The 112,791-nt window shown below is 46.7% G+C and overlaps 2 protein-coding genes and 1 non-coding gene across 3 annotated transcripts; 2 read left to right on the forward strand and 1 right to left on the reverse strand.

Moving 5' to 3' along the window:
* Positions 1-4,504: 4,504 nt before the first annotated feature.
* Mcoln3 (mucolipin TRP cation channel 3) lies at positions 4,505-35,778 on the reverse strand. The gene is made up of 13 exons (XM_040751639.1): positions 35,639-35,778; positions 30,306-30,526; positions 24,941-25,108; positions 21,481-21,634; positions 21,014-21,098; positions 20,070-20,166; positions 14,337-14,436; positions 11,771-11,883; positions 11,539-11,688; positions 8,424-8,525; positions 8,214-8,336; positions 6,409-6,615; positions 4,505-5,565 (listed from the first exon to the last, which is right to left on the reverse strand). Exons 2-13 carry the CDS (start codon positions 30,522-30,524, stop codon positions 5,434-5,436), a joined length of 1,650 nt encoding a protein of 549 aa, XP_040607573.1. The 5' UTR covers positions 30,525-30,526; positions 35,639-35,778; the 3' UTR covers positions 4,505-5,433.
* A 1,421-nt stretch (positions 35,779-37,199) lies between these two features.
* On the forward strand, positions 37,200-37,362 carry LOC121142536. Its single transcript, XR_005879578.1, has one exon. It is a non-coding gene; the product is annotated as a U1 spliceosomal RNA (small nuclear RNA).
* A 5,384-nt stretch (positions 37,363-42,746) lies between these two features.
* On the forward strand, positions 42,747-97,621 carry Dnai3 (dynein axonemal intermediate chain 3). The gene is made up of 23 exons (XM_040751640.1): positions 42,747-42,922; positions 46,417-46,503; positions 46,914-46,952; positions 47,346-47,524; positions 48,682-48,786; positions 49,452-49,601; positions 50,639-50,838; positions 54,410-54,526; positions 58,969-59,159; positions 59,981-60,105; positions 62,917-63,006; positions 64,701-64,787; positions 65,817-65,945; positions 68,678-68,751; positions 71,099-71,300; positions 72,782-72,869; positions 82,146-82,306; positions 83,490-83,553; positions 89,729-89,859; positions 92,205-92,409; positions 94,019-94,110; positions 95,547-95,669; positions 97,313-97,621. Exons 2-23 carry the CDS (start codon positions 46,431-46,433, stop codon positions 97,454-97,456), a joined length of 2,769 nt encoding a protein of 922 aa, XP_040607574.1. The 5' UTR covers positions 42,747-42,922; positions 46,417-46,430; the 3' UTR covers positions 97,457-97,621.
* The last annotated feature ends 15,170 nt before the right edge of the window (positions 97,622-112,791 follow it).

Here is a 112,791-nt window from a genome sequence, read left to right on the forward strand (position 1 = left end):
AGGGTCCCCCAGGTAGTCCTCCTGGAACCATTCACCCCTTCTAGGGCTCTGGGTCTTAGACGAAAGAAGCAGACTCAAAGACTCTGAAAATGCTGGGTGGCCTTTCCCCCTGCTCTGCTGGGTAGGACCCGCCTCCTCTGTGCTTGCCCTGGCCTCCCTCACAAACAGCAGCTTGGCCACACACTTCCCAATCTCTGTTGACCATGCTCTTTGACTCTCTCAAGACCTGGCCACTAATTTCCCCAGCTTCAGCGCTGTTTCCCTCTTAACTATGGCTCCCAGCACTGGCCACCCTTAGCCGCTGCTTTCCGTGATTAGGGAGCCCCACCAGGGAGTGTCTGGGAGATCTGCAGAATAGGCGGGTCTTTTTCCAGACACACCTTGTTGTCGCCCTAGTCTCCAAAGGGCAGAGGAAGAGCACACACAGCCTCGCTGCTGTGTAGTAGGATGACTTTCACCCCACGTCCCGGAAAGACGACCTCGTCTCTACCCACAGTCTTCGCTTCCCTGCTGCCAGCATTATGGCCACAACCATTTTACTCCCGTCCTGTCCTAGTCTCGTGTCTTCCTGAGCTATCCCCAGAGTTGCCCTGAGTGTTCCACACAGGACAACCGACCCCTTTCCTAGCGCTCACTCCAACCCTGCTGCAGCCTGGGCCCATTACTCAGTGTGACCACGGCTTCCACGTACTCACGTGTTGGATAGCAATGCTCTACTGCTTGCTTCTAGCGTTCTCCATTCCTTTTCTGTTGCTGCAACGGAACATGCCTGAAACTGAGTAACTCACAAAGGACAGGGGTTTGTTTTGCCTCATGGTTTGGAAGCCAACAAAGTCCAGAAACGGCAGCAACTCTGCCCCACGCAATACAGCTGAGGTGGGCAGGACTCAACCCTGGCAGCCCGGGGTTTCCAGTCCCAGCCTCAAGGGGACTCCAGCAACACCCCGCACCAACCAGGAGCCATCTGGCACGGGGCAGTTGGGCACTATCATGACCTCTTTGTGATGAGGAAGCATGGTCCTGCCCAGTGCCATGATGGATGGAGCCGGACAGGGAGACACTGACACAGGCCTGGGGAGGTCCACCTGGGCTCCAAGGAGAAAACACGGGCCCACCTGGCACCGTGCAGCAATGGCAGACAGGCAATATTATGGTGACCAAATGTATGGTGTGACATTGGAGAGAGAGAGAGAGAGAGGGAGAGGGGGGGGAGAGCGACAAACAGACAGACAGACAGGCAGAGATGAAAGCAGTGCGGAGCCGAGCAGGTCGAGATGGATGACTTGATCGCCAGCCAGGGCCATGGTGATGACTGGGCATGGGCTGCCGCTGGGTGGGGAGAGATGTCCCCCCTTACCCCTGCTGCCTGTGACAGACAAGGGAGCCGATTCTCCCCCTTAGCAGCTATAGAACTCAAGGAATCGCCCCTGCCCTTTGCCTGTGTAATACCGTCGAGCAGCCCCTCCTGGCGGAGGAGCAGGTGAGCTGGTCCTGAGTGCGTGAGGGTGGGGTAGCTGGCCACACCCGCCTCATCTGCCGTGGGGTGGAGAGGGCGAGGGACAGAGGCTCCCCCCCTCCTCGCCCTTGCCACCCGTGACCCCTCCCCCTCCCCAGCTGCGGCGCTGGGGAACGCAGGTCCTGCCCCTCCCCCGGACAGCACAGCACAGCTGTCCCTGATACTGCAGGTGTGGAGAGCCGACCCTGAGGGCCTGAAAGCCGGAGAACTGGCCCCGCCCCTTGCTCGTCGCCACAGGGGATGAACTAGCTAGGGCCGTGCTGGAGAGCGCACCCTGGTGGTGAGGACAGGGGAGAGCTGGCCGGCTGACCAACCCTGCAGCTGCCCGCGCCCTGAAGCAGGACTGTGAGTCGGCCACACCCCCAACATCCACCCCATCTAAGATCCCCTGCATGTGAAGGGGCCGGTCCTGCAGACCCAAAGCTGCAGAATCTCCAGGGTCCCAGTGAGGGTCCAGCATCTATAGTGCAGCAGAAGCCAGAGGACCCAAACAGACCAATGACTGCGCAATGAACACTTGCAAAAAAAAAAAAAAATACGGAAAAAAAAAAGGTTTGCTGCATCGTCACACTATAGCTTCCATGGTGAGATTTTCCCCCTTTTCTTTTTTTTTCTCTCTTAAACTTTTTTATTTGGTGAGGGCGGGGAGGTTGCTAAGGACAGAGGGCAGATACAAGGGGACAGGGAAATGAATGGGACCCAGATGTATGGTGTGGAAGACATAAAGGATAAATAAAAAGAAAGTTTAAAAAAAGAAAAGAAAGTGCAGAAACATCTTCTCAGCTTCTGGTGAGGGAAATCACCATGAGAGAGATGGGGATAGCAAAGTGTATGAGGAGAGGAGGAGAGAGGGAGAGAGAGAGACAGAGACAGAGACAGAGAGACAGAGAGAGACAGAGAGAGAGAGAAAGGGAGAGCACAATACATACATGTGTGTGTGTACACAATACATAGATGTGCATGCACACACACACACACACACACACACACACACGAGGCCAAAGTCCTATGGCTGCTAGCCCATCCCATGAGAAAAGCACCCTGAACCTGCTCTGAGGGCTCCACGCCCATGACTCCAATGCCTCCCATGAGGCCCCCTGCTCCCTTATGCTCACTCACACTGATGAATTCAGCTCCTAACAGGTGAACCCTTTCGGGGATCCCACCAAAGCCCTTTGTCTAGCTTGCCAAGCTGTGGACAGAGACCCTACAGCGCCCTTGATTCTCCTTTTAATCCCATGGACTCCATTGTGATGATCCTTCCTTCATTTCTGAACATCAGTGATTTGTGTCTGTATTGCCTTCCTTAATTTGTCTAGATTCTAGAGGCTTATTAACGTTGCTGATCTTTTTAAAGGAATATCTGTGGGTGTGTTGATTCTGCTTATTGATTTGCTATTTTCTTGCTTGATGCTCTGATTTTACTTGTGTCTTACCAGACTTTCATGAAGTCTCTGACTTCCCAGATAGATGTTTGGATGATGACTTTCAGATTTTCATGAAGTCTCTGACTTCCCAGGTAGATGTTTGGATGATGACTTTCAGATTTTCATGAAGTCTCTGACTTCCCAGGTAGATGTTTGGATGATGACTTTCAGATTTTCATGAAGTCTCTGACTTCCCAGGTAGATGTTTGGATGATGACTTTTAGATGTTGCATCTCTTCTAGCATATACATCCGATTCTACATCCACCACTGTCCTCCCGTAGATCAGCTTTTATTGCATTGCACTCTCTCTCTCTCTCTCTCTCTCCTTCCTCCCTCTCCCCCTCTTATTTTTGGTTTGTTTGTTTGTTTTGAGATAGAGTCTCTTTATGTATACCTGGATGTCCTGTAATTCATTATGTAGGACCTGTAATTTTTCCTAACACCTATTTGTACTTTTTTGCAAAGTATGATATATATATATATATATGTTATATGTGAATATAAAATGCATACGTGTATATGCATGTGCACAAGTATCTGGGAGCCCGAAGTTGATGTCAAGAGTCTTCCATGATTGCTCTCCACGTGATTCATTGAGGGAGGGTCTCTCAGTTAACTCCAGAACTCTCCAGTACTGATCATCTACAGCCAGCTTCCTCTGCATGCAAAGGGAAGCAACTCCAGGCCCAACTCCAGGTTTTGTGTTTCCAAAGAAATATAGTTAGTCCAAAAAATGTAAAATAAGTAATAATAAGGACTTCTTAGATAATAAACACAGTTTTAAAATCCATGTCCCATCTTAATAAATTGCAAAATAAGCATGATACCAGTTGTGGTAGTTTGAATGTTATTGGCCCACATAATCTCATAGGTAGGGAAACTATTAGATGTGGCTTTATTGCAGTGGGTATAGCCTTGTTGGAGGAAGTGTGTCACTCGGGGTGGGCTTTGAGGTTTCCCATGCTCAGGACACTGCCCAGTGTCTCAGTAGATTTCCTGCTGCCTGAAAGATGTAGGACTCTCAGCTACTTCTCCGGTACCATGTCTGCCAGCATGCCACCATGCTCCCTGCCATGATGATAATGAACTGAACCCCTGAAGCTGTAAGTGAGCCCCCTCAATTAAACATTTTCCTTATAAGGTTGCCATGGCCATGGTGTCCCTAGGGCAATAGAAACCCTAACCAAGACACCAGTGTTAGAACCAAGTCCTCATACTCTCACCTAATAAGCTTAAGCAGCACAAATTGAAGCCACAAGGACCTCAAAGGTGGCTTATACCACTGTAAAGCCTCACATTGCAACATCTAGAATCATTCTTACAATTAAATATCAAGATTTCACTGTCACTAGGGGGTGGTGGCACATGCTCTTTAATCCCAGAACTTGGGAAACAGAGGCAGGTGGATCTCTGTGAATTCGAGTCCAGTCTAGTCCACAGAGCAAGTTCCAGGACAAGAGCTACACAGACAAATCATGTCTCTGAAAATAGAAAAGAAAAGATTTCAACGTTTTGAGCTATTTTCATTATGCCTCTAGTGCAACATTAAAATGTTAAAATTTTGATTTTTTAAAGGTGCTTTTATAAAGTCATTACTACATATAATTGAATTAATGTTTACATAGATAAAGAGTACACAGAATGAGTATTACACCACAAAAACCCCAATACTTGCCCATCAGTGGACTACAAAGTGTGGAGCCTAATTTAGTGCCTTTTCAAGCTACATATGTTTATTTTAAAATTTTGAGCATGGGTTCTCGAACTGCAGTTCATGGAGCCACAGCTCCTGACCCCACATGGCTTTGCTAAGACTGCACAGGCCTACTGAAGGCGCGGTCTAGCACTAGTTTCCCCCTTGCTGCTTGGATGCTAATAATGCATCACCGTTTGCTCAAATACCCCCCCCCCCCCGGCACACTTTAACTTCCGTTCGTGTGTAGAGTCTCTTCCAGCCTTGAACCTTAACACTGAAAGGCAGAGAGAGCTTCTGAATCAATATGAGAACCGTATAGTGGCTGTCTCTAAGAGCCAGGCATCGCTCCGCCGGCTATGCCGGGGGCCTCTCCTGTTCTGTCTTCTTTTAAGGGGAGACTCTAAGATGCAGTGATATCACATGTGTAATAATTTCCCCAACTCTCAGAGAGGGACACTGGGTCATCCAAAGGCACTGGGAGACCGGAGCTCATGTCCCAGTGCTTGACAAACCACATCACAAGGTGAAAGGGTCCAGAGAACACAAGCACAAACTACAGCACCGAGGACGGGGCAATCATCCAGTAGTTTCCCTCGTCAAGTCAGTTATTTCTAAAACGCTAACGTAAGCAGAAAAGACGACAAATACGTTAAAACACAGAGACAGGTCTTGCTGAACCATCGTGAGCTAGCTCAGAATACTCATTATCTGAACACACTGTTGCCTGATCATACTGTCTCTGACTCAACCGCCTACTATGTTTTCCTCTCCGAGCACAGAGACACCTGGTGGTTACTTATTGCAGCAGCAGAATAAAGATGCTGGAGGGTCTTCTAATCTGTATTTCCCAGAACTGGGGAGGTCTTTACAGGCTGCTATAAACTTTCGAAGCTCGGTCTCTGGGAAGCCGTCTTGCTGGTAGTGCTACACAGAAGAAGAGAGATGTCCTTGTTAATAAGGCTCTCTCCGACAGCTGCATTCCAAACTCACAATGGAGCGCTTGGCGATGGAAGGATCTCCCTGGGAGGACAGTTTGCACCACTCCCGGGCGGGCGTTTCTGGGAGTTGTCACCTCCAGAGCCACTGGCAGGCTAGGTAGAAGTGAAAGGGGCCTGAGACTCTACATCAGTCCCTCTATGCTGGCTCCTCCCAGTCTGCTTGTGAATCTTGGCCTCACTCCTCTCCTGGGAAACATTTGCCCAGCTTAGCCCTAAGTCCTCCAATGTCCAGTCAGTCTGCCCTACAGCCCCATGAATTTCCAGGCAGACAGTGTGAAGGAAGCTCCTTGGGTAGACCCTGGTTCAGGCAGCCAGAATCCCAACCTGGCTGGGATGGGAACTGTGAGCATCCTTCATCTTCCACAGATGAACCCCACAAAATCCTGCCTTTCTCAAATGTCTGTTGTGTACACCCAATGCCTACTGACCATTGTTAGCCTAACAAAAGATTATAAAATGTACTTAAGGGTTGGGGACGTACAGTTCAACGGCATGGGTGTGCCTGACACGTGCCAGGCCCTGGGTTTGATCCTTAGTACAACTAACAATGAATTTAAAAAAAAAAAATGGAAGGATAGCTCTCTTATTTTTTGACATGAATATTGAGAAACACGACATCCAACATTCTAGAAATTTCATTTCCCTCTGCTTTTTTCTTTCCCCCCGTTGTTAAAACTGAGTTGCATCTCTCCACCAATGTCCTCCATCTCAGCACTAAGCCACTACACATGTTCTAGAACAGCGGCACCCTGGCTTTTGACGAACCTACCTTAATCGTTTCGTACGTGTCTGTGATCAGCGCAATGAAAAGGCTCAGAATCATGTATATGAAGAGGCTGATGAAGGAGTAGAGGTAGATTCGGCTGAACAGCCACACCAGGTAGCTTTTCTGCTGCATTTTTGCAAACGTGGAAAACATGTCATCTCCATTTATCAGAGAGAAGAGGCACTCGGAGACCCTGTTCAGGGACCGGAACTGTGGAAGGGGCAGGAAACGTTTCGTTTTTCCCACGTTCCTTCATGTGGGAGACCTGCTACTCCAGGTGACACTTTCCCACAACCACCCCAGGTACCCACAAGCATTTGCTTTGCTGCATATGCTGTGTCCTCGACTGCTGCTTTGTCTGGGGCCAAGCGGCTCTTTCTCAATGCTCCTCTGAGCTGCGGCAGCCTGGGCAAGAGCAGGAAGGGCTGCTCTGCTCTCTCAGGGCCATTCAGAGTCAGGCTTTCCCTTCCTCTCCCTTCCCCTCCCCCTTCTCCATCCTTCTCCTCCCTTCCTCTCCCTTCCCCTCCCCTCCATTCCTCTCCCTCCCTTCCTCTCCATTCCCCTCCCCTCCATTCCTCTCCCTCCCTTCCTCTCCCTTCCCCTCCCTCCCTTCCTCTCCCTTTCCCTCCCCTCCCTTCCTCTCCCTTTCCCTCCCCTCCCTTCCTCTCCCTTTCCCTCCCCTCCCCTCCTCTCCCTCCCCATCCTTCTCCTCCCTTTCTCTCCCTTCCCCTCCCTCCCTTCCTCTCCCTTCCCCTCCCTCCCTTCCTCTCCCTTCCCCTCCCCTCCCTTTCTCTCCCTTCCCCTCCCCTCTCCTCCCTTCCTGTTCCCTCTCTTCCCTACCTTCCCCTCCCTCCTCTCCCCCTTTCCCTTTCACAGAAGGAAACCCTTGAAATGCTTCAAAGGCTTCCGCAGAAACATCCAGGTTCCTGATTCTCCTGTCCTTAATCTCATTTCAAGCTCATCCCCAGTCAAGATAATGTCTAGCATTCAAGACAACAGTTCTCACAGCAGACTTTTCAAATATTCCCACAGGTTTTCTCCCCCCTATAGTTGTATACATGCATATCGGTGAATTCAAATGGACTAAACAACTTCACTGGCTGTAGATGGAGCACAATTATCTAATGTATTCCAAACGGGATTTCAGGCAGTGGAGTGGATCAATGATTCTCACAGGCTGCTCACATTTGACTGGGTTATAAATAGTGATGCACTCGCTCTTGGTCCCACACGTGGGTGCAGATATATATGACTTTCCACACCTTAAGGCTGAATCACGTGACCAGAGGAGCTCGTTTAAGGGGGATAACACTGTTAGCAGTTGAAGGGCGTTGGTTGGGGGAGTCAGTGTGGGGTCCTTGGTAGACTGACCATACTACTGTGTCTGGCTCCGCATGTATGTGCATGTGGGAATCACTAATCAGAATCATTGGGTTACAAAAAAAAAAAAAAAAGGACACGAAGTTAGAACCTGAGAGGAACTGGGAGGCATAAGGATGAATATGATCAAAATATGCTGTGCATTAGGTGTGAGATCCTCAATGAATAAATAAAAGTATGAATATCTTTTAAAAGAATAAAACAGCAAAATAGGTATGTTGGCACATTCCCGTCATCCCAGCACTTGGGAGACACAGGCAGGAGGACCAGGACTCCAAGGCCATTCTTGACTGCATACGTGAGTTCAAGGCCAACTTGAACACAAACAAAAATATAAATGAATAAAAAGCAGTAGTCATTAAAAACCGAAGCCACTGCCCTTGTTGTTTGAGGTTAATAACGTCAGGAAAAAAGTTGGCTACCAGTACCTTGTCGTGGTAAGGGCCCAGCACAATCCATCCACAAAAGCAATAGCCTAGATAGATCATAGCGGCGCAGCAGCAGAACCTGACGACGCTGGGCAGCGCTGCCTGGAGGGTCAGAATAAGGAGCTGTGGGAGGAAGAGGGGGCATTAGGATCCCGTCCTTTAGTCAAAGCAGTGGAGTAAAGTTCTGCTCAGTTCCTTAGTATGCCTTACGTTGTATTTCGCAAAGAAACCCAGGTATCGGATGACGCCAATCCACACAAGCATGGTGGACATCCCAAGAAATATGCTGCAGACATCGTAGCTTGTGAGACTCTAGACAGAATGGGAAAGGTGGGTTAAATAGCAATATGCCAGTTGGGCCAGAAATATCAAGCAGCTATGCACCGGGAGCTGCTCTGGTGCGAAGGATAAAGCAATTGACAGGGTTTTTTTTACCCTCATGAAGATTACGCTCCAGTGGAACGTGTGGAGCACAAACAGCATTGGGTGGGCGCAGCCTTCGGCACATTCACTGATGGTGAACGCTAATGAAGAAGGCCAGTCAGAGAGGGAGAGAGGGAATGAGCATGAGTCTGCAATTTGAAATAGGTCGAGCAGGGGAAAACAATCTCAATGAGTAAGTGACACGGAAGCAAAGATCTGGAAGAAACGAGGAAGAAAGTCAAGCAAAACATCTGGAAGACCCTTCGGCATACAGAGCAGCGCGTGCAAGGGACCCGAGGCAGCGAGGAACCAGGCGAGAGGTGAACCAAAGACGGAGCACGGAGACACGGGGGTAAGGGTGGGTAGTGTAAGACCTCACGGGTACTCAAGGCTGCGGTTTTTGCCTGGAAAGGCCAGGGAGATCTGAGAGCCTTGCATAGGAGCAGCACGACCCAATGCTGGCCATGTGGTTGGCAGCAGACTGTTGGGGGAACGAGAAGGGTACTGAAGAAGCGCAGGTGACAGCTGGTGATAACTTGGAACTGTGAAGGTGATGGGGTCATTTTCCAAGGTGGGACATGTAGGCTCCCCCTGGGATTCGGCCAGGCAGTGGGGAGATTCGTAAAAAAGAGGAACTTCAGTGAATGCAAGACTTGGGGCGTGAACATACCGAGAGCTGCTGTTAATGGACACTGGAGAGGCAATTCGAGAAGAGGATTTGGATTGAGGAGGACTGGGGGAGTTCTGAGGTGGGTGTGTCAAATCCGAGAAGATACATGGATAGTCCAGAGAAGATACGGGGTCAGCACTTGGGCATTCAGGAGACAGCACAGAGACTTCCAAGGTGGAGTTCCAGATTGGCAAACACTGGCAAGTGAATACCAGCCTATCTATCTGGGTCAGGACGATAACACTACCAAGGCAGTGGCAGGAAAGAGCTGTCCAAGCACACGGGGGCCTGGCCAAGTGAGAGGGAACCAGCGAGGAAAGCTCCCAATGCCAGCCAGGGATCGGGAGGAAGCCTAGGGAAGTGTCGCTTCAGCTGAAAGAGGACTCATCACAAACCGGATGGGCAGTGGAAAGCTACTGATGGGAAATGGTCCACGGGACATCTGCAGAAAGGAATCTCCACGGGGAAGTGAGGGTTGGAAGGCATACTAGAAGTGGGAGGGGGGGCGGGGACAGACGGACACGACAGAACCATCGGCGAGGGACTATTGTGAGATCTTTACTAGGGGAATAGCTGGGTAGAGGAACTGGGATTTTAATTTTACAAAAGAAGCAACAGCAGCATGAGAAAGTTGCAGGAGACGAGACTTGCCAGAGAGGAGAAAGAGTCGCTGAAGCTACGTCCTCCACTAAGAGCCTGGGGTCAGCTTCAGAGAGGCACCTGAAGGAGCTAGACTTGGACAGCTCCCTAAATCATTCGCAGCGTGAGAACGTAGAGACACTGGAGGTGGGGGGGGGGGGGCGGACAGACGACTGTGGAAGGCGTGTCCCTGTGATGGAACAGGAAGTGAGGTGGGGCGGGCAGGGGGCGGGGTGTGCTAGGGGTTTCAGAAGAGAAAAAGAAGGTCAAGAAAATGCTGGACACTACTAAGGGCTCACAGAAGAGAAAAAGAAGGTCCAGAAAATGAAGAAAATGCTGGACACTACTAAGGGCTCACCGAAGGAAATGATAGTTGAGGTTGATAAAAAGAAAATGAATAATTGTGCCATGTATGGTATGTGCCTGTAATCCCAGAATTTGTGGGGATCAGAGTTCAAGGTCAGTCTCAGCTACATGGTGAGTTTGAAGATAGCCTGAGCTGCATGAGATCCTATCTCAAACGTAACTAATTAAATAAATAAAGATGTACTACATACAAATCCACCGTCTTTTTTTTTCTTTTGTTCCCTAAAGTTAAACTACTCAAATGGCAGCAGCTGGCCCACGGTGAACAGCGTTATACCCCGCCTCCTTCTCAAGCATGTGTCTACTAATCCCCAGATCCTCCTGCAGGTGAGTGTGACAGCTCCACTCCAGAGCATGTGAACAGAAACGAAATCTGCTGACCCCGAGCCTGGGCCCCGTGACACGGGAGGGCTGCCACTGGCTGATGTTTTCACTTCCCACAGGCCGAGCCAGGTCACAAGGCAGCCCCGTGTCAGCCATGAAGTCAGGAAGAGCCCTCAACTTCTGACAAAGAACACGTGAAGAGAGCTCAGGTTCCTGAATGACTTACCAACACAGAGCCCCACCCTGACTGTTTCAGAAAAGAGAGCAAGCTGCCCTTTGACCCTGCCCCAGTGTGTTGAGTCTCTACCGAGGTTTATAACCAGCTTCCTAGGTGATGTGCAGTTAATTACAGCAAGGACAGGGAGGTATAGAGTTGAGCAAAATCTGTCTGAACGCTGTTAATCTTTAAATTTTTGTTTGTAAAGAATGATTAATCCTAGACCAGATTCGTCTCATTTCCAGAGAATAATATCGATGGAAAAGTAAGAACATAAGCATATTTGGGAGAGGAAATCAAGGTAGAAATGCACAGGGTCATGCCTTGACCTCACTCTACCTCCCCAATACTTTTTTTCTGGTCGAATACACAATTTTAACATTTCCTTTGAAGACTCTCAGCTGATTCCCTTAGTGTACACATGGCCTAGGTATCTGTTTGAACTCTCTTGGTATAGCCCAGAGCATTTTGTGACCACTCAGGATTCTCACCTATATTTATGGATTATGACTTTTTTAAACTCTGGTCAGTAGACTCATGCTGGAGTTAAGAAAACTGCTCTTGTCGGTTTCCATTTGATTGAACACAAAGCTCAGAAGAAAGCATTTGCTTTGAATTTCTTCCTAGTTTGGAAAATACACTTTAGCATTGTGGTAACACATTTGGGGGAGAAAAAGAGTTTTTACCTTGGCTTGGATTTCCATTTTCAGAACTGATCCAACGATGGTCAGAATGTCACTAATGATGATCATAATGTACCATCCATTGATGAACTCCATTTGATCAGAGGCAGAAACTTCCTTCTTATAGTGGAGAAGGAAAAAGCTGACAAATTCCTTTTGGGAAGGGGAGAGAGCCTGTGAGCATGCTGCCCCTGTGGCTGGGCATGTCGTGGCTTCTCGGGGAGCAGCGCCCTACCTGCTGGAGCTGAAGACCCCTAATCACAGACCTGGCACAGAGCACCAGCGAGGAGAGGCAGGTCAGAATAACAAAGGCATCGAAGATCATCATGTAGTGGGTGTTCTTCTGAACTGGAAGACAGAGGGCCCTGGGTGTCCATGGGTGAGGCATTAATATGATGATGCTGGCTTCTTTTTATAGTAATTTAGATAATTCAAACATTTCAGAGTGACAACAACAACAAAAAAGGAACTTATGAGCCATTCTTCCCATTAGTATTTAAAGAAAGCTGAGGAGCCTTCGTTAAAGAAAAGAAAAGAAAGCCACTCCAAATCAAAGATCTTTAATTATCAGTTTGTGGTCTTTATGCTGAAAAGGTTCCCCTTGCTGGGTGTGATGGTGGCACGTCTATAATCTCAGCACTTGGGAGCAAGGAGCGGAACGATTACCAGGAGGTCTAGGCTACCGTGGATTATCTACTATGCTTGAGGCCAGCCTGGGCTACATAGAGTGAAATCCTTTCAAAACAAGTCAATCAGCCAACCAATAAGCCTCCCTGCATTGCTTGTTAACGTGCTTAGCAGGGTAAAAAACATTCATGAAGCACCCCATGCACCTGCCACTTTTCTAGGTACGGGGACACAGAGGTAAACAAGGCAGACACAGCTGTAAACAAGGCAGACACAGCTGTAAACAAGGCCTAATGAGAGCATCTTTGCCAGCAGGACGAGCAAAGGAGGAAACAGGCACATGGACCCCACAACCACACCGTGCTCAGCACAGCTGACTGGGTCCCAAGCACCCTGTGTGCACAGGATCCTCACAATAGCCCCCCGCGAGGCTGTCATGAGACTGAAACACAGAGAGGCCACATAACTTGTCTAAGTGACACGGTAGGTGGCCCAGTGGGCACTCAGTCCTTCACAGCCTGCTTCCACCACCTCCCACTCTGCATCGGGTTCATTTCCTGTTGTTTTAGAATCACTAGGGGACATCCTCAGCTCTTGCCGTGAACTACTGAACCAGAAGTGCTGTGTCACTAAGCCCTCAGACAAGGCTAATGTTTCAGAGCCATCTCTGCATTCTGGAGGAGGCAGCCAGGAAAGAGGCCTCACCAAGGCTGTAACAGAGCTTTGGATGACAAGAAATGACCAGCTTCCGACAGGCTTGGTGGCAGAAACCTAAAGTCCCAGCACTTAGAGGCCAAGGCAGGAAGAGATTGTGAGTGTGAGGACAGCCTGGGCTATGTAGAGAGACCCTGTTTAAACAATGGAGGAGGAGGAGGAGGAGGAGGAGGAGGAGGAGGAGGAGGAGGAGGAGGAGGAGGAGGAGGAGGGAAGCAAGGGAGGATAACCTTTGTTCAGCCACACTGAAATCCTGGAGAATCGTAAGTGCAAAGCCAAGGCCCACGTAATGAGCCTGTCTCCAGCAGTCAGGCTGCTGTGCGCTGACAGGGCCGTCAAGTAGTTTCAGAAAGTGCTGGAATAAAGCAAACAGGATGTTTGCCAAGTGGCTTCTAATGGCTGCTGAAATGTCTAACTCTGCCTTAGAAAGACCTAAAACCCAAGAAACAAACATCTGAGAGGCAGCCTCTGTGCCCCACATTTCGTAGGCTCCCCTTTTCCTTCGTGGGGTGCTGCTCACGGCTCACAGCTGGCAAAACAGACTTGCAGGCCACACAGACAAGTCTGTGACGGCGATGAAACTTGAGATGGGAGAGCCTCACACACTCGAAGCTGCCTCCCGGTGCAAATAGCACCAGCAGGACTGTTTCACTCCACGGACTCATCATGGATGGTCACCTGGGGCTTGGGAAACCTGTCAGAAACAAACCCTGCAACAGGAATTACCCTTTTGCTGGACTGCTGGACAGCACTTACACATTCTGGACCCTGCCAGACTGACCAATTGTCTTGGGTAAAGCAGAGGAACCTGTGTCTTAGCAGGTATCCAAGTAGCCTCTTCTGGGTAGACGCCTGAAGTTCTCATGGAATCGGTACAGTGCAGCCTTCCGTTCAGGCTACTTAAGAGCACCTAGAAAACGACTTGGAAATCCTTTCCTGGCAGAATTTTCCAGTGCCTGACAGGACTCATTCTGACCTGAATTTTTGTTCATGTCTTCAGGACAGACTGTTTCCACGTTACTCTACTTTTAAAGCCAGACAGAAGATGACTATGTGACATAGCTTCGAGGTCAAATCCCACCTGACATCTCCCTCCCTGTAAGACCGCGGGTCACCACACTTTACTTCTGAGCCCTGGTTTCTCCACTCTGCTGATCACTGAGATATTTAAAAATAACAGCATGAGGAAAATGGGCGTGCGTGGGCTTGTTTCGCAGAACTGAGTGTGTAGTTAGTAAGGAGGAGGCAGGTGGGGACTTATGGAGAAGGTAAAGAACCCTTGGACGCCGCATGCTGTCTGAGACACCGGACATCAACAGCAAAGTGATCTGCTTACAGAACATCAAGAGACTTGGAGCTAGCTCAGTCTTTTACCTAGTGGCCCTTGTGTCCCGCAAGCAGTAGTCTAATGTTTAGTTAATACATTGCCATCCTGCAAATGAGTGGGGCTTATTACTCACGTGATCCGGATACGTGCCAGTCTTTGCATTCTCTGATAGAAATGTCATTGTCTAGACTTATTTTGATTCTTCCACTGTGAGCCTTGTTGTCAAATGTTATCTGGAAAGACAAGAAAAAGGGTCTAGTATGCGTAACTACGTTTTGAAGTCAAACCAGCTCTCTGAATCCATCAGGAAGCGGTTCCCCGAAGGACACAGGAGATGCCGATTCTCATCTCTGACCACATGGTCCCTGAAGAGAACCCACTTATTTCTCTATGGGTTGATAGTAGTGAATTAGATCGCTATAGAGAGATCTTAGTGCCCTGTTCTTCTAGGATGCATTCCAGCCCTGGACACCTTAGCTAACAAGAGTGACTTCACCTCCTTCCTATTCTAGAAATCCACGTGGCAGGAGTTCATACAGGTTAGCTCTGACTGTTTGGCGTCTGGGGAATCACGGCACAGAAGCATCACTTCTGCCTATAGACACCGCAAATGGAGAGGCTTTTGCTTTTGTTTTCATTTTCATTTCGGGACTAGATTTCTCCGTCACTCTGGTATCCCGTTTATTACAAAGAGCTTGGTGACATGGTTGCCAGCATGTCCTGCTTCTGAGATAACCGATAAAAATGCTAGGTGCGAGCATCACACAGCTACACAGTGCCTTCTGTTGTCCCCCCACATCTCCTTCTAAGCCCCTTGCTTCCTCCATGTAGACAAAAGGAAGGAAAGGCAAGAAAATTCACCTCTATCTTCCCTTTCTCACCAAAGGATGGGAAAACCTCAGTTAAAGGTCCTTCATTTACTGCCCAGCCCTAAATAAACCTTTACCTCACCCCACTCCACCCCAATGCTGGGGAGCATAAGAGAGGGGGGGCCAGGAAGACTGTCAGAGTCAAAAGATGGGGGCTGCTGTGAAAATGTGTCATATGAACACACAGCCACCAGACACCCAACTTTTTGGCAGAGATGAGGGAAAGACACACGAGACTCCACCCCCTCCCCGCCACTAAGGGCCCATTGGCAGGTGGTGGCTACTGGGGGAGGAGGGGTCATTTTTGTTTGGGTGTATGGCCTCTGCTATGTCTTCCATGCTCTGGGGAATGGCCTCATACCCATGCACAGACAGCCTGACTGGACTAAGTGTGGGGTGTAGAGCAGGGTGTACAGGGTCTGGAAGAGGGGGACACTGCTGGAGAATATGATCAAAATGCATTGTACTTATCTACGAAATCCTCAAAGAACTTTAAAAAATGCTTAAAAAACTCTGCCATGTAAGTGAATTTTGTTGAGGCTTCTCCACACAGGGGAGGCAGACAGAGCCCAAGTGACTAGAGTATCGCACAATGCTATATATATTTGCAAGAACTTCTACCATAGCAAAAACTAAACCTTTTACAACAGTTTGGAAAGAACTGCTCAGAAATCCCTGAAGTTGCTTGTATCAGAAGACCAAAGCATGCATTGCTAAGATATGTGATTTGAAGTCACTGCAAAGAGTCTAGTCACTCTGTGTCCCCTCAAAATGTAGTGTCAGCTTTGGTCCCCACACAACTGAGGCCACTACCATTGGCTGCCCTCCCACAGTGACTGAAGGACACAGCTAACACAAGGAGACATCCATGTCATTTGACGGGGGGGGGAATGCTCTTGCCAATGAGAGAGCATCTTTTCCCACACGGAGAGCCTCAAGGACTGTTAGGGACTCGGTAGATGTCTTGGGTTGCATCTCAGCAGATGCTCAATCTCGCCAAGGAGAAAGGATGCTGGGTGAGATTTACGAAGAGTATCACAGAAATAAAGGCTGTAACATTTAAAGATGCAAGCACTCGCTATGCATGCATGAGGCCTGGTGTTCAGATCCCCCAGAACCCATGTGAAAGCCAGGCAAACATGGTGGCTGCCTCTAACACTTGAGAAAGTAAGACAAGGGATCTCCTAAGCAGGCGGGTTAGCCAGACTCGCCAGAATTGGTGAACTCTGGGTTCAATGAGGGAAACTATCGACCTGCCTCAATATATGAAGGGGGTGCCGGGCGCAGTGGCGCACGCCTGTAGTCCCAGCTACTCGGGAGACTGAGACAGGAGGATCGCTTGAGTCCAGGAGTTCTGGGCTGTAGTGCGCTATGCCGATCGGGTGTCCGCACTAAGTTCGGCATCAATATGGTGACCTCCCGGGAGCGGGGGGCCACCAGGTTGCCTAAGGAGGGGTGAACCGGCCCAGGTCAGAAACGGAGCAGGTCAAAACTCCCGTGCTGATAAATATATGAAGGGGCAAGCAATCAATGAAGCCTTCTAATGTTAGCATATACATGCACCCACATATGCATGTGCCCACACACGTGTAGACACACATATACATGTGCACATACAATACAAGCAATCAATGAAGCCTTCTAATGTTAGCATATACATGCACCCACATATGCATGTGCCCACACACGTGTAGACACACATATACATGTGCACATACAATACAAGCAATCAAGGAAGCCTTCTAATGTTAGCATATACATGCACCCACATATGCATGTGCCCACACACGTGTAGACACACATATACATGTGCACATACAATACAAGCAATCAATGAAGCCTTCTAATGTTAGCATATACATGCACCCACATATGCATGTGCCCACACACGTGTAGACACACATATACATGTGCACATACAATACAAGCAATCAAGGAAGCCTTCTAATGTTAGCATATACATGCACCCACATATGCATGTGCCCACACACGTGTAGACACACATATACATGTGCACATACAATACAAACACACATCATGTGCCACACACATGTAAACACATATACACACCACATATGCACACACAAAGGAATTCAGATGTTTATACACCTAATGAAGAGTCTCAAAAAACATCATGGGAGACTTCCGAATATAGATGGACCATTTTTTCTGTTGTAAATCCAACTTAGCATATGCGGGTAAAAACTAAATACTTTTTCAATGAATCTGAGACTTAGATATCCAAATCGAGCCATTGGAAAGGGCCCAGCTTTCACAAGAATTTTCTTGATTCATTCAATCAATATTAGCATCACCTACTGTGTGCTACTTGAGAGGAAAGATTAATAAGAGGACCAAAAGCTTCAAGGAGCCTCCAGTATAACATAGATGATGTCAAACACCTAGAAAATGCTAGAATAAAGAGTAAAGTGTGAACCACATCAAATATAAAAAAGAGAGAGGGGAGGGAAACAAAATGAAAGCTGAAAGGAGAAAAATAAACCAGAGCACTTCCTGGGAGATTATAGAATGCGTTTATAACTGAAGAATCACAAGAAGTCAAACAAGAAGGCATCAAGACTGTACGAATTCTGAAAACACCATTCTTCAAACTCAAAATAGAGAAGACGTGATGTTATCTCAAAATCTTTAGTATCAAAAAAAATCTTTAGTATCAGGTGATATTGGTAGTTCATAGCTTCCTGGTTGATACCAGGATCAACATGAATATTCAGACTCCTCTTCATGTTTGAATGCTTTTTCATGTTTAACTTCTCCATGGCCATTATATTACATGATGGAATATTACTTCACCCCTACTCCTGATAACTCCATTTTCACAACCAATTAATCAAGCTTCACGAATACAAGCTACTGCAAAGGCCATACAAATGAGGCAATATATGTATGGATCAAACAAAAGAAAGATGTAACATGATAAATAAAAGACCCAGAGACTGATATTGGGGTTCAAGCTTCAAGCTGCAGATCAGAAAAGCAAACCAGCTGGGCACTAGCTCTCACTCTAGCTCAGACTGATACACGACCCTGGCCCCACCAAACCTCAGACTGAAGCCTCTCCTCAGCGTGGCTGGAGAATCCTGAGACTTCAGTGTCTTCCTATAGTCAATGTGGCTGGAGAACGAACGCCTGATCCTGACTTCTGCACACCCTGCTCCTGTCTTTTATACCCCTCTAGTGCTGGGATTAAAGGCGTGTGATCCCGGGTGCTGACATCATCTTTGTGTGAACTGTTTCTCTTTAGGACTGGATCACTCTTGTGTAGATCTGGGTGGCCTTGAACACCCAGAGATCCGTCTGTCTCTTAATCCTGAGTCCTAGGATAACAGGTGTGTAATCCTAGCTTCTGGCTGCTGGGATTAAAGTGTGTGCCTGATCTTTGTTATCTTGAGGCTGACTTTTCTTTCTGAATCCTCAGGCAAGCTTTAATAAATCATAAGTAATGTATCACCGCAGAAAGCTTCCAAATTCTGTCCTACATGTGGCCAAACAGAATGTGTTATTGATTTTTTTAAATCAGACATTTATCCACGTTTATCACATATGTGTATGTGTGTGTTTGAGCACATAGCACATGCCTCAGTGCACATGTAGAGGTCAGAAGACGACTTGCAGGATTAGTTCTCTCTTTCCACCATGTGGAAGGCCATCAGCTCGGCCCCAAGTGTCCTCCCCTGCTGAGCATCTTAGCACCCACATTTGCCCTCTGAAGTACTGAACCCTTTGAGCACCTGCACTACAGGGACTTGGCAGCTCCATCTGCAACTGGAATTCATACAACACAGAGGGAGTGGAAGAGGAGACGCAAAACAGAGCACTCGGCCTCACGGGGAAGCTGGAGCCGTAACATCCGTGACGGGGAAAGTCTACAACAACCCCTGCGCTCTCTCTCTCTCTCTCTCCCTCTCTCCCTCCCTCCCTCCCTCCCTCCCTCTCTCTCTCTCTCTCTCTCTCTCTCTCTCTCTCACACACACACACACACCCTCTCTCTCTGTCACACATTCTTCTCTCTCTCTTTTTCTCTCTCTCTCTCACACACATACACACACACTCCCTCTCTCTGTGTCACACCTTCTCCCTCTGTCTCTGTCTCTGTCTCTGTTTCTCTCTCTCTCTCTCTCTCTCTCTCTCTCTCTCTCTCACACACACACACACACACACACACACACACACACAAACACTCACTGCTCCTTTGGCATTTGGTCATCTGCCTTGCACCAGGCCCCAGGCTGCATGAGCAGCGGCAGACAAGCTAAGTCCCTCCTTGCAGGACAGGCAATGAGGTGCGGAAGGCAAACAAGCAACTGCAGAGCAGAGCAGCTGCAGCAGTGTCCCCAGGCACAGCACGGGTGGGACATCCTACAATCTGCAGAGCAGAGCAGCTGCAGCAGTGTCCCCAGGCACAGCGCGGGTGGGACATCCTACAATCTGCAGAGCAGAGCAGCTGCAGCAGTGTCCCCAGGCACAGCACGGGTGGGACATCCTACAATCTGCAGAGCAGAGCAGCTGCAGCAGTGTCCCCAGGCACAGCACGGGTGGGACATCCTACAATCTGCAGAGCAGAGCAGCTGCAGCAGTGTCCCCAGGCACGTGCACGCACAGGTGGGACATCCTACAATCTGCAGAGCAGAGCAGCTGCAGCAGTGTCCCCAGGCACAGCACGGGTGGGACATCCTACAATCTGCAGAGCAGAGCAGCTGCAGCATTTCCCCAGGCACAGCACGGGTGGGACATCCTACAATCTGCAGAGCAGAGCAGCTGCAGCAGTGTCCCCAGGCACAGCACGGGTGGGACATCCTACAATCTGCAGAGCAGAGCAGCTGCAGCAGTGTCCCCAGGCACGTGCACGCACAGGTGGGACATCCTACATTTTTTACCATGTCTCATTTAGTACTGGTATGTGATCCTGAACCGTACACCGAGACAAAACAGATTTTCTCTAGACAGGAGGCGCATTCGGCACAGCCCGCACTTACAGTCAGAGTGAAGTCATAACAGTCAGGAAGCTCCTGGTGGCGAACGGTCTGCAGATTAATGGCTTTCAGCTTAAACTGAAGCTCCACGGTCAGGAGTCTGGAAAGCAGAAGATACTCGCCATGAGGGGACATACAGTGTGGGGACACCAGACCTTGAACAGAAACCCACTTCCCCTTCGGCCTGGGAGCAGGCAGCTGCAAGATAATGTTTACTGAAAACATGTTTACTGAAAACAATCCAGTGTCATAAAGGGCTCTTATAAGGGCTCGCTCACTGAAAAACCATGACTTTGATCCCCCCTATGGCTAGATGCCTCTTCCTGCCCCCTGCTGTTTCTCCCCGATTCTGGGCTGGGAGATTAAACCACCAGCCAGGAGGGTGAGAAGTCTGGGAGAGTTGTTGGAGAATTGTATGTAGATGGATGGCAGAAGTCCTTAAAAAGGGAAAGTTTTTTTTTCTTGGAGAGACTTCTCTCCTAAGCGGACTTGGGGTGCTCCTAAGCCAACTTGGGAAGCATAAAGTTTTCTTAACGCAACCAACCGGTCTCTGTGTCATCTATCCCGACCATCTCGCTACATTCTCGGATGCAGGCTACACAGCAGGTGCGACAATACAGGACAAGCTACATCAGAAGAGGGCTGATACATACACTGACCAAGCTGTGAGCCCTCCAGAGGAGAGACTGTGAGTCCTCCAGAGGACGCTGAGATGAGGACACACACAGGTAAGACTGTGAGTCCTCCAGAGGACACTGAGATGAGGGACACAGGAGAGACTGTGAGTCCTCCAGAGGACACTGAGATGAGGACACACACAGGAGAGACTGTGAGTCCTCAGAGGACACTGAGATGAGGAACACACACAGGAGAGACTGTGAGTCCTCCAGAGGACACTGAGATGAGGGACACACAGGCTGAGCTGCGTGCCCCTCTGTTTTCCTCACCTCTGGAAGTCCAGGGTCAGGTTGAGTTTATTTTCTCCAGGTGTTCCAATGTCAAAAGGTTCATCGGGCTCTATAAGGAAACATTCTGCCACAGAAAGGAACAAAACCAAAAATAAAATGCATTTTCAAAGGATGGAGATTAAGACCAATTATTCATGTTACTACTTTTTAGAATCAAGACTGTGGGAGCTGGGTGTCAATGTCACTTGGTCTGACACTCCTGGTTTTAAGACAGAAGACATTTCTACAGTGGTCAAAGATTAGACACATTCAGACTCCATCTCAGAGTGTCATCATTCTCCCTGTCTCTACTTCCTCAATGCTTTATCTGTCCATTTTTCTTTTGAATTCATGAGTAGTATACCAAAGGTTCACATAGGAGCATGGGGTTAGGGTTAGTTATCATGGGGCTTAGATAGAAATCAGGGAGTTAAAAAATACAGTCCAAGGCTATAGGAGATCATCACCTGTTTCAATTTCTGGGTCGATGTCAAAGGTGTCATTCCCCGGACAGATGGTTCCTCGCTTGTAGAAGTGTTGACAGACTGCCATAGCCGACCGCTTACTCCCCTTGTTCTCATAAGCATGGTTGCCAACGGAGATGTTACGAAGCTGCAAGTACTTCATCCAAAAAAGAGAGACAGGAATGGAACACCAGCCAGGGCAAAGGGATGCCAGTCAGGCCGAAGGCAAAGCCGCGATAACCCTTCCTGGCCATGTCTTGAGAGGGCAGGCTCCCATCTCCCCTCGGGGTGCGGACATTCCAGAAACACACGCTGGGACTCTGCATCTGAGTGGGTGACTTTAAGAAATAGCAACAGAGATCAGAAGGGACAGTTGAGACCGGGAAAGCCCCATGGAGGCCTTGAAAACTCAGATGCTTTGTACAATCGACTCAGGAATTCTCCAGGTCAGTTGCCATCTGACCATAGGCTCTCCCTACACTACATTCCTGTCCCGAAATCTCCTGGCATCTCACTTAGATGCAGCATCGCTGGTCAGTCTTTGACTGGTAAAATAAGCCAAAGTTAAAGACTCTTAGTCAAGCACTGCACTACAGAAGTAAAGCAATTGTACATTGCTCATTTGTGCTCCTTCCCTGTCCTTGGAACATACATTTTATGTCTCTCTGATACTTCTGTCTTCATGGAGTGATGTCACCAAATACTATGCTGTTGAGCATGATGAGGGTTTAGATGTGTACGGACATAAACAGACCGTGTGTCTCTTGGCTGCATGAGCGAAGGGTACTATATGATAAGAGTCTTGATTTCTGGTGCATCCTTTAGAAACCCACGCAGAGGTGCTGGGGCGCCTGGGTGGGGACTAAGAGAAAACACCCAGGTGCAGGAATTAGCATGCTGTGTTTGACTGTTAGACCAAACATTTCCAACACAGCAGGGACAGAGGGGCTATGTGGACCTTCCAACAAGAGCTGAGTGTGTGGACATCTTGCTCTTAGCCTTTCAGTGCTGTGAGTGGAAAACTGCTTCCGCTTATTATCCTTACAAATATTTTCCTATAGCATCAGAAGGAAATGTGACACCTAAGATAAGTGCTCTTCATGGAAAGAACGTGGAGATCTAACAAGCAGCATTTTGAAGCCTGAGTTTAGTCCTAGTGACAAAGGTAAAAATGTTTTCTAAAGAATGTACTGGGTCTTTAGTTAGGCACAGTGACTGCTTCACAGAGGTGGAGGCAGGAGCTCAAGCGATCAGTGCCAACCTCTGCTACAAAGAGTGTGAAGTCACCCTGGGTTACCTAAGGTCCTGCCTCAAAACAACAAGATGCAATGGACTGCTTACTTCTCATCTCTGGGTAACACCTAAGAGACACATAAATTTGGTACCATGCTTTACAGATTCTTAATACATTTAAAAGTTAAGTCTAGGGCTCAGTGGTGGTTCATTGTGTAAAGCATTTACTATCAAATCATGAGGACCTGAGTTCAAATCCCCAAATCCATAGAAAACAAAGTCCAGCAGCGTGCATCTATAATCCCAATTTTCCTGTGGTGAGCTGAGAGACAGAGACAGGAAAATCCCCCAAGAAGCTTGTAAGTCAGCTAATTTAGTATGCACAATGATGAACAAAGGACTTGACAAGGTAGAGGTTGAGGACTAACAGCCAAGGCTGTCCTCTGATCTTGACACAAGTGCCATGTCATATCCTGCACACATATCTCACACACACACACACACACACACACACACACACACACACACACACACACACACGTTTTTTAAAAGTCCTTCTGTGTACATGTAAATAAAGCACTGTTGGCCAATAGGGAAGCAAGACTAGGAGTCGAGGAGGATTCTGGGAAATGTAGTCAAGAGTGGGGAGTCACCATATGATCCCAGGAGGAGAGCACGAGCCTGGATTTTTCGGTAAGATAAGTCCATGTAGAAATATATATTGGTAGTCATGGGTTAATATTTAAGACAGAACTAGCCAATGATAAGCTGTGGACATTGGCAGACAGCATTGTAACAAACTGAGTCTCCGTGTGTTATTTTGGGGGCTAAAGCGCGATGGGATCCAGGCAGGAATCTCATAACAAAAGTCTCTAAACTTATTTCATCACTAAGCTATTTGCTATTGTCCTCTAAAGATCGTAGGGCATGACTATGTTTACCAGCTTTCTGCAGCTTTTGTCTCTAAATTTCCTCTTCCCAACTGCTAATCAAGAACCTTGGCTCCAGAAAAATGTACTTCACCCCAGAAGCTCATGGTCGCTGTTTGAATAGGTTTCCTCTAGCAAATGAAGAGTTGTGACTGCTCAGGAAAAACTCTTGAAGAGGGGAGTTAAAGATTTTGAAATGTGATCTGTAACTACCCTAGGTTAAAAACACTGTGGTGGTGCACGCCTTGAATCCCAGCACTCGGGAGGCAGAGGCAGGAGGATCTCGAGGCCAGCCAGGTCTACAGAGCAAGTTCCAGGACAGATAGGGCTGTATACAGAGGAACCCTGTCTCCAAAAACAAACAAACAATATAATGGCCTCAAAATCATTCTAATCATCCCTTCAAAAGAAGTGATTTCAGACCGTGAGAAAGCACTAATTACAGCAAGAATAACCCAGAATGAAAACTTGACTCTGTTGTATGAAAAGCAAGCTTCCTATTTTTGCCAGGCAGTTAGTCAGCATCTCAGGGTAATCAGCAGGCATGACATAAAAGCCTTGCTTATACATGAGCTTGAAGGCCTTGGTTGTTACACGAACTTCAAAATTAAAACCCTCATTATGTGTTATAGGTCTCTGAAAGTACAAGCTTTGAAGACATAATGACTACTTACATACAGGGTTATCTTAGAAATTTCAAATACTGAAGCTCTTGATTGACCCTGGTTCTTTTAATTAAGTCGTTGAAGTTCAACATTTCTGCTGGTTGGAGTTGAAAGCTTTTGCCAATATCTACTTGTTTAAAAGTTTGTTAGCAATATTTTTCAATCAATTTTAAACATGTATTTTTATTTTTAGGTGTGTCTGTGTGCGCGTGCGCACATGCGAGCGTGCCCTGTGTTAGGAAAGGGAGTATCTGCAGAGGCCAGAAAGCCAGTGAATCCCCTAAAGCTGGAGGCACAGCAGTTGTCAGCTGCCTGATGTGGGGGTTGGGAAGCAAAGTCAACTCCACTGGAGAACATCAAGTGCTCTTAACTGCTGAGCCATCTCTCCGGCCCTTAAACTATATTTCATTGTTTATCCATAGGTCATCTCCAAGCAGAACTGTTCAACACTTGAGTGTGGGTTTCTATATAATCTGTTGCTAGCATTTGTCCAGCTGTTCTTTCTCCCAAATAAAGTATACACACAGTCTGGGTATCTCGTTATTAGAACGCTTGTTTGCCTAGCTGTGCGGGGCCCAAGTTCAACCCCTAACCCTAAAATGAACAAGCAAAATCAAATGCACACGGTTGACTTACCTGGTTCACTGCAAAGATGATCTGGTCGTAGACATCATTCTGAGTGTACACTGCGTATGTGTCATCCATTCGATCCAAGTATCCTTTTAGGAAAAGGTGTTTGAAGGCTATAGTGTTCTCTTCCTTGAAAGCTACCACCATCTGGTTACTTAGTCCAAACAGGATCAGCTTAAAGAAAAAAGAAACAGGCTGAGGATGAAAAATCTGAGCAGATAGAAATGGAGACATGTGACTCAGGGGCTTGACGGGCAAGAGTTTGCAAGGGACTTGGCAGGATATCTGGAAGCTCACAGCTTGGGGGCTGGTCCATGGCTTGGTGGGTGGAAGTCCTTTCCTTACTAGTACGAGGGCCTGCGTTCCAATCCTCAGATCCGGAGAAAAGCCAGATGCATGCCAGCAGCCCAGCACTACTACAGGGACATGGGAGGTGGAGACAGGAGAGTATCCGAAAGCTCGTGGGCCAGGCAGCCCGGGGTACACAGTGGAAAACGACAGACCTGGTTGGAAGCTAAGGACTGACACACTCTGTCCTGTGATCTCCACACGTGTGCCATGGCAAGCATGCCCTGACATTCACATGCCCAAATGAGCATGCGTACACATTGCACACACACACACCATGCATACAGAGAGAGACGCACAGACAGGGGAGAGGGAGAGAAGGAATGCTTGCACTCATTAGAATAATAATAAAGCCTAAGTTCTGGGAACAACTGAAGTCCTAGACCCGTGACCCAAGTTTCCCAATAAGACCCAAAATGAAAGCTATATTCTCTAAATTAGAGTATATTAAAATAACATCTCATTGATATTTAGGCAGAATTTTCCACAACACTTAGCTGTTCAGATTTGGAAAAAAAAAAAGTTGCTTCACTCTGCAACCATCAGTCAAACTTACCTCACACCAAGTTTCTAGTCTTTTCTCTCTCTCAAACTACTTCAGTGTCTCCTCCCCCCTCCCTCTCTCCTTCCTTCCCTCTCTCCCTTATGCTTGTGTTCTCTCCTTTCTCTCTCTCTCTCTCTCTCTCTCTCTCTCTCTCTCTCTCTCTCTCTCTCTCTCTCTCTCTCTCCATCCTGTTCCCCTTTCTCCACCCCCTCCCTTGGATACTCTGATTGCAATCCATGGATGAGGCAAGGTGCACTTAGGAATGACACTGAGCATCTATGTGTGAGCAGCATTGCAGAAGCGCTCCCCACAATTTTGGCCGCACAGCATGGTCCCTAACAACAGTTTTGCAGATGCGTTCGTAAAAGTTCAGAGGAATTAAAAAAAAATTCTAAAGTCACATGACCAGGAAGTGCATAGTCAAGACTGTAATTCATATCTGAAAGATGAAACCCAAGCTCCATTTATCCCAACATTCTAGAGAATCCATTCCCAGGATCTGGTGAGAAAGAAAGCATTTGTCTCTCCCCCTTCAACATATGCCATCATCTTCTACCTAACTTGACTTTCATTTCTGAAGAGCTTCTTTCAGCTGAATATGACAGCTTGGTATTCTACGGACCTGAACTCTATCAAAACTGGTCCAAGGATTCCCCCAAGCATTCACAAATATACTCTCATAAATACATTCAAGCATCCAGGTGCCTCTCAAAATTCAACACTGAGCTAGGTACTGGACAACGAGGAAACAATCTGTCCTGATCCTAAGAGAATATAAACAAAACTGCTCTAGGAGACCCAGGCTGGGGCTGGAGCTTCGATGCCGTGGAAGGACTCTGTAGAGGAAAAACCGTCTCCTAGAGACTGTCTCAGCATCCCACACAGACAATTTATCTCACAGCAGAATCCACAGATGCATGGCTTGTGTTAACATCCTCTCTGTAATCCGTAACACTGCCAGAGGCCAGGTGAAGGTGAGATCTCTCTCTGTCTCTGTCCCTCTCTGTCTCTCCATCTCTCTCTGTCTCCCCTCCTTTCTCCCTCTCTCCCTCCCTCCCTCCCTTCCTTCCTTCCCAATTCTAGCCAAAACTGTAAATAAACCCATTTCCTTCCATTTTTCTGTAAGGTGCCAATTACTGTGTTCTGGTAATGTGGTGACAGACAGAAGCTGGGAAACCTGCTGTACTCCAGAGACTGAGCCAGATGGTGAGAAAAACAGGACCCTGGGGAGGGCTCTTGGAGCTGCTGAAAAGCAAAACATCCCAGTTATAGAGATTCCTTTCCCCAAGAAAGAGATCCTCCATCACCAAGACACCTTCATTTTCCCAACGACCAAGTAGCCTGTGTGCACCATGTTTGAGTGCTCAGTCCAGACTAAGGACTGAGGAGGGATTACAGAAGAGTCAGATATGGATCAACAAGCCTGGTGGCTCACTTAGCAGGCAGAGGCAGGTTGGCCTTCATGGGTTCAAAACCAGCCTGGTCTGCAAAGAAGGTCCCCAAACAGTAGAGCTGCACGGAGAGAAATTAAGAGAGAGAGTCAACCACAGCTAAACATGAACTGAACTCCTGGAATCCAGTGACAGAGAGGGAGGAGTGATAAGTAAAGGGGTCATGACCAGGCTAGTGAAGCCCACAGAAACAGCTGACCTGAACAAGGGGGTGCTCATGGACCCCAGACTGATAGCTAGGAAGCCAGCATAGGACTGATCCAGACCCCCTGAACGTGGGTATCAATGAGGAGGCCTTGGCAATCTATGGGGTCTCTGGTAGTAGACCAATATTTATCCCTAGCAAAAGAATGGACTTTGAGGCCAGTCTAGTCTCCATAGCGAGTTCCAAACTAGCCTGGGCAATAGATTGAGACCCTATCTTGAAAATACAAACAAACAAAACAAAACACTTATCTAAACACCTTTGTATGTTTCTTACCAAAAGGCTTAAACTACTGACTAACATTCCTCTTGACCACTCTAATAACTACTGGGGATTATCTAAAAAGATGAGGGAATATATATGAACGTAAGTTTGTGAGTGTGCAAATCTAAGACCATGCATCACTGTTCTCTGCTGTAGTTTCCTGTATCACCCGGGAAACAGCCACACTAAGCTCCTCCACTGTCTGAGAGACAGAGATACACTGCTCAGATCCAGTTTGTTTTAAAGACTTGAGCATGAGCACATGTACATATTGAACTTGGCACACAGCCGTCATCCAAATGTGCCTATTATTATTCTAAGCAAATAGCATTTCTATCCAACTGGTACAGGCTCCCCCATAGAAATGACGCAAACAAGCTTTTCAGTGCTGTGACATATTGCATTATCACCTGGAGATAAAGTTCCAAGTGCAAGTTGCCAGGTATTATACTGAGAAGCCAGAGCGTTTTCATGGTGATACATTGAGGTTACTGAGCACCTGTCTCTGGAGTCTCCATGCAGCCGTGTGTGAGCCATGAGGCTTTTAACCACTGTAAGCATCGGTACCCTTCTCCGTAAGGTGAGAGAGGATTTCCCCAGGTGGAGGATAGTTACGATGACATAACATGATGTCCTGGGAGTGGCCACCCAAGTCTAGGGTCAGAAATCTAAGTAACAATTGCACCAGCTTCAAATGATTCCAGCAACTGCCTTGATTTACTGTTCGATTGTTTTCAATGAGCAATTAAGATTAGCCATCTCAACTTTAAAAAAAAAAAACAAAACAAAAAACTCTCCTTCAATGACAGGTGTTCACCAAGACCAGAAAATTAAAATACTAACCTAAACTTGGCCTTCATTTTTGTCCTTCTGCTTTTAAAGGGAGATGCTTCCCCTCACCAGCAGGAAAGCCCAGGTTTTGGCATTTATCTATTTTGTTTGTGTTCACACATGTGTGAACATCAGAGGACAATTGACAGGAGTCAGCTCTCACCTTCTACCATGTAGATTCTAGGACTCAAATTCAGGTTGCCAGGCTTGGTGTGTAGGCACCCTTACCAGAGGAGCCCTCTTGCCAGCCCCCAGAATCCATTTTTATAATAAACCACAACAGTATATGCAACAATCACAAAACACGGTTCCTCAAAAGGTGTTTAAGAGAAGCTGTGGAAAACAGATTGAAATTTTCCCTTCTCACAAAAAACGGAGGCGCACATTCCACAGGTTAATGCCAGCCCCCTGCTCACAAAAACAGAGGCGCATATTCCACAGGTTAATGCAAGCCCCCTGCTCACAAAAATGGAGGGAGGTGCATATTCCACAGGTTAATGCCAGCCCCCTACTGCTGACTCCACATTCTTCCACCACACAGCTCTCATGATCCAGGCCTGGAAGAATCCAAGGGATAGCCTACAGCAAAAATCCATGTCATTTCTAGAGAAAGAAATGCCAAGAATATTAGGAAGGAAAGAAAAACCTCACTTTGGTAGTCAGCTATTACCCGTGGAAGATTTAGGTACCTCTCAAGGAACGTCTTCATTAACATCCAAATGTTAAAGTTGTTTATTTGTTAAATACTATTATGGTAGTAAAATTTTAATAATGAAAAATGAAAATGAGCTGGATGCTGTGGTATACACCTTGCATACCAGCACTGGGCAGCCAGAGACAGGTGGATGTCCATGAGTTCAACACCAATCTGGTCTTTATAGGGAGTTCCAGGTCAGTCAGAGCTAAATAGTGAGAGCCTGTCTTAAAAAATTGCTAAAAAATTAACACATATACACAGAGAGAGAAACACACACACATACAAACACACACTAAAAAAACCAAAGTTTTTCACAAATGTTCAAGGGAGAAGGGTTTACAGTTGGTGTGGAGGTTTGAATAGGTATGGTCCCCAAAACACATGTGTTTGAATACTTGGCTCATAGGGAGTGGCACTTTTAGGAGGCGTGGATTTGTTGGAGTGGGTGTGGCCTTGTTGGAAGAAGTCTGTCACTGTGAAGATGGGCTTTGAGGTCTCAGGCTCAAGCTAAGCCCAGTGTGGCACACAGTCTCCTTCTGCTGCCTGTGAATCGAGATGTAGGACTCTCAGCTTCTTCTCCAGCACTGTGTCTGTCTTCCCTATCATGATGACAATGGACTGAGCCTCTAAACTGTGAGCCAGCCCCAATTCAATGTCTTCCTTTATAAGAGTTGCTGTGGTCACGGTGTCCCTTCACAGCAATGAAACCCTAACTAGGACAGTTGTGTCTCTTCTTATTTTTCTTTTTTTTTTAAGATTTATTTTTATTTATTACATATACAGTGTTCTGTCTACATGCCAGAAGAGGGCACCAGATTGAATTGTAGATGGTTGTGAGCCACCATGTGGTTGCTGGGAATTGAACTCAGGACCTCTGGAAGAGCAGTCAGTGCTCTTAACCTCTGAGCCATCTCTCCATTTTTCTTAATGTCTTCATGCATGCAGTTAGAAGCCGTCTCATAAACAAGGCCCTCCCTCCACCTCTGCTGTGCAAAGAGGCTTGCACATAACCTGTGTTGGGAGATGCTTACCTGGGCAGTCACCATCGCAATTTTCAGAATTTGTATGGCAAGTTTCCACGGCTTCCTACCCCGAGCCCAGAACTTCTCACAAGGATTCATAAAAAAGAATTTGAGTTTCCGCCTCATCTGGTCTTCTAAGAGAAGCTCCTCGCTGGGGGATGAGCTCTGGTGGAAGGTGCAGGGACTTTCATCCTGGTGGGAGCTTCCAGCCACCTCAGGGTTTGCCATCTCTAGGGAGGGAACCAAACATTTCCACTCAGCGGGGAAGGGAAGGGGCCCACATCAAAGGGACTCTGTCAGCGAGACAGAAAAGAAAGACAGGAAATCGGGGGACACTGAAAGGAGTGGCTCCTGGCTCTGAGCTTGGTTCAAGCCTCTCGCCAGCTATGAATCAAATATTCTACCACGATTAACATTTGCTTAAGGCCTCCCTCCCTTTCCAATGCTACACCTGCAGTTTTCTAGAACTCTCAGTGGGAAACCCCCTTAACAGGAAAAGGACTTTTACAAACCCCTTGCACGACCCTAGTGCCTCTTCGGTTTGCTTTATTAGATTATAATTCCATCCCAAATATCTCTGGAACCATCTGTCATCCTAATTATCAAAGTGGGTGGAAAAAAGGAAGTTTCCCAGCAATGCTTGGAGATGTGGCTTGAAAGCCACCAAAACGGTCCATGAGGCTCGTACCTCTCTTGAGAATCCCGCGCCCATGCACACGACGCCTTACTCTTCCTTCTGGACCACCTCTCTTTCTCATTCGCCCCCATGCTTTAAAAATGTATTAAAATGTCATTAATAAACTCCCACTCGGCCCCACGTTAGGTAGTCCTGGGATTCCTTTCCATATCAGAGCCAGCTGCGCCCCGATAGAAGTACCCGAAGGGTTAAGGGTCCTCTCAAGCCTGCTGCAGCTGGCGGTGGTAAAGCTATGCCTCCCCAGATTCAAAAGTCCTTTGGGTAGCATGTCCAGGAAAGCTTGCATGGCTACCCCAGTGTCCATAGAGCTGCCCCGTAGCCCACACCATCTTAGATGAGCGTTGGTTAGAACGGAGGATGTCAGTTTCCAGCTGGTTTCAACCACGCCAGTGAATTCTCGCCTAGTTGAAAGTTAGCAGATTCAAGCTCTGCTCCTATTAGTAAGAGATTGCATTTACACGCATGGCTGTATGTGTTGTATGTGGTATGTGTGTGCTTTCTGTCTCACTGGGTACCAGATACAGTCATTGCAAAGATCAGGCCCTGAGAGGATGAATAAGGACTTCAGAGAGTAAATGGACCCTGAAATGATTCGCAGATTTTCACGTGGATATGATCATTCATTTTCCTCTCTGGGGAGAAACAAAAGCTTCCATGCAATTATTAATCAATGAATAGGTTTTATAAGAACCAAGAACCAGTTTCAATCTTGATACTTCTATGACTTGCCCCAACTCACTCAGTCCAGATAGAGCCTCAGTCCTGGAAATTATAGTATCTATCTTCGGAAGATTGCAACAAACATTAAATAAAGTGCGAATAAGGCCTTAACATAGAGTATAAGCAGGCAGGCTCTCTAACACCGGCGAGATTTCTAGGGACTGTGTGGGCCTCCATGTCCGAGCTCTGCTACACAGGGGGAGGCAGCCCTCCACTGCAGCCTAGTTCCCAAATGGCCCAATACCTGAATTTGCTTACCCTTAGCCAACACATTTTACCATCTGAAGCATGCATACATACTATTCCTTTTGCCTCTTTGAAAGGGGTAAAGCAGCTTTTTCAGAAAAAGGAATACATCTCTGCAGAGACTAGGAGTTACTTGGTATTTCCCCTCTGACTAGTAGTGATACTATGGAAACCCATTCAAATAAAATCCCCCCACTCACCAAGAGAGTAGAGTCCTTCCACACGGAACAGAAAGCCCGTCTGGGTTTAATGGTTCCATAATGCCGTGTACTCAGCAACAAAGGGGGAGGAGTTTAGCCTACGTTTGTACACCTGATAAATCAGACCTACTGCTTTCCAAGTCTAGAATCACACCCTGGACATGGATTACAACATTCTCCGCAAACCCAACATTCCTGAAATGTAGATTTGGGCTATAAAAGCCAGTCATGGGGAACACTCTAAACTCCTGATTAATGAATGGAAAGATTCATAAGGCCATGCTGAGTGAAGACAATAATGCACAAAACATATTACTATGTAACCAATGCAGTCAGTTCCTTCCAAATAAAACCATACCGGCATGCATTAAAGTGTGGCTTTCCTCCAGTGTCACAAGGCACCTCAAAACATGAGCGTATATAATAATTCTTGAGTAAAGGCATAAAGGAGAGAAAAAAGCATGATAAAACGAACTTTAAAAAGCAGTGGGGGTGTTTTAGACAGCATTTGCTTGTTTTTGCCATGCTGGGGGTAGAACCCACAGCACTGTTCATATGAAACAAGCGCTCTAACTGCTCAGTCACATACCCAGCCCTGTGCAGTCTACCCTTTTGAAGGAGGTAAGGTATTCTTGAGTGAAAATCCTAAGAACTGATGGCTTCTTTCTCTCCTTTATGTCTGTGGGAGTTCAAACTAGTTAGTTTTCATCCACTTGACACAATGCAGTCATGCCGTGGAAGAGGGATCTTAACTCAGGACCTGCCTCTATGACATCGTCCTGTAGGCATGTCCTTAGGGCTTTTTCTTAATCTTAAGGTAGGAGGTTCAGCCCACTTGTGGGAGGGGTGGCCATCTCTGGGTAGATAGATGGTCCTGGGTGATGCAAGAAAGCAAGCTGATCTCCCCTCTCCCTGTCACTCCTCTGTCATGTGGTGCCATGAGGGGGAGCTGGCCCTGAGGTCAGAATGCAGGAGAGCTGCCTGCACCCCCATCCCCACCCCTCCACCCCCCATCCTCCAACCCCCCCCCCAGCTGCAACACTCGAGGCAGCCCCACACCTCACCTGGGCAGCACAATACAGCCAAGCCTATTGGCAGAGGCGTGAGCCAGCCCCGCAGTGGGCATGGGAGAGCTGTGCCCATTACTCATCTGTCATGTGCATGTGGTGCACGGGCTGGGGGGAGGGGTTTCCCTTCCCATCAACACCTGAGGCAGGAGAGCTGGCCCTGAGATCATGAGAGTTCAAGAACTGGTCCTGCCTGTCATCAGCAGCCGAACTCAGGGGAGTGGCCCCTGTGCCACCCCTGAGCATCGAGGGAGAGCTGACCCTGAAGGTGTGGGGGGTCCACCCCTGAGGACTTGAAAGCAGGAGAACTGGCCAGGTCCCTTGCTCACTGCTTCAAGGGGTGAAATCATCAAGGCAGTGCAGGAGAGCGCACCCTGGTGGTGAGGACAAGGGAGAGCTGGCCGGCTGACCAACCCTGCAACTACCCAGGCCCAGAACCAGGGTTATGCGTTGGCCCACCCAGCATCCACCCCATCTGTGATCGGCTGGAGCACGTGAAGAGACCGGTTCTGCAGACCAAAGCTGCACGATTCCACAACAAAGGGCAACAACAGGATAACAAGAGGAGTCCCAGCGAGGGCCCCGCAAAGATAGTGTAGCACAAACAGAGGCCTTGAAACAGACCTCTCTGCAATGGACACTCCAAGTAAAGATAGTGTAGCACAAACAGAGGCCTTGAAACAGACCTCTTTGCAATGGACACTCCAAGTAAAGATATCCGGGTATCTACAGCTTCCATGACAAAACTACATTCTTCCTTCTCACTTTTTTCTCTTAGGTTTTATTTTACTTTGTTAGGGGGCAGTGGTTGCAAGGGCTGAGGGCAGATACGAAGGGACAGGGAAGTGACTGAGATGGGAATGTGTGATGTGAAAGCCACAAAGAATAAATAAAAGGGGGAGAAAGGAAGGAAGGAAGGAAGGAGAGAGAGAGAGAGAGAGAGAGGTGAGGAAACCCTAAGGGACAAGCCAACAAGCAGCCTTTCTCGATGGCTTCTGCTTCCGTTCCTGCCTCTGCCCCGACGTCTCGCCGTGGTGGCCTGTGACCTGAGAGTTGTAAGCTGAAATAAATTCTTTCCTCCCTGAGTTACTTTTGGTCATGGTGTTTTATCACTGCAATAGAAATCCTGGCTAGGAGAGACCTAAAACACTTTCTGCTGGTGATTCCATATGAATAACTACAGCAATGAATTTACTGATAGCAAAGTGTTTGGTGAACTACTTACTCATTTGAAGTCCCTTTCCCATTATGATACAGAGAAAATTAAACTCTAAGCACACTAGCCATACACCATGTAATAGTAAACTACAGGAACAACGAGAAGACAGCCAACCACCATTAATTTATTCAAAGCACTGCTCGAGTTCTTCCAGAAGCCCGGCTTTCATTCTGCACTGACTGCTAAGCTTACAATCCATGGGGGCCACACTGGCTGACCACATATTGACAGCAGCCCTGCACAGGGGACCTCAGGTGTCCCGGTGCTGACCCTAGACTGACTCAGACGGACTCATCCACAGCAGCTAGGGGCTAAGTTGGGTTGAGCTGCAGAAATGTAGCGATAGAGAGGGAATGTGTAATTGGAGAAAGCACCCGATACTGCCATAAACTGCTTCTTCGGAACTGCTGCATCTCACCAGACCCCTGTCTCTCTCTCTCCCTCCCTCTCTCCCTCTCTCCCTCCCCCCTCCCTCCCTCCGTCCCTCCCTCCCTCCTTCTCTCCCTCCCTCCCTTCCTCCCTCTCTCCCTCCCCCCTCTCTCCCTCCCTCCCTCCCTCCCCCCCTGGTTCTACAGTTTGACAAGTCTATGACTTCCGGCCGCTCACTAGGTCCTCACTGAGCCTTAGCCTTGGCTCCTGCACAATGAAAACTGCTCTATTTTCCTTGCGGCCCCTCCTTCCTCTTTCTTCTTCCATGCCCTGGGACTACCTCTGTGGTGCTGCTTCCTAGCGAGAAAGCGAAGTCTGGCCTGCTGCACCACACCCTGTGATCTTGGCTTCTGCAACCTGCTGGAGTCCAGACTAGCGCAGAGTCCCTGCGGTTGCTCCCGTTTCTATGGCCCGGACACCGCCTTTATAAAGGAAAGGCCCAACTTAAGAGCAGCTAGCATCCACAGGCAGGACTCTGCTGCAACCTCCAAACCTTGCGGAGGTGACACAGGGAGGGGTGTTCCCACCCTAGCCACGAACCCCACTGACCTGTGGTCCATGGTGGAGCCCCAGTGACGCCAAACCGGTGCATCTCGCACTCTGCTCCCCTCTGTGCGCCCTCCATGGCTAGCGCAGGTGTCCAGGTCCCCTGCCCTCCCTCTTTGTGTCACCTGAGGCTGGAGACATCGGGCTCCCTCCCTGAGCGCCGCCGGCGAGGTTCCCACAACACCTGATGCCCCGGGGCAGCACTGGGCTAGGCTCACCTGCGACCCAAGGCGCGCCGAGGGGGCACCGGTGGGAACAGCGGAGACCCGCGGGGAGGAGTCAGGTCCTGCTAGCGCGGAGGGAAGCGACACATCAGCCTAGGGTCACCCTCCGGCTCCCAGCCCAGCAGACTCCAGCCATCTGCCCTCCTCGGGGCCCCAGACTCATGACCCTCCCCTGCAAGTCTCGGGTTCCCTGCCACGCCCTTTGTGGGGCGGCCTTTCTCCGAGGCAGGTGGGGAGGGGAGGCCGTCTGAAGAAGTGTGACTGGGGCACCTGCTGTCTTCTCTCTCCCACACCTCCAGCAGCCTACTCCCTGCGCTCCCACCAAACATCCCTACGGGCTTTGTCTGTGAGCTGGAAAGTGCCTGGTGAGGTGGATCACGAGGGGACCATTCCATCCGGCGGCATGGAGCTGGAAACACTGTGTGGGGTACACACTGAGCGTTCACCTGGCTCCCAGGCCCGTTATACTCACCTCTGCAGACAATGCGAACTCAGAAAATATAAGGCTTCCGGAGTCTTGGATCATCGATCAAAAGCTGGAAAATAGAGGGCTGTTGACTCCCGGAAGCCAGAGGACAGAAAAAGCCCTGGGGGGCCCTGAGGGGTAATGTGAGCACAAACACATCAGGCATGGGTGCCAGGCTGGAAGGTGGCTTGCTTAGAAAAACACTTGCCTTGCACTCTTGAGGAACTGAGTCAACCCCCAAATCCATGTGGCACCCACAATCCTAGTCCTGGGGGAGATCAGAGACAGAGGGATCCCTTGAGTTCATTGGCCAGCCTGTCTAGGCTAATTGGTGAGCTCTGGGCCCATGGGAGACCTTGTCCCACTGAATTCTCTGAGTGTGACACATCACAAGCAGTCCTCTGGCCCTCACAGGCATGCGTGTGCACCAGGTGGCCACACACACGTGTATCTTTACACAACTGGCACCCGCTCATACATGTGTTTTCCTTTTTAGTTTTTAATGTGTGTTGGTGTTTCGCCTGCATGTATGTCTGTGTGAGCGTGTCAGATCTTGGAGTTACAGACAGTCGTGAGCTGCCATGTGGGTGCTGGGAACTGAATCCTGGGTCCTCTGGGAAAGCCGTCAGTGTTCTCAACCGCTGAACCATCTCACGAGCCACCAAACATGCACTTTTCAAAAGTGCCAGGCTGGAGGAATGGCTCAACCATTTGGCGCTACTTGCTGCCCTGGCAGAGGCCCCACGTTTGGTTCATAGAATCTACGTGGTAGCTTACAACCATTTGCAGCCCCAGTTCCAGGATACCAGGGGTTCTCTTCTGGCCTCTGAGGACACCAGGTAGACACGTGGGGTGAACATACAAACACACAGTTAAAACACTTGTCCGCATAAAATAAAAATACACCCTGAAAACAAATGCTTGGGAAGAGACTTTGAACTGCAACCCTTTCTTCATGAATTCCTTTGAGACATTTAACATTGGTTCTACTACTTACACCGGGAATACCAGAACTTTGGCTAACTTTAATTACAATCACTTGAGATTTGTTTTAATTTATTGCTTTATTTTTATTGTCTAGAAGCATGAATGCTTATCCAGCAGGGGAGATTCCATGATCACAAAGATGGTTTTCCCAGGGCAAGGCTTACCCATTGCACTCTGGATGTCCTGACCCCTGCCATTTCCCCAAATGTGGGGACCTCAACTACACAATATGAGGCAGTGAGGGACTGTGTGCATGCTCCCCTTTGAAAAAATAAACACTTTTTAAAGTTGTCAAATAAGTAGATCTCACAGGGTATCCCACAAACTACATCCAAAACAAAACAGACCATTTTGGACACTTATTTTTCCAACTCCTAGACATGTTTGCACAATGTATACATGGAATTACCCTTTCTTGTATCTTTTTGTGGGAGAAAGTGTTTTTACTTTTGTTTTGCAATGGAGTGCAAAAAGTTTATGCTGCTCATTAACCGGAATCCCAAGTGTGACAGGCAGGCTAGCTGCAGAGAGGATATAATTGGCACGCTCTATTCTCAAGTGCAATTTGGAAGTATAATTTAATCTCTACTGCCCTTATGTCTCTGCACAGTTTAACGCCGTCTTCTTCCTTGCTGTAGCTGGTTATTATCATTGCAGCAAGAATTTGAAATGCATAATTGTTCAGAAATGATCTGAATTTGGGGGAGGTTTTCAGAAACGAGTGGTGATCCAGCTGAGCTATGACTAGCAGTGAATGGAAAAAGTCAGGCTTTAGAGTCAGTTCAATGAGGTTCAAATTCCCTTCTATGTCACTTACTGACGTGTTTGTAAGAAATCATTTACTCTCTTTTCCTCTCCACTTCTTTTCACATCCAATCTTTCCAATGAAATGAACAGTGAATACTAATTACTCAATTGATATGAGTTAATATTAATATTACCCATGTGAATTGTGGGTCACGTGTGCTTGCAGGTGTCCATTCTTGTCTTTGGGACAATCAAAGTTAATGGAAAAATCAACTGTGTTCATGAATTGCAAAGACTCAAATATTGTTAAAGATCTTGGGTTTTGCTCAATTCATTTATAGTTTGGATCCAGTCCTAATGGGAATTCCAGCAAGCTGTTTTTCAGATTTCAACAAACTCATATGGCAATGCAAAGAGCACAGAGTACAGAACAGTTTTTATTATAAGAACAAAACTAGAGTATTTACCAAGCCCAATACCAGGACTCCTAAAGCTGTCTGTGTGAAACCGTTGTATACTATACAAGAAGACCATGTATAAACACTGGAAACAGGGTCTAGAAATAGGTTCTTATGCATGCATCTGGTCTGTTAATTTTTAACAAAACTATCAAGATGATATAAAGAGGGGAATGAACCTCGGTAACCAGCATAGTAGTCCTGTTGGCTCATCAGAACCTGCTTACAGGACTGAAGAAGTGGTTTGAGGGATAAGAGAGTATATTGATCTTGCAGAGGGCCTGGGTTAAGTTCTCAGCACCTACACAGCAGCTCTCAACCAACTCTACCTCCAGCACCGTAGGATCTGACACCTTCTACTAGTCGTACAGGTGTCTGCACACATGAGGAACACATGAACTCATGAGGTACACATGAACTCATGAATGCATGTGTGCGTGCACACGCACACAAAACAATAAAACAAATCTTTAAAAATAGTCAGAATATGCTGGCATGAAGCCAAAAGAAAGATATCTTTGGTACCAGAGTCAAATATCTGGGTGGACATTTCTGGAAAGCAAGGCAGAAGCAGGAAAGAGAAGCAGTTATGATTCGGTCAGTCTTGCGTTTACCATGTTATAAGCATGTGTTCCTGTGTTCCTGAACTGCTGATGCATCATTCTCAAATAAAATAAACGTGAGCACCTTTATACACACGAAAGATATCATACTAATCCTATGGATGGTCATTCCAAAAAGTAAGCTTTGGAAGTAATATAAATCTCTAATTTGCCATTTTAAGTTAAGATTTTGTGTTAGTGTTGCTAGCAAGTGCAAACACATTGTTTGAGCGTTACCCAATCAGCCCCACTGATTTGAGATTTATGAGCTATGGCCTTGCTGAGGGAAATGTGGTCAGTGAGGTCAGGCTTTAGGAGTTAAAACCTTGAGCACTTTCCATTGCTCTTTCCGCTTGAAGCTTACAATTCATGAGTGAGCTCTCGGCTTCCTTCCCCAGCTGCCATGTCTACCTACCATCTCTACCCTGCTATTACAGACTCCAAAGATCTTCTGAAACTGAGAGTCAAAGCAAACTCTTCTGTAAGTCGCCTATGTCATGATGTTTTATTACAGCAATAGAAAAGCAACTACTACAACATCCGAGAGTGATAAACGACTAAGTCGCTGTCATTTACAGTATTTCTATTGGATTTTGGAGTATATTTTTGAAGAAAAGTTGACTGTAAAGCATACTTAGGAGAATTCCCTTTGGTGGGATTTCCAAAGAGGGCACCAATATCAGAGGCAATGGCAGCTCTGTGCATGTTATCGCCCTTGAAAACCATCCCGTAGGACCAGGTTTTTCATGTGACGTAGAAGAAAACGATGATCTTGACCTTGTATAATCCTGGGTCCATGTGTATTTTTGTCTATATTTTTAACAGAAAGTAAACAACAACTTATATGAAATATCTTGTAAGGGTGTAGAGAAAATGTTTTGTTCAACTACACAGAAGCTTGTCATTATTTTACTACTATTGAAATTTTGCATTGTTTCCTTCTTTTAATTATTTTTATTATAAATGACTACAAAACAGTAATATTACATGTGACTGAAACGCAGTCTTTTGCATTTTTTATTTATTTTCTGAGACTATCACATATGTGTACAATATCAAGATCATATCCATCCCTCCATTTCCTTGCTAAGCCCCAACTTCATGTTCTCTTCTTTGCCATCTTTATAACTCACTGAGTCTAACTGGTGGTGTCTATAACATGCCTGGGTCTGGGTCCACGCACTGGAGCACAGACAGCCTACCAGCGGGCACACACAGAAACATACCCTCCCTCCGCAGCCATCGGGTGCCCAGGATCTAGAATGGCCTAGAAGACAGGCCTCTCGGCATGCCTCTGGGAGATTAACTAGATTAGGTAAAATGAGATGGGAAGACCAACCTAACTGTAGGAGTCATTATTGCATGGACCTCGGTGCTAGAACTAAAAGGAGGAAGTGGGCTGAGGCAGCATTCATGTCTCTCTGCCTCCTCCCTGACTGTGGGAGCAACAGACCAGCTGTCTCATCCCTTCCCTGCCATGATGGACTGTGCACTCCAGCTGTGACCCAGGTTAAAGCCTTTGCTCTCAAGCTGCTTCTGTGAGAGTACTTTTATCACAGAGAAAGGAAAATTAACTAACTTAGGGGAAAACGGTTTCTCTCATAGATATACATGCTCATAGTTAATTGTTACCTCTTAATTAAAGATCTAATTTTCCAAACTAGACAGCTTTGGGGATAGCACACCAAACTGTTCCAAAGTGGGAGGGGAACATTGGCTAGCCTCAGGGATGGGGGGGATTTTCTTCTGATTGAACCATATGACTTGTCCCTCACATGACAAAACTATTTAACACAGATCTTATTTTAAATTCAAAGCTGTCTACTTGGCTAAGAGAAGAATCCCTTCATTCTCTTCTGCGACTCCCTCTCCCTCTTCTCCCCTTCCTTTCTCTAATAGAAAGTTCTTTGTGGCTGAGGAGCCTGCTGTCTTACCCCGAGGGAAGCGCTGTTGCCCCACACACTGAGATTTGGAAAGTTTAGTTTGTCAGTGCCATTAGTCTAGACAATAACAAATTTGGGCTTAGGTATAATTATTTTGTTTTAGCTGTAATATGATCACTTTAAAAACATTAAAAGTGCCCTAACAGTTAAAAAACAATTAGTCATATCTGGTGCTTGTTACCAAAGCTCAATTCCTGCTCACACCAAAGCTCTCTCACCAGCTCGCAGTGGCTCTCCACCCACGGCTGTTTCCAGGTGGAGAGCGTGAAGACTTTTCCAGCCACAGTCACTCAGCTTCTGAGTGAGGTGAGGCTCGTGGTTTCCTCCTGGGCTGCCGCATCGGTCTCTCTGGAGTCGCCTGCTGTCTACACAGCACAGATCGAGGGCAGACAGCGCCTGAGTCGTTCCAAGTCCTCATTGGACTCACCTACCCCGCAGAAGCGATGAGGATGCCTCCTTCCTCTTGTTCGCATTAGGGTAGCACACACTCCGATTTCCCACCAACGTCTTTTAGATTTCCCTTTTCATAACTACCACAGCTGGGGCCGAGGAGACGACTCCGTCGGTAAAGTGCTCACTGTACAACCATGAGGGCTGAATCTGACCCCAAAACCCACCTAAAAAGGCCAAGCCTATGGTGTGTGCATGTAATCCTGCTGTTGGGGAGGCAGAGAGGGATGGATTCCCAGGGTTTTACGGCCAGTCGGTCTAGCCTACTTGGTGAACTTCAGGCCAGTGTGAAAGTCCGTCTCAAACACCTAGATGGATAGTTAGTGAGGAACTAGATCCGAGGTTGCCCTCTGCCTCTGTGCACACACACACATACATGTGCACATGCATGCATATGCATGTACACATACACACACAGGAACTTGGGCTCTGCCTCTATGCACACACACATGCATGTACACAAGCATGCATATGCATATACACGCACCCAGGAACTTGTATTCTGTCTCTCTCCCTCCCCCCCCCTCTCTTTCTCTCTGTAGGCAAGTGCCACTATCACACCCGGCTCTGCGTGGATCCTGGGGTAACAGACGTGCACTGGGAATGAGGTGATCCTGGCTGCTCATCAACACGATGAAAGATTAACATGGGATGAATCAGATCGCTTGGGGGATGGCAGAGGCCGAACCAGGAGGAGAAAGAGAGGGAGGGGGGATTTGAAAAGATATCTAAAGAGTGTAAATTAATCTTGGCTCTGCTAAACTGTGGCATCTATGGTCCATCTGTCTATCCATCCATCCTACAGAGGGAGTTCTACGGCAGTGAGTTCCTATCATAAACAAAACTCCTTAGACCAATCGTGGCGGTCAGCTGCATTAGTTTATTGAATTTTGCCGGGTTACAAATTAGAAGCTCTAATTTGTACTTTTAAGAAAAAGGAGAAGAGGAAGAAGAAGAAAACCTGGAGAGACGAGCTTTTCTAGCCATCCCAGAGGTCCCATAGTCAGATGAAATGGTCCTTACAATCAACAGGGAGTCAAGCTTTCCCTCTGAGTCAAACTCTGCACGAAATTACTTTGGGGACGTCCAGGACAACAGGAATGCATGCAGCTTCCGCTCCCCACCGCAATTTGACCCAGGTTCTAGCTGCTCCCGGCAGTGGAGTCAGATGGCTGTTCTGGGGCTGCCCACCGCACCCCACAGGACGCGCCTTTGAGTAATGCTGCAGCGGATGCAAAGCCAGGCACGGGCCTGGGGTCAAGTGCGAGCTCCTCCAAGGAGAGACCGAATCGCTAGCGCTTTCCTGATTGGTGGGGAACCGCCGGCTTCTCTGGGGCTATGTTAGGTGACGTCACAACATGACAACCAATTACAAGACTTCTGTAAAAGAAACTGCTGGGAGCCAGTACGGTATTGGTGAGCGGGGGTTGTCAACCTCAGCAAAAGAGACTCCCCCACCCTTAGCAACGGACGCGTCCTAGCGACACCCGCCGGGTTGCTGTTGCTGGAGATTTCAGGTTTACTTTTCGGAGCGAGAAGAGTCGAGCTCGCTCTCCAACCCTCAAAGGAGCTTTTCTCCCGGGTACTGCCAAGAGGCTGCTCTCTTTTCCCGTTAGTGATTCCAGGTAAGGGTGGTTCCGAATGGAAAAGGAGGCAGGCATGGGAAAACTAAACAGCTCGGAACCATTTCAAGGGCTTTTGGCAACCTCCCCAAATGTACTAGTGATAGTGAGGTCTACGAAGTAAGGAAAGACTCTTTTCACTACTTTCTAAAAGCTTCCAGCCTAGCCGGCGAGACAAAGCAGCCGTGAGAGAGCAGTTAACGGCGATCTAAGGATGCTGGGAACGCAGAGCAGATCCGGTCTTGTTCTTGCTCTCAGACTGCCTGGCACGCAGTAGGAGCTGCATAAACTATGCAAAAATGAATATGGGAATGAGCTGATCCTGGCTGCTCATCAACACAGAGGAAGATTAGCATGGGATGAAGCGGATCACTTGGGGGATGGCAGAGGCCGAACCAGGAGGATGAAGAGAGATCATGAATTCTTTGAAGGACGTTTTTGTTTTATATCCCTAGTGGTTACTGTGTCTAGGACTCAATTGAGGCTCAGTGCGTGTGCGGCCTCTCCTCCCTCGTAGTACCGTATGCTGAAGGCTGATCGAATCAACAGCACCCCCCCAGGCAGTGTGTTTGCGGACTCCGTGTTAGCGCACAGCGTCACTGGCATATGTCAGAACAAGACTGATTCAGGCTGAGTGAGAAAGCAGACCACCAGTGCAGGGTTATCTTCTGATTCGTGCTTCTAGAACGCAAAATCCACTCTGCAGAAGTAGAAGGGACCTGGGAAGTTTGCGTTTCAGGTGTCGTCAATTTTATAATCGAAGAGAATGTCTTTGTATAGGGAAGTGACCTGACCATTTTATGCGCATATAAATAACATTCATTGTGTAAAATATGCAGTGAACAGTAGTAGTAGGATCAATAGTATTAATGTGTGCATACACACCAACACCTGTGTGATTGCCCATGCTGTAGCTGTATTAAGCTGAATGGTGTTTACAATGCTGTTGAGTATTTTAAACCTAATGAAACTGGAATAGAAATTGGAGAGGAAAAGAGCTTGCTTCACTTGTCAATCCCAGCTCCCTCTCCCTCCCCTCCTCCCGCATCCCTCTTCTCCCCCTTCCCCCCCCCCCCCCGCAGCCTCCCACCCTATCCCCACTCCTTTCCACATAGGGGATATCCAGGGTCTGTCATTTCACTCAGGGCAGGGTCCAGGCACTCCCCTAAGAGTCCAGGCTGAGAGAGTATCCCTCTTTTTGTTATGGACACACGAAGTCCGTTTGTATGCCAGGGATAAACACTGATCCACTGTCCAGAGCCCCATAGGTTGCCCAGGCCTCCTCACTGACTCTCACATTCAGGGGGTCTGGATCAGTCCCATGCTGGCCTCCCAGCTGTCCGTCTGGGGTCCAAGAGCTCCCCCCTGTTCAGATCAGCTGTTTCTGCTGGTTTCTCCAGCCCATTCTTTGTCCATTTGCTCATCGCTCCTCTCTCTCTGTCACTGGGTTCCTGGAGTTCAGTTCAGTGTTTAGCTGTGGGTGTTTTCCTCTGCTTCCATCAGTCACTGGATGAAGGTTCTATGATGGCATATAAGGCAGTCATCAAGCTCATTATCAGAGAGGGCATTTAAAGTAGTCTCTCCACTATTGCTTAGTTTGCCAGTTGGTGTCATCCTTGTCGATCGCTAGAGGTCTCAAAAAAATAATGGAAAAAAAGAAAGAAAATGGAGAGGAATATGCTGATGACAATGATGTCCATGATTTGAATGCATGATTCTGAAGAATGTGACAGATGGCACTTCATCTGAACAGCTGAGCCATTTATTGCAGAATATTTAAACAGTAGAAATTTGGACCAGTGAGGTGGCTGGGTGGATAAAGGCACCTGTCACCAAGCCTAGTAACCTGAGTTTGCAACTGCAAAGTTGTCCTCTCTCTTACACACACACACACAAAATCAATAAATAAAAGGTAATTTGAATTTGTTTAAGTAGAAAGTTCAGGAAATAACTTTGCTGGCTAAATGCCACTGTTCTCCGAATCAGTGACCTGACCCCTCTGGGCCTCATAAAATGAAGATAAAAAAAATGAGAGCAATAATAACGTGTGACTAAGATTAAGTTCACAGAAAAGCTGAGGCAGAAGTATCTGAAGCTAAGCTCCAGTGTGGATGGGAAAATAGGGAAATCCTGTCTCAGAAAAAAAAATCCATTGATTTTAAAATGCACACAACATGCTTCAAACTGCCTCTGCCTGGCGTAAACACCTGTAAGTGTGATTTACAGTTGTTGCTGTTTAAAAATAGACATCCTGGACTTTGGGCTCTCAACATGAAAAGTGCTTGCTGTGCAAATCTGACAGCCTGAGTTCAGTCCCAGAACCCACATGAAGGTGAACAGAGAGAAACCGCTCCACAAAGTTGTCCCTCGACACAAGCACAGTGGTACATCTGCCACCCTCCATGAACACACATGCGCAGTGATGACAAATAATGTTCTCAATGAGTGCAAGAAAGGTATTTACAAGCAAGCACACAGACACCGTACTTTGATCAAGATTCTGTAATGAAGGGACTGGGTAAAAACTGACAATGTTTTAGCCATCGGCGGCAAGATAATCTCCACCCTGTGTTGTTACTGATTTTACAATAAGGCAAACCTCTGAGGTGACAGCCTTAATGACTTGATTTCTTACTACTTATATTGCACCCTCATAGTCACCTTCTGAGGTAGATTTTATTATCCCCACTAAACAAAGAAATAACACAAAGACTAAAAAGGTCTGTGGTTTTCCAGGACCATTCAGCTAAAAAGTAGAGACCGTTTGTAAATCCTGGTGCACGGACCCCTGAAATCACACGTCTTATACTGTAGCTCAGGCTGGCCTCAGATGCTTGGCAATCCGCCTGCTTATACTGTAGCTCAGGCTGGCCTCAGATGCTTGGCAATCCTCCTGCTTCAACCCCCAAGAGACACAATTACAGGCATGGCTGCCACAGCTGACTCTTATCGCATTTTTAACCATGTAAAAGGGTTAGTCTGTCTTGACAGGGATGTAATGTCATGGGGTAATGCTGTCCTGTGATGTACCCTGTCAAAGCGTCCTGGGGTGACACAAGTAAGACACTAATGATTCCGTGCTCATATGCTAAGACGGGAGCATGACAAATTACATTCATTTAAAAATCAAGCACAAGTGTGTGTGCTGTAGACCTGACTCATCCCACGGACTCTAAGCTCATCTGTACGGCCGAGGCATCTGTGAGGAGACCAAGTACAAGGCAGCATTGAGCAACCCCAGAGAACGAGACCCGAGTAGAGCAGGGGTAGTGACGGGGTACCTCGGTCAAGGGCGCCGTAGGAACAGGACCTTATCAATCACGTTGTCGTTGCTTTAAAGTCTTTAGTTACAGTACTCAACCAACCCCAAGTTCCTACTGAAAATCCACCGCCAGTGTAGTCCAGGCCCAAACCTAGAAAGCACCGTGTTCACGAAGTAAGAGTGCCTGACACCTGAATGCAGAGACCAGAACTTAATAATGTATCTCTTTTTGCAGCCTACGTCAGAGCCATGGCACCAAAAGCACAAAAGAGCCCCAAGGGCCAGAAAAAGGGCAAAAAGAAGACCAAGCCGACATTGCCAAGTAGGATTGGGTGTTTTGCTTGTTTGTTTTGTTTTGTTTAATGGGATTTTTATGGATTGTTTCTTGTGTGTGTTATTGTGTGTTATTGTGTACTATTCAGGAGATTCTCTGGCATTACCTAACAGGTAAAATGAAATATTTCTGCTACTATAAAGTCAAACAGACCAACAGTAAGTTTTTGGAGGTTGACCTCTCTGCCCTTGTTTCATTACAATATTTATGAAACCCCATAGCACACACATCACCTAAGAGGATGACGGTTACCTGCTTCTTCTGTAACCAGTCACATGGCGGTTGAATTCTCCAGGGCCTGTTTTCACGTCTGCTCTAGGTCTGATGTTTTACAATATTGTAACCAAGTAAGATGATCTGATTCGAAGATGTAAATTTGATATTTCATTGCATTTTAGTTGCTGAAGAAGAGGAGCCACTGAACATGGAAAGCATGGGTGAGTGGGAGTAGCAGGTGGACTGTGTTATTTAGAGTCTCACTAGCTGGAGGAACCACTGAACACAGAAAGCATGAGTGAGTGGGAACAACACTAAGACTGTGTTATTCTCACTATCTAGCCCAGATAGGTCCCAAACCTAGGATCTGCTTGAGTGCTGTGGATAGAACTCAGGTCCTCGGGTTTGTAAGGCAAAGGTTATTGACTGAATCATCTTTAAAGCCTGTGGTCCAAAGTGTTTACAGTAAATGTCACTACTTCAAATGTAAAAACAATAAACTTAGAGTCCCAAGTTTTTTAGCAAGAAAATTATTTTAAAAACCAACAACTTGCACATTTCCTGGCGCTCGTATTTTAAATTGTACTTAATATCCAAATTCTTTGTTTTCACAGGCCATCCAGAAATTTACCCATTAGTATTAACTACCAAGACCCAGGAAATATTCAACTGTCGAGTAGATGATTTCACAGATGAGCAAACATATAAGCTCATCAAAAAAGAAGATATCTTGGCAGACTTGCTGAACCGAGCCGCAGTATCCGACTTCCACCCGGTCAAAAAAATTGTCCGGGTAAATGCAAGCTTGTTTTTTGCTTTCAGTCCTATGTCAGGAACGTCCCGGGATACAACACAAGCTAATCAGAGAAGATTTGGCAACCAACTCTGACACTGCCTTTATTTCAGCCCCTGGGAATCCTATGTGAGGGTGCTAAATGGAAGGTCCATTCTTACCAGAAACTTAAAATAGGAATCTAGCTGGGCATGGTGCACTTGGGAGACTGAGGCAGGGGGATGACAAGTCTGGGGACAGCTTGGGATACACAGTAAATTCCAGGCCATCCTGAGCTGCAAAGTAAAACTGTGTCTCAAAATTTTTTCTTATACTGCTTTAGTTGTTTTATTTGTAGTTTTGGCTCTGCTCTGCCTCCAAGCATGTAGACCACACCATCAAACAGTGCTCATGCTTCGCTCTTTTTTTCCGAGTGTGTGTGTGTATGCACGAGCGTGCGTGCGTGCGTGCGTGCGTGTGTGTGTGTGTGTGTGTGTGTGTGTGTGTGTGTGTGTGTGGTGGAGACTGGGGGTCAGCCTCTTCCTCAACAATGCTCCTCTTTATTTTTCTAGACAAGACAACTCACCGAACCTGGACTCTGTCAGTTAGGCTGGGCTGGCCGGCCAATGAGTTTTGTGACTCCTCCTGTGTCCCCTGACCCCAACACTGAAGTCAAAGACAATGCCACTATGTCCCACTCTTTCCATGGATACTGGGGATCTGAATTCAGGTCCTCTTGTTTGCACAGAAGACATTTAACAGCTGGGTCATTTTCCCCAACCTCCATGTTTTCCTCTTTCTGTTAAGAAATAAAATTACACGGTGCTGGGGCTGGAGAGATGACTCGGCTATTCAGAGAGCTGCCAGCTCTCCCAAAGTAGGTTTGGTTCCCAGAACCCACGCGGTTTTCACTTCTGGCCTTCATGGAAGCCAGGCATGCACATGGTGCACACAAATGCACTCAAACAAAAACACGTATAAATGTAAAATGGAAATAAATAAATCTTTTTTAAAATTGCATTGCAAATTTTAAGAACTTTTTAATTAAATAATTTGGGGATTTGGGTTTAGCAGGGAGATTATCACCGTGTTGACGTTTCAGACCAAGTCGATGTGCTGAGGGCTCCAGCACACACTGAATGAGCTCTGACGCTCGCTCTCTGCTGATGTGCCCACAGGACTATCCAGGGGAGGAGCTGCTGCTCGTTTACGACAAAGACTTCAAATACGGACTCAACTTTTACCTCATTGGGACCGAGGATGGCAAGGAAAACTTTCTAAATGTAAGCAAATCCCAAGCCCTTGCAGGCTGGCTGCTGGAGGCAGCGGTGCTGCTGAGATCTCCCTAGGTCCCTAGACATGGCTCTGTGGCTGAGCTCAGCTCAACTTCCAAACGGTGAGCTTTGACCTGAGTCTGTAGGGGAACTCAGGAGTGTAAATTATACCTCAGGGTTGGGTTATCTCAAATAAAATACATAGAGAGAGAGAGAGAGAGAGAGAGAGAGAGAGAGAGAGAGAGAGACAGACAGACAGACAGACAGACAGACAGACAGACACACACACACACACACACACACACCACTTTCCCCTTATCAACTAACCCTTCATAAATTCAGGGAAACGGAGTTTTGTATTTTAACCATAAAGCTAAGCAATCTGTATTATTTGTGCAGTGATGCTTTTTTTTTCAGCATGTAGGGTGTTCTCTTCTTCCTCCCCATTTCTGTCTCTCCTTGTCATCTCCCTATACCCTGATGTCTTCCTGTTTAATTCTTTATTCTTATCCCACCGCCATCTCTCCTATGGCTTACCTGACCTAGGAAACCCCAATCTGACAACATAGGAAGTCCTTCGTGCACCCATACAAAAGCCAGGTTAATTGTGTGAGACACACACGTGGGATACAGGGATGGCCACATGTTCTAGAACATTTCTGGTTCTTCTCTAGACCCCAGAAATCCCAGAGGAACAGGAAGAACCCAAGGATCTTGTTCCAGAAGATGTGTACGTCTACAAACCGCCTGTGTCCAAGCCCTGGGTGTCTTTGGGCAGTGAGAAAGAAATTGAGGAAGAATCTGTCAAGGAATCGAAAAAGCGGGTCAGACTCTTTGACATTTCCTAGTCTTGACCTTCCTGTCACTGAGTATTGTCTTTCCTGAGAGACCCTGAACTCTGCTGTGTGTGCTACCGGGAAGGGGGTGGGGCTTCTTTTCTTTCTAACAGAACAATGGTCTCTTTCTTTGGCGGGTGTTATGGATTGAATCTGTTCCCCAAAAAAGGATATCTTAAATCTCTTGACCTCTAGTACCCCAGAATGTAACACTACTGGAATGGGGGTTATCTTTGAAAATATAATTTGTTATAATGAGGTTGAAAATAGAATAGGTCCCTAATCTGATTTGACCAGTGTTGTCATGAGAAGTTGATCCTGTATAGATGGAGACAAGGATTGCCATCTGAAAGAGACAGAGAACTGGACCTCAAGCCCTCCAATCCCTCGGCTCAGTCCCCAGCAACCGTGCTTGCGGGAAGACTGTGAAGACCTGGGGAAGAATATATCTATGATCAGGGACCAATGAAGACTGCCACCTGGCACCAGGGGTTGGGAAGGAGCATTTCATAGACAGTTTCAGATGTCTCGTCTCTACAGCTGTCGGGATAGGTTCCTAAGTTTTAAGCCACCCCCGCTGTGGTAGCTGGTTACAGCAATGGTAGGAGAGGAATACACAAGTGTTCCTCCCAGAGCAACTCCTGAGGAGAGGGTTGTGGGCAGTTGGCTTGGGGGGGGGGAGTGCTGGACAGAAGGAAACCCTCCAAGGGAACAAGCTTGGGAGATTCCAAACAGAACAAGTTTGGGTAATCCCAAACAGAAGCCACGAAGATGGACTTCCACAAGCCTCCTACCAATCCAACACTGGTCAAGGATGTAAACTCCCAGTCCCTTCTTGTCCTTTTAGTCTACAGCAAAGAGGCCTCAGCCATGGTGAACATGGCTTCACTGAGGAATAGTGGCTTCAGGCTGTGGGAAGAATCCAAAGGAGTCTGGGAGGGCCTCGGCACACCAATGCTGGACCACACATCCATCTTCCTCCAGGGACTTCATTGGGTCTTCTTTGCTGTTCATGTGTGTTGCAGGTGACCTACATGATCTCTAGAAAACGAAGTCAGTTTGGCGCACCTGTGACTTTCAGAGACCAGAATGCCTCTAGCGTAAAAGACGCCTACATTGAGTGTGCTTCCTACCCAGATAAAAATTTCACACTCACACAAGTTGAGAGAGACATTGGCTTGCAAGTCATTCCTGAAGTCAAGGGCACAGGCACTCAGACAAAATGGTACGTGTGACATGATGTAACAGACACAGAAGTGTATTCAATTCAGAAAGACTGAACTATGCCCAATAACTCTCTTTTTGAAATCTCAGGGAACAAGAAGCAGGAAAACGGAAAAAAAAATGATGTTATAATCACAGTGCTTGCTGTTTCTTGCCTGGATTTTGCATTTTCTCTAGCAACTCCATTCTTCCTGCTGAGAGACTTTGTTTTATGATGGGGGTCTCACTATTTTGCCCAGGCTGTCCTGGAACTTGCTAAGTATTTCAGGCTGACCTTCAATTTGCAGCGATCCTCCTGCCTCAGCTTCCCAAATGCTGGGATTACAGGCATAGACCACTGCACTGGCTCCAAGTGACCATTTTTGCACTTTGTGTCAGATTGTCTGGCTCCATTGGTTAGATTTCTTATTTGGGCCACCATCACTTGTGCTAAAACAAGAAATGTCCACCCAGTGTGTGTGTGCCGCAGGGCAGAGGAAGCTGTAAATTGAAGGGACTGGCCTGTTGGACGAATAATAAAAACTCAGAGACAGATACTGGGGTTCAAGCTGAAGATCAGAAAAGCAAAGCAGCCAGGCCACTATAGGTCTTACCTCTACCAAGGCTCAGACCAAAGGGGGCCGATCCTGTCCTCAGAGTGATTACAGACTGCAATGCTCTCCACCAATCCTCAGACTGCCCTGAGACTGCACTGAGCTCCTGCCTTATATTCCTCTCTAGTGTTGGAATTGAAGGCATGTCATCTCAAGTGCTGGGATCAAAGGTGTGAGCTCTCTTTCTCTTTTAGACTGATTTACTTATCTCATGTAGCCCAGGATGGCCTTGAACTCACAGATCCATCTGCCTCTGTCTCCCCAGTGCTGGGATTAAAGGTGTGGCCACCACTACCTGGTATCTAAGGCTAGCTAGTGTGGCTAGCTTTGTACTCTGTGGCTAACTAGTGGCTTAGCTCTTAACTAGGTGTGTGGTTAACTAGTGGCTTAGCTCTGCACTCTGATCTCTTGAGAGAGAGAGAGACAGAGAGAGAGAGAGAGAGAGACAGAGATAAAGAGACCGAGAGAAAGAGACAGAGACAGCGAGAGACCAACAGAGAGAGGAAAACATTAAAATAGGGGGTCATAATCATGAAGCACAATACAAAATCGTGTTTTTCAGGTCTTTGTAAAGGAAGTCAGAAGTCTTGCAAGTGTAATGTTAAAGTCAGGACACAGACACATAGACTCTAAAGTCAGACTAGGAAATGGATCAGAAACTAGGGAAGCAGACAAAGGGACAAGCTAGAACCAGAGAAAGAGAAGAAAAAAGTAAAGACTTCTAGTCATGACCCATAAACACCTAGAAGAGAAATCAAGACAGAAAGGAGAGATGATTTCCCAGGCAAGACTTACAGAATACAGAGAAGTCCCACGGGAGTTGGGCCAGGCCAGACTCAAGGAGGCAGACTCAAAAAAGAACAGTGATCTTCTAGAATCAGGACCCCAACCCAACATACTCTGTCTGTAGTAGGCTCTCAAGAAACAGTGACCAATAAAAATAGTGAAAGCTATTTTTCTGAAGAGAAATGAGTAGATCTTGACTCACAAAGGAAAAAAAAGGAATTCTGCTGGTTCAAACCTAGATGCTGAGATTAAAGGTGTGGCCACCACTGCCTGTCCTCTGTGGCTAACTGGTGACTTAGTGTGGGTGGGGGGGGTGCTAACTAGTAGCTTAGCTCTTAACTAGGTGTGTGGTTAGCTGGTGGCTTAGCTCTAGTTAAGACACACATACACACACACACACCTCCAAGTTTAGAATATATTTTAAACTTAAGTATTAATGAATAGTTTTGCTGAAAAGCAAAAGAACAAATCATCTTTTTAAAAAAATGACTCTCGGTTACATTGCTACTTTCATAAAACAGCAAAGGTCTTTATTTTCAGCTTATTCCCGCTTGGAGGAAAGAAGTTAAAAGGTGAAAATAAGATCTAAACCCATCTCTCGGGTTTCGTATCAAAGAATTCTCACCACCGCGCCGACTCTCTTTACCTTTGTGCTCCGTTACTATTCAATGCATTTGCCGCCCACAGCAGCAACTTACTGATAGATTTGTTCAACACACGTGCGTTAACTACCCAAGACCCCGTTGAGCATGCTAAGCATGCTGGGCCCTCTTTTCAAGGCCCTGCACAGATTCACAGATCACGCCTGACAGCGACTCTGAGATGCTTTAAAGAATTCCATTCACAGACGAGGAAACAGCTCAGAGTGGTTAAATAATTAGCTCAGAACCACATACATGGCTAGTGGGTGAATCAGGCTTTCAAGCCAGATAACCTGTCCTCAGAATCCACATTGATAATGGCAGTGCCATCCACCATTTCCCACATCAATGGCCAAGGACCCAAGGCTCACCCAGTGAGTGAGACCAAGGACCTGAACACAGTGTAGGCAAGCCCCAGGGGTCTCCATTGATGCGGAGGCCATCGCTGCCCTTAGCTTTGTGTTCTTAGAGCAGCGTCTGCCACCTCCCTGTGACTGGCACTTGAAGCTAAGCAAGCCTCTGCAGTGGGAGTGTTTTATTGTGCTTTACAGGGTATGGAAGAGCTTCTGGATTCTACCACTAGAGTCTAGTAGCATTTCCCAATTGTGACACCATTGCCAGATTTCCCTTGAGGACGTGGGATGGGTTGTGCTTGTTTAGATACACAGATAAAGGGGCAGAGGGCAGAGAACTTGCTGTGCATGAGGACCTACATTCTAAACTCCAACAGCCATTCAAAAAGCCAGACTCGGTGGCACTCACTCCTGTAACTCTAACACTATGGAGGGCCTTGACAGGATTGTTGCTGAGTGGGGTTTACTAGCCATCCAACCTGGCTAAAAACAAACAAACAAACAAACAAAAAAAAACAATGAGCTCCAGATTGAGGGAAAGAGACACTCTCTCAAGGAAATAAGGCATGGTAGAGCAGGGCACTCAACACTCTCTCTGGCCTCAGAACTGTTGTTCACCTACCATACAAGCATGTACCTGAACACACATTCTTATACCACGAACATACACCAGAGAAAGAGAGACAGAGAGAGGGAGAGGGGGAAGAGAGACCTGATGAAATAGGAGAAAAGAGAGAGTAAATACTACAGATATTGACTTAAAGAGTAAGACAGTTAAGTAAACTTGAGTAAGAGGTATATAGAAATTTCTTTGTAGTTATATCCTTCTTACACCTTTTCTATATTTTTAATGATTTCAAATAAAAGTTTACAATATAAGATCCTTTAAAGCTGTTTTTAATGTATATGTACTGTGCATATACATTAATGTATTTTGTATAATGTTCTTTGACCATGTTCTCTTCTTAGACCCCTGTGATCTTTCCTCTGCCTCCTGTTAGCTCCCAAGACTTTTCTTATTATGTTGGAGAAATGTACATGTAGACTTTGGTAATCGATTTTATGAGAAAAAAAATACCAAGGTAAAATAATTTGATATAAATATACTGACACCACTGCCACATAAATATACTTTAACCTGACATATATTTGCTTTTCTCTGATCCAAGTTTTGATATTAACTTTCTTCAATGTATTAGGGCATTTCCTAAAAATGCTTCTACACAGTATTATGCAAGAGAATTTACAGAAGAGGAAAAAGAAACCCTTGAACAATCAAAGACTTTGGCTGAGTTCCTCAACAGTGTGTCCACAAGGTAAGAAAGTACACACTAAAAACTTGATATGAACACACTTATTTTTTTAATAATGGTGTCTCAAGATGCAGCTTCATGCATGACACTTAGAAATAGGAGGACATGACTCCTGCCCTTCTACTGCTAAGTTATCATGGGCATCTCATTCCAGGGCTGCACCCATCACAGTGACAACAGCCAAGTGTACCCAGATGTTTTCCTGGATCCAACCTAGCAACTGAGTTGAGCATTGCGTATCTGAATGCTTGAGGCCGGGGCATGACAGATTGTAGGTGGAATAAGAGTCTAAGCACAAGATTGACTTATGCCTCACACACACCTACACACCAGCTGGAGGCAACTTCATACAAAGGAGGGTCTGACTTTTCATAACCGTTCATGGGCAAAGGGAAGTTTCACATCGATTGCATGACCTAGTTCAGCCTAGAATATATGACAAGGAGCATGGAACACCTGAATACCATCAATTAAGAGCTGCCCAATGACAGCTTCTTAACTCTGTTCCAGAGAGCCATGCAGGGAGGCAGGCCCTGTGGAGGCTATGAGATCAGGAGGCACAGGCCCACGTTATAATAAGAAGAGGCTTCTGGAATTCCTTCCTTGCTATGCAGGAAAGAGAACCCAGACCCAACAGATAGAAGAAAATTTGAACAAGAACTATAATAGCACTGGCTACAGTAAATAAGGAACCTATACTAATATTACTGTTTTTCTTCCTGTGTACCATTATTTGATATTTTTAAGTTTGTGTAAGTGTGATTCTGTTCTATGAGTAAGTTGAAGTGTTTTACCAATGAATACTCAGGAGTCAGATATGGTAAAAACCTGATCAATCAAAGAAGCAGCCGAGAAGCCACCAGTGACTGTCTTTTCCTCAATCCAAAAGCCTGAGCATCTTTCTAAGTCCCTCCCTCCTACCTCCTTCATCTCTCTATATATCCTTGGTCCTCCAAAACCTCTAATTTTGGCTAATGTTGGTCAGCTAGTAGTTACCTCCACTGTCTGATTAAAGTAAACTTTATCAGTAGTCTTGGGAATGTTAGAGTTTGATCAAAATACTCCACAATATTTTTGTATAAATAAAAAGGGAAGGTTTTTAACTCTAACACAGTAAAACCAAATACAATAGGAACAATTATCAGATAAGAATTATACTCACAATGTCCAGTCCATTTGTGTTTGATAAATTTGGAGAAATTACTATACCATTTATCTTACCTTGATGAGTACAAAGTTTTACACCTAAACCATTTAATATTATATATATTGCCATCTTAAAAATATCTTTTTAGACCTTAAAACACCTTCTTAAATAAATAACTTAAGCTTTTATGTTTCTCAACCTTATAAACTTTACATCTTGTATATAAGGTTTTTTTCTTTCTGAATTTGGTAGCAAGGAAAACTGAATAACTGTCTAGTCTTCAATCTCTATCAAAGATCCAAGAAGGAGAAAATATCACCTGAGTAAACAGGAAGTATAGAGCAAACAACTTCCAAAACTATAGAAACAACAGAGACATTTAGCTTCATGGACAATCACCACACTTCCTCTGTAATGTTGGGGCATCCATCTTCAGCCTACAAGCCTAGAATATCTGATAAACTTTTCTGTGAAGCAGTAACTTTGAAGGACTGTCCTACTTGTCTTGACAAAGTTCAGCAGTCGCTTTCTGTTGTGTTCTGCTGATCCAGTTTGGACAGCATACTGTCAGCATTCGAGGCAAGGGCAGTTTCCTTTGCCTCAAAGAAAGGAAACTCCACACAGAGGTTCTTCAATGCCCATCATCCTTTTTTGAAGTGGATTGGTGCTGCCAAGAGGAGCACCACTGAAAAGCCTTATGTTATTAAAACATCTTAAATGTCATATTCTGTAGGTCTCTGAAATGTTTAAGATCACCTGTATCTAAAATATATCTTTGTTTAACCTTGAAAACATACCTAACATAAGCTTGATAAAGGTTGCTGGGTCCTCCAGCAGGTAGAGCGGCGGTAGGGGGGGATGGCGGGTCCATCCAGTCTCTGGGGGCTGAGCTGGATGGTCAGTGTGGATGACTCAGACCCTCCCCCCTACTAGTTACTGGGGGGATACACACTGAGTCGGGAGTCTTTCAAAGCAGGATCTTGATTTATTCCAACAGGCAGGAACTTATATAGGGCTGAGGTAGGGGATGGAAATCATTGGATGGGGTAAGGGCCAATAATATTCCACCAAGTTGCCAAGTAGCTAGGCAGAGGGCAGTTTTACATCAGGTCTGGCTGAGTCACCTCAGCATGGAGGTTACAGGCCAGAGACAGGTCACAAAACTCTAGCCAGGCTCAGGAAGTTACACTGGGCCTCGTATCTGGGCCTTTTTTAGGCCCAACAAAAGGTGACTAAATACTAGCCTGTATTTCTTAATTACCCTAAATAGTTTGTAATAATAACTTTCAAGGACTAGAAATTTATATTACATTGTTAAACAAGCTGCATAGGTACAATATCTTAAAGAAGAATATAAACATATATATATATATAGTATAACAAAAGTAACCTTAAATTTGTATCAGTATACAAAAATTAATAGCAATGTAAAAATTTAAGACTAGCAGTTGCTTTTATAGTTTAAAGGTAGATTCAATAATGTACCCTTTCATCCTATCATTCCTATATCCCCCTTTTTCTTTTCAGAAGGATTCCCCTGAATCTAGCCTCCTTTGCTTGGTTTCCTCCCTGACACCAATAACAATTTGTAGCCAACCCCCCCATAACTCATCCAATGACCAAAAACCACCCACCCCAACTCTTGGGAACGTGAATATCAAGCTCTTAAAATTACTTCCTGTTGTCTGGGGGCAATGGCATCTTTAGGGGACTCTGAGAAAATTGAGATAATGATCAAGATCAGGGAGAGCTAGCTGTTGTACAGTCTTGGTGTGATGGGAAATTGCAGGGCTTATCTGAAGTCCTGACTGGAGTGGTCTTTGAGACTGGATCATCTTAGCTAGCCATCTTGAAATTATCCTGAGCAGTTTGTCGTCCAAAGCTGATCTTTGGGTGGTGTTTGTCAGTTTAGCAGCATTACCACAATCCAGGTGGACAACAGCTCCAAAGAGACATTGGGTAGTAGAAAAAATCCTGAATTAAATCAGCCTGTATACTTTAAGGATGTGTTGACTTCAGAATAGAAACCAGGATATGTGTTACATTGGGGAAGAAGTTTTGCTTTTGTTTCCACAGGAGAAGAAAAGCTATAGAACTACCAAAATTGATAAAGATTAGATTCAAACAGGACAGAATTCTTGATTAGGAGACTAACAAATCCCTTTAATTTGATCATATATAGCCTGCCAAAAAAAACAAAAAGGAAAACTCAAAGTTAGGGTTGGGCCAGGGTTTTGTTATTGTCTTTCCAAGAGAATGAAAGCATCCATCTAAGGAATCTGAAGACCACTGGACAAATGAGACATCTGAAGGAAAAAGATGAATCACTCAGAGAAAATATCCCCAAAAAAGAGTAAATTGGTCTAATAGCATAGCACATTTCCAACAGGATAAAATTTCATAAATCTTCCCAGATGTTTGTTTCTGCTGTTCTCTACAGACATAGAAGGCAACTGGGTTTTTTTGTTTGTTTGTTTGGCTGTTGTTGTTGTTGTTTTTTGTAGTACCAATTCAATTCAAAATTAAAGCTGGCTTCTGAATTACTGCATGGTTCTCTCCTTTTCTAAACCTACACATGCTTGTTAAAGGAAAATCCAAAATTTCTGTCTCATGTCAGAAGAGCCATCTGGTATGGGACAGAAGTAAAACCAAAATTAAGGGACTATTCTATTGCCACCAATCTCATAATCCTTTGGTTTTATTTTGTCTCTTTAAAACCTTTCTCAAAGTATAAATATTATCTCAAAGTTTATAAGATCAGGTTTCTAACCCTTATTTGACTCCCAAGTCTTTATTGATAAAAGGAGAATTCAATAAACATGTCATATGATTGATAAAAAAAAAAACAGCAGAGAAGTGACCAGTGATGACCTCTTTCTTCTTCCTCAATCTAAAACGCCCAGCCTCTGTCTAAGCCCCTTCCTACTACTTCCTGTGTCTCTCTATATGTCCTTGGTCCTCCAAAACCTCTATGGCTAATTTTGGTCAGGTAGTAGCTAGCTCTGCCCTCTGATTCAAAGTAACTTTATTACCAGTCTTGGGAGTATCAGTGTGATCAGAATACCCCACAACAGTAAACATCTTTAAAGAAGTGTGGGTTTTCTTTCTCTTAGAATTTTATCAAAAATAACCCTAAATCATTTCCCAAGGAAGAAAATGGTGACAGAAACTTACAAGAGACTCATGCAGTTATAAGTAATAATAGCCTTCACCGGCACACATGTCCTATGATGACAGTTGCAATGTCATCGAATACTAAAACCCAGCGTGCCTGCTGCTTCTTTTCAAAATGGAACAGTGTTGAAATAGCCCTGCAGCAAAATGAAATCATGAACACCTTCGTCGATGACTGGAAGAGCCTCGCGGAGGAAGAGAGCACCTTTGGGGACAAGTCTGACACCCACCTCAAAGAGTATCAGTCCTTTACGGACCTTCACAGCACCATGGAGAAGATGATCACCTGCGTCTCGTGGCACCCAACCATCTACGGTAAGGGGAAAAATGCCAGGGGTTCCCTTTGGTTCTGGCTTTGGAGAAGTCTTACTTTAATATCTGAAACTGAAAACAAGATTGATTTCAGCTAAGCGTGTAAAACTTCCTGAGTGCCAGGCCCCTGCCAAGCAAGCGTTTTCCATCCCTGCACTCGGGGGGAAGACTTGTTGAGGTCACACGGCTGCTAGGGCAGTGAATGAAGGCGCTGCCTTTGCCTGGAGCCTGCCAGGCTCCCAGGCTGAATTCACTGCCCCCAACACTCGGACAGACCAGAGCTCAACAGCTAAAGGAAATGCAATCAGTGTGCTCAGAGGCAGCCATAAAAAGAGAAGTCTCTACTCCCTTCTCCCTTTCATCCCTCCTCACGGGCATTTTTCGTATTAAAAACACTTGTTGAAGGCTGGAGAGATGGCTCAGTGGTCACGAGCACGTACTTTTCTTGCCCGAGACCAGAGTGCATCCCCAGCACCCACATCAGGTGACTCACCAGCACCTGTAACTCCAGCTCGAGGGAAACCGACACCTCCTACTGGACCCCATGGCACCTGCACCCATATGCACACACCACACAGAGACAGACACATATACACCCAATTAAAAATAAAACAAAATCTTATTTTTCATTACCAAGCCTTCCAAGCAAGCTGCCTATGCTAACTCCACACCTCAGTCTGGAACAGCTACATTTTGAGTGCTAAGTGACATGCGACCCGGGCCTGCAACATTAAATCACCGCCACGCCCAGCCCAAGGTGGAGGGAGGCCTGTGTGTGGGCGGGGCCGCTCACTGCTTTCCTTGTGTTCTTGTGTTCCCACCAGGGCTCATAGTCGTGTCGGTGGCAGTGCGCCTCTCCTACGAAGAGAGGGTCCACTTTTCGGGCAAATTACTGCTTCAACCGTCATTGATTCTCTTCTGGAGTTTCTCTGATCCCATTCACCCTCAGGTAACGGACAGACGTCACACCGAAAGCTCAACTTTTTCAAATACCACCACGCCATCATGGCTTTAGAGAAACGCTAACTGCAGATTATTTTATGGTCTCCTAATGTTGCAAACCCTTAGAAAATAGGATTTCTCTGTTCACAGCTGCCACCATTTAATCTGAGTCGAGCTAAACTCTGCAGTTATTTTATTGAAAGTGTATCGGACCAGTCAGTTTCAGAAAGTAAACCTGAGGCGCTGAGGAGACGGCTCAGACAGTAAACTGTCTGCCACGAAGACGGAGCTCAGATCCTCACAAGCCATGTAAAGGGCCACATTGATTGCCACATCTGTAACCACCGTGCTTGGGATAGGAGATGAGGGGTCTCTGGGGCTCACTGGCCAGTCAACTCAGGATAATTGGTGACCTTCAGATTCAGAAAAGATGTCTCAAAACATAAGGTGGAGAAGTGATTGAGGACCCCTAACCTCCAGCCTACACACACACACACACACACACACACACACACACACACACACACACACAACGCAACTGCACATATGTGCACACACATGCACACACACATGCACATGCACACACACCTCTTTAATGGGTTTAATTAAATATTGAGATGTTCAAATGCAGAGTTTTAGTTTCCTAAAAATTTAGTCAATTCTAAGGATCGCCACTAGGGGTTGATAGTGAGTAAGAAGAACTGTGTAGGAGGGTAACGGGAACAGAGATCTCAGAATAAAGTGCAGGATCCTTTCTTCAACTCTCTCGTTTTGTGGCAGCCCATCATCAAAGGGGTCCAAAACTTGGAACTGTGTATTCAACTCTTCAAATTTTAAATAGTTTAACTAAATCACACTCACATGAGCATTGTACACACACACACACTTCTTTAATGGGTTTAATTAAATATTGAAATATTCAAGCTCAGAGTTTTAGTTTCCTAAAAATGTACTCAATTCTAAGGATCGCCACTAGGGGTTGAGAGTGAGTAAGAAGAACTGTGTAGGAGGGTAACGGGGAACAGAGATCTCAGAATAAAGTGCAGGATCCTTTCTTCAACTTGGAACTGCATATTCAACTCTTCAAACTTTAAATCGTTTAACTAAAACACACTCACATGAGCATCACACACACACACACACACACACACACACACACATTCAAGCCAAACCCCTTATCAAGTCACGTTACATGAGACTGGCGGCTGGATTCATTCCTTGTTTCCATTTTCAGCTCAGTAAGACTTCTTACTATGAGCTGCTGTTGGTATTATATTTTTCCTGTGCCCTTAGATGGAATAATATCCCATTCCTCTGAGGGTCTTAAATTATTGCAGAATAAACACTTTCCCTGATGAGTTCTAGCTCCCCTTCTTCACTGCATCTGGTAGGGCGGTTGTGTTCTAGTGGACTGTGTGCGCGTCCTGTTATAGATGCACAGATCAGAAGGCTAGCTCTCTAGTCCCTCACTTACCTTAGCACAAACTAGTGCAGGCCTCTCTCGTGAAAGGACAATGTCCTGGTGCTTCACCGTCGGAGGGCGCGACTCTCCATTCTGCCATGGAAGTGCAGCCGAGTGTCTAGTCTGTTAGGGTGCTAAATGACTTTCCTTATCTCCTTTAAAGAATAGCTTGAAAAGGACAAGCATGGGCTGTGGAGATGGCCCTGTGGGTAAAGCAGGTGTGTGAGAGCGAGGACCCTCAGATCCCTAGCACTTACGTAATTACTTTGTGGCTGTGGTGACCTTCCAGGAATCCCAGTGCTCTGGAGGCCCAGGTAGGTGGCCTTGGGACAAGTTGGATACCTGAAGATAGCTGAATTGACTGAGTTCAAGGGAAAGAGCGTGTCTAAATAGATAAGGTGGATAATGACCAAAGAGGGCAGTAGACATCAACTTCTCACACACACACACACACACACACACACACACATGCACGCACGCACACACAGACACACACACGCACACACATACGCATAAAGTAGATAATTTTAAGGGATAATACAAGTTATTTGCATTTTCTAATCAAAACTATGATAGCATTAGTATTTTTACTTTCAGAAATAGAGCTCTCTCTAAAATCTAGGAAGTCCCATAAGCTAAAATAGTTCACCCAAGTCCAGTTGAAAACTGCTCTTGGGCCAGGCATGGTAGTGTGAGCCTTTAACCCCCAGCACTCAGGAGGCAGAGGCACCTGGATCTCCGTGGGTTCAAAGTCAGCCTGGTCTACACAGTGAGTTCCTGGACACCCAAAACTACATAGAAGGACCCTTCTCAAAGAAAAGAAAGAAAAAGAAAATCAAGTTGGAAAACTTTACCTGGGGCCTATCTTTTGGTGTCATGGTTAGAAAATAATAGCCATGTATCTTGCTTGTTAATAATATTAACTTAATGCTTTAAAACTTGAAATATTTACCAATGTTACTTCCAGGTTGTCCCACTCAGGGAATTCTCTTTTTAATTGCCCATGTGTGCCTGAGTAGATACCATAAAGAAGAAAAAAATTATCATATCCTCACAGGGTTTATCGTCTTACTCTTCAAAATTTCATATTCTGCTATTTTAAGTATGATAACATATCCCCAATAATTATGTCTCCCTTGGGTGGGTAATGGAGGGAACTGGATCCTTGAGGGACCATACTCACCAGTCTCATGGTGGGGGGGGCAATGCCCATGATAAAATTCAACAAAAGTGCCTCTGAGGGCTGGCTCAAGTATGCATTGCTTATAGACAGTATAGACAGCTCCAAAATTAGACTTATACCCATCTCAATATTATTAATAGGTTTTCTTGTTCTTTTTGGATTGATGGGTTTAGTTGATGCTGGAGAGCCCAGATGACATCTTCTGCTTTGAGTTCTGTCCGAGTGACCCTAATATCATCGCTGGAGGCTGTATAAATGGACAGGTAATTGGGAATTGTCTTCAGATGTTTATTGATGCTCCAAGAATTTTTGATTTTGGTAACTTTAGAACTTAAGGGATCCGCATGGCACAGGGAAGGCACGTTGGCCATATGTCAATCATTCTGTCAGGACTTGAGTAGAAAGTATGTTAGACATGATATCAGCACTTGAGGTGTTCATGGGGTAATTCAGTCAGAATAACAAAATTCAGTTAAATCTATCTTTTTTCACTTCTGCAGCCCTGACCCACTTGCCTAGGGATTGACCTATTAATATGGGCCCTTTTACATCAATTAGCAATCATAAAATGCCTCCTAGGCATGCCCACAGGCCACCCTGACTTAAGCAACTTCTCTCTTCCCAGATGGCTTTAATTTGTGTCAAATTGACAATAAAAATTAACCAATACAAGCCTCGCTAACTCTTAGAAAAGAGACCATTGCTTTAATTTCCCTGAGGCTATGTAGGAGTTACCAAATAATACAGAATACAAGCACAAGTTCACTGGAAAATATATATCACTGAATTTGGATGTGGTTGGCACTACATTTCCTTTTTCTTCTATCTACTTTCTGCTACATTGAGTTCTACCCTCCAGTCTTGTTGTATTAAGGAATCCTTTCTATGGTCTAATTTTCAAGTGAGTTTGGCTGTTAGAAATTCACTTGGAGCACAGGATGTGGCTACAGAGTGTTGCCCAGCATGCACAAAGCCCTGAATTTGATCCCCCAGAGAATGGTGACACATACCTGCACTTCCAGCCCTTGGGAGGTGGAGGCAGGAGGATCCAAAGTCTAGATAGCTTGAGGTCAGCCTGGGCTACACAAGACCCAATCCCAATTAATCAAATAGAATCAAGGTATCTGTTCTTCCTGCTTGTAGTTGAGGAAACCTCTTTAGTGTAGACTCACACAGCAGCAGCTTCCAGGTGCATTTCCTCACAACAGCAGGAACACAAAACAAAACAAAAACTCTCTAGCTTTTTCTCAGCAGCTACTGAGATTATAGTAATGACCCATAGCCCTTTCTAAAGCCAAGAAAATCTGAAGTCCTTTGCATTTGTGACAAAAATGGTATGCCATTGTTTTAGAATATTTTAGAAAAGGACTCTATGTAATAAAATCACTTATGATTCTCCAATGTTGACATTCTGTTAACATTTTTGTTTTGTGTACTGATATGCCAGTTAGCCATTGACAGCTACCCTAGCTTAGTGGTATACAGTCTGCTTTGTTCTTGTTTTTAAAAGAATGGCCATCAGGGTAATACACAAATCCTGAGTTAGCAGTTAGGGACGATTAAGATGTCTGCCTCTCTTCCCCCGTGATCGGGATGTTCGTACTTAAATCTTGAGAATCTGGGTGAATTCTGTTTCTCCCCAGCTCTGAAGCAGCTACACCTATACTCAGAGCAGAACAAAGGACAGAATCTCCCCAAAGCACAGGGAAGTTACTTACTCAGTAACAGCATTCACAGACATAAAGCAGAGTTGTGGATACCGAGGGAGAGATGAAAACAATCTCTTCGTGTCTGCTTTAGACGTTGTGAGTTAGGCAGACTATAGGCTAGATCAGAGTGCGCCCTAAGGGGACTGATTTTCCTCAGGCTGTATACCCATCACTCCCTAAGACGCAATCTCTCAGACCCAGGTCTCTGTGTCCTGACGATGCTATGCTGACATCTCTCTCTGTTTTAGGTTGTCCTGTGGGACATCACCTCACATGTGGACCGCATAGAAAACATTAAAGCAGGTGGCAGCAGAAGTAAAAAGGCCACTCTCAAGGTTGGCTATCTATAGCTTTTCACTCACAGGGAAGCTTTTATCCACTCAAAGAGTGGATCAAAAACGCATATAACAGATTCACCAAGCCTTTTGAAGACTCGGTATAAGAAACGCGGCAATAATTTTATTCTACCATCCTTCACATCTGCTTATAGGCATGTCCTGAATCACTTTTTATGGCAGTGTTCACTAAAGGCACAGCAAAACAAGTTTCACTGGCCACCACAATTTTGTGGGGTTTTTTGTTGCTGTGTTTATTGTTAAAGAAAATGAAGGAAGCAAACAATTTGTCCAAAGATGGAGGACGGAAAGTCTGGGAATCAGGTGCTATCTCACAGGCTTGGACATGTCACCTCACCTCTCCAAGGGTCAGTTCACATGTATAAGATGAAGGGGTGACCGTGGGTAAGAGCACCTGTCACCAAGCCTGAGGAGCTGAGTTCCATCCCCGAGACCCACATGGTGGAAGGAGAGATCTGACTCCCTCGAGTTGTCCTCTGGCTTCCACACTCAAGCACACAGACACACACACACACTCACTCACTGACTCACACACACACACACACATGCATGTGCACATGTACAGAATAGATAGTGCAAATTTTAAATTAAGAAAACACGTTATGATCCTGTGAGGCTTTGGATTCCATTGGTTATACTGGGAAGAGCCATCAGCCTCCAGGTCAGTACTCACTCTCCAAATCACACACCCTCCAGCTACACTTCTCCAGCCTTGGGATCTATAGCGCTCTCACTGAGGAGTGGTAGGATGTATGCATCCCCGTCCCCATGGAAACACTCCTTCAAGAACAGACTGCGTCCATAATCCTGGTCAATTTAGTGATTAAACTGCATTGAAAGGGCAAGTTGGTAAGTCTGTTACTAAATACAAGGTACACTGAAACACTAATTTGTGTTTTCCCTTAACTGATACCACTATGTGTTTTTCTATTTTCATTGCAATAGCCAGTAAAGCGGAGTACAGCCATCAGCTCTCTGAAATGTAACTTTCTTTTAACATTTATCTAGCCTATGTTTCTCCTTGAACCAGACAGCAACAAAGAGGCAATGTACATCAGACACTGTGCAGTGTCTTCCATAGAAAGCGGACATAGAAAAGTAATCACAGACATACACTGGCTGCCGGACTCATTTGAGGTGAGTGTTGATGGCTGTGTGGGTGCTGGGAATCAAACCTTGGTCTTCTAGAAGAGCAGCCAGCGCTCTTAACCACCAAGCCATCTCCGACCCAAATTCTGTTAGATTTGTGTGTGTGTGTGTGTGTGTGTGTGTGTGTGTGTGTGTGTGTATCCCAGACCTGCTTTGAACTTACTATGGAGTCAAGGATGGCCTTTCTGAGCCTCCCGTCTCCTCCTCCCAAGTGTTGGGCTTACAGATGTGCACACCATGCCCAGTGCATGTGACATTGCTGGAAGTCAAATCAAGGTACTGGGCACACTCAGCACGCGCTGTACCAACTGAGCTATCCATAGTCCCCGTTCAGTTTCTAAAAATGTTTTTCCTAGCTTCGAAAATAGTGCTGTGGTTTTAGGAGTTTGCTCTAGCTTCCTCTCTGCTGCTGTAATAAAATGCTTTGACTAGCCCACCTTAGGAGAGGGAAGGGTTTGTTTGGCTAACCCTTCCAAGTCCATCCCTGAGGGAGGACGAGGTGGGAAGCTGAAGCAGAGACCTGGAGGCATCCCACTTGCGACTCTGCCACTGGCTCCTCCTGGAGGAATCCCACTTGCGACTCTGCCACTGGCTCCTCCTGGAGGCATCCCACTTGCGACTCTGCCACTGGCTCCTTCTGGAGGCATCCCACTTGCGACTCTGCCACTGGCTCCTTCTGGAGGCATCCCACTTGCGACTCTGCCACTGGCTCCTTCTGGAGGCATCCCACTTGCCAACTCTGCCACTGGCTCCTTCTGGAGGCATCCCACTTGCCAACTCTGCCACTGGCTCCTTCTGGAGGCATCCCACTTGCCGACTCTGCCACTGGCTCCTTCTGGAGGAATCCCACTTGCGACTCTGCCACTGGCTCCTTCTGGAGGCATCCCACTTGCCAACTCTGCCACTGGCTCCTTCTGGAGGCATCCCACTTGCCAACTCTGCCACTGGCTCCTTCTGGAGGCATCCCACTTGCCGACTCTGCCACTGGCTCCTTCTGGAGGCATCCCACTTGCCGACTCTGCCACTGGCTCCTCCTGGAGGAATCCCACTTGCGACTCTGCCACTGGCTCCTTCTGGAGGAATCCCACTTGCGACTCTGACACTGGCTCCTTCTGGAGGCATCCCACTTACGACTCTGCCACTGGCTCCTTCTGGAGGCATCCCACTTGCGACTCTGCCACTGGCTCCTTCTGGAGGCATCCCACTTGCCGACTCTGCCACTGGCCCCTTCCAGGGCTCATGCATAGCCAGCTCTCTTGTTTTGCTTTGTTTTGTTTTGTTTTTTTGTTTGTTTTCCACAAAGGGTTTCTCCACATAGTCTTGGCTGTCCTGGAACTTGCTCTGTACACCAAGTTGACCTCGAACTCACAGAGATTCATGTGGCTCTGCCTCCCAAGTGCCAGGTTAAAGGCATGCACCACCGCAGCCCAGAATCACCTTCTTAGGGATAGTTCTACCCACAGTAGGTTGGGTCCTCAGGCACCAAGAAATGAGATCATTTCCCCCATGGATGCCAACTGGCTTCAGGCAGCTCCTCAACCAGCGCTTTCCTTTCATTTGGCTCTAGGCTGTGTGAGCTGACAAAGATAATCCAGACAGAGTTCTAAATCTTTAAAATGCAAGGCCCCAGAGTGATGAGTCCCTGAGACCCTCAGTGTGGCCTCAGTAGAGGGAGAGGCTCTTACCCTACCAAATCTGATGGAGGTTGACATTCGGCACACAACCAGAAAGGGTTGGGAGCTGAGGGTGGGTCAGCCTGGTCTACAGTTGCCCAGCTGGTGTGATGCCTACGGAACTGGCTGCAGCGTCTCCTCCTCAGCCGGCCCTGCTGGAGCCCGTCACTGTCCGCTGTTTTACTCATGAAGGCTATCAAGACAGTCATGCTCCCCTTAGAGAGAGTCACCTTCACAAATCACTCCCAACCCTTTAGCCTCCTTAACAAGTAGTTCATGGGGACTCTGGACCTGCTAGGACCATGAGAGAAGCCCGAAGATTCTCCGTGTGCTTGCAGAGGTGTCAGTAATTTGACAGTGGACACCCTCACTTTCCTTTTTTCTTTTATTCTCCTTTTTTAAAAAATGGGGTGTTTAGGGACACAGGGTCTCTCCATGTAACCTTGGCTGTTCTGGAACTCCCTGTGTAGACCAGGAACTACAGGCATGTACCACAATGCCCAGACACCATCAGTTTCCTTTTCTGTTGAACTTACTTGTTTGAGAGTCTCCTGAAAGCCAAAACTGAAAGGCCTGCATTTCTCCAGCCAATGAATAGTGAAATTATGTGCATCATCTACATTTTACAAAACATTAAAACCATTTGTGAATGTCCTGGTAAAATTCAAGCTGTGTGAACTGGAAAATCTGAGAATCAACATCGATATGCATCCTAGTTAAAACTATATAAAAATATAATATATATAAAATATAAAACTGTATAAAAACTATAAAAAATTTCTGTGAACAGAAAGTGGGGAAGAATTCAAAGCAGAGTTAAAACCCAGATTTCAAGTCTCTATGATAGTGTTAAAACTTTTAAGGAAAATAAATATGAGAAAAATCATCTCTAGCTACTCAGAATTTACTTTTTTAACAATAGTTTTTATGCTTTGAGAATCATATATATGTACACCTGAGGAAACACGGATGGCTCAGGAAAGCCTTGGAAGGAACCTATTGCTCTTCATTTACAGAGTTTTCTTTTCTTGAAAAAAATTTAAACAGATTAATCGAATGGGCTCCGTCTTTGAAAATCGGAATGGCATCAACTGTCAGCTCGTTACATGCTCTGCAGACTGGTAAGTGTCACGTCAAATGTTTCCCGGGTCCCTTCACAGGCCATGCTCATGTCACCTGGGTGGTCTTAGAACAGATGTTTCTTTTCACTCATTCAATGAAATAAGCAGGTTATTACAGTCATTTCCCTAACATAACTGAGAATTGTATAAACTGTTGCTGGTAAGAAGGTTACTGCCATGTAAAACAAACAAACTTTTGACCTGGAGCAGCCTGGTGTGTGCCTTTACATCCCAACACTCAGGAGGCTCCAGTAGGCCAGGACCTGTGAGTATAAAGTTAAGTAGTCTACAAAGCAACTTCTGGGTCAAAAGAAAACAACAGAGCCTTGTATGGAGATAAATCTGGAAACAGTAAGAAAGCAGCCGCCAGCAAGAAGGCTTAGCTGATGAAAGCCCTTGGCAGAAAAGCCCGAGTTCAAGTCCTGGAACCCAGGGGGGAAAGAGCTAGCCAACCCTCAACAGTTGTCCCTGCATGTCACACAAGCACCATGGCCTGCCAGGTCCATGCTCAGACACATTATGCACACAGTGATAATAACAGTAGCAATAATAGTAATAGTAAAGAAAATACTTCTAGGAAACAATGATTAACTATACTCTGCTGTTGATGTCAGTGCGTACATAGGATTATCCATAGTTATTCTATGTCTTCATATCCCCGTATTTGTAAATTTATGGCATATGCTGTTTACGTTCAGTTTATCTCACAGATATTAGGGAAGCCTTCTTAAAAGTAGAAGAGTGTTGGTATAATTTGGTGGCCATGTCATTCATTCAGATAAAATTACATCTGCCCATCTATAGAATTAATAATTCATAGCAACATAGGAAATGTAACACTGATCTAAGTAAGTAATGCTTATCTAACCCCCAAATGCTAGAAAAAATGCCATTAAAAACAGCTTTGTAACTCATAATCAAAGCACTCAGAAGACTGAAACCTGACAACTATGGATTAAGTGTCGCCTGCGCTGTATGGGGAGGTCCTATTTTTTTTTTAATATTTGAACCTGGGTGTTGTTGTTGTTGTTGTTAACTCTTTTTGGCTCTTTGGAGGGCCCGCTGTCCAGCTCCCAAATAAATACACAGAGACTTATTCTTTCTTATGAATGTCTGGCCTTAGCTTTTCTTAACTTGAATTACCCCATCTGTCTCTTGCCTCTGGGTTTTTACCCTTCTCTATTCTGAATACCTTTCTTTACTTCTCACTCCATGGCTTGCTGTGTGGCTGATGTCCTCTGCTTTCCCCCTTCTCTTGCTCCTCCTACTTGTTCTCTCTGTCTGCCAGCCCCGCCTATCCTTTCTCCCACCTTGCTATTGGCCATTCAGCTCTTTATTAGACCACCTAGGTGTTTTAGATAAGCCAGGTAACACAGCTTTGCAGAGTTAAAAATGCAACATAAAAAAAATTGCAACACATATTTGCACCATTAAACAAATATTCCACAGCATAAACAAATATAACACATATTTAACTAATTCCATAACAGGGAGTGGTGACACACACCTTTAATCCCAGCACCTGGGAGGCAGAGGTAAGTAGATCTCTGAGTTTGAGGCCAGCCTGGTCTGTGTCGTGGGTTCTGGGACAATCAGAACTACATAGTGAGAATCCAAAGAACAAAAGCAAAAACTCCTTGACACGGACAGAAATAATGACACATTATGCAAGGGAAGCTGGCAGGAACAGAAGCTGTAGATCCTAGAGAAGGATTGGGGACTTTCAGAACCACCATTAAAGTTATGTTTTAATGGATGAACATATTCCATATGAGTTGTATCTTAACAAAGCGTTTATATTCCTTTTTAATCACCTTGTTTTAGCATCAAGACGCCCATAAGCATGCTATGATTTTGCAAATTATGAACATGGTGCTGGAAGGATGGCTCAGTGTGCTGACTGCTCTTGCAGAGGTCCTAGACTCAGTGTCCAGCAGCTGCATGAGGCAGCTCACCACCTCCTATAGCTCCAGCTCCAGGAAGGCTGAGGCCATCTTCTGACCTCCATGGGCACTGCACTCGGGGTCAGGGTCAGGTGTGGCAATATCTTGTCCTGTACAAATAAAGCCTGTCTGAAGGTCAGAGAATGGAGCTTGTCACTAGCTAACCACAGAGGTCTGGTCTGTACAGACAGGCAGGAAGTGAGGTAGCTGGCCGGAAACAGGAACTTGCTGTCTTGTCTTCTGAGATGCTAAGGAGGTAAAGTGTGACTGACTTGCTCCTCCCCCTCTCTGACCTCTCAGCATTTCCCTCTGTATCTGACTCTGGGTTTTTACTGTCTAGACCAGTTAAGAACCCCATTTACCTACTACTACTACTACTACTAATAGCATGAGCTTTCTTTCAGCACAATATGTTTTTGGGACATTCGACCTCAAAAACCTGCAAGCACAGCCGCAGCCGCAACTACAACCATGGCCACAACCGCAACCAACAACAACTCCCAGCCGCCAGCAGCGGAGAAGAAGAAAGAGGAAACCATTGAAATTCCCTTCGATGTGCCATCGACTTTCTTGCACCTGGATCTCTCCTGGAAACCCATGTCTAGAGTAAGTCACATGGGCTTGGCTCCGCCCACACACCGCACCTTCTGCACAGATCACAGCCAAGCACCCACACCCGCCAGAGGAAGAGCGGCTCAGATTAACACAGTCATGAATCCCTTCATTCAGCCAGTAAACCTCTCTAACCGAGGTTTACCTAGACCCAAACAGAGGCCCAGATCACAGAGAACTAGGGTTTGGCACTTCCCGCAGAAGTGAGCTACAATTTGCAAACAGTTGTGTGATGATTCTTTGCTGCATATTGGTTCCCTGAAAATTGGTAACTACTCAGGTGGGCCCAGGAAAGTTAGTTTTCCCCACATCCATAGGAAAAAAAAATCTGCACACTTTGGGTATCAGTTGATGCTATAATACTGCCGACCATACAGAGCCGAGAAGTCACTGAACAAGAAGTCACCTGTATTTAACTTGAGTCAGCAATTGGCCTTCAAAGAGCGTGGTGGTGGATGGGGACCTGTGGAAGGTGTGTGGAGGTCTTTAGAATAATTCTACTCCCAGACTTACTATCTCCTGACTTACGAATGTCACATCAACGTCACTGGGTGTCTGCTCCCGGAGAGGAGCTTGGAGGGGCGAGACTGTTTCTGAAGTAACAGAGAGGACAGGAAAGGGAACATTAGTAATTGTCTGGCCTAGGAGGCTGGAGAGATGGCTCAGTGGTCGAGAGCAGTTGCCGCTCTTTGCAGGGGATATGGGTTCAATCCCCAGCACCCACGTGGTGGCTGACCACCATCATGGACCCCAGTTCCAGAGCATCAGATGCCCTCTTCCAGCCTCCGTGAGCACCAAGCATACACATGGTACACAAACATACACACAGGCCAAACACCTACACACACAAAATAAATCTTATAGAATTTTTCAGAAAGAAAATTGTCTTGCGTAAGAGTCATTGAGATGTGGATAGCCTAAGCAAAACAAATTAACATGCAGACGTATCAAAGAACAATTGCATTGCAAGGGAATGAGCATCAGAGGGAGGGAATTGGAGAGAGGGCCATGGGACAAGAACCCTAATGGCCATTTTTTCATCCTGAATGCATGATACAGGCCCAGGGCCACAGCTGTCATTCAGGGTAAAGTGTGTCCCTGATAAGACCAGCAGGCACCCAGGGAGATGCCATGTTCCTTTTGGGAGCTTCATTCTACCGAAGGATTTAGGGGACAGGGGACTAAATCATTCTTTTACATGGCAACTCATAAAGGTGCATTTTGGAATATCATACAAAACATATAAAGAAATAAAGTAACACTTTGGGACTGGTAAATAGGTCCCAGGCAAGCTTCCCTCAGTAGCATGGTTTTAGAGATACAGATCAGGTACTTTCTGGGGGAGAGCAGCTGGGATAAAGGGGTGGGAATGTAGAAATTAGTTTCTTACAATCTAGGAGCAGAAGGGGCAGGCAAATAAAAAAAACTGCAAGGTTTTTCTAAGAATGTAACTTTCCCTTATGTTCTTCCAACAGATAAAACTGTCTAAGGGAGAAACGAGCTTAGACCACTGTCCAACCAAGTTGAGCCTGGGTGAGGACCCTCTTCTGCGCAGAATGCAAGGTAACGAACCACCTTTGTTCACTAAGAGCGCTTCTTTGGGCATCCACACCGGTTTGTGTCTATGGTGACTTGCCCGATAGAACAGTCTGGTGTGTAAAAAGAATTCAGCTAATAATGCCTCTGGAATGGCTTACAATGGCTGTAAGAGAGACAGCCTGCACAGAAACCCTCAGGACACACACGGTGCAATAGAATTCTGCAGTTCAGCTTTGTAAACAGTGAGTGTGTGCGTGCGTGCATGCATTGCATCTGTTCATCTGTCTGTCATCTGTCTCTGTCTATCTGTGTCTGTCTGTTCTACCTGCTTTTATTGCCCATGCTGATCTTGAACTCCTGGACTTGAGTCGAATCTGAGATGGCGTCTGCGTCAGTTCCTGCCTCCAGGTTGCTGCCCTGTTTGTGTTCCTGCCCTACCGTGTTTAAATGAGAAACTGTTATATGGAACCGTGAGTGAAGGAAACCCTTCCCTCCCAAGTTGCTTTTGGTCATGGGAGCAATAATAACCATAACAAATGCAGGTGGGTATGATCAAATGGGTACATCATACATTGTATGCATGTATGACAGTTTCAAAGGATATATAAATAAAATAAAATTTTAAGTGAGTGAAGCCCACCTAAGGAATGTGTAGTGTTCAAAGAATAATTTTGTAGACTGAAACTTATCATGAACATAACAATAAATCATGAAACACAGAGGAACAAATTTCCATAATTTTATTTTTTTAATTAATAGCTACATAGTGCCATGATAAATTAAACTGAATGAAAAATGAAAATCCATTTCTAAATCTAGTTTGGCTCAACACATGCTTCTTGGGCAAGTAATTGAAAGGTGTGCACAAGCCATCAAAACCCTCAAAGGTTTGCTATGTGCCCAACTGGAGAGCAAGTGCACTGGAAATGTGCAGAGTGTACTAAACTAACTGGCAATGGGACACTTTCAGATACTATAAATTTCTAAGATTTGTAAAGCAAGGACATCCAAGAAAACCCTTTTTTATGTAAGTAATGCCTATTTTAAAAACATAGCATGTTTGTTTTCCTTTGGTTGGACCTGCTACATTTTAAAGGAACTAAGATTCTCTCCTCATCTTCCTTTGTATTCAGTTGATCCTTTATTATCCATTGAGTTCCTGCTGTGGACCAGGGACTGTGCTAATAGTCTGCATGCCTTCATTCTGTGGGTCAGGGACTGTGCTAATAGTGTGCAAGCCTTCATTCTGTGGGTCAGAGACTGTGCTAATAGTGTGCATGCCTTCATTCTGTCGGTCAGGGACTGTGCTAATAATCTGCATGCCTTCATTCTGTGGGTCAGGGACTGTGCTAATAGTGTGCATGCCTTCATTCTGTGGGTCAGGGACTGTGCTAATAGTCTGCATGCCTTCATTCTGTGGGTCAGGGACTGTGCTGATACAGCATGTGCTTTCCTTCAGCTCACACACATTCATGAAGGTCTCACTGTGACGCCAGTGTGAGCACAACCAGATAGATGCTGATGCTTGTAACAACCTGCAAGCTGGGAATCTTCCTTCATGTTCCATAATTAGGAAACAAAGGCCAAGAGAGGTTAATGCAACCTCTTGTCCTGTATTAAATATCTTAGGATCATTTTCTTATTGAGTAGCTCAGGATGGCCTGGAATTCCCTATGTACTCTAAGCTGCCTCCAGTTCTCAGCAACCAACCCTCCAGTCCTGACCTCGGCAGTGTTGAGGTTCACCCTGTTATCATTTTTTAAGTTAGGTAACTATAATTAGTCATAAAGTGGATAAAGTACTTACATATTTATGACTATTTTTACCTACCCAGTTAAAAAACTGATTTATCCAGTTAGATATTACCACACTTTTTAAAGTGTGAAGAGTTGTTATTTGGCTTAATAGTTTTATTGTGGAAAAATAGAGATAAGGTATGTTGTACATTAGTAAAAGTTTGGACAGCTCACACATGCACACCTAGGAAAGACCACCACAGTTACCATGTTGAGCGCATTCCTCACATCCAAGGGACACACAGACGTGTCCCTTTATCATCTGTCCTAACTTCCTGCCACTCCACATTAATTTGCATTTTGTACAATTTTATATGAATTGTTGAGAGTGTGCAGTTTCATTTTTAGCTGGCTGTGTGTTGTATTTGTCTGTCTGTTTGGAGGGGACAGGTTCCTACTGTGTATCCCATCTATATGAAGGTATTGGATCCTCTGGAGTTATAGACACTTGTGAGCTTTTTTATTGTGGGTGCTAGGAATTGAGCTCAGGTCCTCTGGGAGAATAGTCAATGCTCTTAACACTGAGCTATCTTTCCAGGCCTTCTTCAAGTTTTAGTTGTTTTTAGAGACAGGGTTTCTCTGTGTAGCCCTAGCTCTCCTGGAACTCACTCTGTAGACCAGGCTGGCCTCGAACTCACAGAGATCCGCCTGCCTCTGCCTCCCGGGTGCTGGGAATAAAGGCGTGGCCACCACCGCCCGGCTCCCAATTTGTTTTAACTTGTCTTCTTTGTTATCTTTGAAAATCCTTAATATATCTTAGATATTAGTCTTTTATCAGCTATGTGATGTGGAATATTTCCTTCTAGCCTATGTCGTGTTGTCTTATTCTCTTAATGATCTTATATATCTTAGGTATTAGTCTTTTATCAGCTATGTGATGTGGAATATCTCCTTCTAGCCTATGTCGTGTTGTCTTATTCTCTTAATGATCTTATATATCTTAGGTATTAGTCCTTTATCAGCTATGTGATGTGGAATATTTCCTTCTAGCCTATGTTGTGTTGTCTTATTCTCTTAATGATCTTATATATCTTAGGTATTAGTCTCTTATCAGCTATGTGATGTGGGATATTTCCTTCTAGCCTATGTCGTGTTGTCTTATTCTCTTAATGATCTTATATATCTTAGGTATTAGTCTTTTATCAGCTATGTGATGTGGAATATTTCCTTCTAGCCTATGTTATGTTGTCTTCTCTTAATTATCTTTGCAAAATCAAAAGATTTAATTCTGAGGAAGTCCAACTTATCCATTGGTTCTTTTGTGCATTTAAATATTGGCATTGAATCAAAGACATCATTGCCTAAGCCAAGGCCTCAAACATGTTTCTAGGTATTTCCAGTGGTTTTCCTTTAGACCTGTGATCTCATTCTACTTATGTGTGTTCCTAGGCTCTGTTGGAGGCGCTGGCCTTTCTCCGTTGGCTGAGTTACCAAAAGTCGCATGCCCACACTGGATATAAAACGTGTAATCCTAGCACTTGGGAAGCCTAAACAGGAAGATTGCTTCAAGTTCAGGGCCAGCATAGACTACATAGTGAGTTCCAAGTCAGCCTGGGCTATGAAGCAATGTACGTCACTTGTCTATATGTTTAAGTGTGCTGCTAGCATTTGCCTACTTGAAAAACCAGGGCCAAATCCTATCAAAAGCTGTGTCTTCGTCTTTTGAGATGATTATAATTTTTTACTGTCTTAAGCTTGTGGATTTTAAGCTAACTGGATTATATTAATCTTTTTTTTTTTTTTTTGGTTTTACGAGACAGGGTTTCTCTGTATTGTTTTGGAGGCTGTCGGTCCAGCCCAGCCTCGAACTCACAGAGATCTGCCTGTCTCTGCCTCCCGAGTGCTGGGATTAAAGGCGTGCGCCACCACCGCCCGGCGTATATTAATTTTTTAAAGATCTATTTATTTTATAATTTATATATGTTGTTGTAAGTGTTTGCCTGGATGTATATATGTGTAGCACATTCTAACCTGATACCCTTACAAGTCAGAATAACACAATCCTACATGTACATGCATACGTATAATTGGCATACAAATCGAGTATTTACGTATAATCGAGTATATACATATAATTGGCATACAAATCGAGTATTTACTGATAATAAAGCATAAAGAAATATTTTTAAAACAAGTCATTGGTGTGTGTGTGTAACATGAAAATGAAGACGAAATTGCACTGAGAAGATGGGTCTGCTTCTTTGTATAACAAATTCAAACAGTTGATGAATGACAATCGGAGAAATACTGAAATTCTCCCCGTGCCCCCAGACAGGGTTTCTCTGTGTAGCTTTGTAGACCAGGCTGGCCTCGAACTCACAGAGAACCTCCTGCCTCTGCCTTCTGAGTGCTGGGACTAAAGGCGTGTGTCACCACCACCAGGCAAAACACTGAAATTCTTTACCTTAACCATTATGTGTGCAAAAGAGCTGAACTGCACACTCAGTAAAACACTGCAGTCCATAATACATGACAGTCTCAAATCTGAGCCCTGGTGTTTCAGGCAGCATTTTCTAGCGTCGATTGGCAGGGCAGCATTGGAAGTATGAGAAGTGAGTGTTGTGTCCTGAGAGCCCAGGCTGCACTGGAGACACATATGCAGGAAACACCAGCAAGCACCGCCCGAGGTGCCCGAGTAGCATTGCGTGTTTTGGTTTTAGCTGTTCTTTGGCCAGTTCTCATTGAAAGGCCCCCTTTTGGGTGGGAGATGCAGAACAGGATCTCCCTTTTGTACTCTAGGGAACTCACTACGTAGACCAACTAACTCGCAGAGACCCACCCGCCTCTGCCTCCTGAGTGCTGAGATTAAAGGTGTGCACCACCACAGCCAGCATCAGAAGACTTCTTCTGATTTTTAGCGACACCCACACCTTTATGGCATGGGGTCACGAACCTAGTGCCGCTTCTGCAGTAGGGCACTGTCAGTAAGTTGGGGGGTGGGGGCAGTCCCACAGCCGCCTATCTGATTACCAGGGTGGCCAAAGTGGCTGATGGGCAGGCGCCCTGAGCAGTGCGGATGTGCTGCCCCAGGGACAACTCACACGCCAGCCAGGGACACAAGGTCTCATCACTCTCAGGAGACGCCACGCAGCTTAAAACTCAGAAGTGCTTCATTCCTGAAATTTTCCATTGGCTGTTCCCTGACACCAGCAGAGCTTGAGTAACTAACTGAAATTGCAGAAAGTGAAACTGAGATGTGGGATGACTCTTTCCTGGATCCCGGCACCTTGTCCTAACAGCTGCTGAGAGAAAGGCACATGATCTGTCGTACATTGTCTAAGTCTCTTCACTGTCCTTCAGCTGTTGCTTCAAGCTTTGAAGTTCCGTCTCCATAAACCTTAAAATTAATGTTTCCTTCCCTTCCTTTCTTTCTTCCTTCCCCCTCCCTCCCTCCCTCCCTCCCTCTCTCCCTTCCTTCTTTCTGTGCTGCCAGGAAGTGAACTTTGGGCCTCACACATGCTAGGCACCATGTCCATACTACATTCAGTCAACAGGTATTTCTTAAACTCTCACAAAGCCCCAGGCTCTGAGAAATGTGAAAAAGACAGGTCTTGCGGCTGGACAGCCCTTGAGAGCACTTGCTGCTCCTCTGGAGGACCCCCCGAGTAGTTGACAGCATCCACGTCAGACAGCTCACAATCACCTAACTCCAGCGCCAGGTTCTCTGACACCCTCATTTGGACTCAGCGGGCATCTGCACTTATGTGTACACACACTCACACTCACACATACTCACACACTCAACACACACACAATTTAAGATAATAAATCTTTTTTTTAAGCTAAGTCTTTCCTTTCACAGAGCTAATACCTGGTGGGGCATATATAAAATACATTGACATGCATTTAAGGAAAAACCTACTTAAAATAAGCAGCTTATAGAGCACCCTTATGTAGTTAAGCATGCCATCAAATGTTGTCTTTCTGAACAACATAATTTATAGGTTATTCTTAAATAAAAACATTTGGGATAAATTACATCATAGAAGGAACAGGCACACTCCCAGCAGAGACACAAGTGGGCCACCCAAAACTTCATGTTGCTGGCAATTCCATAGTCTCAGAAAGACTGGCCACTTCCTGTCTTCTGTGGGATTAACCAGCTTTGAGCATCGTGTTTTGCGGTTTGCACACACGGTCAGCTGTGTACCTATTCTGGCTGGCCTCAAATCTGTTTAGTAGAGTGCACACATAACTTTGCTGTGACATGTTGCCTATTGATCTAACATTGGCTACCTTGACCATGAATCACACAGCCCTGTTGAACCTGCTCGGGTTTTCTGGTATTCTGTCGCCATCTAGTGACCGAGGACCACTCACCTTTCACCCACCATTTTAGAACCAAGAAGAGTTAGTGGTCCTAGACTTAGTTCGATAACTTTAAGAAATACTGTGTGCACTGTTTTTAACTGAAAATATATTTTCATATAACAGGATCATGATTTCTCTCGTCCCAACCCCTCCCAGATCCTCCCCACACCTCCCTACCCACCCAAATCTACAACCTTTCTTTCTCCTCATTAAAAAACAAGCAACTAGAACAAACAAACAAACAAGCCAGATAAAACAAGCAAACAGAAAAAAAAGGAGGAAACACACATGGATGCACAGAGAGAGGGGGTGGAGGGGGGGAGAAAGAGAGAGAGAGAAGCCTAGACAAAGCATTCAAAAAACCCAAAACTCCAAAAATACCACTGGGTTTGTTTTCATGTTGGCCGTGTAGCGCTGGGCGTGGGGCCCGCCCTGAAGTGCAGTCTCTGTGCCCAGTGAGGCTCCATTAGAGAAAACGACTTTCTCCTTTGTGAGCAGTTGTCAATGGGAAGTAGCTTCCAGCATCAGGGACTCCATCTGGCTTAGACCTCAGCAGGCCCAGAGCATGGTGCCACAGCCTCTGCGTTCAAGTGCGTGTCAGCCCCGTTGTGTCTAGAAGGCCTCGTCTCCTTGGTGTCCTCCGTCTCCGCTGGCTCCTGCAAGTTTTCCACCTACTCTTCTGCAAGGTTCCCTGAGTCCCAAGGGGAAGGATTTAATGAGACATTCCATTTAGGACTGAGAGTCCCAAGGTCTCTCACTCTCTGCACATTGTCCAGTGTGGGTCTCCGTATTTGTTCCCATCTGCTGCAGGAGGGAGTTCTCTGACGGCTGAGCTAGAAACTGATCCACGGATATAGCAGGATGTCATTAGGAGTCATTTTATTTGCTATGTTCCTTTAACAGAGCAATAGGATTTGGTCTTCCCCTAGGTTCCTGGCCTGCCCAGTCTCAGGTTCTTGGACAGCCAAGCGTGCCATGCCTGGGTTCCGTCTGATTATGGCCTGAGATGTAACCAGGCAGTGATTGGTTACTCCCACAACGGCTGCGCCACTACTGCGCCCAAACGCCTTGCACACAGACCATCACTGCAAACTGCAGCCTTTGTAACTGGGCTGGTGTTTACCTCTCTCCTCTAGTGGCGTGCAGAACACCTTCCAGCACCATGACACTGGTCAGTAAGGGTGAAGGCTCTAGGTAGACACCAGTTCCCTTTTCCACAAGAAAGTCTATGTTTTTTAAGGCTTCTCTCTAAGAGCTTCTGAATCCTTTTAGCACAGCCTTTGAAGCCTGCCACACACTTTTTCAGCAGCGGCACAGTGGTTAGGAGTGGATTCTGGTGTTGTCGGTCTGTGTTTAAAATCTCAAAGACACTGTTCATTGTTTGACCAAGCAAGTGGCTGTGCCTCTCCTTGCCTCATCTCTATCCTGTCCAGAAAAAGGGTGAAAAGGCAAAGGGAATAAATAGCAGAGGTGGCCACCTCATAGGTCATTGTGCAGATGGGTGAATACAGTGTCTGGCCCATAGTAAATGATCAATAAAAGTCAGTTGCAAGAACTACTAACTCCAGAGACCGAAACTCAGTGGCATATAATGATAGCTTTGAATTCACTAAATGCCCAAGGTTATCCTGCTCAAGAGCTTTGAGTTCACTAAATACCCAAGGTTATCCCACTCAAGTCTGAGTAAATGCAGTTGATGGAAACATCTGTCTCTGGCCTCTCTGACTCCACATCATGAAACTGTTTTATTGAGTCACCAAGATGACTCAGCTCAGTGTGCTTATAACGCAGCCTGAAGACCTGAAGTTGATCGCTGGGAGCTACGTGGTGGAACAGATTTCTGAAAGCTGTTCTCTGACTTTCACACTCTTGTTGTGTATGTGTGCCTGCACACACACACACACACACACACACACTCAGATTTTCCAGAACCCCATTATTTTCTTAATGTTTCCACTTCCTTAGTGTTTGTGTGTTCCTTATCTTTCCTCCTCTTCAGTTTCTCCTCACTTGTCTCTAAGAGAATAAAAGAGCACTCCTTCAAGTTAAAATAGAATATGATTCAGTTTTCAATTTTTGGGGGTGGAGGTTCAAGATAGTGTTTCTCTATGGAACAGTCCTGGCTGTCCTGGAAATCTGTAGACCAGGCTGGCCTCCAACTCACAGAGATCCATCTGCCTCTGCCTCTGCCTCTGCCTCTGCCTCTGCCTCTGCCTCTGCCTCTGCCTCTGCCTCTGCCTCTGCCTCTGCCTCTGCCTCTGCCTCTGCCTCTGCCTCTGCCTCTGCCTCTGCCTCTGCCTCTCTGCCTCTCTGCCTCTCTGCCTCTCTGCCTCCCAAGCGCTGGGATTTGAGGTGGGTGCCACCACCACCAGGCTCAATTTTTAAATATTTACTGTTATGTGTATGAGTGTTTGGCTCTGTGTGTGTGTGTGTCTGTGTGTGTATCTGTGTGTGTGTCTGTGTCTCTCTGTGTGTGTGTCTGTGTCTGTCTGTGTGTGTGTCTGTGTATGTCTGTGTCTGTGTTTGTGTATGTGTGTGTGTCTGTGTGTGTGTGTCTGTGTGTGTGTGTGTGTACCCTATGTGCATCCCGTGCTCTTGGAAGCCGAAAGAAGGCATTGGATCCCCTGCAACTGGAGTTACAAATGGTGGTTGCTCCCATGTGTGTGCTGGGAACTGATTCAAGGTCCTATGGTAGAGAAGCCAGTGCTCGTAACTACCAAGCCACCTCCCCAGTCCCAGGATGACCCCTATTTACAAAACCCGCTTTATGTGTATCCACAGAGATGCCGCTAGGGAGAGAAACAGCAGTGCTTCGGTGGTGTTTATCTCTGAAAGATGGGGAATTAAGTACATTTTCTTATTTGGTGCCTGCTTCTCTCTATTTTCCAAAGCTTACCAATATTTATAAATTTCACATCATAAAAACCTTTCTCTAAAGTAAAATGACATCAAATAATTGAAATAAAAATCCTGGCATGTCGGCCTCCAGAATAGCTGTCTCCGTATGCTGCCTGCACGTTTAGCTCTAATGTGTGATGTATATTTTGACAAAATGGGTGCTGGTCTAAAACAGGATGAGGGTCGCTGCTCAACTGAAGCCTCCTGAGCCTTAGGAGGGATGGATGGAATAGATGCGTGTGACGAGCAACGGAAAATATAGTACAGATTTCAAAAGATCTTTCTCTCTCAACAGGTACTTCTTCCATCCATGTTCTTCTGAAAGACAAGGTGCTGAGCCAGGTCAGAGCCCTGAAGGCAGCAGAGATAAACCCCTACCACAACCTGGAAGCTGGGATAGCCAATATTCTCAAGCCCATAGAGGATTTCAGCACGAAGTTCTTTGTGGGAACAGAGGTAAACTAGAATTGTCTGGTTTATAAATTATAGCCCCCACGGTTACAGTTTTATAACCTTTATTTTACATGTTTGCTGTTTGAAGTCATTTTCACATTTTAGTACATTCATTTGTATTTACGATTTTTGTTTTGTTTTGTTTATTTTGGGAGAGTTTCTCTGTATTGTTTTGGAGGCTGTCCTGGAACTCGCTCTGTAGACCAGGCAGGTCTCTAACTCACAGAGATATGCCTGCCTCTGCGTCCCGAGTGCTGGGATTGAAGGCGTGCGCCACCACCGCCCAGCTCATATTTAAGATTTTTAACTTATATATCCCAAAGACTCAGGTTTGAAGTCTCCTTAACGGGCTGGGGATGTAGTCAGCTGTGGGCTGCCGAGCACACACGAGGCCCTGGGCTCCGTCCCAGCACCTCATAGACCAGGCTTGATAGCACACACGGCGACCTCAGCCCTCAGAAGGGGGAAGCAGGAGGCTGGAGGAACACACGTCCAGGGTCACAGGGTCACCTGAATCTAGGTGACGGGAGTCAGATGTCCAGCCTCTACACCTTCATGGAAGGACCACTGCCTCACCCTGTGTCACTCACGGCGACACGGTGAGCTCCGTCTCTTCCTGCCACTCACGGCGACACGGTGAGCTCTGTCTCTTCCCCATTTTGTGTGGCTGCCTGGTCTGCTGCCTCACATTAGATCCTCCCGTCTTCCCCTCTCCTAAAACGGCCAGAGATTAGCACCAGACTGTACAATACCTAATCTGAGCTTGAAAAAGTAAATGGTGTGATGGTCTTCTCCCTCTGTCCTGGCTTGGCTCAATGCTGAGAGCACATCACTGAATGACCCAAACCTGCTCTCTCCACCCAGCTACCCACCCCCATCCTCAGTTAGGAAAGCCAGCGGGTAAGCGTAACAAGTCTCCACGGCTGCCCACGTTACTTATGTCACTGTGTGCACACAAAGCAAGCTCAGGGTTTTTATTTATTTATTTATTTCATCTTAAAATCAAATACACTAACAACTTGGAGCCTCCCTTCCCTCCTGGTATACTGAATTGTTGTGTGACTAAACTGGCTTGTCGCCTTTATTTGTCTTTGTACCCGGAGTCTTAGCACAGGACCACGGGAGCACAGGGTCTCTTGCCTCTGAACTTATCGTTGCATTTATCCAGAACCTGTTTTCTTTCTAGGAAGGTGAAGTGATATACACAGACTGGAAAATGGAGAGAGACTCTGAAACTGGACGATTTATGCGTAAGTTTTATGGACTAACCTGTTATGAAAGATCTTCCTTTTGTTATTAGCATATTTAACTATGCATAACGATGGGATTCATTGTGGCATTTTAACACACATATAAGATGCATTTATATCATCTTCACTCGTCATTGTCCTCTCCCATCTACCTCCAACTCCCATTGGTCCCCTCTCTCCTCCCCCCCAGCCCTCATTCACTTATGTATTTAATGGCCCAATGGATTTCACTGGGCTCACTTACGTGGTCCTGGGTTAGGGGTTACTTACAGGAGCATGCGCTCCTTTGCCACTATCTGCATCACTGAAGCGATGTCACACCTCCTCCAGGCACCATTAACTATCTATAGATATCCAGGAAGTGGTGGGGCTTGGTGAACCCTGCCTGATAAAAACCGTCATCTGCCCATAGTCCTCAGGGGCACTGGGGCCTCGCAGGTCAGGTCGGCTCTCCCTCATCCCCAGTACCGATCCCAACAGGCCCAGTCTTGCCCAGATGTTATGCCAGTAGTCACGAATGCCACGAGGTCAGTAGTGTGGTCACAGTGTGTGTTCTGAAGACGGCCTTCTGCCTCACTGAACCCCTTTCCTCGGTCCGGTCCTTGCATTCTTCCCGTGATGCTCCCTGAGCCTTGGGGGCCTTGCTATATTGATTAGGCAATTCGTTGATATTCATTGTACGTGTCATGGTCGCAGTCCTCACGCCTTTGGCACTCGGGAGACGACTCAATGGCATGACAAACATGGATTCCTCCTGGTGCCATACATTCTCCTGGGGTCCCGTCTCCTCTTACAGCCAGCTTTTGCAAATACTTAACCATGGAAAATAAGATGGCTTATTTTAAATGAATTTTATCCCATTTGTGTGCATGGGTCAGACAATGGGGATAGTGGGTGAGGAGCAAGCATCCTCTTCTGACCTGTTAGAAAGGCAAACGGACGTGAGCATTACGGTTAGCAAACAGAAAGTGAAGTCCAGAGAGAAACGGTCTTGGGCCCACTTGGACCCACAGTTGAGCCTTAGTTGATGTTCTGTTGCACGACCACAGCAACCCTTACAAAGGAAAACATTTAGTTGGGGCTGGCTCACAGGTTAAGTGGTAGTCCGTTATCATCGTGGCAGGAAGCATGGCGGCATGCGGGTAGACATGGTGCTGGAGAAGGGGCCCAGAGTTTGGCATCTGGATCAGCAAGCAGCAGGAAGACAGAGAGACACTCGATCTTGCTTGAACATTTGAAACCTTGAAGCCTATACCCAGTGATGTAATGAGCATTCTTCCTGCCAGCCTGGTCCCAGAGCCGCATCAGTCCCAAATGAGCACACAGGACGCTATATTAATTATGAAGCTGTTGGCGGTTTGTTTGCTATGTTTCTTATCTGTTAGCTCTGGCTCAATTATTAACCCATAACTGCTAATCTGAGTATTTCTATGTGGTCTTCTCTTACCAGAGAAAGGGTCCAGACCTCTTACTCCTCTGGCATCCTACATGGTGACTGACTGTGCCTCTGTTTCCCAGAATCCTCCTCGACTCCTAGTCCCACCTATCTTGCTTCCCTATTGGCCAGCAATGCTTTATTTAAACAAGCTATAAGACAACATATACACAGAAGGACTTCCTCCATACACAGTGACATACTTCCTCCTATAAGGCCACACCTATCTGAACGAGGCCACATATTCTAACCCTTTCAAATAACCCCACTCCATATGAGCCTATGGAGACACTTCATTCAAACCACCACGGTCCTGAAGGGTGGGTTGGGGATTTTCAGATAGATTCAATAGGGAAAAGTCCTTCCTGTCAAATGACAGAACATGGGAACCCAAAAGAACAGAGGTCAGGAAGGAAGGAGGCAAGAGAATCCAGGGCCAAGTCACAGCAATCCAGAGGTCAGTCACAGCAGGACAGGGGCAAAGAGCCCCGACTGTCTTCATGAGATCGTTAGAGCCAGCCATAGTCACAAAAGGAGCCTGGCAAGAGAGCAGAGGCTGGGTCAGTAGACTGGCTGTCATCAAGAGAGTTCCTAATGGATGCAAGACAGAAGCGAGTCACAGTGGCCTAGTGAGAGCCAGTGGGGACTAGCAGGCAGGCAGGGTGACAGTCACACAGCAGAAAAGCATGGAGATGCGTCTCTAGGCCAAGACTTCATGGCCAATGAGCTATGGACGGTCAGAATGAAGTTTTCATGCCTTGGCATTTAGTCCATTCCCAACAAGCAGGAAGAGCTTCAGCCCCAGGTCTGTGGAGACCCTTGAAGCCATCAGCCAAGCACTGAGCTATTCCCGTTGGATAATGCTTGTAGGCCAGGGAGAACGGGTACACAGCTGTACTGAGTTGCAATCCACATGCCCTGTTCAGTCTGCGGGCTGCAGATGTCTTTTCTGTGAGCTCCTACCCTGCATCTGTCATGAGCAAACACCAGGGTTGTCTACCAAGCAAAGGCAGAGGCAGTAACAGAAACTCAATCCCTGCTGTCTGATTGACTCTACATAACCAGGCAGGAGAGAGAATTCCATCCTCTTAGGGGAGAAGAAGAAACTTCGGAAAGGCCGATCACCCCAAATGAGATGGGGGGAGGGTCACACCAATAGTCCCACATGATCTAACGGGCAAGCAAAGAAACGCAGATCTGAATGAGGACAGTTGGCATAATCGTTTTGTGTAGTAGACCCTTAAACTGTACAATCAGCACATATGCATGCCAGGCACTTGAAAGCACTGCCAGTGATAAACTCATGTCATTGTCACAGCAGCCCTGTGAGATCACCACCACAGGCATCAATGCCATCTTTGAACCCATGCGGTCTGCCGCCAATATGTGTCTTTTGGTTTATTATAATTTTCTTTATAAACACCCTGGCCTGAAGGCTCCGGCACTCCATTTAATAGCTTAGGGACAGCGCCATTCATTTTTGAAAGGCATGTGAGTCTTCCAGAGGATACCAGGGAAAAAAGGATGTTATTAAAAAGAACAGACCTTACCATTGTGGATAATGGCATAGCTGATCACACAGTTGCGAGGCTTTCCAGCCCCCGGGACAGCCCTGCTCACTCAAAGACAGTGTGGAGGGAAAATGCCCTAAGGGCAGCACCAGAGAGAGAGACAAAAGCGACAGGGGGGGAAGGGGGCTAGCCGGCTAGGACTGTGTCTTCTGACATACCAGGCATTTTCTAGACCGCTGAAGAAAGCCTGGGAAATATGAGTTCTGTCGACTCTTTGAGATGCATCCTTGGAAAGTAGAAGTCTTGTTTCCTACTGTTGTTTTTTTTTTTTTTTTCATTTGTTGAGATCAGTCTGTGCCTTACTCCCAGTTGCTCTATACTGTGCAAAGTAGTGATCTTCAGACTGTGCCTTGGCCTAAGAGACTCATCTTAGGATACACATATAGATAGATATAGATATCATGGAAAGCAGGCCTAAGAACTTATCAGACATTCCAGATTCAGGAAAGGCTGTGTAATCCCTTCACCTGACTCACTTCCTCAAAAAAAAAAAAAAAAGGCGCTTAGCACTACTGAGATTAGGGCTCCTACAGACCTGTCAAGGTGGAGAAATCCCAAACTGTCCCTGGGGCTTCAGCGTAACTCATCCTCTCGGGATACAGCCTACTGGATAGAATGGATGTCCTGTCCGCCCACTTCCGCCCTTCCTTAAGTGGATGCAGCCCTGCCCTTTTGCCTTTAAAACTGCACTGAACTGCACAGCTCAGCTCTGACCCTGCAGCCTGAATCCACAGCCAGCAAGCCAGAGCTCTGACAAGGTTTGGCTAGTCCGCTCACCACCACAGACCACATTAACCTCAGCCTCTCTGCTTCTCAGAATCTTTGAGACCTCCAGAACCTTCACTCTTAGTCCTTTGTAATGATCCTGCAGCCTACTGTTAATGTAAAAAAACAGCTCTCAACCTCAAAGGGGATACAAGATAATTTATACTAGAGCCAAATGGGTGACCGTGATCTAAAAACATGAACTAGGGCTCCCCTAAATTCCATAATCAAATATGGTTTTTTTAAAAAGGTTCTTGACATTTTTATTGTAACAAAGCAAAGAAAGTCATAGGCAAGTCTAAACACTTTTCAAATGCATGGGTGTTTGTGTCACAGCGCAGTGAAGGGTCACCTGCTCTCAGCCTCAGATACCACCAGATGACACCTTAGCTTTGGGGTAGTGGAGGCCTGTGGTCTATTAAGATAACGACGGAGGAGAGCTGGGAGTAGAAACTACTTAGTCACTTTAGGGACACGGACCTTGAAAGTGAACAACTCCATTTTTGTCCTTGGCCAGAAGCAGGAAATGTCCTTGTCCCCAGCCCCTGAGGTCCAGCAGAGAGCTCTGGTATCTTATCACTTTCCAGTGAGCACCTCTGCCTGGAAGCGACACTAGAGCCTGTGACCAAGACTCCAGCCCTGACACTTCAGCTGATCCCTTCTGGTGACAGCTTTAGGATTAGATTTCTCGATTTTCCTGGTGGGAATGAGTTACATCAATTCCTCAGTGACAACTCATCTCCTAACCGGTTTTAGCATCTCTACCCTTGAAGCGAGACTATTTATTACAGGAGCCTTAGAGGCTGTTGAGGCATGCATGGCCCCTTCCTAACAGAGTGTCTCTGTCCCTAAAGAGAGACTCGGTGTTCTGGTCTACTCCAAAGCTGGGAATCAGCCCAGGTCCTCGGGAAGAGCAGCCAGTGTGCTGAGCCTCTGAGCCATCTCTGAAGCCCAGGTTGAATGATATCCCATCACATATCATTTTGTTTGGACATTCATCCATGGCTACTCCTACCTTTCTTCTGTTGCAAATGATGGTGCCATTAATGCGGATGGACAAATGACCTCGGAAAAGCCTACTTTATCATTTTCTTACACAGTGTGGGAGGTCTCTTTCTCTTAATAACCCACCAGGGTTTGGATGGCGGGGGAGCACTTCACGCTCCCACAGCGTGATAATGATGAGGCACAGAATACACCCGCAGCTTTAGTGTAGAGCAGAGAGACGCTGCAGCTTGGGCCCCACGGGCATCTGTTTCTATGGTCATCCCTGGAGTTTGGAGCAAACAATGAAGAGCATTGAGGTCAGTGGTCAACCCTGGCAGATGGAAGGAAAACCCAAGCCCTACTCCTGATACTCTGTGGGTGGAGACCTGAGAGGCAGGAAGACCCTCGGGCCTGTGGCAAAGGCCCTGGAGAGCTCTGGTCACAGCATCTGAACTTTACCTCTCTTAGCTGCAGTCAGTGAAACTGCATCAAGCCAGTCGCTCTTGTCAGAAACCAGGCTGCTCACAGCACTTCGTCTGGCTCCCTCTGCCTGGCCAAGCTGTCCCCGCATCTTGGTTCACAAATGTGTCCTGATTATCCATTCTTCTACTGCACCTTAATTAAAGTCACCGCTCTCTCTCCTCTCTCTCTCTCTCTCTCTCTCTCTCTCTCTCTCTCTCTCTCTCTCTCTCTCTCTCTCTCTCTCTCTCTCTCTCTCACTCACACACACACACACACACACACACCGTCCTCACTGGAGTCGCCACCTGGCTCCCACCTGCCTCTAACCCATTCTCGCCATAGCAGCCAGAGCGGCTTTGGAAGCACCAGTAGCTTTGAGCTGGACTCACAAAAAGACATAGATAGCACTTTGTCCTGGATCTGAACCCTTTTCCCTGCCCGGCCCTGCACAGTCTGACCCTTCCGACCCCGCCCATCCGTGTCGCCCGCTTGCAGTCCCGGCTCCCACTCCCTGCTCCTCTTCCGGGGACTTTGGTGTGCCTTATCCTTCTGTCCGCACTGTCCCTCCACACCAGAAACTTCCAAAGCTCAGCTACACTCGGACCTAAAGGGTTCATTCCCCTGACCGTCCAGTCTGGGTTGGGAGTGCCCCTGGTCATTCTCCCTTGCGGTGGTTTCAATTACTGGCTGGAGGATTTGTCTGCCGAGCGTCTTTCCTTCCCACGAGACTGCCAGCCTCTTGAGGGCAGGGCCACAGTGGGTTACCATTGTCTGGCCACCCACACGAAGACCTTTGTACATATAAGCAACCCATAAATATTTAGTAACTCTGAATGGACTGGTGAGCAGGTAAATGAAGGAGACCATGGCATTGCTGAGGGCCTGAAAGGTGGCCCAGGAGGCAAGTTTCTGTGACAGACCACGCACCCAAAGTTGGCCTTGTCTACTTCCACAGCCAAGAAACCCGTGAACCTCTACACTGTCCATGACGGGGCTGTCCACACTGTCCAGAGGTCGCCCTTCTACAACGACATCATCCTCACCATTGGGGGATGGAATGTGGCCATCTGGAAGGAAGAAGTCATGGTAAGTTGCCCGCAGGACTGAGTGGGCAGGTGTGCCTTTGTTGCTGAGAGGAACAATGGCTGTTCCAGTGCTTGTCGCCTGTGGGGCGCTCTACAGGGAAGGGAGAACAGATGGGCTGGCTCCAGCTCGGCAGCAGACCCACCGGAAGCCTTTGCAAGCACAGCCGTGCGGCCCTCTTTGCAAAGGAGAAGGGAACAGCACAGCAGGCCCTTGTTCCCGGAACCCTCCCAGTGTTTTTCCCTCCCGGTGTCTACCGTGGTCAGCTCTCCTCACACGGGTTTGCCTCTTTGCAAAGCAGCAGATGGGACCCTGACGACCAGCTGGCGTCCAGGGGGTCCACGTTTCTCCTGCACCAGCCACATGTTGGCAGGTTCAGGAAGCTGGCGTTTGCAGGGACGGCAAAGCACAGCTTGTCCAGACACATTGTGCACTGGTAAGATCGGGTCAGGATTAAGAGACGGTTCCTGCCAGACAGGAGCCAGACTGCCAAGACAAACAAATAAAAAAAATTGAAAAAAATAAATCCAGTGAAGCAGGGCAGGGCAAACCAGTTCTTTTTTTGTAGGAAATTTAGATTACTATGCCCCTTTGTGAGAAGTATGAGGTTGTAAAAACAACCGGGGGGAGAGAGAGCATATGTGTATCACAACTGAACTATACATGTTCCTTCACCAAACAACCCACACTTTGGATATCTAATTTATATAAATAACTTTAAAAAGAAATGCAGGCGGTGGTGGCGCACACCTTTAATCCCAGCACTCGGTAGGCAGAGGCAGGCAGATCTCTGAGTGTGAGGCCAGCTTGAATAAAACTGAAAGCTACTTAAATCTCTATCAATTAACTATCTATCAATTAACTTTCTATCAATAAATGTGGGCTTTATGTGTTGCTGTTTGTTTTCACAGTGAAGAAGGTTTTTTTTTTTTAGTCAGAAAAAGAAAACTCTGGCATGATTTTCAGAAGACTGGCAGAAACCAAAAAACAGGTTACCCAGAGACTGAAGGAATTGAGAGAATGGGGATGAAAAGGCTTGGAGGTCACCAAGTGACCAGGCCTGGGTGGTCTTCTTCCCACACTAGAGGGTTTCCTGTGCAGGGATGGCTTCTGGGAGACAATTCCATGCCTTGCTTTAGTCACTGAAAATATAAGGGACCCTTGGATATATGTCATGGGTAGACGGAGACGACAGGAGGAGAAAGCATGTTCCCATCACAACTTTCCCAAGTTAGCAAATCATCCCGCGGCGGAGAGGAAGATGATGATTCCACTGTGTTTTGGTGGCCCAAAGTCTCTCTTAAGCCTGTCTACAGCCATCTAAAGTTACCTAGGAGAGACTGACGCACTCTGCTGCTGATTTTCAGCTGCCATTGACAGCTGCCTTTGTTACTCTTGCGGAGCTGTGATGAAACAACCTCAGTGATAACTTAAAGGAGGAAGGGTGCTTCTGTCTTCTAACTGACCGGCCAGTGTGTGGCTGTGTGGCTCGGTTGGCCCTGGTCCCAGGCTGAAGCCGAGCAGAGCACTAAGGAAGCAGCAGCGCTCAGACGGGGCTGCTCACCTTGAGGTGGCCGGGCAGCAGAGGCATAGGACCAGGAATGGGGTGTAGGCGCGGAGGCGTGACCTCCCTCCAGCGGGGCGGGGCCCCAGACCATCCCTACATAGTGTCTCCAGCTGGGAGCCGAGCGTTGGACACGTGAGTCTGTGCAAGACACGCATGAGAACCGGGTGCCTTTTCTTGTGCTTCTGGTGGATTCCAGCACTGTTCCCGTGGGCAGCAGACGTCAGGCAGCAAGATAGAGTTAGAGGAGAGACTTCCTTACACTCTCCTTGTATCGGCTCTCCACAGAACCCCACAGAAATAGCAGTCCATTCAGAGGCCACTGGGACATCAGGACCTTCTGGAGCCAAACCGGAAGGTCCAGCCTTTCCTAAAACGCGACTAAAGCACGAAAGAAAAAGAGGTCGCTTATAAAACTAGGTGGGAGACAAAACGACTTGTCCTATGTAAAACCCCACAGCATTGCTGGCAAGATGGCTCAGCGGGTAGAGGTGAAAGGAGAAGGAACTCCACGTAGACATCCCCTGCTTCCACGGGGGCGATGTGGCATGTGGCGTGCCCAGCGCTCTGTGTGTCTCTCTGTCGTCTCTGTGTCTGTCCGTCTGTCTCTCATTTAAAAATAAAAACAAAACGCTACAACAAAAGGAAGTAAGGCTTCCCAGTGGGATAATCTTATGGTTAAGTAATCATGGCCAGCTGAGCTGTACTTAAAAAAATAACTCATTGTGGAGTTCCCTTGAGTCACAGCAAACGTTCTCAGTGTGCCTTTTAAACTTGTGTTTAGACTGGACCGCTCCTTCAGACATGCTGCGCTCCGAAAAGGTACACGGCAGGGCACTGGTCCCTGACAAGGCCCGGAGTGTTCTACATCGGCCGAGAGGATGGATACGTCGATATCTGGGACCTCCTGGAGAAAACCCATGAACCAGCCCAGTCCCAGAACATCTGCATCACCATGATCACCTACATCAAACCCTGGACCTTTTCCTGTACGTGCCTCTAAGCCTCCAAGCAATGCATTGCCTGTGGAGGTGCCTAGGAACGCTCTGGCGTCCACCAGAAAAGCCGCTCCCCGCTCTGAGACAGCCCGCCAGCCCACCGGTCCTGCGGGTCCTCCTCCTGTCTCCTTTCTTCCCCTCGGTCCCCCTTCCGTTCTCCACTCCTCCCTGTGTCTCTCCAGCAACAATCCCATCTGTCTCTCCATCTTGCTCCCAATCTTTGGGAGCCCCAAAGCTTCCCTGGCTGTTTGGACTCAGCAGCAGGAATTTCTCAGACTTGTGATAAGGTCGGGCCGAGGCAGAATCTGAATCATAAAATGGAAAGTTTCCATCTAGTGTCCTCTCAGACCGACAGAGTGGTCCTAAAGCTCTGCTGCTTTTTGGCTATTTCTTTTCCAGAAATGTTGAGTTGTGTTTCTTTGTCAACTTTTTAAATGTTATGTACTTTAGTGATGCTTCCAATGACCATGTCAAGCCAGTCCCTTCATGGGAGCACACGATCCTCTAGGGTTATATATTTGCCTATTAGAAAGCTCCAGTGTCTGGGTTAAATATGAGTAAACAGTAATATACCACCAAAGAAGCATAAATTCAAGGATGTATCTATAGGAAAGTGATTTATTGGCCGGGCGGTGGTGGCGCATGCCATTAGTTCCATCACTTGAAAGACAGAGGAAGGTGGATCTCTGTGAGTTCCAGACCAGCCTGGTCTACAAGAGCTAGTTCCAGGACTCAGTAAAAAAAAAAAAAAAAAAAAGCAATTTATTTCCTTTTTTTTTTCTTCATGATTTTTCAATTTGTTTTCTGTTTGGCTCAAATATTTTCTGTGTAGCTCAGTATACCTGTCTTTACTGGAAGAACTTTCCCTTTGTTTCCAAAAGTCTATAGGCACAAGATTGTCTCTATGGTTTCTTTCCTAGACACACCCTACCCCGAGACTCAGGCCTCAGGATGTCTAAACCATCTTAGTCTGGTTTCCAATTAGCCATGAGGCATGATGAAGACATGTTTTCCTATCCTGGGTATAAAACTTTGTACTTGCAGGGTTTGAGTGTAGGATTCAACAATCTGAACCAGACCTCCTGAGAAATGAGAAGAAGGAAACATTCAGGAAGCATGGAGAATACGCATGCTCACACACAATGTTTTGTTTTAAGCAATGCTTTTGTCGCAGGAAAACCGGGTTTTGGGCTGTGTCTGGGAAAGTCATCTACACAGCACGGTCCTTCAGCTCTTGGTGTGTTGGCTGAAATGGGCTCCACGGGCTAGCACCATGTGCTATCCCCGCTGTCCTAAGACCACGGAGGAAATGAGCTGTCAGTTTCTGTCCTTATGTAGACACCAGGAGAGTGAGTGAGACTTGGGGTGGGGGGGGAGGTTGACAAAGACTTGAAGTTTTAGCTTCCATCTCAAAAGCTGGAAAACACGAGTACTCCATGTTTGCACAGTCCGGTCCCGAGCATATGACGGAGTTGCCAGGAGCTCGGCCACTACAGCAGGTCCTTCGGGAAACCACGAGCAAAGCCGCTCTTGTGTTCACCCTCTTCGGATGGCTCTCTGTCTGTTGACTTTCTCCCCTAATTTTTTTTTACCCTTTCAGCTAAGCAGCAGTTTATAGCCATAGCGGATTATTATGGAACACTGCATATCTTAGAAATTCCTTGGACATTAAGTCACCCTTCCTTTAATGAGGTGAGTAAAGTCTCGGCTGAGGCATTTCTTCGTTAAAAGCTATACCTATCTATTTGTCTGTGTTGGGGCGGGTGTGTGCTACAGCACACTTGTGGAGGTCAGGGGAAAGCTTGCAGGGGTTGTATTTGTCTGTGTTGGGGCGGGTGTGTGCTACAGCACTCTCGTGGAGGTCAGGGGAAAGCTTGCAGGGGTTGTATTTGTCTGTGTTGGGGCGGGCGTGTACCACGGCACACTCGTGGAGGTCAGGGGAAAGCTTGCAGGGGTTGGTTCTCCCTCTCTACCATGCGGGTACAAAAGACTGAGCTCGGGTCAGCCAACTTGGCAGCAATCTCCCGACCTGCCAAACCATCTCACCAATCCTTGGGGACATCCGTTAAAAGTGTGTTTAAAATGTTGGCACTTCTGTTTTACGAGAGAATGAGAAACTTGTGCGTTTGAACTAACAAACGAACATTTTATTGCGTGAATTAGACAGTTTGAAGCTACAGAAACTAATCCCACGTGAGAGGGGAAGGAAGTGGAATGAAGGAAGGGCAGGCTGGGAGAGTCATTACTCCCGAACTGTCACTGAGTTTTAGCTGTCACTACAGTGGCATCCTTCCCACATCTCTCCATCACCCCCCAACCTCTGCACATGGCTGGCCCTGCTTCTGAACCACGAGGCTCTGCCCCCTCCAATCTTATGCTCACCATCTCAGTGTTTCAAGCAATGCTAGGAATGACTGTATAAAAGGATTGATGGGTGAAAAACACAAGTATATATGCACTCACATTAAATACACAGATCGCACTCTATGGCAAGCCCCGGCATCAGGCTACTTCCTAACAGGCACCATGCCTGCCCTGATTGCCTTCCCCAAGGGAGGTCTCTGTTGCCTCCCTGCTGATGTCCATATGCCTGCATGTTAAGCCCTGGGGGCCGGGGAGAACTGGGAATTCAGCTCTGCTTCTATTCCCTTTAAAGTCTCCACAGAGGGCTGGAGGGATGGCTCCACCATTAAAAGCTAGGCTCACAACCAGAAACAGAAAGTCTCTACAAGCTATCTTCACTTGAGTTTACCAAGTTCAGTTGAGGGCATGCAACTTCAGTCTCCGAAGCAGGAAGAAAGAAAAGAGAGGAAAGCAAATTCCTAAATATCTCTACTGTAACAGTCAAAGGGCTTTGCAGCTCTCTCCCCCTCCCGGCCAACCTGCAAGTCACAGGGACCTGAGTGTAAGCACAGAAGCAAGCACATGGACCCAGCTTCCCTGAGCTGACCTGCAGGCTCGCCTCCAGGTCACGCCTGCCTGAAATATCAGAAGCATTGTATGACCCTCCTTCCGCTCACACGGTCAAGAGAGTGGCTGTGAGGTTGTGATCAGTCGGAGCTGGGAGATGAGGTGGGAAACAGGCATTCTAGCCGAGGCTTGGAAAGACCCACCTTTGCTTTTGGCAGGTATCGAGCGTGAACTACTACTTTGAAAGAGAAGTCAATCATCTGGAATACACCCAGCAGCGCAAGCTTATCCGTGACGAAGAAAAGAGAGAAATAGCCCAGGAGATGGCGAGGAAGAAAACCGTGAGTGAAATTTGAGGAAGGAGAGATGTCTTCTCCTCCTCCTAGTGGGAAAGAGTCGCTGGGCTCACCATACTGAGTCCTGTGTGCTCCGTGGTGCTCTGCTTTTCCTTAGGAGAAATCAAGCGGGCATCTCTTGGTTTTCCTAGACCACCATGAGTGACCTGCTGAGCGTACAGCGAGATTCTATCCCCATTTTTATCTGCTATTGCATGGGGGTGGGTACCGGGTGGTAAGACTGTACACAACTCACATACGGAGTTCAGAAGACAATTTATGGGAGTCAACGCTCCATCATGTAAGTCTTATGCAAGGAACTCAGGTCACCACGCCCACCAAGCCAACTCACCAGCCCTGATACACAGTGAGATTCTGCCCAAGTCATCCTTCTGTAATTGACTATCCTTCTAAAGGCCTTTCCTGTAGACACAAGATCCACAGGTAAGTGCTGTCATTCGATGGGATTTCCCTGTCTGGGGAGCATTGCATAGAAACAGGCCATACAAAAGAGAACCGAGTGCAGAAGTCGAGACATGAGACTTGGCTGAGTTTTGGTTGTCTTGTCTGGAAAACGGGAGTGCCAACAGCTACCTCTGCTGATTGCTGGAAGGCTTTCTGCTAAATAACATGACCACCCCCACCAAATGGCTGTTACGCTAACTACCGTAGCAGAGAGATGAGAGAGGGGTGTGTTTTATCCTCTGAAACAAAGAAGCGGGAATATACCCATCTTCCATGCAACGACAGAGGACGTGGCAGAGGCTCCTCTCTCTCTCTGCCCTTCTCTGAGGGACAGGAGCTCTAGGTTTTCTGCCACACACCAGAACTGAGGGCTTTCCAGTGCGCTATAAACGGCTCTTCTCCTGTCCCCACCTGGCTCTGTCGGCCTGTCTCCTCCCTTGCCCTCTCCGTCACCACGGTTTCCTCACTGACCCCACCCGCAGTCTCCTGACAGCCAAGCACATAGTATCCTCCAAAGTCATCTTCTAGGTGAGATCCCAGGTCTCTAAGAAAAGCTGCAGCCACACGACCAAAGCAGAGGGCTCACTTCAAAAGCCACCCTTGGTCATGACAACGCACACAGCAACCCCAGCAAGTGGACTTTCTGTCTGGCCCCAGGGCAGCAAATGAATTGGTGGTGGCTTTTCCTTATTTCTTGAGCACTTAGAAACACTGGTTTAAGTGCTTTGGTGGGAGATGCGGCGTCACTCTCTATGCAGCAGGAGTTAGCTGGCCGCTCTAGCTCTATCTCTATAGCGGCAGTTCTCGCCTAAGGCCATTGGAAAGCACAGATATTTACATTACAGCTCAACACCAGCAACATTACAGTTACGAGGTAGCAACAAAGATAATTTTACAGTTGGGGGGTGGGCCTCGCCACACCCTGAGGAACTGTATTAAAGGGCCGCAAGCATTAGGAAACTTGAGAGCACTGGTCTACAGAGAAGCCACAGAGGGCGGCTGTGCCCACTCCACACTCCTCCAGCTCATCAGACTGCCCTCTGTCCGCCTGTCCTCCCACACGCCCACGATGCCTTCCAGAGAGCAGTCACTCCAGCCGTTCTGTAAAGCCCAGCTCCTCCCCCTCCCTGGCTGGTTTTTAAGCAATCAGTGATTTACAGAGCTGTCTCGCTTGTCCCCCCTAGAGAGTCTATCAAAAGACCAAAGAGCAGATGGAAGCTGAGCTGAAGTTGGAATATGACAGCTATCTGGAACTTGAGAAGGCTGTCCTCTTCAGTCTTGGCCTAGTCAAGGTCTCAGAGAAGGTGTCATACCTGGATATGATTTAGCAAAGATTCTCGAAGACGGTTCCTGGAGTGACTCTCCTGATCTCCCCTCTTTTTATGATTGTGCCTTATCCCAGGTAAAATAGCAAACTGATCATATATAGGTTTATTTGTAAATGCAGGCTTTTATTTCACTGGCATTAAAACAATTAAATTCTGTCAGATTTATCTCAATCTCATGCCGATTCTATTGAAGAGCTGTGTGCAGAATATGGTCCTTTTTGAATAAGGACATCTTTATTTTCCTATGGTGGTATCACCCAGCTTCAGACTGCCCCACCCCAGGCCTGGTAATGCAGAAGCCCTAATTCTAGGCAGAAGCAGAATCCAGGCTGCGTTTCTTCCCAGAACATTACTTTTGGTTCACCTTTCCAAAAGAAATGCTTTCCCCCAAGCCAGAGCACAGGTGATAGGTATTGTAGTTTAAAAACTCAAAGAGAAGTCATGCCATACAACAGGACTCAGATAGGAGGTTTGTTGGAAGAGGAGAGAGAAGGGGCAGAAAAAGGGGCAGAGACCGGTCCCTAGGGACAAGAGTGGTGGAAGAGAAACAGAGAGGAAGAAAGAGAGAGAGAAGGATGGGAGGTGGGCAGGGCCCCTTTAAAAAGGAACACAGTGAATGTGCACAGGTGGTGCTCTTAGTGACTGCAGCTGAGGGCGCATCCTGTCAGCACTCCAAGGGCAGGCCAGTACAGATGCCTGAATGTTAACAGTAGGGCCATGTGCTAAACATAGTATTAGCCAACTGAATCCAGAAATGTATTTCTAGAAGGATAACACGTGAAGACCTGGGTGGATTTATCCAGGAAAGCAAGACTGATTTAACAGTAGAGAAACGAGTCAGAGATTGACTAAACAGAGGAATTGTAATGCTGGCAGGCACAGAAAACGTTTGCTGAAAATGCAACATTCATGACACCAACCCATTCTTAGCAACTACAAACCTTCATTACCCAATGAAAGGCATCAAAATGTCATGACTGTCTTGGTGACTTTTCTATTGCTGTGATAAAATACCACAACCAAGGAAGCTTATTAAAAGAGCACATTTAATTTGGGACTCACGGTTTCAGGGGGTTAGAGTCTGTGGCCACCATACCAGGGAGCATGGCATCAGGCACTGGTACAGTAGCTGAGAGCTTACCTCTTGAGACACAACCATGAGGCGGCACAATTCCTCCAACAAAGCCACACCTCCTGATCCTCCACAAACAGTTCCAGCAACTAGGGACCTAGTTATGCAAACCGAAGAGCCTACAGGAGTCATTCTCATTGGAGGCACTACGATGACAAAGATGCAAAAGCTTTCCCCAAAGGTGTAGAGCATCACTGCTCATTTAACTAGTGGAGGAACGGCACTGCCGGAAAACAAGGAGCCAACCGTGCGGCCCGCATCACCCTGTCCAAGGAGAGTGGGTTTATCTTGTAGAGGATTAACCGAAGGGCTAAGCAGGAAGGTGACATGATCCACTTTCCTTTAAGAAGATAAGGATTGGATTAGAACGCAGAGTCACCTAGCCAGAAATCCTCTTAGGTGGGGACAATAGGTCAAGGTGAAAGATGAGAAGGCCTTGGATGTAAAACGCGGTGTTTAGGTAGCCCTGAGAGGCTCACTGAGTGGGAAAGGGAAGACAGAGAGGGGGACACAGTTTATAAGTCGGGTTAACGGAGGGAAGGAGACTGTCAGTCAGAGATGGGCGCTCATCCACCTGTGTGCCCTGAGACAGATGGCAGAGCCCTGACAGAGCGTCATGCAGCCAGGCGGAAACCCACATACTTGTCAGCATACAAGGGTTGGAGTTTATCGTTGTTCAGAACAGCAAATCACTCGGCTGGTCTTGAACTCTCAACTTGCCGGCCTTGAACTTCACCCGGGAATCTTGAACTACTCAGTGGGGGCGCCTCTCAAGCACTTCACCTGGAGGCAGCATCGGTCTGAGGCAGATCTGTACCTGTGGGACAAGAGGGGAGAAGGCGTAGTATAGACAGCCTGTGAGCACCTCAGTCTCCCCCAGCAGCGCGCCTCCCTCGGATGCCGCCCCACAGCCCGCCCGAGAACTCAGACTAACTCAGCAGTGTACCGAGCTCTCTCCAAGCTCTCAGATCCCACCGGCTGACATCAGTTTCTCTGGCTCAAAGGCTTCATTCAGCAGGTGACAGACCTGCTGAACCCCAGCAAAGAACTCAGTGGAACTGAGGCTCAAGATGGGCACAAAAGAGATGGCACCAAGTGACACGCCTCCCCTGGAGTCCCCGCAGTTCTGCCTGTGTCCCCTGCTGTCCATCCCTTCCCTGCCCTCAGCCTGTACCCTAGATCAGCTCAACCTTCTTTTTCTGCCCTCCGCTCCTCAGGTCTGTCTTGCCGTGTAGAGAAAAGAAAGCCGGTTCTAAATCCTAGCCCACTAGAACTCAAAGCTCGGCGTCATCCCCTTGGACAAGCTGGATTGTTCCCTAATCTTAGTTAAAGGGAAATTCTCTTCTACCCCCTCTCCATCTCCCGCCCCACTAAGCTCTCTGTGTGTATGTGTGTGGTGTGGGGGAGGGGTGCATGCTCACACTGTATGCGTACATCTGCACGCCCATCTGTTCCCACGGAGTCTAGAAGAGGAACTTTCTTTTTTTCAGAACGTAACACATTACTCAATAACTAGTCACCCAATATTTGATTGTTTAGACTAAACGTAAATACCACTCAGCCTTACAAATTGCTTTCTGCTCACCAAGACATGTGCAATTAAGCCAGGGCATTTTCAGGCCCACAGGTGAGCACACCATTTGCGTGCACCTTAGATGAAAAGGCAATTAACCCCCAGGGGACTGTGGCCGTGTCCTCTGCAGGTCTGCACACCCACTGTAGTGAATAATTAACAGCTCCCGGTGCCCTTCTGGCCCCGAGCGCGGGCAGCGGTAGGTGACATGCTGCCTCGTTGCTAGGCTGCCAATGCCAGGGCAGATCTGAGGTAACTGAGCTGGGTCCCCATCAGGAAACTGAATCCCAGTGAAGGGCAGATTAAAGCCTGGCTGAGGAGTTCACGCCTTCACGGCCGGCCGAGCCGTTTGAGGATCACAGTGGGCAGAAGCCCACACACCAGCTAAGTCCATCGGCCTGGGAAGCCCGCTGGAGTGCCCAGCGCAACTGCTTTCAAATGCCATCTCATCCGCAGGCATGGCTTGAGTACTGACAAGGAGCAGTAGCTATGCTTCCTTGTAACGAGGAAGTGCCCTAGAGACTAGAGGACAGGTCCATGAAAGTGCTACACTGTTTCCGTCTTCCGGAGGAAAAAAGGAAAGTGTAAAACACAAAGTTTCACACTTTCTCTCAACTAGGCACGCACCTTCTCAGTGCAAAGATGCCTGAGTAGCCCCAACACTCCCAAGCCTCAGTGCTGGACAAAGTGTGTGAGCGTGTACTGTGTGTGTGTGTGCAGATGTGTGTTGCACAAGCGTCTGTGGTATGTGCGTGTGTTATGCACAGGAGTGTGCATACGCCCGTGTTCACACTCGTGGAGATGGGATTAAGACTTCTGCTGTCTCCTGTTGCCTCCAGAGCAGATCTCTCACAGAATGAGCCCGCTCCCAGGCTGGCTCTCCAGAGGACTCGGGGTCCACAGACCCTCACTGCCACGCCCTGCTGTTTCCATTAATGCTAGGGATCCCAGTTCAGGTCCCCAGTCCTCCTGTGCACAGAGCACATGCTCTTCCCCACGGAGCAATCACCCCAGCCTCAGAAAAAAATCATTTTGATCATTTCTTCACTTAACCCATACAGATAATAGGCCCCACTGAATGGAATGATAAACAAACAAACGAACGAACGAACAAACAAATAATTGCTGTGTGAGCTATAAAATGCAGCTGGGGTAAAATCAATAAAACACCGAGTTTCTTTGAATTCTGGGATGACCTGAATCACCAAAGAATTACAACTACTACGCTGTGGTGTGACCCCTGACAGTCAGTGTTTGACATCCATCAAAAGGTTCCATTCATAAGTTTAAGGCATTGAGCCTTGGGCAGCAGATCAGTACCCATCCCGAGTATACACACGGACTTTGGACTCCCATCCAACAATGTGAGGTGCACTCTCACCCTGAACTCTTGGGGAAGGGTCTAGGCCCTGCCCTATATGAAATGACAGACTATGGACACCCCCATGGAGGGCCTCACCCTCCCTGGGGAAATGAGGGGATAATGGGGGGGTTGGGGGGAGGGCACGGGAGGAGGGGAGGGAAAGGGAGAGGGACCTGGAACTGACTTGTGAAGCAACCTTGTTTCTTATCTAAATTTAAACTGAAAAATAAATAAATACAAAAAGAGGTTCCATTCACACGCCCCACTGCATAAATAAGCAATTAGCATGCATTCATAGACAATTAATTCCGCTCAACAATTACATCAGTCCCAAAAGTCTAAAACTCAGAAAAATGAGAAGAAATCAAAGTCTGTGTTATAAAAAGAAGAGCCTCCCATTTAAAAGGCAGGGTAGCCTTGTGTGTATTCCTCTCAATGCTGTGTCAACAAGGAGACCACACGGCCGCCTCTTGACTGCATTTTACTCTTGTCTTTGTTTACATTTCTACAGCAGGCCACCCTAGCCCCGCACCAGGAAGAAGCAAACCCCAGAGAGACCCATTACCTCTAAACGGGGAACACAAGGGAACAGTTATACCCTCACAAATGGAGTAATGAGACAGAGTCTGAAACAAAACCTCCATCCCCACTCTGGGCGGAGAGGGGATGGCAGAAACGGAATGTTCTTGTCCACATTCCTGCATCCATGTTTGCTGGCCCAAGGTACACTGGAGCCTTGAGACAGAATTCTAGTCACAGTGTGTAGGAGGAAGTCTGATGCCGCCATTAAACATGTGACTTATTAATTAAAAAAAAAAAAACGGGAAGGCTCCTCTCAAGGAAAAGGTTTCCCATAACAACAGTGTGTAGGTAGAAGAGACAGAACCTCCCCCCTCCCAGGTCTGACCTGACCCCCTGAAATCCCCCAACCTTAACTTGTGTGTTCAAGATGCCAGCATTTATAAACAGAGAAACGTTTCTCAACAATATCAGATTTTCACAACCGGGAAATTGTCTTTTATCATATGAAGCGATCAGGAGTTCTGGGTTTCTTGTTACACTGGAGCAGAGTCTACGCTGATAAACTCCGGTAGATTGACAACGGCACCACCTGATTAGTGTACGTGCAGCACTGACTTGGATGGACATGGAGCCATCTTGCCACCCCCAAAAGCATTAATTTTAATACTTGAGTGCTTTGATCATGCCTTTGGTGGCTTGAGAGATCGTTACAGACTCCAAGGTGTCCTTCTAACAGTTTGAGATCTTTCAGCTAAATACTCAGGTTTATGACTCCTTTTGAATTTACTTTCACATAGGGATTTCACTTTTATTTGGTATATAAGCATCCAACCGTTGCGACGCTGTTTGTTGAAAAGACCATCCGTTCCCTCTGGAGTGCCCTTGCTGTCCACATCAGCTCGTTCCGGGATCTATGGTGCTGATGGGACTAGCGCTGCCTTGATTACTGCCACGTCACACGTCAACGTCAGCTAGTGCTGGCCCTCCAATTGCGCTGTCTCAGCTGCTTTGGTGGGTTTAACCTTCACATGCAGATCTAATACATTAAAATAAATGTTATGAAAGTCAAAATCATACGTAGCTCAGTGACTGCCACAGGCAGTTGAGACAACTAATGTAGAAGCCAGAGGCTCTCACAGCTAAATGAATCTCCTGGCACTTCCTTAGGAACAGTCTTGAAAATGGTTGCTTTATTTTGTGAGGTTTTTTAAAAAATAAAAGTAATATAGCTGGGCACGGTAGGGGTAGTTTGCAATCCCAGCACACCCAGGAGGCAAAGACAGAATTGATATAAGTTTGAGTTCAACCTGTTTTACACAGTGAGACTCTGTCTCAAATATATACGTATTATTTCTTAGGTCAGAAAAGGTACACACACACACACACACACACATACACACACACACACACACACACACACACACACACCATTAATACCCTAGGATTTTAATCAGAAGAGAGGCTGTGTTCTTCCAGGTGAGAACTCAGTGAAAGTGGAGTGGGGAGAGAAGGAGGACGAGGGGGAGGGGGGAGGACTAGAGGAGGAGGGGGAAAGGGAGAAGGAGGAGGAGGGGGAGGAGGTGGCGATAATCCCTGGCACCAGAGGCAAAGGAATGACCATGTGAGCTCTAGGAGCTCAAGGCATCTGGAACGGGCACATGGCCCCCTGTGCATCAGAGCAGAAACATCTGTCCAGAGGGGTGAGGAGATGCCCGCCGGAAGTTTGACAAATTAGCCGGGGCCTCACAGCAGCAACAGCTGGCGAGTGCTCGGGAAACCTGCGCTGTTTTTGGCTGCTCACACACCGCTCATCATGTCTGGTTCCTGCTGTTCTTGTAGGAGGTCCCCACATTTGGTCAGCCTAGGAGGAAGCAATAGGAGCAGTTATGAGGGATCAGCTTCCTGCATTTTTCCTGTTTCCTTACCAGGGAGGAAATCCTAAACCTCAAGGCGGGAAAGGGTTGGTCCCACTTTAGCACCCAAAGTCCAAGGCTGACTCATCTAAGGGAATGGAGGAGTTGGTGTCCTCTACACTGTCCCAAAGCCAGCAAATTGTGTTGGTTTGTCGTTTGTTTGTTTTTTGGTTTTTGAAGACAAGATTTATTTGTACAGCCCTGGCTGTCCAGGAACTCGCTCTGCAGACCAGGGCGACCTCGAGTTCACAATGATCTACCAGCCTCTGCCTCCCGAGTACTGGGATTAAATGTGTGTGCTGTTTCAGAATATTTGTGCACTGTGTGAAGATGCGTTGCTGTGATTGGTGGAATAAAAAGGTGAAGAGCCAATAGCTAGGCAGGAGAGGGTCAACGGGATTTCCAGGGAGAGAGAAGAGGAGGAGGAATCCAGGCCGCAGACTTCACCAGCAGACTTGGTACAAGTCCGATATGCCATAGTAAGAGGCAACTGAACCAACCACATGGCAGAATGTAGACTTAAAATATATATGTGGGTTAACTAAGTTATAAGAGCTCGTTGGGGAAAAGCCTAAACTAAGGTAAGCTTTCAAAATTAATAGTAAGTATTCAGGTCATTATTTGTGACCTGGTGACCCGAAGAAAAATCTGACTAGAGTGTGCACTGCCACTGCCCACTGTGCATATTATTTTAAAATTAGCTTTACTGCCGGGCGTTGGTGGAGCACGCCTTTAATCCCAGCACTCAGGAGGCAGAGGCAGGCGGGTCTCCGTGAGTTCGAGATCATCCTGGTCTAAAGAGCTAGTTCCAGGACAGCCTCCAAAACAATACAGAGAAACCCCGTCTCAAAAAACCAAAAAAAAAAAATTAGCTTTATTGTTTGTGTGTGTGTGTGTGTGTGTGTGTGTGTGTCTGTCTGTGTGTACATGCGCATGCGCATATAGTACACTCAGAGGCCATAAAGTCATCATTGGGTTCTCTGGAGCTCAAGTTATAGGAGATTCTGAGCCATCCCATGCGACTACTAAAAACTGAACTCCTTGGTCCTCAGAAAGAGCCACACACCACTGAGCCACCTCTCCAGCCCTCACGGAGGGATTTGCTTGTTTATAGAGCCAATAGGCTTTTTCACTAAGCCTGCCAATGAATGGGCAGAAATAGGAAGCTCATGGGGGAGGGTTCTACAGCATGTCCCCCAGCGACGGTGGTGTCTTAGTTCTAATCTCAGGATGGAAAATAGAGGTCATGGGTCGGGGAAAGATATGCTGGGACACCATTAAAGTGTTAACACTGCTGGGCTGTGGGAGGCAGAGGCAGGCAGATCTCTGTGAGTTCGAGCCCAGCATGGTCTACAAGAACAAGTTCCAGGACAGCCTCCAAAGCCACAGAGAAACCCTGTCTCCGAAAACAAAACAAAACAAAAAAGTGTTAAACACCGGAAGGGACAACGTGGTCCGGGCAGCAACACTTGAGGAATTCCTGTGCAGACATTCAGGCAGCAAGCGAGGACGGGCTTCAGATGTTTCCACCAGCATCCTACAGGGGTCACGAAGAATGAGCCGTGCTGGGGACACACATCAGACGGGCTGTAGACAGAGCCTCTCTGCTCTCCCGTGAGGAGAGCTGCGCCCCTGCACCGCCAGCGCCCCATGAGACTGGGTAAACGTTTATCTGGGCAAGGCGCATCCAATCCTTAAACAGAGAACAGCCTGGTGTTAGCTGTGTGAGCAACTCCAGAAGCAGCCTTGACCTCCAGGTCCCTCTGTGTGTGACAGAAGGGAGACAGGGTTGACACCATTGTTTATCCCTTCAGTTACTGTGTGTATACTGCCCGAGGTGTCGATCACCGTACATTTAACAAGCTGTTAACACATCTTTATGTAGAGGAAACATCACACTTGTTGGTGACGAGTGATACTGGTTTTCCACTCACAGAATGATAATGTTTACCCTACATTTTACTTTTAAAAGGTTTTTTTTTTTTAGTTTTACATTATATGTTTGTATGTATGGAGTGTGTACCACAGTGTGTGGTACAACTTGGAGCAATCAGTTCTCTCCTTCCGCCATGTCTGTCCCGGGGATCGAACTCAAGTTGCCAGGCTTGGAACCAAGTGCCTTTACCTGCTCTAATTCTGTGGCGAGACCCCAGGACCACAGCAACTCTCTTAAAGGGCTGGCTTATAGTTCAGAGGCTTAGTCCGTTATAGTCATGGCAGGAAGCATGGCGGCTCGCAGGCAGGCATGGTGCTGGAGGGCAGCTCGGAGTTCTACATCAGGATCTGCAGACAGCAGGAAGAAGCCTCCCCTCAGTGACACACTTTCTCCAACAATGCCACACCAACTACAATAAGGCCACACCTACTACAGCAGGGCCACACCAACTACAATAAGCCACACCTACTACAGCAAGGCCACACCTACTACAGCAAGGCCACACCTACTACAGCAAGGCCACACCTACTACAGCAGGGCCACACCTACTACAGCAGGGCCACACCTACTACAGCAGGGCCACACCTACTACAGCAGAGCCACACCTACTACAGCAGGGCCACACCTACTACAGCAGGACCACACCTACTACAGCAGGACCACACCTACTACAAGGCCACACCTACTACAGCAGAGCCACACCTACTACAACAAGGCCACACCTACTACAACAAGGCCACACCTACTACAGCAGGGCCACACCTAGTAGTTCTACTCTCCATGGGCTGATGAGGGCCATTTCCACTCAAACCTCATCTACTGAACTGTCTTGCTAGGTCTTAAAAAGATTCCCTAAAGAAATAAGAAAAGTATATTATAGCTAGACATGGTGGCACACGCCTTTAATCCCAGCACTTAAGCAGAAGCAGGTGGATCTCTGTGAGTTCAAGGCCAGCCTGTTCTACAGCGTGAGTTATAGGACAACCAAAGCTACATAATGAAATCCTGTCCCCCAAAACAAAAATTAAGATAGATAAGGACAGAAACATGATCAAGCAGTTATAGGAAATGCTTCTTTTTATGCACAAGTTTTACACGCATATGTGTATGTATGTGGACCCAGTACATGCCTGCAAAGGCCAGAAAATGGCCAGACCCTCTGGAATGGGAGTTACAGTTATGAGCCTCCATGTGGGTGTTGGGAACCAAAACCCCATCTGCAAAAACAAGTGCCATTAAGCGCTCAGCCGTCACTCCAGCCTACAATGTTTATTCCTATAAAGGGCGTTTACCAGCTCTGTATTTGAAAGTGTTCACACCGAAATGCTGCTTCTCCCAAGCCCGTTTGCTTGGCTCTGTGCTAACGGCGCACAGACCTGTTGTGTCCTCACTCCCTCCAAACTGAACCATCGCCTGCTGGAGGGATGAGGAAGACTCGTCAACGAGTCAGAAGTTTACAGGACTCAGAAGCTAGGAAACTGCAAGACTAGCAAGACCCCATCCGGAAGTTTGGAAGCAGTGGGCAATCGCTGGAGGGAGGAGATTCTGCAAGCCAAGCAGGGAGCTCCCCAACACCCCCCCCCATGCAGTCAGGCTTACCACTGCAGGGGTGAGCTTTCTGAGGAGGTGGCTGCCTGAGTCAGCCATGCTCCTGCATGCTCGTAAGCTTCATGAAGTCACTTGTTGATCAAACTGCACTTGGTTGGAATCAGCTTTGTTTTGTTGTGGGTGCTACCTGGAGTGAAGAGACATTTGTTCATGTCTCCCCAGGAAAGTCAGACAAGATCAAATGCAGGCAGCCAGCGGCCTATGCTGCCATTCCTCGCCTGCCAGTCTAGACAGGCGCTTTTCACTTACCTAACGCTTCAAACTCGCTCCTCGGTTGGACTGAGCTTGACACAGGGGGAAAGGGTTAGGCAAGGGCGGACACAAACAAGCTGGCAACCTCTGTCTTACTTCTTGAGCAAAAGGTCAAGAACAAAGGGTCACTGCTTGTTATCTGCAGCTGGGGAAAGTACAGAGTGACAGGTTGCTCTGGTCATGTCACAAAAACACCCTGGACGCGAAAGGGGGTTCCCTTGCTTGACTTCACATGAACTACACATTTCTACAGTCGGGATTTTGACTTATCCATGGAACTTTATTTCGATGAGTGGACTTTCCACAGACATATGTAGGGAAACCCAAGATTTCACTCCGCCTGCATCTCCATTAGGCAAACACACATCCACACAAATGATTTGCAAGTATACGGAGAGGCCCTGAGCAAGGGTGAGGATCACCCAAGCCAGAGGCTTAAACACTAGACAAGAAACATAAAACCACCAGACATTGTTATCTGTCCCGCCCGTGTGTTTTCTTTGCTACTCTAATAAAGAAGTGTTCTACTTATAAGCTACTTCCTTCCCCTGCAGAAAATAGAACTTTGCATTTCTAGAAAATACAATCTATACACACTCGAATGAATCTGTCAAGAATGAAAAGGGGTATATTTTACTCACCGTTTGTAAAGATCCACTTAAATCTTCCTCAGAGACCTGTCCTAGGGTGAGATACCTTTTCATTCACACTCTGCAACAGCCACTACCCAAAATTTAGCAACTAACTTTGTGTGTGTGTGTGTGTGTGTGTGTGTGTGACTAATTCCCCAGGTCCATTTTAATTCCAAAACAAAGATATGTCATCAAGACAAAAAGAAAGATGCATCGTTTATCATCAAGGAGTATTTTCTGTGTATGTGTATTCATCTGGCATCGGATCCCTTGGCACTGGAGTTACAGGCAACTCTGAGCCAGGAGCAAGGGTAACAAGAGTTCTTAACCACTGTGCCTTCTTTCCAGCCCCAAGGAATGAATATGTTTTTAAGTCACACGTACATCATACAGCCCTTAATTTTTGTCGTTCCTCAATAAGAAGACAACCATCCTGAGAGTATCTTTTGCAGTCATTCATTAGCTGATTATCTTCATAGTTATTGCCCCTCTGGGCATACGACATGAACTCGACATACAGGGTTCCTGTTGCCATGGGAACACTGTTGACATCTGAAAGGCGGAGACAGATAACAAGGTAACTTGAGGTAACCCCTCTGACGGAAATAAGCCAGTGCCAGTAGGCGTGACACAGCTCACGTTTCCCTTTTGAAGCTTACTTACTGTGCGTGTGCACACGTGTGCAGGCTTAGTTACTGTGCGTGTGCACACGTGTGCAGGCTTAGTTACTGTGCGTGTGCACACGTGTGCAGGCTTAGTTACTGTGCGTGTGCACACGTGTGCAGGCTTACTTACTGTGCGTGTGCACACGTGTGCAGGCTTACTTACTGTGCGTGTGCACACGTGTGCAGGCTTACTTACTGTGCGTGTGCACACGTGTGCAGGCTTACTTACTGTGCGTGTGCACACGTGTGCAGGCTTAGTTATTGTGCGTGTGCACACGTGTGCAGGCTTAGTTATTGTGCGTGTGCACACGTGTGCACGTGTGTGATACTGTGCACTTAGGAAGTCTGAAGCGGTCTCTCCTTCCACCCAGGTTCACCTCAGGGCCTCATGCTTGGCAGCGAACACCCTTGCCTGCTGAGCCGTCTCCAGTCTATGCTGGTTGAAATGAAAACGTCCCCCACAGGCTTAGATGTTTGAACACTTGGTCCCCAATTGACAGTGCTATCTGGGAAGGTTTAGGGGGTGTGGCTTTGCCGAAGGAAGTGTGTCACTGGACATGGGCTTTGAGGATTAAAAGCCAGGCACTATAGCTCTCTGTCTCCTGCAGAGATGGTTCAAGCTGTGAGCTCTCGCCTTTCAACCCCAACAACCATACCTGCCACTTTCTTGTCACCATGGCTCTTACCCCTCTGGAACTGTAAGCCCAAACACCAGTCAATGGTGTTTTATCACAGCTAGAAAAGCAGCTAATGCACAGCCTCTTTGAAGCCACATTTCCGTCGGGGACAGGAGTGACAAAAAGGAACTGTCTGGGAAAGAACTTCCCAAGCAGAAGGACAAGTGGAGAGACCCTGCGACAAGGGACATCCCAGGGTGGGCAGAGTACACGGAACAATGCCAGGAAGCAATGCACTCTGCCTTTCCAGGTCACTTCAGTCCCCACGACAGCAGGGACTGTGGCCTCGGAGGGAGCCGCGGCAGCAGACGGGGAACAGAAGAAACGCGTAGACTCAGCAATAACAGAGCCAAGGGCAGTTTGGGATCTACCGCACTCAGGTCTTTGAAGAGAGGCTGTAGGGACAGGCAGAGGAGACAACATGGGAGCTACAGGGTAAGACAAAGAACAGCGAGGTGCTGTGGACATTTTCTCGTCAGCCTCGCCTGCTCAGCTTTCAGATTCTCCCCTTGTAGTCAGATAATTCACGACCACATGCTTTAGGCCATAGCAGTTCTCAACCAGAGTTGTGGGAGTCCAGCGACCCTTTCACAGGGGCTGCACATCAGATACGCTGAGTATCAGATACTTACACTACAGTTCGACAGTAGCAAAATGAGTTATGAAACAGCGATGAAAATATTTTTATGGTTGGGGTGGTCACCACACCATGAGCAACTGCATGAAAGGGTCACAGCGTTAAGAAAGTTGAGAACCACTGCTCTAAGGGAAGGATACAGCGAATTCCTAACTACTGGAGACAGGGAACGGAACTGGTGTTCTGTAAATGCAAACCAGAAATGACTAAGAGCAGTGCTGTCCAAAGCAGGGACAACAGAGCAGAGGTGACCGGGCCAACATCAGGACTAGCCTGTTTCTACCTCCTCTCAAGCTTTCTTAGCCTGATTACTTTAGCATAGTTTTTTTAAAAAACTGAAGCAAAACATGAAACTCACAAATCGAGAAAGTGTGAAACTTGAGATATAACCACCTTCGAAACCAACAAGAACAAGGCATAAGAGTCTGTCAACACCTTAAGAGAACCTTGCCTCTTACTCGTGGTTTTAAAATTCCTTTTATGCCTGAGTTAGCCAGTTAATTTTTGGCTAAGTCAGAATGTAACCAAGAACTACTTGCAGTAATCCACTGCTCATCAACTATGAACAAACCAAATGGATTTTTGCAAACTGGTCAGGAAATGGAGGTCAAAGATCATTTCTCCTATACTGAGGTGAATAGGAACTCAATTAGGATTTGTGGGGATTTTTGAGACAGAGTTTTACTAAATAGTCCTGGCTGGCCTTGAACTTGCCAGATCCTCCAGTCTTTGGGGGAGTTGTTAGTCTTAAGGGCAATCCAATTTTATCATTTCAAAGTACTTGAAAACAATGATTTTTAACTTATAAACTTACATGCCGAGCCATGGTGACCCACACCTTTAATCCCAGCACTCAGGAGGCAGAGTAGGTCGATGTCTGGGAATTCAAGGCCAGCCTGTTCTACAAAGAGAGTTCCAGGACAGCCAAGGCTGTTACACAGAGAAACTTTTGTGTTAAAAAAACAAATTCATTTTCTTTGGGTCTCTAACATAAAACTACACATTAAGCCATGTTCACTGACAGCTATTCCATGAGACATAGCAATCCTTAGAGATGCACAATGAAGCCTTCTGTTTCCGGAGTCTAGCGGTGACTGGCATCAGCCCCAGACACAAGGAGTACATCTCACTTGCTAACAGGACATCATGAAGCATCTGAAGAGCCCCAACAGTTAGCCCCCCAATAGTTGGAAAATTACTAAGCTCTCCTGCCCTTGGACGTGAGCAGCTACACTTAAATATCTTCCCCTGGTGGTCCTCAAGGACTTGGGAACATTCCCCAGACCTCAAGGTTCCAGGCCGGTCACAAAGTTTAGCCAAGGCACAGACGTTGCCTAAGACAGATAACGAGCCAGTCAACCAGACAGCCACAAGCGTGCGTGATTCATGAAGGTCTGGCACCAACTTCCAAACTCCTCTTGTACCCCCACCACCTGTTTGTGGTTTTACACTTTAAAAACTTGCTGTAATTTCTACTCGGGGTTCACTCCTTCCCAAGGCTGCTGAACCCTGGCATGCCGGCTTAATAAAAATCCTCTTGTGTTTTACAATGAACTTGGGCTCCCTGGTGGTCTTTGGGGCGAGGATCCCGAGAGAAAGACTGAAGGGTCTTTCATCTTCTTATAACAGCTGCTACAAATACCATCTAATCTAAGGACCACTTTATCAGGAAATCATTTTAGGGTTTTGTTTTTAGACAAGGTCTATGCAGCCTGGCTGTCCTGGAACTTGCTATGTAGACCAGGCTGGCCACAAACACTCAGAGATCCACCTGTTTCTGCCTCCTGGGTGCTGGGATTAAAGATGTGTGCCATCATGCCTGGCCATTTGATTTATTTTTTCTGGAAACTCCTTTCTACTGTTTGAGCAATACTTCCAAAGCCTACAGGCTCCTCCTTCACACACACACACACACACACACACACACACACACACACACCACCACCCTCTGCTGCAGTTTCTCCTCTGAATGATCATGTTTCTATCTCAGCTTACTACACAACTGGAAAGACTATTACCTAATGTGAAATGCCTTCCATGTTCTAACCCAGTTTCAACAGGCGACTGCAAGACCAATCCAAATGAAGAAAGGAAAGAAATGAAGGTTCTTGGAGACCTGGAGAGATTCCACGTTTATCTCAGATGTGCCCTGCTCAGTCAGCCTCGAGCAGATGCAGGGCCCCCAAGCTCTCAGCAAGCACTGAGAGACCGCCTTAACTGTACACATCCGGAAGCTGTTGGATGTGGATCTGCACACAATTCAGTGAGGACTTCTCGGGACAGGGGGGGCTCAGGGGACAAAAGCCAACATGATGCCTGAGTCTGAGCCCTAAGACTCCCACACACATGCCATGTGAGATGCCAGTCTCCCCCACCCAAACACACACACACTAAAACATAGAGTGTAATTTTTTTAAATGCTTAT

The sequence above is a fragment of the Mesocricetus auratus genome, unplaced genomic scaffold (assembly GCF_017639785.1).
Source record: "Mesocricetus auratus isolate SY011 unplaced genomic scaffold, BCM_Maur_2.0 Super-Scaffold_100009, whole genome shotgun sequence".
In the NCBI taxonomy this organism is placed as follows: Eukaryota; Metazoa; Chordata; class Mammalia; order Rodentia; family Cricetidae; genus Mesocricetus; species Mesocricetus auratus.

Excerpts from the sequence above, each read along its gene's own strand:
- Mcoln3 (XM_040751639.1), bottom strand. The coding sequence starts at position 30,524 with ATGGCAAACCCTGAGGTGGCTGGAAGCTCCCACCAGGATGAAAGTCCC. Across the intron at positions 11,689-11,770 it reads GGGGTCTTCAGCTCCAGCAG|GAATTTGTCAGCTTTTTCCT; the intron begins GTAGGGCGCTGC and ends CCTTCCCAAAAG. Across the intron at positions 8,337-8,423 it reads GTTTCTTTGCGAAATACAAC|CTCCTTATTCTGACCCTCCA; the intron begins GTAAGGCATACT and ends TTCCTCCCACAG.
- Dnai3 (XM_040751640.1), top strand. The coding sequence starts at position 46,431 with ATGGCACCAAAAGCACAAAAGAGCCCCAAGGGCCAGAAAAAGGGCAAA. Across the intron at positions 63,007-64,700 it reads GAGGCTGTATAAATGGACAG|GTTGTCCTGTGGGACATCAC; the intron begins GTAATTGGGAAT and ends TCTCTGTTTTAG. Across the intron at positions 82,307-83,489 it reads AGTTCTTTGTGGGAACAGAG|GAAGGTGAAGTGATATACAC; the intron begins GTAAACTAGAAT and ends TTTTCTTTCTAG.